Source organism: Thermobia domestica, chromosome 5 (genome assembly GCF_964235325.1).
Source record: "Thermobia domestica chromosome 5, izTheDome1.hap1.1, whole genome shotgun sequence".
NCBI lineage: Eukaryota > Metazoa > Arthropoda > Insecta > Zygentoma > Lepismatidae > Thermobia > Thermobia domestica.
Window position 1 is genome coordinate 151,532,722 of NC_137458.1, and position 128,915 is coordinate 151,661,636.

The 128,915-nt window shown below is 35.5% G+C and overlaps 1 protein-coding gene across 4 annotated transcripts; it reads right to left on the minus strand.

Annotated features, from left to right (window-relative positions):
- Positions 1-43,150: 43,150 nt before the first annotated feature.
- On the minus strand, positions 43,151-112,057 carry LOC145686182 (lipase member H-A-like). 4 transcript variants are annotated; one of them, XM_081759205.1, is made up of 7 exons: positions 111,942-112,057; positions 80,615-80,720; positions 70,424-70,572; positions 68,713-68,961; positions 54,430-54,648; positions 47,940-48,099; positions 43,151-43,517 (listed from the first exon to the last, which is right to left on the minus strand). In XM_081759205.1, exons 2-7 carry the CDS (start codon positions 80,695-80,697, stop codon positions 43,475-43,477), a joined length of 903 nt encoding a protein of 300 aa, XP_081615331.1. In that variant the 5' UTR covers positions 80,698-80,720; positions 111,942-112,057; the 3' UTR covers positions 43,151-43,474. The 4 variants fall into 4 exon arrangements, with proteins under 4 accessions (XP_081615331.1, XP_081615330.1, XP_081615332.1 ...); XM_081759204.1 differs by lacking the exon at positions 111,942-112,057 and adding an exon at positions 110,788-110,914; XM_081759206.1 differs by lacking the exon at positions 111,942-112,057 and adding an exon at positions 110,649-110,685.
- Positions 112,058-128,915: the final 16,858 nt, after the last annotated feature.

Genomic DNA, 128,915 nt, shown 5'->3' on the forward strand with positions numbered 1-128,915 from the left:
CCAGGACTTTATTGGAAGAGGTTTACGCCTTCCTGAACTACTCTGTCCGGTTAAAGTATCTAATACCTATGGTACAACTTACCAGACCAAAATGATTGCTCTTACCACATCATGTGTGAAATAAATGCAATATTACATACAGTCTACTTTTCCAAAACTCGGACAAACGTTAGTTAGCGTACGCACCTTTGGCGTGGGAGAGCCGGGCTCGATTCCCGGCGAGAGCTCATGTGGTTCGGATTCCACGTTAATCAGTAGGTCCACGTCTCATATAGCTTCGCTGCTGAAAGGGACGCTAAACTCAAATCAACTCAACTTGGACAAACGTTGGTTCAGTCTTTGAATAGCTAATGTCTATGTTAAACATGACTGTACCATAGTGGTACAGATTGAGCGGCCATTTACAGGAAAGTGCATAGTAAACTAAAGGTTGTATAATTTCTGCAAACATAACATTGATGTTTTCTTTTACAATGTAAGGTGTTTTCTGTTTCTTCTATCTTGCAATCCTTGAGCAAACCTTTAATGTGCTATTACGTATAGTCAATGAATTGCTGAAGACTAAAATTATGGACCAAAGGAGGGCATTTTGTTCGTAATTTCTGCGTACATAGAAGAAAAAAAAAACGAAAATAGCAATTCAACTAATGGCTTAGAAGACAAGGTATTGCTGTAATTATTGCCTTCTTTCTCTGCATTTGCAAACATCATTCTTTCTAATTGTCTTACTGCGAATTTTTCTTTTCCTAAAGGAATAAGGAAAAACTTGAAGTCCTTGAAGAATATATTTACGCGAGAAGAATGTTTTTCATGCAAAAGAATTACATTTACACATTGCAAATTTATTAGTATACTTTTTTAACGTAGTTCAAAATACAATTATATAGACGTTGTTTTGAATGAAAACAATTAAGCTTCCTCGCTAATCTCAGAATATGAAATCATAATCGTAGTGAAGCAGAGACAGAAGTGAAAAAAAAAAATCTCTTCACACTGAAATGTTTCGACATAGAGATAATATATTTGAACATACATAAATTATTACACTATGTAAGATTAGGGATACCGTTAACCACTGGATTAGCATAGAGAATGAAAACTTGACCCACAACTCATCGTGATTCACGACCCACGACTCACCGTGGCCCACGCTGACCCACCTTGACCCACTGTGACCTACCACTCACCATGATCCACTCCGACCCACCAGAACCGCTCTGACCTACTATGACCCACTCCGACGCACCACAATACATCGTCATCAACTCTGACCCATGATCCACGACCTCCTCTTCACTGACTAAAGAGTTTACACTTGTAATAAAACAGCCTGTGAGATTATCACTAATCGGAGTTCGAATTTCTACGGTCTATCGTTCAAGCACTGCTCTGTTACAATACCGGTGGATTTGACCTTTAAGATATAAAATGGTAAAGTGTTACGATGAATTTCAATTCAACTATCAATTATAGTTATTTCCTTGTGGAATTATAGATATTTTTCAGTGGAAAATAGGATGAAATTTGAAAGTTTCAAATCAAGATAAAGTAGACCAATGCAAATGAAAAAAAGTATAACATTTTTCAATTAAGCATATCGTACAAACTTAAAATTTCCATGTAATTAAGCTTACAGTACAAATTTTATGTCTATTTTCTCAGAACTTTATGGCTTGATTGCCTTGTGCTCTGAATAGTGTTGTAAACTTTCCGGAAATTTTGAACCCGTTGGTAAAAACCCGTTTTTTTCTGGTTTCTTTCCGCAAAATTGGAAAAATTGGGAAAATAACAAAAATCTTTGTATTAGGTTAATTTTATTAGTAATGGAACTGTTTCTTTCACCCAATGCGTGAAAGTGTAAGTTGAGGAACTGCGATATTGCAAATGTTAAAAAAAATCGAAAATAAAACTTGTAATTATTCTTGAAAATTAATAGTCTATACTCATTTTCTTTATATCCTTTTTTGTCATTTATTGGTGATTGTGAATTAATTGCACGACTTTAACAGCTGTGTACACATCTACCATCATGAAGCATTTATGTTGCAACAAATAGGGCTCTTGAATGAAACTAAGTTCTTAATATGCTCTTTAATCTAGTGAAATTTTGTTAATTTTAATCAAATTATTGCTTAAAAGAGAGAGCAGTAGGCAAATTTCACTAATACTCATGCACTAAAACATATAATTACTATTATTTAATATTCTAATATAGACTTTTATATAAACTTTATGCACAAAATTTTATATGTAAACAAATACCTGTTTTCTAGCGTGACAAATTATATAAAAATAAAAGTGACTATATTTGTAACTTAACAACTGTCGAACCACCAGACCGATCTCGATAAAATTTTCAACATAGATGGGGTTCGGGCCTAGGATGGTTTTTATCATTTTAATTTGAGGGTATAACTTGGAGGAAGGAAGGGGGATATATATTGAAAATGACCGATATTAGTGTCGAATCCATAGTTTTTGGGGTCGCTGATATAAAGAGTAACACTTCCGACGCCTTTGAAATCCAAATTCAGCGTCGTAAATTCATTGAGGGGAAGGATTGATACATAAAAAATGATCAACAATGACCAATATTAGTGTCTCTGAGATAGTTTTTGGGGTCACAAAGATGAACAGTGACACTTCCGATGCCGTTTAAATCCAAATTCAGCCCCAATTAGTACTACTAGAGGGGAAGGGTAACATGTAAAAATAATTGAAAATGACAGATACTAGTGTTGAATTCATAGTTTTCGAGGTCCCTAAGTTTTGGAACCCTTTATGTCCTAAATGAAACATTCTCCCCGTGCGAAGAACGAGTATTTTGTTATTTAATAGTAACGAACGAAAGTTTCACATGTTAAATTCTTTAATATATTTCTCGCTACTCAAATTTATATTTGTGTGGTGTATATGTATGTGTAAATAAGATCATCTCTCTTTTTGAGTTGTTCGAAAAATATACCAAATAATAAACAGGGATTTTTACCAGAAATCAGAAAACTAAAACCTGCTGCTCTAAGTACTTTTCCTGCTAGCGAAATACATTATATATACACGCTGCAGACACGTTACAGCAAATAAGATTAACAACAGGCGAAGAAATAGTTTTTAAATTATATTTTCCCGTTTTTGACAATATTTCCGGAAGAGTTTTTTAATGGGTTCAAAATTTCCAGAAATTTTACACAACATAAGTAAGATCGTATCTCCATAAAATATATATTTGATTTTAACATACCGGTATTAACTAAAATCATTCTGGCCCCGTTATTTTGGTGGGGTGCTTACTGCCACGGATGCTGACTGCCACAGCCAATTATTGGTGCTGATTGCCACGACTGGCGCTGATTGCCAATATCAAGGTGCTGACTGCCACGAGCCTGAGAGAAAGTTGCTGGACGTAATATTACCGGACGCCAAGAAGCATGAAAGAAACTAGATGATCTTTAGGATCGTGTTGTTCAGACCAACACCTAACAAAGGTAAATAAGTCTCTGTATGTACACTCATGTCCAAAATTATTGTCACATGATTATAAATATGTTGTTCTAGTAATTTAATTTGATAACGAATTCGCCCGGTATTTCTTATAATGTTAGTATGTGTATAATCGGCAAAGACAAGTATGTGATAAATTTCATGTCAGAAGAGCAGTAAATAAGAACAATAAAACGAAAATAAAATTTTCTTGTCCATTTAGTTACATTTTATTTTACTCATTATGATTTTCGTATTTATAATTCTTTTCCTATGAAATTTATCACAAATATAAATTTCCTGATTATACACATAATATAAGTATTAAAAGTACTCTGCAGAATTATCAAATTATATTCTTACAAGAAGGCAGTTATAGATATGCGACAATAATTTTGGACATGAGTGTACTTTCAGTTTTGTCAGGGAGCGGTGCGTACAAAATTGGTACGATTTATTTATTCTCACTTGAACTCCCTATATCAGCATGAACTGTGTACAGCTGTGCAAATTCTTTCGAGCAGCTCTTGAAAGTTCCATCAAAAAAGCAATGCTGGCTGTACCTCACAAGAGAAGTTCAGGAGAAAGCATTCGCCTGCAGAGAAACTAAGCATGCCATTTGAAGTCCCAATTCATGCTGATTATAACAAGCTAATAAAATTCCTGTACGGTTGAGAACGGTTCGAGATATTCAACTTGGAAGTTTATATGAGAGAATGAGGATATACGCTTTTATACGCGTTAAGTACAACATAATTAGTAACGAATATTGACATACGAATTGAAAGCTATCGGAAGTAACAGAAAAAAAGTGTTTCGCAATAACTAACGGGTTTGTTAGATACAATTAGTCATTACATTGTTCACAATAATCATAGGTTAGAGATGAAAATTGATCACTGTTGTTCTTCTGTTTTATGAAGAAATGACGCAGGCAAAAGACTCCCTTGCACCATGAACATTTTATATGTGCAATTGTGTTGTATCCGTCAACAGAACAGTTCGCAGAACTAAAGCAAAAAGCAAATTCGACAAGTGATTCAAAAGTTATAGGAAATTGTTCCCTATTCCCTACTAAATTTGTTCGTAACCTGTCTTGCAGAACGCAAACTGAAACAATCCAATGTATCGCGGTGATCGGAAGTGATTCGTATGGACACGAACTTTATTTGATTGTTTCGTTGGTACGTTATAACGTCCAGATGAAGAAGATTCATACTATGTACAAATCTCCTGCCATAATCTTTGATTGATCGGAATCAAAACACATCAAATGGTTGCACAAATCGTGTGCAATTCTTTGGTATCTTCTCAACCATTAGGTCTTTGCCATCCGTCATGCAACTTGTAATGGACAATTTGTCTGTGAATGGACCCCAGTGATCAAGCAATAGCAAGTTCAAACCATCAGGTTTCGCCATGGGTGAGAATACTTAACGCATTGAAACGTGCATCCACTCATTTTCTCATATAAATTTCCTAGTTGAATATCTCGAACAGGAATGGAGTTTTATTACCTGTTGTAATCAGCATGAATTGGTCCTTCAAATGACATGCTTATTTCTCTGCAGGCGAGTGCTTCTCCCAAACTTCCCTTGTCAGCTGGCTTCAGACCATCATATTCATTAAATAATACAATAAAACAATTAATATAAACAATGAAATGTGCAAATTGTATTTTTACATATAACAGAAAAGACAATCCCTTTATAAACATCCAAGTGTATGTCGTTCCACTTAGTGAGCAACTTTGTAACTTATAGGATGCCACATAGATTTGCTGTGATGATTACTAAATTAATCCCTACTAAATTAATTAATAATCATAAATTTAGTATGACGGGTTAATTCCTCTCTTTCCAAATACAGTTTCTCCCAGGCTCGTGGCAGTCAGCACGCCGTCGTGGCAGTTAGCACCTTCATATTTGCAATCAGCGACAGTAGTGGCAGTCAGCACCAATAATTGGTTGTGGCAGTCAGCACCCGTGGCAATCAGCACCTATCCGTTATTTTAACACTTCAGTGCCATAAAACGGGAACTTCATAAGATTGCTTAACATAATCTAAATGCGTCTATCTTAATTAATTTTATTTTAGTATCTTGTGGCCATAACTCCATTCTATCACGGTGCTAACTTTAAAGGAGTGGTGCACTCTTGACACAAATTTTCCCTATTCTAATACAGGACACATAAGCACTCAATGATCTTAACTGTAAACTAGTAAATATAAAATAGCATAATGTAGTAAAATATTCGAAAATTTCAATTTTTCCCAAATTTTCTGGTTTTTTCCAAGCTCAGGAAAAAACGGTAAAAATCTGTTTTTTTTTTTACACAAAGTTTTCGATTTTTTTTTCCAGGCCTTCAAAACACTCGGAATGCTAAATATAATAAACACAAGCTTCAGAAATTATTATAGTAGAAAGCAGTGAATATGAAATGCGAGGTACTGTACTTTTTGTTTCTCAATTAATATTTTTTTCTCAATTTGTTTCTCAACTAATCAATTGTTTTCGATTATTTTTACAAATCAACTCACTAGCAACTTCCAATATATAGAAAGTGCCCCCCTCCCCATAAAAAAAAATTTAAAAAATGCTTAGAACATGTCGTCGCTGCGCTTCGAAGAACCGCTGTGTGTTAAAACCACAACTTTACAGGAGAAACAAAAAACATTCCAAACTCATAAAGTATTGCCAAATACAAGAAAGCACTTGAAAAATGTAATAAAATTGGTTCTGCGTATATTATGCACTGGACGTTGTTGTAGCTTGCTTCTACAATATTATATTACCATTTTAGTGTTTACGTAGCATATGTCGGTTTATATTTTGCTCCTTTATAATCACATAGAGGATCAATACGTACGTGATGAGACCTTGAAGCTTTTAATTTCCATCTATTACTTTTTCTTCATAATTGTGGCGAAACAATTGAATATTCACTTATCGCATTATAAGGGACGCTGCCTGACAGCTTTCAGATTTATTTGCACGGCATAACTCATTTTCGACAAAAATGTTACATAGCGTTTCTTCGAGGCGCAGCGACGATGTGCAGTTTATTTTTAATAAAGAGTTAATATACTAAATACCAGCTCCCTAAGTTTAAAGGCTCATAAGATACTCAATTTTTCGTTTTAAAAAAAAACGGAACTCCACTCCCCCCTTAGGATATGTATCATAATAAAAGCCATATGATAACATCCCAGTTGGGATTGGGGCCTAACTATAAATATATATACCAAAAGTCATTTTATTTGGCCGCGAAGACTACGTACACTAGTTACATTCAATTTTTTATATAATAATTAATGTATTTCATGTGGTTCAAAAATATTTTTTTTTTCTAATAACTCCTCTGCAAACTCACAGGCTGTGCCTCGAAAGTCAACTAGTAAGTCCTATTGTTAATATTACAATTACAAATATCAATATCCGAAAGTGCCTGAAGTTTTTTTTACTTAAATATACTTATCTCAGGTAAGTAAATAGAAACAAATGAAAAATAAAGAAAAATGGTGGCCTTGAAAGCAAAACTTAGATAAATTCATCAGTGTTCAGAAGATGCTGTCTACGATGAACTGAGCAAAATGAGTCGGTGGGTCGTAATGGGTTGGTGGGTCAAAGTGGGTTAGAGTGGGTCACTTTATATAAATCTGAATATTTTAACGTTAATATCATGACCAAAACTGTCTATAACAATTTTAACTAAATATTAACCGGACGATAGTCTAGTACTGATGGGGTTAAAAGTGCTTTCTGCGGACAGAATATAGAGCACAAGTGGATCCAGGGGGTATGGTTAAAACTCACATCTCCTTGGACCAAACTAATTAGTCATGTTGTTCATAACAGTTTTTTTTTTTTTTTTTTTTTTTGTCTATTTTTCAAGGTTGAGTAGCTGTTAAAAATTTAAAAACAAATAATTTATTGATTTAATTATATGCATTCTAGTCAACAACAGTCTATGTGTTTTCAATGCCACTAATTCTAGTATTTTTTTTTAAAAATTCTTCATAAATAAATCGGTAAACATATTCATTTGTGAGAAAATGCTATATCATTTAAGCTTATGTTGTATTTTGGGTACAAGGTCTAATGTCAATTTACTAATTACTTGGTAACGCAGTTGTCAACTCACAAGTGTTTATTAAGAATGTGAAACAGTTACCTGTCAATTTACTTGCTCACTTTAGTGATATTACCAAATTTGGTCGTAGCACGAGGAATTAGTGTTGCCAACAATATTGTGGTTAAATCCCTGCAACTAAGTTAAAATGTCCCTTACTTTTCTCCGAAAAGCTCTGCGGGAAATTTTAAGTTAAATATTAAAACTGAATACATGATCATGCATCACATTTGTCATTATATGTAACTTTGCGAGTGCGACATAAAATTATGTAATGAATACTTTTGCCACTATTATTTCTTTATTCATGCTGAATTTTACTGTTCATTATTATTATTATTATTATTATTATTATTATTATTATTATTATTATTATTATTAGTAGTAGTAGTAGTAGTAGTAGTAGTAGTAGTAGTAGTAGTAGTAGTAGTAGTAGTAGTAGTAGTAGTAGTAGTAAGGTTGAAAGGCACGCTCTAGTCCAGTACTTCTGCTTTCGAATCTGGTGAAGAGCAAGCGAAACTTTATAACACTTCTGTTGTGGGAATATATCTGCTCATACATTATGTCAAAAGTTCTACAATTTTTTCTTGTATCTTGTGGCCCCACTTAGTGAGGTCACTAACGCTCTCACTTTTACTGCGTGCAGTCCCGAGTTTGATTATCGGTGGCGACTCGGTCGAAAAGTTTTAAGATCTTTTTCAGCCTAGCCATCTCGAGTAAGGTTTTTCCCGGGTTTTCCTTATTCACAGCAGGCAAATGCTGGGATGGTACCTAACTTACAGGTCCAGGCCGCTTTCTTCCTCCCAAACTTCCCCAGATAGTGTGCTCACCGAGAGAAGTCATCTCTCATACGTGACTGCTAAGGCCATACATGCAAGTAAGGCCCAGAAATATGTACAAATAAATAAAAGTCTTCTTTATACCTTCAGGAAGATGTTCATAAGTAAAAGCGAATTAAGAAGCCCTCGGCCAGTGTTGTTTCATTTTCGTTGCAGTCAACTTTAATTGTACGATATTTTTTTCTTCTTTTCGGAAGTTGGAATCTAAAATCTTTAAGTTTTACGTCCCATGGTTATGCCGGTTAGACTAAAGGAGACGGTGCTTATGAGAAATGAATGAAATGGTGGAATGAATAAAGTGGGAGGAAACGGGAGAACCCCGAGAAAACCCACGAGCACGGTGTTTGTCCACTACAAAGTCTACACTGCGCGAGCTGGGATCGAACCAGGGACCCCAAGCACCAGAAGTGAACGCTCTACCACTGAGCCACTAAGTTGGAATCTAAATCGATCAAAAGCAGAGATGGTAACTTAGGTACTGAACACTTACAATTTGTTAGATAGGGTGGAGCACGATAACATTCACCAATGAATATTACAAGTATTACTGCTAATTGCTCTTTATTCTCATTAACTAAGATTTTGTAAATCCCTTAACCTTCCTACTAGTTTTATGAAATCCTTTCCTCTTTGAGCAAAACTGTTAAAATGTCCTTATTTCTACACTTGGCAACACTGAATGAAAAGTCTTCTTATTTCATATTTCGACCCGGTGGATTTTTTTTTCTCGTACCTTCGTAGTGTGGCCGGATCTAACATGTCATCGCAATTACCCATTGAAATTTCTTCCTTTCAATGGTTTTCCTCAATTTTACTTGTTTGTGAAACTAAGTAAATAATAATAATAATAATAATAATAATAATAATAATAATAATAATAATAATAATAATAATAATAATAATAATAATAATAATAATAATTTCAGTTCTGACGTTTCTAGTTGCGTCATTGAAATTAAGTCGGAAGTTTTAATAGTAGAGAAAATCTTTGATGGCAGGTGCTGCATATTCTACAATCAAATATGCAAAAAGAAAGGAAGAAAGATCTTTTTCTTAAAGTCACAAGGGACATCACCCAAGTGTCCGGCTCCGATTTTAATAAAAATTCTTTTTCTGATAGAGGATATGTATGCATTATTTGTGATGACAGAAATTTTTGCCATGGTGCATGTTTTCTATTTTTTTTAAATATAATTTTTAAGAGTTTTGATGTGGTTATTAGAGATTACTGCAGAAGTCTCTTACTACCCTTTGTAAACGGAATGTTAATGAAAGAACAACCATGTAGATATATATATAAGGCCTAGGGGAAAATCGTATGGTAGATATGACCTTGACTGCAGCCATCTTGAAATCCGCCGTTTTGAATTAAGGTCAAGTATTTTAAATGGGAATAGGGTAATATGAAACAATTTCGGGCTAGAATTTAATCAGGAAAACAATGGTGAAGTTAGTTTTAAGATACGCCCATTTGGGGAAAAGTTCCAAGCATATTAATTGTTTATACTTACTATGTGCGTAAGTCCCTTATCGACGCTTCTAACCTGCGTATTAATGATGATAAGTGATAAAAGCTTCGGTAATACATATTATGTCTAGAGGGAAGTGGTACGGTAAGGGTAACCTTGACGGCAGCCATCTTGAAATCCGCCACTTTGAATTAAAGTGAAGTTTTGAAAAATGAAAAATAATAGCATGTGACACATCATTTTAACAGCAAATTTTCCCAAAAAGCCAATGGTATGCTTATTTTTGTTCTATAGTTAACCAGTAAGAATTTAGGACTGCTTCTAATATGCACCAAATGTCCATTATTCGAACTTTCAAATTGAGAACACTCCTAATTTTCACCCTAGGTTTTAAGATACCAAATGGCACTTTGCAATTGTTGCTATGGCTCATGTTCTCTAAATTTATTACATTTTTTTAAGAGTTGCGATTTGTCAGTTCATGAATAGTGCTGAGATAAGCATTAAGCAATCTTTCTGAATTTTGAAGACTTGTAATGTAATTATTTACTTCAAACCAGAATATGGACCTATGGACCTATGTGATGTAAAGAAATACAAATGAAATTATAACAAATTATTGTTATATGAACACAAAGTTATGAGGAAATGTAGCCTACATGTTGCGCAAACGAGTAACAATAATATATTTTTAATAAATACAACGTTAAAGGAACAGCAGCAATGATAGAAAATATCAAAGAGGCATAATATAACTGTTCCCAACACGCTGTTTGTACCATGAACATAATGTGAAAACAGGTGACTTGTTTATAAAGAGGTGTAACTTAATCGAGTTCTCGATCAAAACTGGTTATAATTCTTACAAACATGAACCTTTGACAACAATCGCTAGAAAACGAATGCCACTTTTGTCTGATTAGCAATGTTCGTAGGTTTCCTTGAGAAAATTTCCCTCGACTGACACAACATTTTCCCTTTTCTTACCAATTTTTCTCTAGTTTGATGTGTGTCAAATTCCTATGAGAGAAGCTATGTGATAAGAATAATTTAGCTATATTAAAGGAAATGCCAACCACATTTGTTTTATTCGTTTGCTTTTTGCTTCTATTTTTTTATTTCCTTCACTTATTTTTAACAAGGGGACGATGGCTTAGTGGTAGAGCGTGGGGTCCCTATTTCGATCCCAGCTAGCGCCAAGATGAATTTGTGGTGGGCAAACACTGTGTTCGTGGATTTTTATGGAGTTACCCCATTTCCTCCCACTTTATTCATTCCACCATTCTGGTGCGTGGATTCCCTGGTTGATCCCTGCTCGAGCCAAGTGGACTTTGGGGTGGACAAACAGAGGTATTTTATGGGGTTCTTCCATTTTCTCCCACTTTACTCATTCCAACATAGCATTTATTTCTCATCATCACCGTCTCGTTTAGACTAACCGGCCTAATCCTGAAACGTAAAGCAGAAAGAATTTTTATTTTTAACAAAAGAATACACACAAACACACTGTGCCAACAATGAGTGAAAATTATTCTACTTTGAACACAAACACATAAACACAAAATATTACTATTGTATTGGTTTATTTCCGAATAAAAAGAAAAAATTAAGCTTCTGTATTATTAGTCAATCAGTCAGGACGAGAATTTCCCTGGATTTACCACGTTTTAGCGAAAAATTCCCTTTTCCCTTTTTGCTATATTTACCTACGAAATTTCCCTAGATTAGGGAAATTTCCCTCAAACTACGAACACTGCTGACTAGCTAAAAATTGCCATAGAAAATAAATACATAAAAAATAAATAAACAAATATAAAACAAAACAAAAGACCATTTATTTACACAACAATCATATTTCGTTTTTCCTTTTTGAAATGAATTTTCATTTGATTTCTCGTCTCATCTACTATCCATTACAAGCTACATCTTCTGTATTACCTAAATGCAAAGTTATAAAAATTATAAAAATTATTTTTAAAAAATAGAAAACATGAACCATGGCAAAAATTTCTGTCATCACAGATAATGTATATATGCCCTCTATCGAAAAAAAATCATTGAAATCGGAGCCGGACACTTGGGTGATGTCCCTTGTCAGTACTTACTGCTCAGTGCAGTTTTGTGTTCAGAATAGAGCCGGATATGGTTTCCTAAGAGACATTGCATTTATTTTAAGTTATGTAATCCAAATTATCATTGATATCGTTTTAGTTGCTTAATAACTGCTCCTAGTGTTTGAAAGTTATAGATAATTACAATGGCGTTTTTTGGGGTTATTTAAATTCAAAACTTGCAGATGAAAAAAACAATCCTACAATGAAAAATAAGGAGCAAAACCGTTAAAGCTACATCCTTGTTGTATATAATTACCCTCACACCATGATTTCAGTTTGGAAAACACTTTTCTGTGAACTATATTCTATGTGAAAAATCTTTGAAATGGAATCGTTCAGTTTTATGCCAACGATTATGCCATGTATGATAAGAAATGACTGAAGTGGTGGAATGAAAAAAGTGGGAGGAAACTGGAGAACTCGGAGAAAACTCATGCACATGGTGTTTGTCCACCACAAAGGCCATTTGTCATAAAACTGGGATCGAACCAGGAACCCACGCACCAAAGGTGAACGCTCTGCTACTGAGTTCCTATTCTAGTTCTGTTTACAAAATTAAAGAAACTAATTGTAATATTGAGAGTTGAGTTGATTTTGAGTGTAACGTCCCTTTGAACAGCGAGACTATATGAGACGGAACCTACTGATTAACATAGAATCCGAACCACATGAGCTCCCACCATGAATTGACATATTAAGAATTTACTATATACAGACTTACTGTAAGACATACACGTTTCTAAAGTTAATTTGCCTACAAAATCTCTCTTCTTTCTTTACTATTTGTTTGTTTGTTTAAGCTTAGTTTCCGGTTTCAGCACTGAGAATATATGAGACGTAGACCTACTGCTTAAGGTGGAATCCGAATCACCGACTTACGTTGAATGCTTTCCTACAGGGAATTGAACCCGGAGTAGTGGAAATCAAAGGTGCATGCATTATCCATTACACCAGTGGGAAGCACTGGTCCCAATTCTTGTCTAACTTTAGGAGACCTATTCAGGTGTGTTTCGTTCTTTCTTTCCCTTATTTTTACTGAATATACAGCACTTATATAATGATATATGATATAGTAATTAAAAATATCGTCAAGAAGGTTTCTACAGGTATTACAAACTTTAAATATATTTGTATAATGTAAAAAAAAATACTATTAAATCATGGTGTTTTAATGAAAACAATTGTCCTTCAGTTACAAGAACATAAAATATAATAAATATTACTAGTTTATGCATGAGTAGTCACTCAGCTTTCCCAAACGTAGTTCTCCTCCTCTCCGAACTTTCAATGAAAGTTTTTACAAGATAATTCATATCGAGTTGATCGCGTGTGTCCTTATGCACATGACACAATGCCATAGCGTTCAAAAACGAAAGTGACTATGTTTGTGCCTTAATAACTTTTGAACCATCCGACCGATCTTAATCAAATTTTCAACATAGATGAGGTTCGGGTCTGAGATGTTTTTTATAGTTTCCCTTTGACGGTGCAACTTAGGGGAGGGGAAGGAGGAGATATGTAAAAAATGATCGAAAATGACCTATATTAGTGTCAAATCCATAGTTTCGGAGTCGGTGAGATGAACAGTGATACTTCTGATGCTGTTTAAATCTAAATTCAGCCCCGCAACTTGGACAGAGGGAGGGGGAAATAGTTATATAAAAATGATTGAAATGACCGATATTAGAGAGCGCTTAAGCGACTGACTAGCGGAACATATTACTAATTTTCTTATTTCAACCCAACGAAGCGTGTAATTGACGCTATTAATTACTAATTTACTAGATTTCTTGAGATCTTGTTTCCTAACTCAAGCGTATAGTCGTTGAGCCAGGAGGTTTCATGGTTTCATTTCTGAGGACTTGGTGTACCATACATTTTTTGATTCAACACAATACCAGAATGACTTTTATCCATGATATTGTCAGTTACAGGGTAGCTATTGGCCACCATATTGGAAAATGGCCGCTAATATTGCAATTTTTGAGACCATTTGTTAACAAGGGAGTTGCATGATTACATCTCTGTGGACTCGGTGTACTATACATTTTTTGATGCTACACAATACCAAAATGGCTTTTATCCATGATACTGTCAGTTACAGGGTAGCTAATGGCCACCATATTGGAAAATGGCCGCTAATATTGCAATTTTTGAGACCATTTGTCAACAAGGGAATTGCATGATTACATCTCTGTGGACTCGGTGTACTATACATTTTTTTTGATGCTACACAATACCAGAATGGCTTTTATCCATGATACTGTCAGTTACAGGGTAGCTAATGGCCACCATATTGGAAAATGGCCGCTAATATTGCAATTTTTGAGACCATTTGTTAACAAGGGAGTTGCATGATTACATCTCTGTGGACTCAGTGTACTATACATTTTTTGATGCTACACAATACCAGAATGGCTTTCATCCATGATACTGTCAGTTACAGAGTAGCTAATGACCGCCATATTGGAAAATAACCGCTAATATTACACTTATTTTATTTTTTCCTTAACTCAAATTAACGGAATAAAATTATCAAAAGTTATTGATCTTAAAATGTTCTGAAAATAATATTGAAGAAACTATAAATAAAGACACACAGGAAACAAAAGGTACAACGATGTTCAGCAAAAGACCTGCACCAGTTGAAAGATACTATTTAAACTCTGATATGAGAGCAGCATTTCTTCACATGGTTCGTGAAAGAACAAGCTGCAATTCTTCTTCAGGACAATCTGTGCTACATCCAGATCTTTCTTTGCCTAGGATCCAAAAAGATGAACGTGATGTTTCAGCGTTACAAAACCTGATGACCAATGAATGGATAAATCCGTTTGAAGAAATAGATATGATCAATTTATCTACTGGAACTGTGCCAACTCCAGATATTGTCAAAGACATGGTCACAGCATATGAAGTAGGCCAAAAAGCTTATGAAAAATTCAAGAAAGATCATTTGTCTGAAGACTCAAAACCAGAAGAATTTTTCAAGCCTCTCAAGAAGCAGAAGCTGAAGACCTCTGATTTGAAGAAGAAAGAGAGTGTGAAGATGAATAACACAGAGTTCGTTTTCCCCTCTGGGACCTCTTCCATGGTCTTTGGCTACTTGTGATGGTTCGATTCAAAAAACTGCTAAGTCCACACTGATGGAAGTCCTGACCAAAGACTTTGCAACTGATGGGCAAATTCCTAGTGACGCTGTTAACATCTTTGTTGGAATGTGTCTTGTTCAAAAGCTGCCACAGGGACTACAAACATTTGGCGAAGTAGCTGACAAGCTCTTTTCGAGAATATTACAAGAATCCGTATCTTCTCAAACAATTCACGTTGTCTTTGATACGTACAGACAAGTGTCTATAAAAAGTAGCGAACGAAAACATCGAGCTGTCGGTGATTCTATAAAAGTGAAACATATAACTGCTGACCATTCAGTCCGAAAATGGAAGCAGTTTTTATCTGATGACGAGAACAAAATGAACTTATACGTTTCATTTGTAAAGAGTGGCAGGGCGTGCAGTATCTCAATAAGCTGAATACACGAGTTATGTATGTTACTTGTGAAGAAAAGTGCCATAAAATTACAAGCAAACTGGCACAAGAAGCTCCTGAGTTGACATGTTTCCAAGAAGAGGCGGATACCCGACTTCTTCTTCACGTACAACATGCTCTTTTTTCGGGATTTAGAAAGATAACTATTAACTCCGTTGACACAGATTTTGCTGTTAATTCACTATTTGCTATAGAAGAACAGTTGAAAAAGTACAAGGGATCAATATTTCTAAAATGTGGATCTAGTGACAGAGTAAAGTACTACAACATGAGAGATGAATGCTTTTCTAGGTCAAGAAGTGTGTAAAGTATTGCCCGCACTTCATTCATTTACTGGGTGCGATGCAGTAAGTGCATTTACGGGCAAGGAGAAATCTGCAGCCTACAAGATAATGACTCAAAATTCTAGACTCAGAACCGCTTTAAGTATTCTTGGAACTCAAGCTGAAATACCAGAGGAAACAAAGAAGGAGCTTGAGTTCTTTGTTTGCTAGCTCTACTCTAGACAGCAAAAGTTCACTGACATCAATGAATTGCTTTACAGCATATTTTCTGCTAAAAAGGGGTCTGTTGAACCTCATAGCCTTCCTCCATGTCGGAACACGCTCTATCAACATATAAGAAGAGCAAACTACCAAGCCCTCGTTTGGAAGAAATGTCTACAAGCTGATCCAGAGCTTCCATTCCCAGTGGACTATGGCTGGATTTCTACAACGGACAGTGAGGGAAGATCTTGTCTGGGAATACAATGGATGGACTTTCCTGCCCCTGAAGCTGTTTTGGAACTGATGTCATGTTCTTGCCCAAGAAAATGTGCCATGCCTTCATGTGTGTGCCTTTCCAACAGACCTGTGTGTGCAAAATACAGACCTGTTCCAACTATGAAAAAGTCACTGATTTCGACGCTGGACTGTCATTTGATGACGACAGCAGTGAAGATGAAGACTAACATGAATAAATTTTGAAGGAACTTGTTAGTACAAGTATTAAATACTTCAGAAATATGTATCTCGGTAAAATATTTCCAGGGAAAATAACAAGTGTTACAATTTAAAACAAGGCCGTTTCTCCTTTAATCGCAGATATCTCCTAATCGATTGGTTCTAATAAAAAATATTACTGAACATAATATGTGCAAAGTTTTATCCTCTTCAATTTCATTCCTCTTCATTTTCTCGATAAGAGGAACCGTTTATGAGATAAATGCGCAAAACCTCGTAAATGTAGAGACATGGCAGCCATTTTTCAATATGGCGGCTTTAAGCTACCACAAATTTCAGGGTATCATCATTTGATGAACACCTTGGAACACTGTGAATACAAAAAGATATATATCATCAAGTCCTTAGAGATGAAACCAAAAACCTATTTTTTGGATTCTGGCTCAACGACTAGTAGGAAAATTAAGAGATTTCACCTGCAATGAATTTATTATGTAGGCCTACTTAAGGTGCACAGCTTTATATTGTAGGAAAAATTAGAACAAGTGGTTTACAACCAGAAACAGAGAGCAGAGAGTGAAGTATTTCTGGTATTATTATTCTTACTTAAGGAAAAAATACTATATACATTGAATTTAGTATACCTGAATTTATGTCATATTTGAAGTAAACAAACTAGAGAACTGAAAATGAAAGTGTATTCTAATAAAATTATAATTCTTGACTTAGTGTATTTCAAAGAGTACTGCGTGGGAAAGTTATTTTACGTTTCCATCTATTAATATTTTAGCAATCAATTCCTTTGATAGTCGAAGTTAATCAAAATATCCAGGAAAATGAAATGAGATTTAGTCTTAAGTGATGTCACATTGTAAGAAAAGTATCGAATGACCTTAATCTCTACATGTAGAAAAGTTCCGATGACTGATCAACGCCCAGGCCAAACCACTTAAACTAGAAACTTGGGATTCTGACAGTACATAGGATTGTGAAGTAAGGTACCACTAAGGAAGGATTTTTAGAAATTCGAGGAAGATGAGAGAAATCTGAGTGCCAATTATAATAGTAAAATGTCCAAATCTCCGAATCTCTGAAGGGTAGAGACATGAAATTCGGTAGATGGACTTCTCATTTCAATATTTAGATAGTAGCTACGTGTTTCACACTTTTTTTAAATATTAATCTACAAAAGAACCAAAAAATGCGGGGAAAAAAGGGCAAGGTTATGATTACTTTAACAACATGACTATATCTCAAAATTATTTAAGATTAAACATGAAATTTGATATTTAGATTTTTCATTTAAAACATAAAGCCGGGTTTCCGCGTTTTATATATACACTATTGGTTTTTCAGAATTATCCAAATAAAAGACACTTGTGCCCAGAGGCGGACTGGGAGTACAAGGGCCCACCCGGAGAATGATGATTAAGGGCCTTGATGAATACCGAGATAGTCTAGAGTCCGGACTACCCTTTTAGGAATAAACCCTTAGCTGGAGACTTGGATGGCTAAACACCCGCCCCCACGAAATGTAAAATAGTCTATGCGTATCTATAGCCAAATATTATTTCGCTTTCTTTATTTTCTGGAGACTGAAAATCTTTGCAATGAATCGTACGTGCGCCTTCAAAGCAGCTACTTTTTATATTGAAAAAGGTCTGAATATGATACTATTTCATCTTCAAAATTATGGGAAATTTAATTTTCGTGAATGATACATGCAAATGAGTGAATAAATTATAATAAACTTGATTTTATTGCGTAAAAAATAGTCTACCTTTGTAGATTTGTTTACATGATATAGAATAAAGGACATTGAGTAACCACCCAATTACGGAGGGGGGGAAAGGAAGTAACATTTCGAAAACACAGAAAGTTTAGAGGAATTGTTTTTACACATTTCTGATAAAGCACGCTGAGTTTGATGACTTCTTAAACACTAATTAAATTGGAACATTACTATTAGCATATTAGCATCAGTCTAAGATATTTTTTCTACTAACAGCAGTAGTGTTGCCACGAGACGGGACAGAACTCTCTTAGATGAGACACGAGACGAGACAGACTACTTGTCCCGTCTCGAAAAGGAGACGAGACGGGACGTCTCGTAAAATGTCTAGTCTCGTCTCGTGTCTTGAAAATGAAAACGCTGGCGGGAATGGCCAAGATTGAAATTGCCAGTGGTCATATGGATTGCAAAAGGAAAATCCCCTTTGTGAGAAAACATGTTAAAAAGCCTTCATAGAAAAGTGTCCTCTGTCTATTGAATGAAACAATCGTGATACATGAGCTTCCAGGAATATCATCCTTAATGTCTTGTCCCCAATTCCCCTTGCTGTAAACTGAGGAATTCTCATTTTTTTCATTTCTGGCTGGAATGATGACAAACAAAATCAAAGACAGGGAAGATTTTTACAAGGTCAAGAAACCGAACTACCACCACCATCTATTCAATTTGAAAACTGGGTAAGGTCTACACTCATTACAGGCTGTAGTTGAAAGTTCTGTCTGAGATGGCGGAAGAGAACAGAACAGACTACACTTGTCTTTATTCTCTGGTGGCGGTATTCTTTTTGCTATATAAACCGAAAACCGCAATTGAAGTATGTCATCTTGCAACTAAAATTTTGTCTTCTCTCTCTCTCTCTCTCTCTCTCTCTCACACACACACACACACACACACATATATATATATATATATATATATATATATATATATATATATATATATATATATACATAAAAACACACTTTTACCATTTTACCAATCGCTGCTTATTATACAGCAGTCATATAAAATTCACCTATTCGTTTGGAAGGCGGGTGGAGCACAAAGAAAACAAAGATATTATCGAAGAACCCTTCAAATTGTTTGCTTTCAGCAAATTTATGATACTAATAATAACACTTTAGGTAAAAAAGCTTTACAGGGGGACCTTCGTTTTGTTACGCGGAAATGTTTAATCTGACCAGAGTGCGAAATTGCCCTCTGCTTCCATGTTGAGAGGAGGGGAATATTTCCCTTTCCTAGTGAATAATATTCATTAGGACCTGAATTATCTTCAGAAATTGTTTCTTACAGGCATATAAAACCTCTCGAACTTAATAAGTTTAAAGAACATTTGGTATAATATTCATGGAACTCAGTTGAAAGCAGAAAATATCATGAGAATGATCAAAATTCGAACATTGAAGAACATAATTAACAGAAAAGAAATAGGATACCCAAACCATATTTTTAAACCTGCTATAAAATGTATATCCTATATTTTTACTAATTCATTACTCCCATGAAAGTATCCTGGGGAGGATATTCTCTCCATTTTTTTCAGACTAAAATCCTTTTATCCCGTACGATTTTCCCCCCTGACACAATACGAAAAAGCAAATGTTGTTAAAATCCATACACATGACCCTTCCGGGACTCAACCCGGGGCCTTCAAGCCGATGGTCTATCGCCGCAGACCGCTCGGCTTTTATGAAGATGTACGTTGTATGATTGCGAATAGATCCCGACAATATAAGAAACTTTAATCCAAAATGCCCCCCCCCAAAAAATCAATCTTTTTTTTCGCCACTAGCTAATCTGGGTGCACTGTCATGAGTTTGTTACACAAACGGGGCAACCACCACATAGTAGCACACACCCCGCGGTTATGGGAACAGATTTGAACCATGGAGGTGAAGACTGGCCCCAAGCATTCTTTCGTCCGATGTGTCGTTCAGCTCCCATTACTATGGCACTTTAAGTAGAGCTTAGTGTGCAGTAACATATAAAATTCCAATCTAATACTTTCCATTAGTCAATAAAATGATTTGGTTCCGAGCTTTTTTAAAACAATAATTGCAACAAATCTAAATATGCTAAAATGGAAAGTAGTTTTTGGATTGTTATGGGTTAACACTGTAAAACCTAAGGGCTGCAATATATGAAATTAAAGTGTACACATATATCTATCTCTCTATTTATCTATATATCTTTCCATCTCTCTCTCTCTCTCTCTCTCTCTCTCTATATATATATATATATATATATATATATATATATATATATATATATATATATATATATATACAGACACTATAAAGCAAGTGGGCTGATAGTATACGATAGTGTTGGGGATGATGACACCCTTACATCGAACTTTGCTTGTCGTGTAAACATTATTTGACATTAGTGTCTTCATCTTCGACGTAGCTATGAGCAATTTATTGTATATTCGTGTATTGAAACTGGTGAAACAAATTTCAATGTTTTAGAATGTAAAAAAAAAAGAAAAAAGAAAGAAAGAAAGAAAGAAAGAAAGAAAAAAGAAAAAAGAAACCAGGGTCGAGAAGCCTCAGACAACTAACAGCAAAAATATATTATCTTGTAAAACTATTTGTCCTTGCCTTGTGAGCTTATTTGAATTTATTTTTAAGACTTTTAGGCAACTTTGGCCGAATGGATGATGATGGAAAAATTAGTGGAATGAAGAAAGTGGTAGGATACTAGACAACTTCGAGAAAACACACACATTCGAAAAATGAAATGAAATGAAATGAAATCTTTGAGTTTTACGTCCGACGTTTATGCAGGTTAGACTAAAGGAGACAGTAATGATGAGTAATGAATGAAATGGTGGAATGAAGAAAGTGGGAGGAAACGGGAGAACCCCGAGAAAACCCACACACACGGTGTTTGTCCACCACAAAGTTCACTTGGCGGTGCAGGGTTTGAACCCGAGACCCCAAGCACCAGAGGTGAACACTCTACCACTGAGCCACCGCGGTCCCCACACACAATCAATGTTTGTCCACCACAAAGCTCACATGGCACTAACCGAGATCGAACCGACTACCACATACACCAGAGGTGAAGGCTTCACGGTGTAGCTACCGTGACATTTCTTGTCTTGTGTGTTCTGGGTAATACTTGTAACTTACAAGGGAAGAGAGGGAGATTATATATCGAAGTGGAAGAATGTTTATATACCAACCGAAAGCACTAATGACGCATATTACAAAACTGTAATAAAAATTTTCCGAATGCATATACTATGCGAGTTATATGAATATATAGTGTCCAGATGATCCGTTTCCACCCCTTGAAATCGCAAACGATAAGACAGATGCCAAAACTGGAAAACACGTGTTTGATTATTTTTAAAGTACAACGTATCAAAGCAAAAATTCTTTCTACAAGGCCACCCGCAGTGTACTGGGAGGGGTCCAACTCAAAAATTACAAAAGGTAAGGGGGTCAAGTAGCATATCGTTCGAAACTTCTTGGGAAATGAAAGAAGACGGAACAAGTCTCAATACTCTAAAATTACCTTGTACAAAATGGCGGGCGGTCAAACTGTCAGCAAAAACGTCATTGTAAAGTCGATGGCCACCCCGAAAAAAATCCTAAAACGGTGAGGCAGATGTCAAAACAGGAGAACATGTGTGTTATCATTTCAAAAGTACAATGATTGGAAGTAAAAATCCACTTGTCTCAGGGTCCTCCACAATGTCCCAGGCGGGGTCATACTCAAATTGTTCAAAGGTCAAGTAGCACATCGTTTAAAGCTGTTATTAAATGAAAGCAGATAGAACAAGTATGGACGCTCTACGATAATACTGTGCAAACATCTTGCATTTTAGTTGTTCTTTCTGTAACCGGGTTTTAGTTTATTTTCACTTTAATTCTTGTACTCAACGGAAAAAAAGGAAATGCCCCTACTGTGAGATTCTGCTCTTTGAGCCCAGTAATGTCTAAATAAATTTTAAAAAAATATAATAAAATAAAAGCAAATTAAGACATAAAGAAAAGAAACGACAACATTTGACATCTTTGAGTATAGAACTGACTAGTTAACATATAATGTACTTCCACGAACATAAAAAGTAGAGGTTGGAGCCATCAGAAGTAAATACTCTTACCTATACTTATTTATGTTTATAACTGCACAACAGTGGTACTTATGCTCGTTATCTGGTTTATCAATTATAAAATGATTCAAACGAAAGAATTCCTTGCACCAGGAAGAGTAAATACGTACAAATGTCTCAGAATGAAAACAAGTGCCGATTGCAAAATGGAAAGTGAACGTGCTCAGAAAATCGAAATGAAGATGTACATTTTGACCGGCCACCATTTTACACAGGATAATTTTAGAGGATCGAGAGTTGTTCCGTGTTCTTTTATTTCTCAACAGCTTTATTTGACCATATTTGCCATTTGAAAATTTTGAGTAGGACCCCGTCTGGAACCTTGTGGAGGACCCTGGGACAAACATTTTTACTTTCAATCATTGTACTTTTCAAAAGATGACACACATGTTTTCTTGTTTATTTTTTTGACATCTGTCTTACCGTTTCAATTTTCTTTCTTTCTTTGCAGGGTGGCCATAGACTCTACAATGACGTTTTTGCTGACAGTTTGACCGGCCGCCATTTTGCACAGGGTAATTTTAGAGAGTTGGGACTTGTTCGTCTTCTTTCATTTCCCAAGAAGTTTCGAACGATATACTACTTGACCCCCTTACCTTTTGTAATTTTTGAGTTGGACCCCGCCTGGGACTCTGCGGGTGGCCCTGGGACAACAAGGTTTGCTTTGATACATTGTACTTTTATCATGATCAAAAACGTGTTTTCCAGTTTTGGCATCTGTCTCATCGCTTGCGATTTCAAGGGGTGGAAACGGATTTTCTGGACACCCTGTATTCATATAACTCGCACAGTATATGCATTCGGAAAATTTTTATTACAGTTTCGTAATAGGCGTCATTAGTGCTTTCGATTGGTATATAAACCATCTTTCACTTCGATATATAATCTCCCTCTCTTCCCTTGCTAGTTGTATCTTGATTAGCATGGTGCAGCCTGCTACATTTTACTTTCGTTCCCATGGTATGCTGCTATATTTTTACGAGGCAAGACGAGACAAACGAGACGAGACGGGACGAGACGGGACAGAAACTCTAGAGACGAGACACGAGACGAAACCTGCTTTGCACGAGACGAGACGAGACGGCCTGAAGTCTCGTCCCGTCTCGTCTCGTGGCAACACTAAACAGCAGTTACGAATCATCCTCTCAAAATCAAGAAAGAAAAACGGAACGAACAGCACGAACTTTTCATGTAAAGATCTCTTTGCTTGGAAGCGTGGGGACGTGATTCCCCGGTTTTGAGACGGGCTTAGGTCAAAAATGCCATAAATACCTATTCAAATAAAGTTTCCCTTTTCCCTATACAGATTGCAACTTAAAATGACAATTTTCCTCGTAAAACCTCTTTTCCTTCCAGCTATCTATCTATAAAACGTCCGGCGTTAAGTGTAAACTTTGATACTGGTATTGTAATGCAAAGTAGTGATGGTTATTTCCAATCTAGCTGCTAATCTACACTCATGTCCAAAATTATTGTCGCATGTCTACAAATATGTTGTTGTAGGAATATAATGTGATAACGAATTCGCCCGGTATTTCTTATAATGTTAGTATCTGTATAATCGGCAAAGACATGTATGTGGTAAATTTCAATCAAAAGAGCAGTAAATAAGAACAATAAAACGAAAATAAAACTTTCTTGTCCATTTAGCAACATTTTGTTTTACTCATTCTAATTTTCGTATTTATAATTCTTTTCCTATCGAATTTACCACAAATATACATTTCCTCATTATACACATAGTATCAGTATTAAAAGTACCCTGCAAAATCCTTATCAAACTATATTCTTACAGGGAGACAGTTATAGATATGCGACAATTATTTTGGACATGAGTGTACATACTTTTCTACTTATAGTTAGTTCAAATCATTGCTTTCGTACTAGAGCGCTCACACAAAAGTTTCTTGTTTTTATGTACTTTTCCCTAGCTACTTTTTTTCTGGGGAGAGGGCGATATTTTGAGTAGCTTGGAGGCCTTCACGCGGATTATTCCAGCACTGGCCTTGAGTAACGTCTTCCTCTTGTTATTTCTATTGAGGTAAATTGCTTTGTCGTTGACATTCCACAAATTCAAATAAATAAATGCAAGATATAAAAAATATCAACATGCACGACAATGCATGTCAGCTAAGTTCCGCGAAGAAAATGAAAACTGGCCTGCACTGCCGTAATCATATTATATACACGAACAAGAGTTTTGGGTAAAATCACAGATTTCGAGGCTTTGTAAAAACGATTCTATTAAGGGTAGAAAAATGATATTAAGAATTTAAGGAGGTATCTGAGAGATGTATTCATATGCCAAATCTAAAATTCCTACCTTCAACCATATTCGAGTACTGGACCCCTAAATTATGCAGTTTTTAGGCTCACTGACTCACTGACTCACTCATCAAATAAATTTGGTACTTCTCAATGAGATAGAGACGTGAAACTTTGCATAAAGGTACCCTATAACGACTTGAGTGTGGAAAAAGTCCGAAATCTGAGGAATGTGCTATGGGAATTTTTTTATGGACAAAAAACTGTCCTTAGCCAGGAAAAAAATCGTTTCACTCACTCACTCATCAAATTAATTAGGTACTTCTGCATAAAGGTACCCTATAATGACTTGAGTACGGAAAAAGTCCGAAATTTGAGGAATGTGCTATGGGAAAGTTTTTATAGGCAAAAAGGAAAAAAAATCGTTTCACTCACTCACTCTTCAAATTGATTAGGTGAAACACTGCATAAAGGTACCTTACAATGACTTGAGTATGGAAAAGTCCGAAATTTGAGGAATGTTCTATGGGAAAGTTTTTATAGGCAAAAGAAACTGTCCTTAGCCAAGCAAGAAATCGATTCACTCACTCACTCATCAAATTGATTAGGTACTTCCCAATGAGATAGAAACGTGAAACTTTGCAAAGGTACCCTATAATGACTTGAGTATGGAAAAAGTCCGAAATCTGAGGAATGTGCTATGGGAAATTTTTTATGGTCAAAAAACTGTCCTTAGTTAAACAAGAAATCATTTCACTCACTCAGTCATCAAGTTGATTAGGTACTTCTCAATGGGATAGAGAAGTGAAACTCTGCATAAAGGTACATTATAATGACTTGAGTATGGAAAAGGTCTGAAATTTAAGTAATATACTAAAGGAAATTTTTATGGGTGAAAACTGTCCTTAGCCAAGCAGAAATCGGTTCACTCACTGACTGACTCACTCATAGCATTGATTAGTCACATCCCAATGAGATAGAAGGACGAATCTCTGCATAAATGCACTTTATAATGATTTGAGTATGGAAAGTGTCCGAAATTTAGGGAAGTGCTATGGAAAAATTTTATGGGTGAAAACTGTCCTTAGTCAAGCAGAAATCGGTTCACTCACTCACTCATCACATTGATTTCGTACTTCCCAATGAGATAAGACGTGAAATTCTGCATAAAGGTATCTTATAAAGACCTGAGTATGGAAAAAGTCCGAAATGTGACGAATGTGCTATGGGAAAATTTTTATAGGCGAAAAATTGTCCGTAACCATTAGATACTTCCCAATGAGATGAAGATGTGAATGTCTACAGGAAGGTAGCTTATAATGGCTTGAATATGAGGATGGATGAGCTAAGTTCCTTGGCCACTGCATCTGAAACGAACACTGGAACTTGGCGTGAAGTGTCAAGGAAAATGATGTTAAAGAACCTTAGGGATAGTGGTGGTGGGCGTGGTAGGTTTGGGACCACCACCAACCTTAGGAATATCAACTTTGCTAAGGCGCTAAAGCACATATACAGTATACTGTAGTAAGATTGGTGGGTCGAAACCCAGACAAGGAAAACTTATATTCCTCAACGAAGTGTCAAGGTAAATTATGTTAACGAGCCTTAGAGATTGTGTTTGTGAGCGTGGTGGATTTGGGGAACACCACTAGCCTTAGGGCTGAAATGTCCCGGCCGTGAAACTACGAATAGACATCTTAATGTATTCGAATATGTTAGACACCTCGCGTCAAGTTCCAGTGTTCGTTTCAGAAGCAGTGGCCAAGGAACTTGGCTCATCCATCCTCATCTCAACACTTTTTGAGGCTGACGAACTTGGCTGCACTTTTTGCACCTCTGGTGTTTTTGTTCTTGTAAAGCTTATCTTTACCGCTTGAGAAGTTGGTAGAAAAAGCAGTTTTCGCTGCGTTGAATCACTTCCAGCTGTGACAAGTGCTTTATTATCTGCTTCTTTACGTTTCTGATATCCATAAGTTAAGTGTCATAAGTTAATAATAAAAGTCATACGTTAAAAAATAAATAAAGTTTTGCAAGAAAGGAGTGGTTGCGTTTCCATTGGGGTTCACTATTTGCCGTGTGCTTTATTATGGTAAAAAGAAATTGTCCTAATCTAATGTCCTGTTAATTCTCACAGCTTTGTAATGTCTTTGTTACTCTTGGATAAGAACATGGAAAATATTCCATAAAAATCCTCCTACAGTAAGGAAACCGTGTTAGACATGGAATTGAAAACACGAGTTGTGACGTTGGAAAGAACCGGGTCACCTAAGCACTGTGGTTGGGGTCCTGTGGTCCGAAACCCAAGAATTCGGGCCAGACATATTTGGGCTCAGGTCTCTTCTATTCGATATGAAATATATTGCGCTGTCTCTTACTGTCATGCAGCATCACTGTATTCTCTTGTAATGTTCGGTTGAATAACATTCAGACAGTATAATGAGGAAACTTACTTCTGTGAGCGAAAAGCATGGAGAATATGGCATGAACATCCTTTGAAGTCCGATTTTTTTTAGCTTCGGACCCCCTGCCAGATTTATGACATCACCGGTATGCTGAGGAGAAACTGACCCTTTCCAATGCAACCATCCACGTCCAAAATCTCCATGCTTCATTGGTGAATAGAAGGGGTCCGACCCTATATTTTCGGTGCAAGATATCTAGGGACATCAGGCCCCGGGCTTGATTTGTGACATCACCGTTGTGCTTAAGTGACCAGGACTTTTCCATTGCCACCTCCCACGTCCAAGAACTACATATTTCATTGGTGAATAGAAGGTACCCAAGCTCGAAACTTCGTGGTCCGATTTCTGGGGCTTCCCTTGCGGGCCCGTTTTGTGACATCACCGTTGTGCTCAAGGGACCATTATTTATCGCTATCACTCGCGTCCAACAACTCCATGTCTAACATTGTTTCGTTACCGTAGGAGAATCAGTTCCATGCTCTTTATGTGTTATCGATTACAGATCACATTATTGAATACATAAATTATGGACGAGATTACATTTTCGAGTTAATAACTTACATGTATTTTTGAGACTTTTTAAAAGTGTTTTATTGAAGTTTTCACAAACAAGGCTACAGGTTGGGCAGGGACCCCCTTCGCTAGCACTGCTTGCCCATTAGTTACGCCTAGGGATGCACGCGAGACGCGAGAAGTCTCGTCTCGTCTCGCGTCTCGTCTCGCATTTGCGAGACGAGACACGAGACGAGACTGACAATTTTATGCGAGACGCGAGACGAGACTAAACCATGCGAGACGAGACGCGAGACGAGACTCAGTTAAGTCTCGCACGAGAAGTCTCGCGAGACTTCTCGCAGTCTCGCAACATTTATGAATTACATGTAATTATATATTTAGTGATTTTACATTTATTGAATTTTCTAAGTTGAGTGTTAATGCCTCCAGGAACAAAAAAGTGATTGGGGCAATAGACATTTTATGAGATTTATTATTATTCAAGGTTGATTTTCAGAATTAAAGCCTTCTTTAGTTTCTAAACATCATTAAAAAAGAAAAGCTTTGTAAATTGGAAATTTATTACAACATCGATTTAGGACTTTATTTTGCGACACAAACACATACACACGGGCGCGCACGAATACATGAACTTCTGTTTTTTGGTCTGGAAAGCGAATAAGACTCCCTATTGCTGCAAAATGTGATATTTCTGTTGTTTCTGTCTTTTTCACATTACTACTAGCGATTTATGTTGGGGGATGGTGGGGAAATCCCCTCTCGTCAAAGTTTATCCCGGGTCCGTCTCGCAGAAATAACATGATATTTTTTACATGGAATAAGTATTTTCTTTCTATATATTTATCAAAAGCATCCCCCTCTAGTTTGAAAGTTTAATTCAAACACTGGTTTGGTAGGATGGCCCTATAGGTTTGATGCGAGATGGTAGGAATGGCCCTATATCTGTCAGTAATTTTATTTTCTAGATCTGGCAACACTATATAAGTTGAAAGCGAAAGTTGATAAAATGCGATAATGCAACATTGCTACAAGCGCGAACGAACCAAAAGAATTGGGTCGTATTGTGTTGTGAGGAGTTCTTTTGTTGTCTACAAGCGCTTTTGGCGGTATAAAAACATCTTTATAATGGAAAATCACCCTTCAAGGAAACGACCAAAACGTGTAAATGTTGATAGTGGCGACGATATTTTAGAAGAGCCAAATATTGCTGGAGACCACTAAGCTGGAAAACAATGTTGGATCCAGCAACAATTTATGCTGGTTTTGCTGTAAATTATGCTATTAACCCTTTGGGGATCCCATGGTACAATCTGTACCATACGGGATGTTTCATGGTACATTGCGTTATAACTCTCCTATTTGAGCTTTTTCGTCCGTTTTTTTTTTTTTTTCATGTCCAGAGGCATTCTAGAAGACCTTACGTATGGTTTCACACCTTCCTGCGTCGAGACATAGGAGGTGATGACGTCATAATTCTAAAATATATATTTTCTTTTAATATTGCGGGGCCGGTCTATGTTCATTATTTTTTGGCGGGCTTATTTTTACAAGATTGAAATTTTGCACAAACATTCAGTCCACCGAGTAGTATTTACCAGATTATTTTTTCAGATTTCTGCGTTAAAACAGGGGGGATCCAAAGGGGCGAAAAGTTGAAAAAAGGGATATTTTACCAAAAAATCAATTTCTTCGCGATTTTCCCACCTTAGATACATGATGGAGACAAGTGAATGGTACCGCCTGAAAGGCAGTTCTATTCTGAAGAGAATGATATGCGACACATGACCCTAGGGTAATTAGGGAAGTGTCAGGGAATTTTTATGAAAATATATTTCTGTATAAGGGAATTTAGGACATTTTCGGTATTATTTTTTGCGGGCTTATTTTTGCACCTAGAAGATTGAAATTGTGCACAAACATTCAGTCCACCGAGGAGTATTTACGAGATTTCTTTTCGTACTTCTGTGTTAAAACATGGGGGTACAAAGGGGCTAAACGTTGAAAAGGGAAATTTTTACCAAAAAATCCCTTTCACAGGATTTTCTCGCCTTAGATACATGATGGAGACAAGTGAATGGTACCGCCTGAAAGGCAGTTTTATTCTGAAGAGAATGATGTGCAAACAATGATCCTAGAGTAATTAGGGATGTCTCAGGGAATGTTTAAAAATTTCCCTCTGTATACGGGAATATGGGACATTGTCGGTATATATATATATATATATATATATATATATATATATATATATATATATATATATATTGGCGGGCTTACTTTTGCACCTGGAAAATTGGAATTGTGCATATCTCTGCGTTAAAACAGGGGGGTCCAGAGGGGCTAAAAGTTGAAAAAAGGATATTTAGACCCAAAAATCCCTTTTTTGGGATTTTTCCGCCTTAGATACATGATGGAGACATGTGAGTCATACCGCCTGAAAGGCAGTTCTAAGCTGAAGAGAATGATGGGCCAAACATGACCCAAGGGTAATTAGGGATGTCTCAGGAAATTTTTTACCTGAGATCATGGTGTGTTACTGTAATTTGGGGCATGGTGGGAATTCCTGATAAAATTTCTTCCGCCCTTACTATTCAAGATAGAAACTTGAAATTTGGCACACACATTTAGTATACCAAGTACTATTTATCAGATTTTTTAGATGAGTACGTTCACACAGGGCCGCTCCAGAGGGGCCCAAAGTGCGAGAAAAAATTCCCTCCGTAATTGTTCTTTGACATCATTTTTCCCGCTCCTGGTATATGGTATGATCATGCAAGTGGTACCATTTGAAAGCCAGCTTCATTCTGAAGAGAAAGAGGTATGAACCATGATCCTAGGATAAATAGTGACGATGCAGTAGCTGCTTGACTGAAAGTCTAAAAAATAGCCCAAAAAGCCGGGTACCGGAAAGGGTTAATTTGACGAAAATTAATGGTCCAGGAATCAAATTCCAGCACAACTTTTCTTTTAATTTGGAGCGGAGGGGACACAAGTTCGGATACCATGTTGAACTTTAGGTTCCATCTCCTTAGAATGTTATGAACATTCATCCCATGAAAAGCAATGGCAAACCACCAAGGATTCAGCTTGCCAAGGGACTTTTAGGTCAAATACCTGCCTTCGGACTGAATATCACATCATCATTCATTAACAGCCATAGAATAACACATTGCAAAATTTTGACCAGAATATATGCGAGATTGCGAGACCATGCGAGAAAGTCTCGCGCGAGACGCGAGACGAGACTCAAAATTTTATGCGAGACGTGAGACGAGACTTCAGATTTGCGAGACGAGACGAGACGCGAGACGAGACCAACATTTGAGGCTGCGAGACGAGACGAGACTTTTCCATTTCTCGTCTCGTCTCGTCTCGCGTGCATCCCTAGTTACGCCACTACTTACTATGAACAAGAATGGAGCTTTGAATTAGTTATAACTAATCGAGCAATATCTTAAATGATTTTGCAGAGGGCAGGGCCTACCCAGAAATTTCCGGGTATCCGGGCGGGCCAGTCCGCCTCTGCTTGTGTCCACACAAAGCCATGTTTATTGAACTCGGTTTTGAAAACAAACAAATAAAAGTTGTTCATATAAGGATACGAAATTTTATGGTCTTGTTGACATCGAGACTAATTTATTGATGAAAGCTGCTTGATAATAAACAGATAAATCGTTTCAGCTAATTTGAATACTAAATACTTTGAATACTAAAAACTAGTTGATTACCAACCTCGGTAGTCGTGAAGTCTAGGAGTCAAGGACATTGTTCATGAGCTTCTGAATTTGGGTTGAGGGTCTAGGTTGAGTATTCGGGCTTGAACTAAACATTGTTAAAAGTTATAGGGCACTGGCCAAATATCTTCAAAACTGCTCTACCCCGGTTTAGAATTGTCAACGACTCGAACAGCTCGGCTCACAGCTCATTCACTATCAACCCAAACCGAGAAGTGAGCCGAGCCAACAGCTTACCCAACCAAGTCGGCTAAAGCCCTCGGCTCAGTTTACCCGAACCGAGCAGGTGGTTCATCCCAACCAAGTCAGCTTGAGTCGATGGTTCACCCCAATGGAACCGGCTCGAGTCATCGGCTCAGTTGAGCCGAGCTGAGCTTGTTATAAAAACTCTCTTGTGGTCTCGTTATCGAGACGAGACGAGATGCGAGCAGTGTCTCATCTCATGAGAAACATTAAAAATATTTTATATTACTGCTTAGCTTACATATATCATGGCTTTCGCTTTCCAGTGAAATCAGGCCATGATTTCAAAACGAGTTAAAACGAGCGAGCCATTTATCAAACTCTCCTCGACTCGAAACTCGACTCCAAAAACTGTGAATCGGCTTGGAACTCGACTTAAGAATATTACCTTTGACTCGATTCGAAACTCGACTTGAATTCGAGTCGAGTTTTAGTTTGACTCGCGCCCATGCATAGAAAAAAAGGTTACTTATTATTATTCTGCTAAACTAATTATATAATAATAATGTTGTTAGGTAAAATTAAAAATACAGAATATAGAGAACCATTACACTACAACTAATAAAATGAGAACACATGAACAGGAAGTGAATCAAAACTTACCAGTAACTCTAAAATCGATACATGCTTTTTAAAGCTAGTTGTTCCAAACTCTATAATCAACGGGACTTTAGGATACGCAACCTGATATAAAAGAACTCTAATATTACATACCATCAACATTACATCAATAAAGTAGGCCTGTTCATCAGAACACAGTTTATTCATATTAATCCTCTACTGTATATCGTTAATTATGACACCTTAGTTGTTGATAAATATTTCCCGCCGGACCAAATAAATAGTGGTCAACACAGTTTCTGACCTCTGTAACAGGAGGTGTTCCACGTGAATGAGGAGCTAGAGACCCTGTAGTACGGTCCATGAGCACTTTACTTATAATTCTGTCCACCATCTTTTTCAGATTTAAAAGAAAAAAAAAGTATTCTTTCAAATGTTCGAACGATAAAGTATTTTCGTTCTCCATCTTCATAAAAACAACACCAATCAAAGTAAAATAGACTACCGGTACCATTACACTCGTAGTTCACTCACTGAATGTGTTGATTTGGAGCTGTCAAAATCTACGACAAAATCTTCCAGATGCTCTCAATCAGTATATGTGATTTCCCTGAGGCTGTCCTCATCTTCCAAAAACAGCAAGTGGCACTATAATCTTATTTGTTTCTTTGTGTGTCGGTGACTGACTGTCAGTCACTGACATATGTAGTTCATGCTCCATTGTTCCACTCTGAGAAATTTACTTACAGGAAAGAAACATTTGTTTCCGAAAAAAATGTACATATATTGTAGTTACTCATCCTAAATGTAACGCGAAAAAAGTAACGCAAACTAGGCACGTTACTTAAAAAATTGTAACGCGTTACCATTACAGTTACTTTGGTAAAAATGTAACGCGTTTCTAGGAAACGTTACTTGCGTTACGTTACTTAACAACACTGTAGAGCTCCCTGAATAGACGTAATGTGAATTATGGAGGACATCTGAAAAACAGCCATGTTGGACTTAGCGTAAGAAGAATATACGGGAAAGAGGTTATATGACATATGCCTCTTGAAGCACACCGTCTATTCAAATCAATAGTGGTCAACATAGTTTCTGACCTCTGTAACAGGAGGTGTTCCACGTAAATGAGAAGCTAGAGACCCTGTAGTACGGTCCATGAGCACGTTGTATGCATGAGGGGTAGAAAGGGATAGAATCGAATCCTGAAACATCAAGAAGAATGTTTGCAACGTGTAATGAAATGAGTAGTTTCACTGGATGAATGTCGGCGTGGTACTTTGCACAGACACCTGTCAGATTGAGGCTTCTGATATATTAATGACCGCCTCCAACAAAACGTGCCTGTTGTAAAACTGGTGACTTCTCAAAACCAGTTACATACAATTGGCAGTTAAAACACTGTACATATTACGCCTATTCAGTGGAGCTCTACATGCATTCCTCATATCCAACATTTCACCTCAATCCCACTACTCGTTTCAAAATTAACATGTCATTTCTAGACATTTTCTACATTCTATTTTCTCAATATGCCCTAATTTATCTCCAACCCCGTATACGTCTGCCACTAAACACCATCTTTTTCTCTGTTTCTTTTGGTGCTGAATCCAGTGCTAGCAACCATTTTCAGCAATCGAATTCACCAAATCGCAATGGTCCCTTGTAAGACAGTAGTAGAAAAATGAGGATTCTACGCCACTGAACTAACAGCCATTTCGTCAATCCCGACTAATGCAGAGAACGAATTGCCCAGTGCCACCTGATACGCGGTTCCAGACGACTCAGGTACAAATCGGGAAATTGAGTCCTCCCTTATAGGAGTATATTCGTTCCCTTTTACGACCCTTTTTTGGGGGTGTACTCGTTCCCTTTTACGACCACTTTTTTCAACCCCTATATAACAAAGCAGAGATTAAACAAGAAAAGCTACAATCATAGCAGAGACTAATGGAGTGTATTCGTTCCCTTTTATCAACCCTATTTAACATACCAGAGATTACATAAGACTATGAACACATAGCAGAGAATAATGGGGTTATTCGTTCTCTTTTATGACCTCATTTTCCAACCCCTATTTTAACATAGCTAAAAATTTGCAAACCCCTATGTAACATAGCAGAGGCAATAAAAAATTATGACTTATTTCTAATCCCTGTTTAACACAGCAGAGAATACATAAGACTATGAGTCAATAGCAGGTGTGTACATTTTTATATCAATCCCTATGTAACAGCACAGAATACGTAAGACTATGAAAACATTTTTCAGCCCTAACTAACGTAGCACAGATTACATAAGAAAGGCTACAAGCATCTTTTTTAACATAGCAGAGCTGATAAAAGAGTATGACTTATTTTTTCAACCCCTATGTAACATAGCAGGCCATATCACTCATATAGGGACGAGTTCGGAAGTCCTCCATTACAAGGGTGTATTCGATCTCTTTTACAACCTTTTTAGAGGGGTGTACTCATTCCCCTTTTTTGAAGCACTTTTTTCAACAACTATTTTAACATTGCAGAAATTACATAACACTATGAACACAGAGATTACGAACACCTATATTCGCAACTTTCATAACAACAGAATAATGGGGTGCATTCGTTCCCTTTTACGACCATTTTTTCAACCCCTAATTAACATAGTAGAGATACACAAGAAAGGCTTCAAGCATATTTTAAACATAGCAGAGCTTATAAAAGAGTATGAGTTATTTTTCAACCTCTATTTAACACAGTAGACTATTAATCAATAGCAGTGGTGTATTCGTTCCCTTTTTAGGGGTGTAATGGTTCTCTTTTCCAAACCCTTTTGAACATAGCAGAGTTTATTTCCTTTTAGAGGGCCAGAGCTTATTTCCCTTAACCCTCCTTCTTTAGCGTCCAGAGCTTGGGACCAGCAATGGCGGAGTTAAAAACATAGACTATCGCATAGTAGAGCAGAGACTAAAACAATAACACCATTTAAAATAGTACACTTATACACATACATGGTTTAAGGAGAAATTAATCTCGTTCCAGTGACCACCGCACACGGTTTACGGAGAACTTAATCTCGCGCCAGTGCCCATCACATTCTCATAAACGAATAAAGCATAATATCATTAGCATCAGTAGTGGTGATTGAGAATTTATTTTAAAAATTCTGTAGTGAATAACCAGACGCGCGACATGTTAAATATAGAAAACAATAATGTCCACAAAATTGAGATAAGTTGCCTTGAATACATCTATTATTCCATGTATAATACAAACAATTTCGTTTAAAAAAAAACTTATATAATATTGTATAGGATGGTATACAAGAGCTATTAAAATACTCTCCCACACGCATATTAAATATATAAATTGCAACCCAATGTTTACCAGGCTTATTACTAGAATGATTATTTATAATTATGGCTGAGGGAAATGTGTGAATAAGCAGAGGTAGCTCATCTGCAGCATATACACCTAGAAATGATTTTTAAGCAAATTGTGTTGTAGTGCCTCATAAAGTTAAAGGGTATTTAACATTTTTTAATTAATTAATATATATTTTTCACTCGAAATCAATTTGTAGTTCTGAGGAAAATTCACAGTAAGTAATTGCTGCTACAGGAAATGGCAGAGCTTCTTTAAAATGAACCTCTAAACGTACACTTCTTTGAAGTTGTGTACTGATATGAAATGCAGAACTAGCACTAGAATCGGGAGTTAAATCAAATACCGGTAAAGTATAACCATTAGGATACTCGGCAAGTGAAATATCATTACTTTGATTAGAATAATAAATATCAGAACCTGTAAATAACGTGGAATATGCTTGTATATATAACTTATTATCAAAGTTTGGTTGTAGTGATTTCGATGGTTCAGGCGTCCCATCAACATACAATGTAAAGAATGACATACTAAAATGCTGAAAATTAAAAAAGATTTGACTCCAAAGACCATTGAAAGCAGTATTAGTAACAAACCCAATAATAATTCATTTAGGCACTATGCAAGAAAATAGATCTGGAGGTGTAGTATGAATAATTCCTTGTGGTAAAGTTTCTGTCTTCACCTGCACTTTTGTTATATTTTATTCTAAATTTAGGATTTTGTAATATTTTATTTTGTGCTATTTTATCCTCGTTGATACATCAACATTTTTCACAAGCAATGTTGCATCTGTAATTACTCTTCCATGAGCGTCTGCTTCACCCATTAGACAAAATGCAGGTTTAATGAAATTAGTTTAATACGCAGTTGCACAACATTCAGTAGAAATTTCACCTGATTGAAAATATGCGCATGAATATAACCCAATAATTCAAATGACTGACTTTGAATAGTGAGAAGTAAACGTTGTTTAAATGCTAAATTATAATCGGCCACACTGTTCCTATGACCTGCAGTATCTTTAAACCACATGGATGTTTGAATATATGTTGATTTAACATTAGCATTATAATTTAGTAGGTTTTCAATATACCAACGAAATGGATATGTATGTAAGGAGTAGAAAATAAGTTGATTATTCAAATATTGTGTATACCAAAATGTATTGATGCATTATCAGGTCCTTATGCAAACTGTATTGGTGCATTATCAGATATTGAAGCCACAGACTTATATTGAATTATTTTATTATCTATAATACTCGCTTGAATGTGTAAATCAGTACATTGATTAAAAAAAAAATAAAACAAATCCTTTATAGTACAATATACTATTAGCTTGGGAATATATTAAAAAGACACATAAAACAAAAGAAATGAATTGCAACATAATATTCTGTTTAGATAAGTATAGCCTAAATAATTCATTTTAGAATATATACACATTAAACCATTATTGCAAAAAATCTATATATATAAAAGAGAACGTACAAATCCTTTGTTCCCTCATCACGCTAATACGGCTGAACCAATTTCTTTTATTTTTGGGGGGTTATTAGGATTTGGACCCTAGATGGTTTTTATCATATCACTTTAATTTTTAATTACCAGTGTCTTGAGATAATTGACCATTCAAGTGTCCATAACGTACAAATCCTTTGTTAGATCATCATAGGTAAAAATAAACGTATTTATATGCAACCCGCATGACCGTGTCACTCGGCGGGTTAACATAAATGACAGGCGCTATAATGTTAACATTTACTGCAATCACTTGAAAGCGAAAAAGTAAAAATTATCTAAGTAACAAAGTTTATTGCGTTCCGGGGTGACCGCAGCGAAGCGGGGCGGGTTAACATAAATGACAGGCGATATAATGTTAACATTTAATGCAATCTTCTATGGTTTTTATCATATCACTTGAAAGCGAAAAAGTAAAAATTATCTAAGTAACAACGTTTATTGCGTTCCGGGGTGACCGCAGCGAAGCGGGGTGAACGCTGCTAGTGTACTATAAAAGAAACATATAAAAGTCTATATTAAACAACAGTAAAAAACAGTTTTTTCCTTTTGCTCATTTGGTGCAGTCTTAAGAGAGTTTTGATGCTATTACACTATACTTCGAAAACAATAATAGTGTATATAGTAGTACAATTAATTTTCCGGTTAATAGTAGATTGTACATGAACAATAACAACAGTTTTAAATAGGTTACATTGCCCAAGATTTTCCAATTATTAGTGTGTTTTACAAGGGTAATAACATTTTAAAAATAAATTCCACTGTATAAGTTTTTCCAATTGTCAATTTCTAAGGTTTTCTCTGTTGGTTATAGTGTTCATTTTCTAATCTACCAACAGTAATAGCCGCAAAATAAGTGGCTGCTGAGGTTTCTACACTTTATTCTCTTAGAGAATTGATTGATTGATTTTTAACTTCCCTTTCAGCAGCGAGGCTATGTGAGACGTGGACCTACTAATTAACGTGGAATCCGAACCACATGAGCTCCCGCCGGGAATCGAACCCGGGTCTCCTCTCTTAGAGAATTATTAGGCAAAGACAAAACAACAGCAGATAGATTTAACCAATGGCTACTACTAGAAAATTTACACAATGACAATATACTTACGAACATAGGAGATATTTATGCTAGTGGAGAACCAAGACTTCGATCTTTAGAACCAATTACACCGCCATTCTGTGATAATTTAATTCCTTTTAAGGTAAGCTCCTGGGAATTGTGTTGCAAGGGATAAAGAGTTAATAATAAATTTCTAATTAACAAGAATGGTTGTAGTTCTTTTAACACTTTTATACGATCTAACTTCTCTGAGTTTTCTTTAGGCTTGTACGATGTTACCTTTCTTTCTAATTTTTTCTACAGGAAGATCAAAAGGTGTACAGCAAATTGTGCAAAAATATTTGGAGGTTATAACTAAGAAGTACAAGGTTCCGATTATTATACCATATAAAGTAGAATTAGCAGGTGTGCCTATAAAAATATTACTAGTGCGTTTACCAGAGATTCTAGTGTGTTTAAAAACATAATATTTTTTCTACTTGATTTCGATATTACACAAGATTTGCAGGTATTTTTATTAAGAGAGAAATGAAAAATATCTTATTAGCAAATTTAATTTTAGAATGAAAGGGTCTTCTATAACTAATTTCGAGACGGACAAACCTATAATTACTATTTGTAATGTTATAGAATATAGAGGTAAAACTCGGTATGTGTTAAAGTTTGCAGGTATTTCCGAATTGTATGTGTAATTTTTGGCTAGAACACGAGCTTAAAAATAACCAACTTGATTTAAATATCAAGTTTAAAATAAAGCTTGGTCCTCTTAAGAGTGCACAAAATAAGCATAAAATGAGAGTAGTATTTACTGTTGTTTAATATAGACTTTTATCTGTTTCTTATAGTAGATTTTTGTCATAATGGTTTAATGTGCATATATTCTAAAATGAATTAATTAGACTATACTTATCTAAACAGAGTCTTATCCTTTCTTTTGTTTTATGTGCTTTTTTAATATATGTCCAAGCTAATGGTATATTGTATTATAAAGGATTTGTTTTATCTTTTAATCAATGTACTGATCGAGCTTCTACTTATCTTTACTTACTGGAGGGTTGTAAGAGAGAGCAAAAACTTACTAAATCTGGTTGCCGCCAAAATTAGTGTCGCAAAAATTATTTTCGTACCTATTTGAAACACTTAAATTTAATAAACTTGTGACCACTTTAAAATTAGATGCAATAATTATAGCAGATTTTGAAAGCATTCTGAAACCAATTAGCGGATCTGACAATAATCCTGAGATATCGTACAGTCGTCCTATTCTGTATCACGAGCGTGGCAGTTTTACTTACAAGGTGTGTTGGAGCGATAAAACACCAACAAAACCTGTACTTTACAGGCGTAGTAAAAACGAGAATCGATCTGCATCCGATGAATTTTTATTTCGTATAGAAAATGAATTATATTACATTATTCAACGGATTCATGGTCAAAAACCAATGGACGTATTGGCATTTGAAGAAGAGAATATGTATAAAGAAAAACACAGAATGTCCTCTATGTTGTAAAAAAATTACACTTAAAAATTACAAACTTAAACACCACAGCCCCGTAACAGGAAAACATATCAGTCCTCTATAAAATAATTGTAACTTACAAGTAAAACGGCAACATAATTTCGGGACTATATTCTTCCACAATTTATCAGGATATAAGTCATTCGTTTGTGAAAATGTTAGGATGTACGCCTGGAAAGATCAATGTAATACCACAAACTGAAGAGTGATATATCTCATTTTCAAAATATTTCCCGTTTAGTAATCAAACTATAGAGCTTCGATATCTAGACTAGTACAGATTTCTTCCTTATAAACTGGGGACACTGTCATCAAAATTAGAAACATCTTAACTTAAATTTACAGTATCTTTCTTTGGTGATGATAAAAATGATTTAATCACTCGTAAGGGGGTATTTCCTTACGAATACATAATACAGATGAGCTACCTTTGTTTATTCACACATTTCCCGCAGCCATAATTATAAATACTCATTCTAGTAATAAGCCCGGTGACCATTTTTAAAATAAATTCTCAATCACAACTACTGATGCGAACGATATTATGGTTTATTCGTTTATGAGAATGTGATAAGCACTGGCGCGAGATTAAGTTCTCCGTAAACCGTGTGGTGGTCACTGGAGAAAGATTAATTTCTCCTTAAACATGTATGTGTGTAAGTGTGCTATTTTAAATGGTGTTTTTATTTTTTAATTTCTGCTCTGCTGTGCGATATTCTCTGTTTTTAACTTCGCCATTGCCGGTCCCAAGCCCTGGATGCGAAAGGAGGAGGGTTAGGGGTAGCTACTACCGTAAAAGAAAATAAGCTCTGCTATGTTCAATAGAGATTAGAAAAGAGAACAAGTACACCCTTGCTATGTGTTCATAGTCTTAACTAATTTTGCTTTGTTATATAGGGGTTGAAAAAAGGGAACAAATACACCGCGGCTATTTGTTAATAGTCTGTTGTGTTAAATAGAGGTTGAAAAATAACTCATACTCTTTTATAAGCTCTGCTATGTTTTAAAAATTCTTGTAGTCTTTCTTGTGTATCTCTACTATGATAATTAGGGGTTGAAAAATGGTCGTAAAAGGGAACGAATAAACCCCATTATTCTCTTGTTATGAAAGTTGCGAAAATAGGTGTTCGTAACCTCTGTGCTCATAGTGTTATCTAATTTCTGCTATGTTAAAATAGGTGTTCAAAAAAGTACTCAAAAAAGGGGAACGAGCACGTCCCTAAAAAGATGGTAAAAGAAATTGAATACACCCCTGTAACGGAGAACTCCATTTCCGAACTCATTCCTATACGCGTGATATGGTCGTAACCTCTGCTATGTTATAATGAGGTTGAAAAAATAAGTCATTCTCTTTTATCAGCTCTGCTATGTGAAAAAATAGATGCTTGTAGCCTTTCTTATGTAATCTCTGCTACGTTAATTAGGGTTGAAAAATGTTTTCATAGTGTTACGTATTCTGTGCTACGTTACATAGGGGTTGATAAAAAAAAGGATACACATCTGCTATTGGTTCATAGTCTTATGTATTCTCTGCTGTGTTAAATAGGGATTGAAAAATATGCCATTTTTATTACCTCTGCTATGTTTAAATAGGGTTTTGCAATTTTTTAGCTATGTTAAAACGGGGGCTGGAAAAGGGGTCATAAAAGAGAACGAATACCCCCCATTATTCTCTGGTATGTGTTCATAGTTTTATGTAATCTCTGGCATGTTAAATAGGGGTTGATATAAGGGAACGAATACACTCCATTAGTCTCTGCTATGATTGTAGCATTTCTTGTATAATCTCTTCTTTGTTATATAGGGGTTGAAAAAAGTGGTCGTAAAAGAGAACGAGTTCTACGGGGGATGTTCGATTCTCCATAGCTGGGCGATACGCGTGACATCTTACATAGTGGTTGAAAAAAGGGGTCGTAAAAGAGAACGAGTACACCCCCAAAAAAAGGGTCGTAAAAGAGAACGAATACACACCTGTAAGGAAGGACTCAATTTCCCGACTCGTACCTGAGTCGTCCGGCATCGCGTATGACGCGGCACTGGGCAATTCGTTCTCTGCATCAGTCGCGACTGAGTAAATGGGTGTGAGCTCAGTGGCGTAGAATCCTCATTTTTCTACTTCTTAAGACACATAGCGTATTCATTTCAGTCAAATCCACTTTTTAATCATCTTGAACATATTTGACATTTAAGATCTCTGTATGAAACTTCTTTCAGAACTCAAAAGATTCACTTCCAGGAAAAGTAATTATTTTTTATAATGTAAAAATAATTGTGTAAACTCTTCCATGTACTTACTCGTTCCGCAGAGCGGGATTAACTCATCTGGAGGCCCGTAGCTGGAAAAGATATATGGCCCCTGCAGCTGAACTCGCCTAAATGTATTTGTCTGAAACTACAGTAGCAAAGTTAAGGGAACGCACGTAGTTCTACCTCAACCATGACATGTATTGAATGACATTATTCCTAACGGAACTTTCCAAATGCGTAAAGAAAACAGAAAGTTACCCTATTATACAAATGTAATAAATAAAAAAAATGTGTACCTAAAAATTTCTTTTCCTAGCTTGCGTTCTAGCAAGGTTCTCTATCACATCCTGAAAGTCAAGAGAACTAATCGCCTCATGTTCAAATCTCATAACGTATTGTGCATCTACGCAGTAACTTAATTTTTCTTCCGGATTGGGTCTGAATATTCTATAATTACATGAGACTGCAGAATACTTCTATTCAACAAGAAAATAAGAATCACAATTTCCACGCATTATACTCGATCTTTTTTAAAACTGATTTAATTTATTAAGACGGTGGAGGTAACAAACGAAGAAATTTGTTTCATATTTTTGGTCATACTTTATCTTATGATGATGATTGTATATTGTGTGATTTTTCTTGAACAGACAGTTGAGATTTTGATCAAAGTGGAGGCCCTCTGTCCACCTGGAGGTCCAGGTCTACAGCACCCTAAATCCCCTTTAATCCGGCGCTGAGGTCCTCCGTGGCTAAGCGGTTAGCGTACGCGCCTTTGGCATGGGAGACCCGGGTTCGATTCCCGGCGGGAGTTCATGTGGTTCGGATTCCACGTTAAGCAGTAGGTCCACGTCTCATATAGCCTCGCTGCTGAACGGGATGTTAAACTCAAAATCAACTTAACTTAATCCGGCCCTGGCGTTCCGTACGAACTTTGTCCTTTTCTCTCAAAGCTTTGATAATGTGACCTGATTCCATTGTGCTTTGAACCTCTATATTATAAAACGCCTCAATGTTTTCAAATTAAAAGTTATTCGTTCCACAAGACTTATTTTCGCTTACTTAGCCATTTTGTAATTCAACTGACATGAGAATGCTTACTGTATATATGTTTTATGTACACTTTTGAGCTTTGTATGTATTAAGAATACATTAATACATCTCTGCAAATTAAATAAATCGGAAAGTATACTTAACTACATATGACCACGTTGTTAGAAAAATCAATTTATTAACAACAGATTTACAGACAATAAAATATTTACAGGTTTACTTACATTTAAAAAATATAAATACAAACAGTCTGAAAAACATTAGGAACACAAACAGGTACTTAGGTGTAACACAAAACTAAGACTGGAAACATATGGCACTTTGAATAAACGGAAGCAGTCTCTAAGGCACAATTCTCTCAAAGGATAGCTATTCAGAAGGTCTTCAATCTTGTGATAATTCTTACATCCTTAACACGTGTTTGTTCCTTAAAGAAACGCATTCTATCTTTGGTTGAAATGAATAGAATAATTCAAATTCTTTTAGTTTTTCATCGATGTCCTCAAATAATAGTTCCCTCGGGCACTACAACAGAAAAAAATTGTTAGTATAAATCATAACATACAATAATGGTAACTATACATAAAAATAGTACATAAGGACATTTCAAATGCATCTAACTGTCTTTATCGTCACACTTCCAATGTCATACTCTACAACCGCAATTACAACTTTTTTATATCAATAAAGGCAGTCAGTTGCCTTTGTAATGTCAGGTCAAATAAAATAAAAAAAAAACGCACGGAACATGAAGAGTTGTATTTATGTAATTATAAACATCTCCGAAATGTGTGTGTATAATCTACAAGCGAATATAGGTTATGTCTAGTAGCAGCACGCATTAACTATTGAACAAATTGAAGTGATACTTGGCATGATTATCAATGTTAGTTCTCCCCCTCCCAATGTATATTAAATTTATTTAAACACATATCGTAAGAGAAAACCGCGAGGCATATGATTTGTGCGAAACATTGAGTATCTCGCGAGCCCGTCACGTTTGGAAGATGGAACTTAGGAGCGTTATTAGTGTTGAATCCATAGTTTTCGGGGTCGCTAAGATAATTGGTGACACTCCTGATGACATTTAAACCCAAATTAAGGGAAGACACCCCTAGGGGTAGAAAAGATCTACGTATAATAAATAATGGAATAAGACCGATAATAATTTCGAATCCACAGTTGTCGGGGTGGCTGAAATGATTGGTGACATTTCCGATGACATTTAAGCCCAAGTCTATGCAGGAAAGGGTAGTCGGATATCCTGGGAATAGACAGTGGCTCATCATTATTTATTCTACTTATTTCTTTATTTTCGACAGGGGTAACGTCGTAGGCGTTACTATTCGTTATTTATTTCACTCATTTTTTTACTTTCAAAGGAGCAACGCCAAAGACATTGCCTTTCATTATTAATTTCTCTTGATTGCCCAGGAATTAACATGGGAAACGCCGAAATCGTTGGTTTTCGTTTTTTATTTTACTCGTTTCTTTATTTTCAAAGAAGAAACTCCAAGGGCATAGTTCTTGGTTATTAATTTCACATGGTGTTGGCCAGGAATACACAGGTGCAACGCTGAAGGTGTTTTTCTTTGTTGTTTATTTTACACATTTCTTTATTTCCAAATGGGCAGCGCAAAAGGTGTTCTTCTTGGTTATCAATTTCACTCCGCATTGCCAGCAATCCTCTAGTTTCGAGGACAACAATGCCAAAAGCGTTGGTTTTCATTATTTATTTGACTTAGTATTCCTTCATTTCAACGAAGATATAGGATGAAAACTCCAAAGGCATTGCTCTTACCCAAATTTTTGCAGTGCATGTTAGCTGACCCGGGGATGTACAGGAACGTCAACGGCAAAGGTATTGCTCTTCGCTTTCACATATCCCTTTACTTTCAATGAAGATGTGGAAATTGCAACGAAGGCGTTGCTCTTCGTTTTGATTTCACTCACTTCTTTATTTTGAAACATTGCATTCACTTTATACTTCCCGTGCATGTCAGATGGCTTCAAATAGGGTTACTCTTTGTTATCCATTTGACTTATTCCTTTACTTTCAACGAAGAATTAAGGACTGGAACTCCAAAAGCATTGGGGATGAAGGTAGAAAGAAAGTTATATTACAAATGTTTATCATAACACTCTGATTGAAATGCGTTTCCTAAGGGGGAGGGAGGAGGTAAGAGGCTAACATTTTCCATAAATCTATCCTCTCCCTGTGAAGATGAGACATTTCAGCTGGTAAGATCATACCCATTGTTTATCCACAAATTAAAGTGTCTTAATACTTTTCTATTTCATGAATATTTCCAGTATAATTCTTTACTTGTACTAGTTTAATCAAGTGAATTACGTTCATAGAAAATTATAAATCACTCTTCTCTCTAGATCTTATTTTCTAAACCATATTTACTACTGTACTACGGCTTATCATTCTGCACTATAGCATTAAAATATTTTATTACAATTGTGAATACACAGCTTTCCTCTCTATCAATGCTATCTTCCAATTTTTCCATCAGTTGCCTTCAATTTATTTAGCTTTGTACTCAGAATACGTGTGCACATTTATCTCTCTTACTGTTACTATGACTTTTTATTTTAAGTTTCCTGAAATTCTGACGATCGTAACCCTATTATCACCAAATTCTGCTTTCATTACCTTGTCTTTCAATCACTTTCCCTGAATCACTCCGGCAGCATTATGTCAGATTTTATTTTTCTTTGCACAAATATGATATTCTATACTCGGGTCAAAATAAGAAACGAATTGACATTTGGAGAAGCACATGTTACACTATTAACACGCTCTGAGGTATCCACCGTAGAATAACCGTGCTCCTTCTATCTCGGTTGGCAAACACTGTAATGTTGTTGTCCCTTATTATAGAAACTCTGCACTTCTAACCACCATCATGACGTGTATGATTGGCTTATCTCACAAAGACAGCTTTCCTTCTCAATACACATTTCCACGTGCTTTTGAACTGTCAATTCACTTCTAGTTTTGACCAAGTATATTTTCCGAATTCTTCTCTACTACGTTCACACATTCCCATCAAATCTAAAGTTTTTAGCTTCATTTTCCTTTCAAGTTTTATAATTTCACTCATTGTAACATAATACTGCGTTTCGTGGTTCTATTCTGACCTTTCAACCCTTATTTACACTACCAGTGATTGCTTCTCTGTTATACTTTCTTCGAATTGTTTCTTTCAAGACATTTTCTCCCCAAAGATCTCAATGGGGAATACTTTAACTCTGGGACATTTTGCTTCAGCGAATTAAATTGTGCTTTATTTTTCGCTTTAGTATGAAGCAAACAAAGGAAAATACTATTGCTAGTTCCCTGTTCTTCTTAATACCGCAGTACTCCTGTAGTTAATCTTGTCTTAAACGCCAAGTTGCAGTACTAATAACAATCACTTCACCTAACTTAACTGTTTCCTTTCCTAAGGACACTCTTTATTTGGCTAGGGGCCGCGGTGGCTCAGTACATCCATCAACTTTTGTTACGCACGCACACTATTGCACTTCCAATTCGTAGACAAAGGTTTTCTAATTTTTGTGCAGCAATTTATTAATGTGTCTATTGTATGTTTATTTGCTTATTCTTTCTGATGTAATTGGCTGCTAAGAGTACAACTTTTGTTTGTTTATTGTTTCTGATGTAATTGACCGATGAGAGTACAAAAAAGTACTTTAAAAAAGTGGTAGAGCGTTCACCTCTGGTGCATGGGGTCCTGGGTTCGATCCTGGCTCCCGGCAAGTGAACCGTGTGCGTGGGTTTCCTCGGGGTTCTCCCGTTTCCTCCCACTTTCTTCATTTCTCACTATCACCGTCTCCTTTAGCCTAGCTGGTATAACCGTGGGAGGTAAACCTCAAAGATTTCATTTCATTTTTTTGTCTGGCTACTTAACCTTCAGTAATTTAGGAGCTAAATCTAATCTGTAAAATGGGTACCTGAGGGTAAGACACTCGGAGAATGTTGCTGACATCACATCTCGTAATTACAAAGATCAAGAAAATGTGTAGCCTTATTTCCCACTTGCCCGTGAACCACACGGAGATAACCTTTTTTTACCTTTATTATCAAAATATACTATTCATTCGATATAGCTATCTACAAGAGTTAGTCATGAAACAACACAATCGAAATTTTAAGATGTTTAAAGATAATTAATTGAACATAGTGAGAAACTAAAAGATCGCATTGAAAGTAATTCATACGAGAACAACACTTTTCGATGAAGACTGTATATACTTATGGAAGCAGGTTGTGGAGGGGTTTAGAGGTCAGAGCCGTTCAATAAGTTTGAAAGCTGATAATTTTGATTAATTTTCTATTTTTCTATTTATTTTTTTAATTGTTTTAAAGAAACCTGTCAGCGAAATAAGGGTAGGATGGACACCTTTCTATTCGGCAGTGGTAGGGAATAAGAAATGCTTTAGAAAAACTTACTTTCAAACATAAATGTATAGTTCAATAGAAGATCCATTGGTATTAATTTATTATATTTATTATGTGGATGAATTAGAAGTAAAAAATGCGCATTTCACTTCTAGTTTCGATCATTAGGTGTTTTTTTATTTCTGAATTTATGATGGGAACATCCTAACAGGAGTACAGGAAACAAAATTGGTTTGCATAATCACATTGCAAATCTTCATTAAATAACTGTTCAGAATCTGAGAAGATCGCCTTAAAACTTCGAGAGTTTACGTAAATCTCATGATTTTATGTATAAATACGTTAACCTATAAAACAGTTCTGGAGTATTTAAAATGTAAATTTACGTTTCTAATAAGGCATTATTATGAGAATATACTAAAGATACATCAAAACATATTTTCAATATTTAATTCTAACTTTTTCAAGACAAAATATAACCGAACTCTGCCATAATATATTTAAAATTCTAAGTAATAAATAGGCGCATACTTTACCTAGGACTAGCACCCAAACCCATGTAGCTGATGTTTTCTTCATCAGAGCATAAACCTTGCTTGTAATTAATCCAATTATCACAGGGAACTGCTAAATACCTCTCTTTGTATCGAACCGAGTCTGCATAATATGCGAATGCTCTTTCATGGCTACAGAAAACTGAACAAAAAAAGAAAGAAAAAAGTTTGTAATTAATATGAATTCACAAATACTAGTGCAGTAACGGCATTGGTAAGTTTCATATCTGATGTCTTATAAAACAGTCCTATAAACTGGGAACCAGTTACACGCTTGGACGCTTAGTCCCACCGTCTGTTCTCTGTAAATAAATATTCCATGACAATTATAACTATTAAACGCTTATAGTTTAAGTTCACCATCAACCTATATATAAATCAGGTATTTGATGCTTACAACATAAATCCAAATAATCCTGCAAACTCGATTGATCACGTTCAATAACACTTTTATTAATACCTATAAAGTTGCCAGGTCAATTGATTCCACCCGGAGTGCCTGAATTCAAATGTATTCTGCGGATCTTCAATATTGAATTACCTAAAATCAATTATGCTATTTATGTCTTATATGCTGCACTTTGCTGTTAGTTATTTACAAGAATTACATCTTTATTGTAACAAAAGACAAGGTTTATCTTCTTTTCATTGTTGCGCCCGTATTATCATCAACATTTAAAGATTTGACAGAGATTGTTTTAAAGTTATTTTCTAGGGAAATGGACTATTCAATGAGCTTTGTTCTGAAATATCTATTATGGAGTGCGTATTTCGAGAAAGATGTTTCAAACGGGATACGGACAAAATCTCGCGGCCGAAACATCGCCGCCCAAAATCTCGCCGGCCTAAACCTCGCGGCCCAAAATCTCGCCGGGTCGAAACCTCGCCTGGCCAAAACCTCGCCGCCCAAAACCTCGCGGGACAAAATCTCTCCTGGCCAAAACCTCGCGTGGCCTAAACCTCGCCGCCCAAAACCTCGCGGGACAAAATCTCGCCTGGCCAAAACATCGCGTTGCCAAACCCTCGCCGCCCAAAATCTCGTCGGGCCAAAACCTCGCCACCTAAAACATCGCGTGTTCAAAACCTCGCCGCCAAAACCTCGTGGGCCAAAATCTCCCCTGCAGCTTAATAAAAATTCAGTGTAGCATAACAATATCTGCTGCTTTTCTTATAAGTAAAAAGAAAAAAGGAAGGAAGAGCTTGGTGTGGTGAGAGTAGGGGCGCCGAAATCTCTAGCTACGGCTCTGTGTATATATATATATATATATATATATATATATATATATATATATATATATATATATATATATATATATATATATATATCCCTCCCTTTTGTTGTGCCCACAAAGTGAAATTATAAAAGACATCCTAGGTTCGAACCTCATCTATGTTGAAAATTTGATTGATATCGGTAGGATGGCTCAAGAGATATAATGTAACTTTTTATATATATAGATTTCCAAAGCATGCATTAGAATTTTTCTTGTCATTATTTTAATGTAATTATATATACATGCTTTGGATTATATATACTATATGTAACGTTCTAGTAATTATATATACTATATGTATACTAAATATATATACATATAGTAATATATAGAACATTCTACATTGAAGAAATCGTCGTGAATAGGTTTTATCCTGACGACATTTCTTCCCAGGCGACACTACGTCTCGCTTAATTTAGACCAGGCGAGATTCTGTGTCGCGAGATCATTACAACGAGGTTTTGGTCAGGCGAGATTTTGTGTATGGCGATATTTTGGGGCGCGAGGTTTTGGCCAGGCGAGGTTTTGGCCCCGCGAGATTTTGGGGCGCGAGGTTTTGGGCGGCGAGGTTTTGGCCAGGCGAGGTTTCGGCCCGGCGAGATTTTGGGCCGCGAGATTTTGGGCCGCGAGGTTTTGGGAGCCGAGGTTTTGGTCAGGCGAGGTTTTGGTCCGCGAGGTTGTCGTCGCGAGGTTCTGGCCGCGAGGTTTTGTACCCAAACCGTTTCAAACCTCTTCAAACCTCATGCAAATGCACCACGAACCTCATTAAATACACATGTCGAACATGTGCTTAAAAATGAAAGCTTCATGGTCACATAATAGAATGTCAACACAGCATGAGTAGGGATGGCCACGAATCGAGCTAAAACTCGACTCGACTCAAATTCTACTCGTTTCGAATCGAGTCAAAGGTATTTTTTTCGATTCGAGTTTCGAGCCGAGTTTGAAGTTTGTGTTTGAAGTCGAATTTCGAGTCGAGTCGAGTTTGATACATGGCTCGCTCGTTCAGCTCGTTTTAACTCGTTTTGAAATCGTGGCCAGATTAGACTGGAAAGCGAAAGCCATGAGAAATGTAAGCAGTAATGTGGAATACTTCTAGTGTTGCTCACGAGAGGGGAATGCTTCTAGCGTTGCTCAATTGAGCCCATGCCTCGAGCCTGCTCGGTTGGGTGATCCATCATCTCGTTTCAGTTCAACTCAGGTGAGCCATTGGCTCCAGCCGGCTCGGTTGGGTGAGCTATTAGCTCGGTCCACTTCTCGGTTCGAATCGATAATGAATGACCTGTGAGTCGAGCCATTCGAATCGTTGACAGCCCTAAACCTGGGCCGAACAGTTGTGAAAATGTTTGGCCGGTGCCCTATAACTTTTAATAATTTTTGGCTCGAGCTCGAACTCTAACCTGGAACCTTGTGAATGATGTCCTTTCACGACTACCGAGACAACCGAGGTCGGCAGTCAACTAGTTTTTAGTACCGGTATTCACATACAAACCGTCTATTATTCATGTTTATACACGGTGTTGTTACATTATTATTATTATTATTATTATTATTATTATTATTATTATTATTATTATTATTATTATTATTATTATTATTATAAGTTGTAGTAGTATCATTGAATTAAATTGTCTATATAAGATAATTGAAGATAAAGTACACACAGGATTTGGCTCGATTTAGCTCGTTTTGGATCGCCTCGACTTGAAACTCGACCTGAATTCGAGTCGAGTTGGAGGAAATTTTTCTTGTCGAGCTCAAAGATATCTGTTTCGAGTCGAGTCTAGTTACACACAAAATTCGCTCGAACTCGCTCGTGCCCATCCCTAAGCATGAAATGGCCGAAATTATATTCAGATGTTCAGACGTACTTTAAAAGGATGTGTCAAGATTTTTGTAGAATGGTTCCATAAAATACGACTCTTCTTGACGCAGCGAGAAGCTCAAGATATTGATGGTATATTGAGAATTTTTCGAAAGTTCTGCTGGTGCGCTCGCAGCTATAGCAATGTGATACAACCCGGATTTTGAAGTTTATAAGGTATATTTGCAGATACATTGAGCTGGTCAGGTCAGGACGTACGCAAGGGATGGATCCAGGAGATCCGGACCTTCTGCCCCGAAGTCCCGACTTTTCTGTAAATATAGTCTAATTTTAGTGGTGATTTTACAATTTTTTAAATATATAATCTATCATCACATTGCATTTGGATACCCTCACAAACTTTGGAGTCTTAAATTCCTGCGTACGCACATTTCTTTCTTTCTTTTTAAGTTACCACATCCACAAATTTTTCCATAGAGAATCTATTGTTCTTACATTCGTAAATCTGGTTGCTATGCCAAAGTTTGCGAAGTTAATTAAATCATCTTTCATAAATCGGTAGTAAAATACATTGTATAGCTACAATACTTTGCATCATTCTTGGTATGTTCATTGTCAAAAGAAATAGCATATACAGCTATATAAAATATGATGTTTTCTTTTCTTACAAACTTTTTCGTAAAGCTCTGAATGGATGAAAGTGAAATCAAGCAAAAAAACATCGCAAATATCTGCCAAGAACATTTCTTGATTTGGTAGGATTCTGTGAAACTCATCCTAGAATAGAATTATAATACTGAACTAATCGCAGCCAGAAATTACCTATGCCAATCTCACAGAATCAGTAATTTATTTCGCTAGTAATTAGTCAACTTTTACTACGTACTTTTCAACGTAGCATTCAAAACATAATATGTATTACTGTAAAAATTATTAACAATTATATAACACTGAATTGTTTCCTACTGTACAATTTTCTTTCGAAAGCCAACCATCTATAAGTTATACGGACATTCACGATAACAATGTTGTATTCTTTCCTTTTACATTTACTGCATAAATGCCACTATTCTACATAGTGACCATTACTTGTTCCAACTGATTGAGCCAACCATGTGTTTAGATAGAGCTATATTTGTGGGGTCTATGTCATAACTGAATCCTCAGTTAAAACCATCTACTTATGTAGAATTCCCGATCATCTGATACTGGAACTCATTGAATCTACCAACTACATGTTCTCCGAAGTCCAGTGTTAATGTTCAAATCAAATCAATTACAAAATTCTATGATACTCTTGGCAGGCTTAACATTTCCAAATTTTATTTGTTGATACTAAGCTATATTTGTTTACATAAACTTTTAAGTAAACCAACAACAATATTACTCTATGTATTGTTACGTATTACTTCCCGTTTATTCAACCTTGTGATCTCGTCCGCATGAGAAACTAAACTTTTTCATTATACAGTTCCTCTTTTCTACTCAGTTTGGTACTAATGAACATAAGTTTCACCATTGATACTTTGTGCTTTTGATATTTTTGGGATGAGTTTCAACGAAAGTGGAATCATTGTCTACGTATGTGCGTGTAGAGCAAAAAGTACCTTTATACAGAAGATTGATTCATCTACAGGTTCGACGTCTCACCTATCTTAGGAAATAGCAAATACCATCGGTTGCTCTCAATGTGAGCACTATCTGTCTTGGCAATAGCTCTGTACCGTACCGTATAGAAGGATTCGTTGAAGTCCAGAAACAGGAATCTTGAGCCACTTCTAATGGCAGGCTTTCCAGAGGTCACGGACAGTAGTGACACAACGAGATGCAACTGCTCTTTTCAATAGGTGAAATCCACAAAAATCCATGGGACTGGCATCAGGTGACTTCACTGTCTCAGGTGAATGATCTTGTCTCACACGTTTTATAGGAAAGTTTTCCTTCAGGGCTATTCGGCGCAACTTCCCAGCTACACGTGGAATTATCGCAGTACAGGTCGCTTTCCACTCCCCTTACTGTATGAATCACATGCTAGAACGTCATGGTATTTACATCGATTACTTATGTTCTTGATGGTAGTTGATTTGATATGGTTTTCAGTTTAGCATCCCTTTCAGCTGCGAAGCGATATGAGACGTGGATCTACAGCTTAATTGGTATACCAACCACATGAATTCCCACCGGGAATCGAACCCGGGTCTCCCACGCCAAAGGCGTGTACGCTTAAATATTTGAGTTTGATCCTAGGGTGTAATACATGCTAGAATAATTATTGTAATAGTTGGATTTTCATTATATTTTATTTTTCACGAAAGAAGAAGAAGTAAATTAATCTTTCGTTATTTTGTTGAGTAATCCGGACTTGTTTGACCATGTTGTGAGTAAGCCACACGAATTTATTCAGTATTCAAGAGAAGTCTAACCTACAAAATTTTAGTTTCATCAGTTCATACTTTGTGATGCAACTATATTATAGTAACAAACAATTTGTTTCCAGTTTTTCCGTTAGGTTTTTGGTGTACAGTTTATGTGGTAATGAAGAAATAGTGCACGTCATCGTTCTTCACTCAACGGGCCGCTCTAACCTACACTTTTTTTTTTTTAAAGAATTGCCTCATGTGTGTTTACTATAACAATTTTCATTGTGTTTCCTCACTTTTTCATCCCAAATTCTAATCTTTTCTCTGTTTTTTTATATTTTTTATTATGTAATAGGGAGTATTTAGGTTTAGGTTCATTCATCGAGGACCGCAAGCCCTGATTTAATAGTGCATTCCTCTGGTGTTAACAATTGTAAGTTTCATTCAAGATTGTCCTATATTGGTTTTGTAAACAAATGCTATTAAGGTAATGCTTTCCTCGTGATACTCAATTTTCCGCCAATGTATTGCATCTTTCATTTTCTGATCATCCATTTTGTAAGGTTTAGGTAGACTGGTGTAAGTAAAGAATTAGAGCATTTCTTACGTGAATTTATGAATATTATCTTAAATATGTATTTTTTTCCCTCTATTTCTTTCCCAGAAGAACGTTTTCGATGTAGCATATACGATGTTACAGTCACAGGTATGTGACACTGGAATTACACGTAATAACGTTTTAGCAAACAAACTACCTTGAAGAGGATTCCAACTCACTTTACAGAGCCCATTAAAGCATGCTTGTTGGATATGTTTCTTTCTTGTTTACGCTTTTAGATTAATCAACATGAGCTGTTCACACGAAAGAACTAAGTTTTAAAAGTATAATTAAGTAAAATTATTCCACGAACACTTCCCTTCATTAGTATGGGAAAGAAAATACACCATAACTTTTCCACATCTGATTATCTTACATAAAATGCACACGTGTATTGCTTTTCTTTCTTTCTTACCTAACTTAAATATGGAAAATTGAGGAAATATGTCCAACGGACCACATCCTGGTTGAAATGCTATTCCACCATTAGGGTAGAAGTCAGCATGCCCAATACTGAAAGGATATCCTAATTGTCCAGCATCAGTATGTATCACATCTACAAATTCAGCAGCATCGTATCGTAATAACGTTTCCGGGTCTGCATTTTCTAGACCTGGGAAAGCTGGATCAAGACCTTAAAACAAAGAATAATCATATTAAAAATTAAGAATTGTAATTTAGTAACATAATTGCAATCATCAGGTTTAAGAATACAAAAGCTTTTATTTAAAATATTTCATTAACAAAATATACCATTTTAATTCTGAAAAATCATTTCACTTTTACTAGCTCTCAAATCTAATATGTCCTGTGGTATAACTTGTTTGAAGCATTTTACTTTCATATAGGCTATATCTTATGTGCTTGTCCGACAAGAATCTAAACCTCACACGTCATTCCCAATGCTCTGTGCACATAAATACGTTCTGAATACTGGTACAAATCCCGAGGGATGAGGAGGATATTTCCCCAATCTTGGAACTGGGGGGAAGGAATGTCCACCCGAATAATCCGATTTGAAATGTGTTTTTTTGGGGGGGAGAAACGTGATGATTTGTGTCCGACTGCCACTTCATCTACATCGCTTGATTTGTAATATACAACAGGTTCAACTCGGAAATCAGATTCCTCTATCGTAATATGAGTCTCATCTCCCTCCTACCACCACCGAGAATAAACCTCAAATCTGCCCGTCTCCAAATGTTGAAGACAACTCTGCTCCTCTGGTCCTCCACAGCATTGTTTTCCAACTTCATAAATATTTTGAACATCGCTTTAAAAAAAAAATGGGAACGGTCTTACCCGTCCCTCCAATGTTGAAGACAGATTTGCGCGAATGGTTTTGAACATATGAAGTAGTATAGATTGGTTTCTTAGGAAACTAAATTCAGTGATATCCAACCGAATCACTTATCCAAGGCTAAACCCAATACTCGCTATGGAAAAGATCAAAATTAGTCAATTATTTTGTATATTTCCATTTTAACAGAACATTTTAATGCATTGGGCATATTAATTGCATAATTTCGATTTTGCCTCGCCGTAAAATAAGCGATCATAACTACACTGAACAAGCTACATATTTTAAGAATTCTATAGTGGAACATTAATTATTTTCTTAGTTTTTCTGTTGGGTAATTTTAATATTAATTATTGGTGTTTCGAACACTCGCAGTTTTCATTATCAAATAGTTCTAACTCTTTGTGAACCATAAGGGTGATTTTATTTGATAAAGTATTAGACCATCCTAGGTAAAATTAGAAGAGAATTGGGAAAATTTCATTAATCCACTTAATGTTCTTTATCAGTTAAGAGATATATTTATAATCGAGATTGATGGATCAAAGCTAAGGAATAAGTTTGTTATCATTTTCAGTTTATTGTTGTTTTCTTATTTAATGCTTATATTATCTGTGATTGCATGGGGCAGGTTAGGATTGAAATTAAGGATGCAGTAACTTAAATACTTAATATCATTAAAGAAAGATGACGGAACAATTCTTACTGATACAGATAACATCTTAAATAGATGGAAAGATTTCTTTGACGATTTGCTTAACACGCAGTCAAAAACTAATGTGCGTGAAAAAAGAGAGATACACATCGCAGAACTGTATATTCCAGAACCTAGCTGAATAGAAGTAGAAACCGCTATAAAGAAATTAAAGAAACACAAATCTCCGGGTGCAGACAAAATTCCGGCTGAATTAATTTTACCTAGAGGCGAAAAATTGTGGAACGAGATATACACATTCATTCTCCTTATCTGGAACAAGGAAGAATGGCCACAGGACTGGAAAGAATCAATCATTGTTCCAATTCATAAAAAAGGCGACAAAACTGACTGTAATAATTATCGAGGCATTTCTCTTCTGTCAATATCCTATAAAATCCTTTAAAACATTCTATTAGGAAGATTGACCCCATACGCAGATGAAATTATTGAAGATTATCAGTGCGGAATTATACGAAGTCGATCAACTATCCACCAAATATTTACCATTCGACAAATACTCGAAAAGAAGTAGGAATATAATCCCCCGGTACATCAACTATTTATTGATTTTAGAAAGGCTTACGACTCGGTTAGGAGAGAAACATTGTACAACATTCTTACAGAATTTGGAATACCGAAAAAGCTAATTAGATTAATTAAGATTTGTTTAAATGAATCCAAAGTAAAGTCCGGGTAGGAAAATTTTTGTCCACAAGCTTTCACGTCGAGAATGGCCTGAAACAATGAGATGCGTTGTCGCCGTTATTATTCAACTTTGTTCTGCAATACGCTATAAGGAAAATCAAAGATAGCAACCAGGCCCTAGAGTTGAGTGGTATTCACCAGGTTATGAGTATGCTGATGATGTAAATTTAATAGGTAATGATAGGAGAACAATAAAAAGAAATACAGAGGTCTTATTAAACGCATGCAGGGACATGGGTTGAGAAGTAGATTCAGAGAAAACTAAATACGTGGAAGTTCGTCGGGATCGTAATACCACAAATTATGGATACGTTAAAATAGAGGTAAAGGTGGTGTTGTGGAACCCTGCTGGTAAAGTGGAACCCCTGCATATCGCAGCTTCCAAGCGCTGCAGCTAACTGAAAGAGCGCGAAATTATGCATTTAGTTGTCAAACAGTCCACTGTAGTGCTCGACTTCAGTTTGATGGGACATGTGCGTGCCGAGGAAGCTGTTTTGATTTTCTTCTTTTGTGAACTTTTTGCAAGGTAAGATTCATATTGTAACTTGATGTACTTTTACTGATTATAGACACCAAATGATTTGCTTATCGTAATCTATCATAGTTATAAATTTTTCCTTTCTTTAATAGCCTATGTTATCTTTCAAGAGTAAGGTGTAAGGAGAAGTAAAATTCCAATATGTCGAAGGTAGTAATGTGGTACCCTGCCTGTGTTGGTGAAGTGGAACCCTCTGAACTTTTCCACAAATCACTAATTGGCGTTCTTATGTCATTCCAGATGCCAAGGAAACAACCAGCCCCAAAACCGAAAACTGTTTTGAAGAAATGGAATAGTGAAAATATGATTCATGCAATCAAAGATGTTCGAGCGAAGAGAACAGGAAGCCAGTTTTTTCAGGAGTGTTCTGGTGTCTCCTCAAGAAGTCAGCCCAATACTTGAGTTTACGAGAAAGCGTTCTAATTGAGGACGGAAGGCATCGAGTGCATCAGTTCTTACAGCTTCACCTTACAAATTAGCATTGGAGGGGACATTGAACAAAGCTTAGTAAACAATGCAAAGTCATTGAAGAATCGTCTCATATTAAAATATGTAACAGCTGCAGACCAAACGACAAAAATTAAATGTAGAAGAAAACTGTCAATTGAAGTTGCATCTGCGTCTGAAGACGAATCAATCGGTTCTGGGGAATAAGGTTTAAGTATGCTGGTTAGAGAATTGTCCGTACACTGACGATGCAGCGTGTATATTTTGCAGACCGCAGAGAGAGCTTTTTCTACATAGTCGATAATAGCGTGGATTGCCTTTCGTAGACCTATAACGGGAATGTAAACCTAGATACCTTAATAAACGAATACATTTGTTGTGAATACCAGCCTGCATTTCAATTGGTAAAATTTTGAATTCTTTAAGTATACTGATATTGGGGTTCCACATTACCACCTTACTTTTGAAACGACCAAATTTGGAGTGTTCATAAAAAAGTGCATTATTTTTGTCTAATTCTGCATATTATCTAAACTTGATGGTATGTTGCGCTGTCAAACATAATACAGATTGTGTGTTCAAAGTTTGAGTGTATTTTATGTGCTCTATAAAATTTTACATTCCAAAAACAAAATGAGGTTCCACAATACCACCTTTACCTCTATCAAATAATACTTTTGATAAAATGGATACTTTCAAATATCTAGGATCTAGACGAAACCATTTTCATGAAGAAATTAAATGTCGAATAAAAGCAGGGAATTCTTGTTATTATTGAGTTCGAAATATCTTGGCGTCGTGAATTTTGTCAAGAAATCTGCAGCTTGTATAAAACAATAATCATGCCTGTTGGCTGTATGGTTGCGAAATATGGTCGCTTACTGTGAGGGAAGAATATAGTCTACAAGTATTTGAGAACAAGATCCTGAGACGAATATTCGGACCCAAGAGGAACGGGAATGGGGATTGGCGGAAACTTCATAATGAGGAACTATATAATTTATACGGTTTGCCGAACATTGTTAGGATCATTAAGTCTAGGAGGCTTAGGTGGACAGATCATGTAGCTAGGATGGAAGAAATTAGAAAAGCTTTCAAAGTCTTGACTGGAAGACCAATAACGACCATTAGGAAGACCTAGGCGCAGATGAGAGGACAATATTAAGATGGATCTGGCAGAAATAGGAATACAAAGTAGAAACTGGATCCAGTTGGCTAAGTATAGAAGTCAGTAGAGGGCTCTTGTAAACGCGGGATTGAACCTCCGGGTTCCATAGGCCATAGTTACTTAATGTCATTGTTTGGTCTTACAGTTCAGTCCTCAAGTATTTACATTTTTCTTTCTTTCTTTCTTTTTCTACTTCCAAATAATATATTATTTTGATTCCCAATTTCTTCATCCTGTGGGTACCAAAAACTCTTTCGCTGCACTTGCACTTTGTCACACAATCTCGTACTCCCATAATAAGACTTGTGTAACTCAAAATAAGTTTTAAGTTGTTATCAATCTTCAATGTCGAAAATTGTAATTTTTATGTATTTAAGAAAGGATTTCTCTACAATAATTAATAGGCCGACCATACATGTTGAAATAACGTTACAATTCCCAACTTTCTTTAGATACAAAGATTCTTTTGTCTTACCTGTAAAATTGACGTTTTAAAATTATGACAGTTTTATCCTGGGGGTGTCAAATGCTATTCCTCTTTTTTTAAAAAAAAAAAAATCTAAAATTCTGGTTTTGCGAAACTCGAATAGTGTTAAAGTCTTTCTTTCCGTATGAACAGGCTAAATCACACTACTATCTGTTGTCAATTACTTTATTGAAGTAAAGTATTAATTAAGTGTAACAGCTTACCATTATTGTTTATTAACTTAAATTTTTAACTTGTTGATGTTTTATCTATAATTAAATCTTATTTAGTGATGGATCTAAGTTATTTGGGTAGCAAAACTACTCGTTGAGCAAAGCAAAACGTTTATTGTAAAAATTAATAACGTGTAACAGTTTCCCCAACTATCCACTTGGCGTCATCAGACACTAACTGATGAAGTGTCTGATGTAGCCAAGTGTCTGATTGATGGTGACTGATGAAGCCAAGTGGACAGTTGACAAAACTGTTACACGTTATTATTTTTTTTACAATAAACGCATTGTTTTGCTCAGCGACTAGTTTTAATCGGATTTAAGTCTACTAAGGCAAAGCTTGTACATGGAGAATATTATTTAGGAAATTTTCGTCTTATCGATCATAAACTTTTTTATATGTGACTTGTTGTAGCTAAATTGTTAGCGTTCCAGTCTTAGTTGTAGAAGGCCCTAGTTCGACTTTAGGTGGGAATATATATGTTTCGGATTTGGTGTGAAATGATCGAGATCTCTATAGTATTGACGATAACTATAAGCCAAATTAAAAGTTAAGTGCATGTATGAGATATAATTTCTGTATATATTTTTGGGTAAGTTTTAAGATATCTGTAAGACAATCGTATTGGAATTTAGCACAGTTGTTGGCAGTGACATTCGTTAAGATAAGGGAAGTAATGGTTTTTTAATGTTTTGGATTCTGTGAACTGACCATAGCTAGTAGTAAAATTAGGATTGAAGAATTTTTAGTATGATTTAATAGTGGTTTACGTGTGTTATCGATTGATAGATGCAGATTGCAATTGAAGATGCTTACACGAATTTATTGGTTAGATTGGAACTTAGCGTCTCTCAGTGCCGAGGGTATATGCAACGTAGATCTACAGCTTAACTTGCAATCCAAACCATATGAGCTCCCGCTGGAAATACAAATCTATTACACAATACATTGGTTGCTTGTTTGGGACTGCACTTCAACATTTTCAACGTTATTTGGATGGATTGAGAAGATGCTTATCCATTTAGATTACTAAACACCGTTTTACTATTTAACAATATTGTTATTTGATTAATCTCTGCAGACATTTTATGGCCTGTTTGACCTTGTTTTACCAAGTATGAACTAAACCGGATGCTTTGGTTGACAAGCGGGCGAATAAATTACAATGAGACCATGAATATATTTTTATTCACCATGAATAACTGGATATTCTGTTCTTAATCTTTGATTTGAATTTTGAAAGAACGACTCGACTATTGCTTACTAGCACAGAAATTTAAGTCAGATTAGAATTTTCTCTGAGAATTCGGTGGCCAGCAAATGCTTTCATTATCTGGATTATAAACTCTGTGATACTGTATTATTTTTTTTATAGTTGCATTTCAGAAAATTCTTGAGCGAGTTTCTCAGAAGAAAATCTGTACGAAACTGTGAAAGTCACTGCCATAAATTTAACTTCCAGTGTTTAGCATTCCGTTTTGGAGGTCTACATAACACAGAAATTAATTTCTCCCATCGACCCAGTTTGACCTGAAAGATCACTATAGCTTGATTTGAATCACTATATGTTTCTGAAGTCTTACCATAGAATAAATATAGCATTTTAAAAGGGTGTTGCAAAAAATGCCAATAAAACCGATAAATAGGAAGTACTGTCGATATAATTTCTGTATATAAAAGCTTAGACATTCCCACTTGTTTCTTGAGCCATTAAAAATTCACACAACTTTTAATCAAAATATGATTTTTTTTTTCGTACTGAGTTATTATCTTCCGATCAAGATTTAACTTTCTGCATTTTTTCTCTGATGGTTGGTTCTTGAGAAGAAAGACCAAAATTTTAAAACTTTTCTGCTTTTTAGAATGAATAAACTTTCTCTTCCCAATTGTACATTCTTCAGAACAATTAGTCTTACAAGTTAGCCTCAAGTCAGAAGTCACATTCTAATAATCAAAGTAGCTAAGACCAAGTACGAAAATGCCATCTAACATATTGACTAGATGTTTGTATTAAATAGTCAATATTCAATGTTTCCACTATAGTTCACACCAAAGAATGTAGATTTAGGGAAAGAGGGCATATCTCTTAGCGATTTGATCTTTTTTTATATCTCTTATCGATTTTACTCTGATACCTCTCTTCAGTGGTAGAGCGTTCACCTCTGGTGCTTGGGGTCCTGGGTTCAAACCCTGCTCCCGCCAAGTGAACTTTGTGGTGGACAAACACCGTGTGCGTGGGTTTTCTCGGGGTTTTCCCGTTTCCTCCCACTTTCTTCATTCCACCATTTCATTCATCTCTCATCAACACCGTCTCCTTTAGCCTAACCGGCATAAACGTGGGATGTAAAACTCAAAAATTTCATTTCATTTTCATTTCTGATACCTCTCTACAGACATACAAACGGACATAGGCGTTCTGTAAGACTTCCGATACTTATGAATGGCACAAGTTTGGAAATCTAATAAACCGAGTGTGAATTAAGATTTTTTTTAGGGTAGTATGTACAATTAATATGTTAACAGACTTGTGATAGCATTTTGACTCAAAGTGTAATTTGCGTTATATAGCGTTATGTTGTGGTACGAAGTAAATCCAGTTTTTCTGCAAAATATCTCCGAATTGTATATTTATAAATTGCTACTGATGATAATGATTACAGAAAACGACGTTTACTGTCAAGTGTATTATTCATATAATATCGTATATTTGTATTTAAATGCTAGGAGGTATTCTCCCATTATTAGCAGGTCACTTGCCGCAACTAAGAAGCTTCCGTGCTCTCGGTCTTCCGCTAACCTCTTCGTCTTCACGTACGATTTTACTATTTTAATATCGTCTTGTAATTATTGTCCGTTTATCATCCCCTTTCTCTCTTTCCTGCCGCCATACCCTCTAGCACGTCTGTCATGATACAGTTATTTCTTAGCCAATGTCCTAACCAGTTTCTCTCCTCTTCTTAAGAATATCTAAATTTGTTCTTTTCTCCCCCACCATTTCTAGGACTCTCTCATTCGTTTTCTACTTGACCAAGCTAATTCTATTCATTCTTCTCCACACCCACAATTCGAAAACTTCCAAAGCTTTTTCATCATTTTTGTGTAATGTCTATGTTTCTGACCCATTACAATATTCCACATGAAGCATTTCATGTATCTTTTTCTCAACTCTTTATTTAAGGTCCGACAAAATAGTATTTTCTCCCTCCTAAAGACTTCTTTCGCCATTCCTATCCTTGCTTTTATTTCACGTTCGCACTTCATATAATCACTAATAATACTACCCAGGTGTAGAAAACTGGATAAACCACAGCAACTAAACAGATTACTACCAATAACAATTATCTTAACATGCAATAGGCTACACAAAATTTAGCATTTGCAAGAGCTAATTTTAAAGTGTTGAAATAAATGTGTTGTATGAACATGACAATGCAACTCTCGTCTCTTATAGCCCTCATCTCTTGTCTAGTAGTTAGCATATGTACGTTTGGTGAACGTTGTCCCGAGTTCCATTCCCGGTGGGAGAGCACAAAAAGTTTAATTTCACAATCATTCACTTTCATCAATCACCTGTCTCCTTTGTCCTAAAGGGCATAATCGTGAGACGTTAAGCTAAGAAAAAGGTAAGGCATGTTACAAACTAAAGCGGCATAGGTCTACTAATTAAACAAATTAATGGCTTTTGTAGATTTCCTTAATATGTTATTTATATAAACTAAAAATTCCACTATAGGTTATTCCACATAATTTTCACGGAGATGTAATAAATAAACAAAACTATCGATGTTTCATTCTCGTTTTACAATCTTTGAACTGACGTTTCAAAGGCAACTGACTGACTACCTTTATCATCAGAGTTGGAACAAATTAGAGAATTGCAAAATCGTAGTGGTATAATATTAATTGTTACATTGTTATAATTTTGTTTTTCAGTATATAATAATAACATTTTGTTACCATGTTAAATTTAATATAAAATTTATAGTATTAACCATTTTATATTTTTCTTCAGATTTTTATTGTAACAAAATTTTCCAAATTTCACTCATTTTTAAATCATTATCTCTAGATGTTATCACTTACCGGTATATCTTATCTCTATTGCTTCTCTTATTAAACTTTCTATTATTTTAGTGGCGTATTTTCAAATAAAATAGTGTTTTTCTTCTGATACATGTTGTGCTTGTTCTGACTTCTGTTATTAATCAGATTATATCATTACCTAGGTAATATAAATTTTAATCACATGTAACGTTGTAACCATATTTGGTTGTCATATATTGAAAAATTATATTATAACTATGTAACAATTAAAATTATACCACAAGACTGTACAATTCACTGGTGATAAAGGTAGCCATTGCCTTTGAAGAGACAGTTCAAATAAAAGTAGACAAGGATAGAATATCAAAAGTTTTAAAGGTTATGTGTTTTCAAATTTATGATTGAACTCGAATATTCCGCTTTTATGATTAGTTATCTAACCAAAACAACACAGTAGCGAACAATTATCGTTTGATCAAACATAAAAGTATTTATGAAGAACAAATGTTATCAATTGAACTTTATGGTGGACAAACACTGTGTGCGTGGGTTTTTTCAGGATTCTCTCGTTTCCTCCCAATTTCTTCATTCTACCATTTCATTCATTTCTCAACATCACCGCCTTCTTTAGCCTAGCCGGCATAAACGTTGGACATAGAACTTAAAAATGTCACTTTAAATGTTATCAATAAAGAAGAATCTTGAAAAGAAAGTGACTAAAGTAGAAAGTGGTAGATTATGTAGAGATGATAGATAATTTTGAATTGATTTAAAAGTCACGACTTGCTAGCAAAATGAGAACAATCAGGAATATAGAAAAGGAGATAGGACAGATGTGCAGTTTTAAACATTAATATTCACATATTTGACAACATGATAATTATGTGTTATAACCGCGGGACGTAAAACTCAAAGATTTCATTTCATTTTTCATGATAATTATATGAGTAAATATATTCATACATATTCAACACTAAAAATATTCTTTAACCATATCAAATAGATACTCAACAATTTCAATAATATCTATGATAACCATATACTGGATATTTTATGCATATAATATATTCAAACTGATAATCAGGGAACTTAATTGAGTATTTGGCCATTTGCTTCATGGAATGTCGATACTTGAATTTTAGTTTTTCTTTCGTAAAAGTTATTATTTTCTTAACCCTCCGGGACGCGTCCTGTTGTATAAAGTACAACAGGCATAGTTTTTTCTTTATTTTTCTTTTTTCTTTCTTTCTTTTTTTTTTTTTTTTGCGTTAACTGGTGTAGAGACTAATTTTGAGTTAAGCGGTTAGCAACCGCAATGTATTTTTTTGGCCATTTCTCCCCCTATCCGTGTCGCTCTGTTCATAGTCAGTTAGTTGTCAGGCAGTAATATTTGCATCCACCAAAGAACGTGCAAAAAACGTCTGTTGTACAAAGTACAACGCGCGGGTTCTCGTGTGATACGGAAAGGCGCGCGTGCCATGATTATCAGGCTGTGCAATCTTTGTTTCCTAATAGTTCTTTCTCAAAGGATTTTTTATTAATTTATGGTTCCTAATTTAATCTAATGTCAGGCACATAGTACTTAATAATTTGTTTCTTTAGTATTCCATTGTATCTTAATGCTGTGTTTCTCGGTTTATATAATGTACGGTTTTATTTTTTATGCATAGCAACGTCTACTAAGCTGTTTGTATACTTATTGGGTATCCAACGCTATTCTTATCCACAGTTTAGTCCAAGGCTTAATAGCTTGGCAATTATACCCTTTCTTGTATAAATCTTGATGCTACAATTCAATATTTATGCTTGCAGAGCGAGAACCTTTCTTTATGCAGGGAACACACATCCAACAATTTAAATTTGATATTTCGCAACACTGAATTATTTTAAAAAAATAAAATACAAAAGTAACTGATAAATATATGCCATAATAGAATATTCCCGTTCTGATCTGATTTATGCGATACTTCTTATTTTGTAACATCTTCACAAAAACAAGATAGGCCTAATTGAGTTTCCAAATACATGATATAGTGTTCGTTAACCGCAGAACAACAAACTCTAAGTATGTTCTAAGTTATAATAATAATAATGATAAAAATAGTAGAAAAGTCATCTTGTCTATTTGTAGCTATACTGTATTAACAAATTTGAAAAAGTAAAAACCATAACCTGTTCATTCCGTCTAACGACAGAAAGTAGCACGGTGATTAATGTTCCGGCGTGGCAACGAACAGAGTCGCTAAATATGCGGATGGAATCAGCCAAAATACTCCGACTTTGGGTTGTAGTGAGGGAGACATTTTAAACGCTCCTTCTACATTATTATAGTTGTGGTTCATATATATATAGCTTCTCATTGGCGTGTACCCAAGGCACTACACTACACTGACAAGGAAAGTACTTGAGCTCGAAAGGGTGAGTACGCACAAAAGGGAAGCATATGTAATGTTAGCATCCCGGAAGCAAATAGTAATGGCCGTTTTTCTGAAAGATGGTGTAAACGTCTGCAAGAGCAGGGTGTAGAGCACGTGTCATAACTACAGGGCCACATTGATTACACTTTTGAAAACTTGCACAGGTTCATCATTGTCATATCCTTTCTGCCATGCGTAATGAAGCATTGGTCAATATATATCCGCCGAGCACTGTTTGTAAATGACCGAATGTTATTTCAGAAGAAAGAACCGATCATGTAAATTCGGTGGCTGCACACAGGAACGTAACTGGAGGAAGTCAGTAATTCGCTTGGTGTACAATTTGTATTACCGAAAGAAATATAGCTATGTCCAAAGGTTGAGCATATTTTGTAGTTTTTGGTGGGATTAGTTTCATATCAACACGTTTTCCTACCCAGGCATCCCAAAGGATATGTTCATCCTTGGGTCCCGACCAAGAGTCACACAGTACGAGCGATATATCGTTGTCAGATAAACGTGAATTTAATACGTACACAAAAACTTGGTAAGATGTTCTTTCATCATCTTCCCGCTCACACTTGCGTCCACTACTACATTAGGAGGGTACCTTTCTTCCACGTTCCATGCAACACGGAGAGCGAAATTTACCACTTGATTCTTGAAAGCATATATACAATTTGTCAGCTAGACGTCCATCCAACAAAATTGCAACGTCAATAGTGTAGTTGTGTGTTGTACTATGCATCAATTGCAACGTCGAGATAGCGTATTTCTCTCTCTCTTTCGACAATGTACCGTCTGACGATAGTTCGTAGTTGAACTGGCTTTGATCACAGCTCCACACAAATTCTGTTGAGATGTTTTTCGTCTTGATTTGCTCATTTACTTCCATCACAAATGCTTCTGCATTGTTTGTTAATTCCCCTGACTCGTCATGCTCTTTCCATGATTGTAGCATAGTGATTCGATGGGATGTTATTCCATACTGCCGCTTCAAATTTGTAATAAGTTCTACTGAAACTGTGAAATTCGACAGTCCAATATTTCTGGCTATTTCCATTGCCTAAAGTTGTAACTGTCAATAATGGACGCTAGCTTCCATATCTCGCCCTTCACGAAACTTTGCTAGAGTACTCTACTTGATTGTCTTTAACTGTAATGTGCGATTTCCTTTGAACGCAGCTGTATTTTGCCGTTTCTTTGCTACATATTGTAACACCATTTAATATTGCTTTTTTTCTTCAATTTCGGATAGCGTTGCAAGAGTTTTATGTATGAGTTGAATGATAATCCTCGAATATGTTCTCTAGTGTGGCATCAGTAAACTGTGAGATCTCACTGTCGACATTACACCGTTTCGGCGACGATTCGTATTAACTCTGGCTACTTTCATTGTCTCTTGCAGGACTTACAATGTTATTACACGTTCTCATTTCTTCCTCTTCATTCTTTTCACAATCATCATCACTGCGCTCTAACGTTTAGAGACTTTCGGTTTCTAACTAATTTCCATATTCTTGCATAGTTAATTTTTCTGCAAAATGTGCAAATGTCTTATCTTCCAGACCAATTTTTTTCCTCATGACATACCTTGCGTCGCACTTCCACTCCAACTAATCACACAACATTCATTGGATTGATCACCACTCTCCGTGCCATTTGATTTCTCACTGCATATTCAACCTTTCCTCACTCGAAGGACAAGCATCGAAGCTATCTCTGCCACTATGTAGCGCCATCTATTGGTGCAAGTTTGCACCATCTCGCAGACAAATGGACATCACCTATCGCTTTAGGGGTACTAACATTATTCATACTCTTATTTCTATGTGTATTTGTTCGGTCGAGCTCACGTACTTTCCTAGACCGGCAAATACGCACAAACATGAAAGCATGTGCAATGTTAGCATTTCTAAAGCAAACAGTAATATCCGTTTTTCTGTAAGTTACTGTAAACTTCCGCAAAAGCACATGCCATAACTACTGTAGTTATGGCACGTGATCTACTTTGATCTGCTCTTGGGAACATTTACACTATCTCGCAGAAAAACGGACATCACTGTTTGCTTTCGGAGCGGTAACATTACACATCTGGGGTGCTATCTTTCCTTTTTGTGCGTATTCACCAGTTCGAGGCCAAGTACTTTCTTTGTAAGTATAATTCACGTAGGTATAATTCATTCTACTGTAGATTATGGAAGTCGTTCCTTTGTATCCCGACGGCTGCATCTCAGATTGATAAATCTCCTTTGAGCGTCCAAATTATATGGGATTTCACTTCTAGGTTAAGATCTGGACCTCGATACTAGGATTTTCTCCTGGTCTCTGGTCGTCTGATTTGTGATTAAACAATGATTGTATTCTGTTTCCCTAAAGCTCCATTACATATCTTCACTGAATTCGCACTTGCAATGAACACTAATACAACTGTGTCTCATCCACTCGAAATATAAAGGGAAGTTTGCCACTATATTACGCTATTTGCTCTTTCATCGTTTGAAAATGTGAAAACTACTCTCAAAATGAACATCAGGTAAGAGTAAACTAAATTATTATTAATAACTACAAAGAAAGAAATTGTAATTTTTGGATTACTAAAAATAAAATAGAAAAACAAACCGATTTAAGCGTGTTTTATCAATATAGTGACCCAAGAGGCATAACATCACATTGTCTTACCTGTAATTCTTTTAAGTTTTCCAGACTGGATGTGTCTTCCAACAACACCTGCCACGTGGGCTCCCAAACTCATTCCAATAACATGAAAACTGTCAAGTGGTACACCAAAGCTTACAAGATAGTCAATCAACCGTGCTGTATATTTCCCCACAGGGATTATGTTATTCTTTGCCACGCCGTACCATGGGCCTGCTGATAACTCACTCCAATCTACAATTATGAAGTTATGATCTCCTCTTTTCATGTAGGCTACAATGAAAGGATAAAACATGAACATTCGATAATGCACTTTCAACATTTTTAATAAACTTTATTAAGCAACTTAAAATAATTTTATACTTTCTCAAAACAGTTTATATTTTTATTTTTATTGCATTTAATTCATTAAATCAGTGGCGTGCTAAAGAGGAAAATATGGGTTTTACAACCAGTTCAGAAAGATACTATTTATGCTAAAATAAACATCTATCGCATTAAGATATGTATACAAACACCTGAAACTATGTAAACTTGAGGGCAAGAATCTCCCTTCTCATCAATGAATTTCTGTGTATGATACTGCTTGAAATCAAACTTATGCAGAGTAATACTGTAGGCAAACACAAAATTTGAACAAAACTCTATAAGCCACAGAAAATTAATATTACAGTGATCTTCCTTATAATCTTCCTGATTAATATTATAGTGAATAATACAAATGCAAATAAAAACTAACTAACTCTATGGCCTATGTAACCTTGAGGTCCAATGCCGCATTCACAAAAACTCTCCATTGACTTCTGTCCTTAGCCAAATAGATCCAGTTTCTACTTTGTATTCCTGTTTCTGCGAGATCCATCTTAATATTGTCCTCCCATCTGCGCCTAGGTTTTCCTAATCGTCGTTTTCCGATTGGACTTCAGTTAAGACTTTGAAAGCGTTCCTACTTTCTTCCATTCTGGTAATATGACCTGCCCCTGAACCTCCTAGATTTGATGACTCTAACAATGTTTGGTAAATGATATAAATTATATAGCCTCGTTATGAAGTTTCGGCCATTCCAATTCCTCTTGGGGTCCAAATATTCGTCTCAGATTTTTTCAAATACCTTCAGTCTGCGTTCTTCCCTCAGAGTAAGTGACCATGTTTTGCAACCATACAGAACAACAGGCATGATTATCGATTTATATATTTTAAGCTGCAAATTCCTCGACAAAATTCACGACGCTAAGATATTTCGAACTCATTAACAACAAGAATTCCCTGCTTTTAGCTGACATTTAATTTCTTCATGAATATGGTTTCGTCTGTTAATATTAATCCTAGATATTTGAAAGTATCCATTTTATCAAAAGTATTATTTGATATTTTAACGCATCCATAATTTGTAGTATTACGATCCCGACGAACTTCCATTTAGTTTTCTCTGCATCTACTTCTCAACCCATGTCCCTGCAAGCGTTTAATAAGATCTCTGCATTCTTTTCTATTGTTCTCCTATCATCCCCTATTAAATATACATCATCAGCATACACTCTAACCTGCTGAGTACCTTTCAACTCTAGGCCCTGGTCTTTGACTTTCCTTATAAACTCCAAGTAGTAGTTGAAATTATTTTTGATAGCTTATCTTTATAACTTCGATATTCTATAAAAATATAAAACAAAAGCACAAATTACAACGTAATATACGCTTTAGATATTCATAAATTATTGTTATTTTTATTTCTTACCTCTTTTGACTACTTTAATTGATTCTGATGTTTCTCCAGACATAAATCCAGCAATGTAAACTGCTGTAGGAAGGCTTCTGTTAAAGTAAGACGTTTTCAAGGCATATTCATCATCTATACTTAGCTTTTGGTGCTCATTAGGATTCTTCCTGTATATAAAACAATATTTTGATTGTAATATTAAGCAGTACATATTTTACATATATCTAAAGGGAAATATTCAGTGACATTGCTTCTAATTGGAAAGGTATTTCTTTCTTGGTTGCTTCCTATGGAAGTTCTATGTTAAATATCCGAAATGCAAATTCTGAATTCCCACAACTCACTACCGACGTACTATTCGAACTAAATGAGAGATATTTTATTAGGAAATAGTAGAAAGTATAAAGTTTTCTCCACAATATCAATTTCCGAATATCCATTTGCTCGTTATCAAATAATATAATAATATACAATATATTATAACAATAAATATTATATATATTTTAAAGACAAGTGTACTTACAACTACTTTTGCTCGACAAACAAAACAATCAGTAACTTATGAGAGCACCATTTATGAGATCAAAATACGAATGTTGTTTTATTAAGCAAGTAGACATTTGGAAATTGTTTCTATGTTCTAAAAATAGACCTACTATTTACATGATATTAGGTAATTGGCATGGTCAAAGAACGCCTTATGTAGCAGCTTGAGGTAGTTACACTAATGTAAGTACTGCCAGAGCCGTATTTTCACATGGGCCAACAGGTCAGCAAATTGTGAGCAAGATTTGAGGGTTCAGCAAATTTTCTCATAACACTTTTTTTTATATATATATACTTCTCTTCAGCAGTGACTTCATATTGGTGACTAGTCAAATCAACCATAATTAAAGAGTTTGGTTTACCAAAGCTCTACTTTGTCCCTGATTCCATCCGTCCAGAACAGAAAACATATCAAGAACTACTTTATAGATTACGATGAATTTTCGTCAAAGTTCAGAGGAATAGTTCCCAACCAGTGTGTCGTGACAAAATAATGCATCGCGCAGGTCCATAGAATTTAAAAATCATAAAGGATTTTATAATCAGTTAAAATCAATTTCGGGGTAGACTATCGGTCAAAACTTCGAGCGATAGCAATAATACTCAGAGTTACTTTATAACCTTGTAAGCTTATAAATAGAGGTCGATAATTTCAAGTATTTGGGAAGTATTTTTATGATTTTTACGCTTAGCAGGCCTCATATGGGACTTAGGAAAAAGTTACAATTCAATATATGGAGCATTGGATTGTATGGTTCAGAGACTTGGACATACGGAAGTTAGAGAAGAGATATTTGGAGAGCCTCGAAATGTGGTGTTGGAGGAAAATGGAAAAGATAAAATGGACAGAGATAGCAACAAACGAAGATGTTTTAAAACGGATAGGAGAGAAGAGGATACTTGTAGGAATGCCAGTGGATTGGACACATCTTGCGAAGAAATTGGCTTCTTCACGCCGTCATAGAAGGAAAAATGAAAGGGAAACGAGGAATAGAAAGAAGAACACACCTCATTGATGATTTGAGAAAAAGAAGAAAATATTGGGAGTTAAAAGAGGAAGCTGAAGATATAGAAACCTAGAAGAAACATTTCTAGGTCCAAATCTAAACTTGAAAAAAGAAATCCTCATTAGTCCAGGACCTGCCGAAAGGCAGAATAATTAATAATTATAATCTTATAAAAATTTTTTAAAAAACTGTATCGAGATGTGGTGTGCGTTCAGTAAGGCGTCATCAGTAAAAAACAGATTGGAAACCACTGGTGTAGAGAATCAGAAGTTAAGATCCGAGTTCGTTGATAGAGCTGATAAAAAAAAAAAAAAAACTAGAAATAGTACAAATCAACCATTATTGTTTTTCCCTTTCATCACTATAGAGCAAAGCGGTCATACGAAGTAAGAAGCAGTTTCCTGTAATATATTAAGTGTGTCAATAATACATTTCATCTTCTTCCTTAACTCTCTACTAAAACCAGAAGCGATAGAAATCCAGTACGATTTCCGGTTTCAATAATGATCTACAAAGAGCGAGAACAACAAGAGATAGCGAGAAGTGTTTTTTTTTTAAATTTATTTTAAAAGAAAATAATCGATTGAGCGTTCTAAGAATAGGTACCATCTTCTTTCTTATATATCTATTCAAGCTGGAAGTGGGAAAATCAATCATTTCATTGATCACTATATAGTAAAAAATATAATAGATAGTGAGAAATGGTTTTCTGTAATAAATTAAGTGTCCCAAGAATACATTCTATCTCCATTCTACCTCTCTATTAAAACCGGTTTCAATGTTGAACGACAAAATATCACGCCATGCAAACCAAACTCCTGGATCCCAGACGGAGCTCATGTAGTTCGGATCCCACATTAAACTGTAGGTCCATGTCTCATATAGCCTCGCTGCTGAGAGGGATGCTAAACTCAAAATCAAATCCTTCGTGTGACACTGCTACTCGTTTTATGATTCGGTCCATTTATCCTTCGAGCATGTATGTGTTGGAAGGCTTTAGAATAACCAATCTGTGCCCATGTTAAAATAACCTTTCAGGGACACCCTGTACATCCATTTACAAAAAATACCTTCACTCGAAAGGAGTCGCATTTAGCACATTGCCAAACTCCCTTTAGTAAAATGTTGTTCTTTTACTCAACAGGAAATAAATTTTCATTGATTTGTGGAATGTCGTGAATGTAAAAGAAATTCGTTAATGAATTCACTTTCACTAATGTTTTTCCTTTCGTCTCCAAGGTCAATGTCACACCATCTGTATATGTGTCCACGGAACAGAGGCCGACTGTACTTGTTGTGGCTGTTACGTAACAACACAGCCGTGTAGTTCATTGCCTCTTGACAGGATGGGAATTTTCATTTGACTTAGAAACCTACTTACCTTGAAAGGTTACTGTCAAGCATTCACCTGCACGCAATGTTATTCGATTATATACATACGTAGATACAATGTAGCGCACGTCGTCATTTGTGCGTAAAGAAATAACTAAGAAAGTTAGACTACCATTTCTTTATCGAATTCTTGGTGTACACCGAGAAATGAAAAATACTTTACACTTTTGTTATTAAATATCCATGAAAAGTACTTTTAAGAGGAATGTATTTTATATAATGCGCTTGAAAAAGGACGGATTTTTTTCTGAAATTGTTCAATGTTATTGTCTTGTTAACAAAAGTTCGAATAAAATACACTAAAAAGGATTTTAATGAAGTAAAATGGATAAATAGTACTCAGACCAGAGCCGGATTAAGGGAGGGGCTTAGGGAGGCTATAGCCTCGGGCCTCCAAGTGAACAAGGACCTCCACTCTGTTCAAAATCTCAACTGGCTATCTAAAAGGAATCATGAAGATACAATCATCACCATAAAATAAAATATGACCAAAAATATGAAACATATTCCCTTAACTTTCCTACTGTATTTTCACAGAAATGTATTAGATGAAGTCAGTAGGGGCCACATATTTTTTCTAGCCCCGGACCTTCAGATGAGTTAATCCAGCCCTGACTCGACTAAAAGCGTTCCCTCAGAGTAAGCGACCATGTTTCGCAACCATACAGCTTAAAAGGAGATTATCATTTTATACATTCTAAACTTGAAACTCTTCAATAGAATTCGAGAAAATAAAATACATTAAAATACATTTTGGATTTAAAAACACGAATTCCCTGCTTTCAGTCGACATTTAGTTTCTTTGTGAATATGGTTTTGGTCTGTTAATATTGATCCTAGATATTTGAAAGTATCCACTTTGTCGAAAGTATTACTTCATATTTTTGCGCATCCATAATTTGAAGTATTACGATCTTAAAGAATTTGCATGTGTTTAGTTTTCTCTGTATTTACTTCTAAAGCCATGTCCTTCAAAACGTTTAATAATACCTCTATATTTCTTTCTATTACTCTTCAATCATTCCCTATGAGATTTACATCATCAGCATATGTCATAACCTGGTGAATACCATTCAGCTCTAGGGTGTGGTTACTATGTTTGATTTTCCTTATACCGGACTCCAGAACAAAATTGAATAAAAATGTAGACAACTCATCTCCTTGTTTCAAGCTATTTTTGACGAAATCTAGTGGACAAGTATGTTTCTACTCGCACTTTATTTTGGGATTCATTTAAACACATCTTAATTAATCTATCTTGTTTTTCTGTATTCCAAATTCTGTGAGAATGTTGTACAATGTCTCCCTCCTTACCGAGTCATAGGTCTTTCTAAAATCAATAAATAATTGATGTACCGGAGTACTGTACTCACATTTCTTTTCGAGTATTTGTTGAATGGTAAATATCTGGTCGATATTTGATAGATTTCGCCTATATCCGCATAGGTAATCTCCAATGATTTCGTCTGCGTATGAGGTCAATCTTGCTAACAGAATGTTTGAGAGGACTTTATAGGATGTTGACAGAAGGAAGATCCCTCGATAATTATGTAACTTCTTTAACTCCTATCAAGTTCATCCTATATTTCTCTAACTCACTCGATACGGGTTTTAACTCCCCTTCTCTATAAAGATTTCCTATATTCCATGTTCTGAGACTCATGCCCATTTTACTTTGCTGAGGTCGTGCCAAGTTATCAATGCCAGTGTGACTACCGCTAGTACTTTCGTACTAGATTTAGTACCTTTTATTACATTTTAGTGTTCTAGTACGTTCACTAACAAATCTAGTACTTTTTTCGTCCTCCTCTTTTCTCATAAACGTTTGGGAAAGAAAAAGAAATTTCATAAAAATTTGGCAATGTATGAAAATTTCAATATTCCAGGTAACATTTTTTTTTGCCTTTTTTTTTCAACAGTGGTATTTAGAAGAGCGGAAGTGGGACATAGGTGCCATCCGGTTGCCTTCTCCAACTAATAAATGACCACAGTAAACAATATTACATATTTGGTGATCCGTTTAAACAGTCGGCTATTAAGGAATTAAAACTATTTCCTCAATAAGCCCATTTTATGATATTTCTTGTTTTCTCTCGACATCCTCAATATTTGTCATACTTGTGTTACTTTAGTGGTTTTACAGTGAGTTCTAATACGACAATTAAGCAGCGATTCCGCCAGGATTTTTAGTTTGGGGGTGTAAAGTCAAAATTGGAATGGTGTAAGTGGTTTCTGAATAAGTACCTTTTGTACAGGATGAGGTTGCTAGCTTCACGTCAAACTCCTAAGCAGGGGAAGCACCCCTTGTCATTTGTCCACGAACGCTTAGTCATTACATTTGCAGCTAACTTCTATATCTAAAGGCCATCTTGATCCACAACCTGTGAACACACCATGCCGTGGTAACAAGAATTCACGCTCTGGACACCATATTTCGGTTCCATCCCTAGAACATCGAACGTGCTACATAAGTATGATCTCACTTTAAATAGTAAGTTGCAACCAGCAGAAATGGAAGTACAAGTCAGTTAATGAATATTACCATCATAGAACATAGTCAACGTAAATCTTATGGGTTTCAGACAATTTGGCACAGAACACAATTTTTGCCTATTTAAGAGTCTGCTAAACATGAAATAAGTCAGAAAATTAAAAAAAAAAATGCAAATGCAAACTCACACTTGACTGGAATATAAAACTTATGCGCTACGCTTGATCAAACTTTTTAACTTTTAAGTCCACTTATGAATATAAAAGTAAATACTTAGAAAATAAATAATGAGATCGAGAAAACGTTTTCGTTTTTGGAAAAATCGAAAAACTGGCATTTCGTTTTTTCCAGAAAACAGTGCGCTTTTTACCCAAACTTGTTTCGATTTTCTTTAAAAATCAATTTAGTTTTCCAAAGAAACAGTTTTCCGTTTCATCCAACTTTTCTTCAAACAAGTTAACGAAGAAGCACAACGTTTTTTTTTATAGAAAACCGAACCATTCGTTTTTATAGAAAACAGTTTTTGAGCCTATCACTAAAAAATGCCAAGTATGTGTTATTCTGAAGCTTTATTAAACTAGCAAAGATCGACTTTTTCAGTATCTGGATAGTGTATTATGAATAGTAATTAGTGAGTTTCAATTCAGTCAGGCTGGGTCTACCTATACGGTAAAAAAAGGAGAGACATCGCTACACAGAGTGGACCTGAACAAAACATCAACAAGTGTGTGAAATGTAGGAAAAACAACCTCCTCGACGGCTTCCAAATCTGACTGGATTCAGTGTGCTACATGTTCGAAGTATTTACACAGAACGTACAATTTGTATGGAACACTCTACCTGGATTCTAGAAAAAGAATATTCGTGTGAAGAACTTGGGGAAGTAAAAATGATTTAGTGCGGAATCTCTCCTTGTGTTTTTCATGGTACCCAAAATTCTGTAATGCTTCTGTAATTTTTTAAGGAAAAAGAAATCTATTGAAAAAATTCCCAATGGATGCTTTTTTTTTTCTTAAAGTACATAGCTTCTAGTTAAGTTTTCACGTAGATAAATTTCCACAAAAGTAAAGATGAAAAGTGTGATTCTCTATTCAGTTATGAGAATGTTCGATGTCTCTCTTCGTTTTACCTTAATTATATGACAAATGAATTAACGTTTAGTGTGAACCAATGAGCTTGCGATACGCTATTGCCGAACTTGCGGTGAGAAACTTGCTTCTAGTGGATGAATGTTCGACATATTGTTAAAGTTATAGTTTAACTAAAGGGCATAAAGCTGAATCGAAGCACTGATAACTTGCCATAAGTTGATTGGCCTACATGAGAGCAACGCTCAGGGTCGAAAGTCATGCGGGTGCCACACACGTTTTTTTCTTTTTCTTTTTTTTTTTTTTTTTTTTTTTTTTTTTTTTTTTTTTTAGCATTGGCTAAATTAATTTGAGGTTTAAAGTTTTGGTCTACATAGTTATTTGATCCGAAAAATTCAAATCGTAACCTATTAACACATTACAATGTAAATGATATTTTTTTTAAATGTACCGGTACCAGCCAGTACAGTTTTTCTTAGGGCTTCCCATCCAACGACGACAATTTAAGAAGGGACCTAATACAGAGAATCTTTAAAAAAAAAAATTACTGACTGTGTCGAGTAGCATTCTGATTTCAAAACGTAACATATTAAGATAGAAATCTTGCACACTTAGGGAAACATACTCAACAACAAATAGCAGTTTCAATACATTCCCTATTCCACCGTACAGAAATCCACACTATCCTTCAATCATCTTTAGAACAGTAATTGTGCTATTAGACAAGAAATGAGACCAAAAGCTATACAACTACATTTTTGGGGCTTAATTTCAATCCAGAATATAATGCATATCACTATGGTACTGGTTGAAATCATTTTTAAAAAATCTACCATATAATAAATTACCTATAGTATTTAATAGTTGCATGCGTACAATGTCGATAGAGTAATAAAATATACTACAATATTTCTATGCGACAATGATGCAGTATTTTGTATCTTGACGATTCACCATAGAACGACTTTTAAGATATACAGTATATGTTCCACTGGGTAATTTATTACAGTAACCGCTGACTTGATCAATTATGAACCAAAGACACGTAGTCCCTGCTGTCTGGAATTGCATTACGTTCAATGTATTGCTGAGCGTGTTAGTTGCTGTATCCATTGGGTCATCTATCCTCGTTTTCCCGTTATTTAAGCAAGGTTCTTATTTAAGATTGACTTACTACTATACCTGTTATGTACACCTTAGATTATTCATGTTGTTCATGTAGTATTGCAGTAGCAATTTCGTTTCATTTGCAGTGGTCAATTCATTGCTTAATTTCTTGACTGTGAGTCTACGTATATCATATGAGTTGAAATTCTGTTCAGATCAGCTAGCAGGTTTTTCTTATTAATTGAGTCATACTTTATATTATTACCAGCAGAATACGTATTATTACCCAATATTATTATATTATTACCCACTCTTCGAACGACAATAATAAGGTTTTAATGAATATAAAGCGGAAATTTAAATATTGTAGAAAGCCCCCTCTTGAAGAGGAATTTTAGAAAGCACAGAAACATATGCTTGCTCATTTCTAATCACGAGATAATACACTGAGGATTTAGGATTTAGAATTTAGATTTCTGAGCTTTCGGCATCTAAGGCCATTTAGCCCGTCACGTTTTGAGGGATGAAGTCCCTCGGCGAGCACACTATCCGGGGAAAGGGAAGGAAGGAAGTGATCTGGGACCTATAAGCTAGGTACCACCCTGGCATTTGCCTAGTGTGTGAATGAGGAAAACCCAGGAAAACTACATTCAGGGTGGCTGGCCTGAAAAAGCGTTTTAAACTTTTTCGACCGAGTGCCCCCACCGGGAATCGAACCCAGGACCGCTCCCACCGAAGGCGAGAGCGTTAGCGAGAGTTAATACACTGAATTACACACCTCTGCGAATCCTTCAGCGAATCCTAACCTTAGGCATATTCTGAGTAAGGAATTAGAAATTAGAATATAACAGAAGCTGTCCCCTGTCTCCCATTAGAGGTGGAACTTTCAAAAACGCTGGAACACGTACGGTACGTACGCCTAATTTTTAATTAAGATTTCGTGTATCAAATTTCACGCCTCCAACTTAAGTGACTTTTCACATTGGGACATTTCTGGATTTTTTTTAAAAATCACAAATTTAAATATAAAACTGACCCACTTCTTCCCTTTTGGAACGAAATTTTTCAAAACACTGAAATACATACTCGATTGCTTTTAGTGAGGAATTTATATACAATTTTTATCTCCCTAATTTCAGGAATTCGTGATACTGTGTTCTTGACAAAAAAAAAAAGTGAGTGAAAGACACACACACACAGAGAGAGAGAGAGAAAGAAAACAAAAGGAAATGCCCTCCTTTAGCACTTTGGAATTTGGATTTCTGAAAAAAAAAAAACTTTTTTAAAACCCTTGCTATCGTAGCAAAAAGAATATTCAGTTCAAATTTTACATCTCTAGCTATAGTAGTATTGTCTGGGCGTTTGGTAAGTGAATGAGTCACTTTTACTCTTTTATACGAGTATGAAAGTACAGGTTATTATTAGTAGTAGTAATAGCAGCAGCAGAATTGAACTCACTATGTCTTAATTACGCATTGTCCCGTATTCTTTTCTTAGTGAGAATGCATTATTTTCTCAATGTATATTACAAGTACCATTGGTAGGGTTGCCATATTTTAAAATTAGAAAAGCGGGAGATTCTAAACTGTAAATACTGATGTGAATTTGTGTATTACAAATATTGACCTGAGGATACTTTGGACAATTTTTTTTAAAAGTGATTTCTTTGTTATGTGACCCTTCGAATATAATTTTCTAACGAAACTAAAGTAAAGCAAATTTAGGTTTTGCTTTTAATGTTTTATTGAGTTCAATAAATGCGAGTCTCGAATTGTAAAGTGAGTATTACAGTAAGATACCTGTAATTGTAAAGATATCTGTAAGGTTTTTTTTTTTTTTTTAATCGATAAATGGCAGATATTGTTCATACGGTTTTCGAAGAAACACACAATGATTTCTAAATTTTTATCATAAGAAAAGTAAAACATATGTATTTAGGAATCTTGGTCAATCTCTTATAAAATTTCTAATCATTTTTATAAATTGATACTTGAAATCGTACTAAGATACAAAATTACCACGTCTTCACAATATATGAAATACAGCATGAACATTTTAAAAGAAAAAAATATTAATAATGAATCTAATCTAAATAAAGTGCTAAGGATACCATAATTCAATTTGCAATCATTTCTCAATATATAAATACTAGGTGAACACATGTAAAAACAGACTTGTTCAGCTGAACTGGATAGAATGGTCATCAAAGAAATACGAACCCATGAGAGCATACATTAGTATTCAAACCACCATATATTAGTATTAGTAGCTGAACCAAAATGTGTATGATTATGCCACTTTTTTAAAAAACATATTTTTCACTATTTTTAACTTTCTTTAAAAAAAATCTCGATTGCATAAAATCTTATCACAAAATTCTACACATGATACGTATTTCATATTGTATCATGCATTTTCTCCAATGCAAAAAAGCGAGTGGTTTTTCGTGATTAAGACATGATTAAGCGGGGAAGAAAAATAGGACCTGAAAATCGGGTGGTTCCCGCTAAAATCGGGTAGTATGGCAACTCGAACCATTGGTAGGTTATTATACAATAATAATTGATAATGTCCTTACCTTGTAAAAAGCTTAAAGATTATTCCTGCCTCTCTATTACTTTCAGAAGCAAACAAAGGCATCATTTTAAAGGTCATTCCCATCACCTCCAAACCATGTATACAGCCTACAAATAGTAATAATTATAATAATAAAAAGGAAAGTAGTCTATTGTAACTTTATAGTTCTATCATCAACAATTAAATAATGTCAGAACAAGATAAAAGAACTTAATTCTTAACAGAATTGTAATAGAAGACATGTAAGAACATATCAGCACAACAAAAATGTGAATAGAATTGAACAGTTAAACAACTAACAATCCTCGACGATTAATAATTGTAGGCTCAATGGGATGGGAGATAAGTATCGTACAAGTTAATAATGATAAAAATAATTTTTGGAGGGAAAAATTAAATGAAGATAAGGATGGAATCGAGGCGAAACGAGACTGCATATACTCTCTGTCTCATTTCGGTTTAACAAATCGTGGTCTCAGACTTGGTCTCGTATCGAATCGAAAATCGTTGTATCGTTCTTGTCTCGATTCATTGATGTTTGTCTCACTGTTGGTTGACTGCTGATTTCACCATAGAAAATTACACTTATTATCTCAACAAATATTTTGTGAATTATTACTACAATATGTTTTAGTTCAGATGGATAAAATACTTTATTATCGTTTCACTTTTCCGAGTTTAATTGACACTTCGTACCTCAGGTTTCTTGCATCTTTATGGTAAGCATAATTCGCCACAGTCTAATAGCTGAAGCACTCATTTTTGCTTTCAAGGTCTTGGGTTGGATCCTCAAACGTATTAGATTCAAGTTGCAATATCTCGCATAGTTCGGATCCCACTTTAAATATATTTAAGGTCGTAATACATTATATATGTATATATTCTGACTTTCTTCTTGTGCCTACGAATCTGCAACAAGCACCACCTGGACAAAATTAAAGGGTGTCCCATAAAGAACACAACTTTTGAAATGCCCGCCATTTCTGTTCTATTAAGTTGGCAGCCCTGAACGCTGCACGATTTTCGTCTGTTGTCTTTGTCATTAGTAGTCACGGAGCACCGAATAACGCATAATCGTAATCTGCTTTCTGTACAGGTAGGAATGGAGCTTGTACGACGGAACAGCCTGTTGTCACAGTGAAAACTTATTACAAATATCGTGAAGCGCTCCATTCTAAGCCGTACAAAAAATAGTTAACGTTCATTGGCGCTCTGTGACTACTAACTACAAAAACAGTAGATGAAAATCGTGTGACGTTCAGTGTTGCCAAATTACTAGAACAGAAATAGCGGGGATTTCAAACGTTGCCTTCTTTATGGAACACCCTTTAGAATCCCAATGGGTTAATCGGTAAAAGATCTACCTACCAACAGGACAGGCCGGTTTCGTTCCTCGATGATGTGGAATTCATTCCCTCGTTTTACTCTGATTAACTCTCATGCTGTTCTTGACGTGTATGTATGCACGAATTTGATACTTTTGTTATGTATATGTATGTTCTGGAATGTGTTGATATGTGGGGTCGTAAGTAACCAGAAATGGAGTGGGTCAGTGGGTCGGTGGGTCAAGCTTTCTGAGTAAGTCAGTGAGTCGTGGGTCAACAGCTTGCGACCCACCATCTACCATGACCCACTGCGACCCACCGACTCATTATGATCTACATTCTGCTCACTGCATTGTAGACAGTGTCTTCTGAAGACTGGTAAATTTGTCTTCATTTTACTTTCAAGACCTTCATTTCCCTTCCTTTTCCATTTGTTACTTACCTGAGGTGAGTATATCTAACCAAGTGAAAAAAGAACTTCAGGCACTTTTGGATATTGATATTTTTAATTGTAATAATAGCTATAGGACTTATACTACTACTTGGCTTTCGAGACCTGTGAGTTTTTAGAGGAGCTAACTACTGCAAAAATTCATTTTTGAATCACTCTAATATATAAATTATTATATAAAAAATTGAATGTAACTATGTGTACCTGATCATCACGGTCAAATTGCAAAGTCAAATGAAATTGCTTTTGGTATATAATTAGGCCTTAATCCAAACTGGGATGTTATATTGTTTTCATTATAATACATAATATCCTAAGGAAGTAGTGAAGATCCGAATTTTTGCCCCAAAAAATTAGTATCTCACACGCCGTTAAACTTACGGAGCTGAAAATCAGTGTATTAACTCTTTATTGAAAATAAACAGAATGTGCCCTAGCGTTTTTTTTTTTCTTAATTCTCCTTTATGGGGGCGAGCACTTTCTATATATGGAAAATTGGTAGTGAGTTGGTATGTAAAAATGATCGAAAACGATCGATGTTATGTAAGAAAAAAATCAGAAACAAAAAATACAGTGCTTGGCTTCATATATCCCTTGCTTTCTACTATAATAATTGCTGAAGCTTATGTTTATTATATGGAGCGCTTTTAGCACAGGACAATCAACTCATAAAGTTGTGAGAAAAATAGGCATAAAAATTGTACTGTAAGCTTAATTACACGGAAATTTTAAGTTTGCATTGTACGCATAATTATATGGAAAATTTTACCCTTTTTTCCCTTTACGTTGGTCTACTTACCTTGATTTTGAACTTTCAAATTTCATCCTTTTTTCCATTGAAAAGTATCGACAATTCAACAAAGAAATAATTATACTATGATAATTTAAGTGAAATTCCTCATAATTTAGCACATTGCAAACATCAGTGTGGGAATTGAAGGGGAAGAAGGAGAGAAATTCCCATTCACCTCTGAACACTTTCCAGGAACCTCGTTCCCTTTCGCTTTCTAGACGGGGGAGGGAACTTGGTAATGGCATCAAACCTTCATGTGTAATTACAAAAATTAAATTTATAAACAAATAAGAAATCATCAGTTTATCAGGCTTTAATTTATAATTTATTCACAAGATTCCCTATCGAAGGCGTAATAGATAAAGTTTCTGTTCTCCATGAGTCGACATTGCCAACTCACACGGTCGATATGGAAAAAATGTTGTATGATGATAGAGAGATGATACTTCTTGCTGAGTATTTCAAAACTGACCAAGAAAAATCGTTACCAGACTTAAGTTTAACAAGCAGATTATCGATGAGAAGTTGCGGAAATTTCTACGTCGGTAGAAGTATTATCAATTTCCACGACAGAGTACGAACGGGGATTTTCCCTTATGAATTTACAGATGACTGATATTAAAAATAGACTAAGTGCTCAAACATTGTCTAACTTGTTGTTCATCAATGTTAATGGCCCACCGCTAGACAAGCTCAAAGTAGACGTGCTAGTTATTTCTTGGCTGAAGGATGGACATCATTCCGCTGCGGATGATTTACCACGAAAAAATTATGGAGGCCAACAGTAAATAAACCCGATTTCAGATTTGTTTTAAGGTGGAAAATTACGAGTTATGGAAAATGTATACTTGTATTGCTAATGGCTTATTTGTGTTATTCAACTTTGTACCTAATTTTTAGTAAGTCTCTTCTTTGCTTTAGGTAAACTACTTTGAATAAATATTCATAATAATTGCAATTATGCATATTTGTAACTTAAATTTAACGTTGTGTTTTAGTGATTACACAAATTACAATTATGAGCATACTTTATGGAGATACTCTCACTTAGGATACCCGAGCACCTTCATACACTATGAAAAACTAATTTTTCAAGTCTTTTGTGAGAAAAATACTGTGAACTGAGAAACCATAACCTTTTCCATATTGTGCAGAGGTATTTTCCTGCGAATAGAAATTTCTTTTGGAATGCGTTGAGAAAATTAGCACTTGCAAGAATGCTCTCTTACTACAAGTGTATTTTAGGCACACACTAATTTCCCCCCACCTCGGACTGTTTCAATTTCCTCACTGACAAACACTTTACCATATTATATCGTAAAGGTCAGATCCACCGTTATTGTAACAGAGTGGTGCTTGAGCGATTGACTAGAAATTCAAACTCCGATTAGTGACAATTTCACAGTCTTGTTTTATTACAAGTGTAAACTCTTTAGTCAGTAGAAGAGGCCGTGGATCGTGTTTAGAGTTGATGCCGATGGATTTTGGTGAGTCAGAGTAGGTCACAGTGGATGAGAGTGGTTCATGGTGGGTGGTGGGTCAGAGTAGGTCATGGTGGGTGGTAGGTCAAAGTGGGTCACGGGGGGTTGTGGGCCAGTGGGTCGTGGGTCACGGTAGGTGGTGGGTCAGTGAGTCGTGGCTCAAGTTTTCATTGACCCACGCCAACTCTGGATGTACAACATTATGATTTTCCTTGTGCTCTTGCAGAATAGCTGTCAAATAGATGGTAAAATGTAATGTCTCGCACAAGTCAAATTTCAGAAAAATAATGCAACGGAAGTAGCGACAGGACGATGAGAAAAATGTAATGTCAGGGTGGTTAAAAATATGGGTTCTGGGTTCAACCAATCTCTGTGATATGAATACCTTTTGGTAAAATAAAGGCGGCAGTAATGTGACCACATTAGTTTCTTTTAACACTGAGGTCATGAATAATATTGCCCACGGGACGAAAACATTTCTCATTCTCGATTCTTGTCTCGAAAACGGTATGAGAAGTAATCCGAGTCTCGTCTCGTAAAATCCGAGACGAGACAAGAAATTTCTCGAATCTCGTGAGCAACTGTAGTTCATTCAAGTCTTCGATCTCAAACTTTGTTTTAGTGACAAATGATTCATAATATAAACACTATAATGAAAAGAATAAAGAGCATTTATAAATGTTGAAAGATATAAAAGTCATTACACAATATAGCTACTCCAATAATAAATATGCTTTAAATGTTGTTATAAAATATCCTTCGTGGAACTCTCGTTAGGCGAAAGGATTCTCGTATCCTTTGAATGAAATTAAGAAAAAAAAATCAGGGCATAAACTTTCATACATAAATTTATAAAACGAAATGAAAAAAAATATCGAGTCAAGCAGTGGCGGATCTAGAAGGTAAAAACTGGGAGAGACTGCCAGAACCCAGACTATGATAGGTATATCATGAGTTTAATATAAACTTTCAAAAATATATAAATAATAGCTTAAATTATTTTCGTTACTCTGAAAACTGGGGGCCTAGGCCTCCCGGCCCTGGGCTAGATCCGCCACTGGAGTCATGAGGAGTAAAACTTTTCGAGACTCAAGACGAGATTTCTACACAAATTTACGAGACAAGACGAGAATGTCATTTCTTTTCTCGTCTCGTCTCGCGGGCAACAGTAGTTACAAAAAAGTGTAAAGTCTTACTTTTACATCGCCCGTGACCATATTGGTCTGAACCGAATGGAAACAGTATTTAGAACTTCTACTTTCATAGAAACCACGTTCTTCGTCGCGCATCTGTTCTGCATTTCAACTACAATATTAAAGATGGACATTAAGGATATTGCACATTGTTGGTCTCGAATACTTTTTTCTTATTTCATAGATTTACAAAAGTCTGTTTAAAATAAGAGTAATACTAATTTAACGGCTTTTTTTTTTTTTTTTTTTTTTTTTACATATTTACTTCGGTAGTAGTTAGGTTCATTTTAAAAATTCTATAACCATGGAAATACATTTTCAATTATAGATAAAATTTGATACCCAATTTGAAAATGTTACGAAACAGAGCTGCTAGGAAATGGTGACTCCAATATTTGTGCATATAGCATTTTAAAATTGAATTTTGGGGGGAAACTAAGAATGCTAGTAACATCCTTTTCCCCAGACTACTAGCCTGAAACTCTAGCTGAAGCATGTAGTCATATGTAACGAGGATTACATTATTTGTGTTTATAACAACTTGGGTTCTCTAATACAGAATTGAACTGCCTATTGTATGGGCGCCCGAAGGTGGGGGCAGGGTTCAACCCCCCTTGGCTCACGAAAATGTATACGTAATATAGCAAACCACGTATATTAAATACCAGAAATATCAGACGTAAATAGCAACTATGGAGATGGCACCTTCTAGAAAAATTTCTTCGGACGCCCCTGCCCTCGTGGTATTATGGTTAGCTTACTCGTCTTAGGCACGTGAGATTTGGGTACGTTTCCCGGTGGGCGTTTATCTGGTTCGGGTCTAACGTTAAGTATAAGTCCACGTCTCATATAGCTTCGCTGCTGAAAAATATGCTAAATTCTAATAAACCAAGAGAGTAAAAAATAATGAAGTTCAAAATCGAAGTCCTGACTGTGCATCGTCATAGGTTCACAATCAATTTTTAACTGATGCTTCCTTTGCAAACTCTGTAAAAGCTCCATGCCTTTCTCGTTTGTCTCATAGCGTAATAACTATTACTTTAGATGATATAACTTGCGATTATACTCCAGACAAAATTACGTTGAATAATTAGTTCTCTATTTCTCGTTATTCCCGGTGAGGACACTCGATCGAAAAAGTGTAATAGCTTTTTCAGGCTAGCCATCCTGAATGAAGGTTTCCTGAGGTTTCCTAACTCACACGAGACAAATGTTGGGATGGTACCTAGCATAATAGCCTCAGGCCACTTCTTTCCTTCCCCATTCCTTTCTTCTTCTCCAATTCCCCGAGTAGTGTAATCGGCGAGCGAAGTCATTCTTCATACGTGATGGGTTAACATGGCCATAGATGCCGAAAGCCCAGAAATCTAATTCCTAATCCAATTTCTCGTTAGTCTATACTCCCGTTAGTCTATTACGCTGGAGTAGCCTGTTCCGTTCGAGCTCCTTACAGTAGCAAGACCTCCAGTTTGAGAAGCATTGATCCAGTTGAACATAGCAATATTATCTGCCACAGCTATATATTAGTTGAAAGATCTATTTTATTATTGTTGTTGTTGTTTATGTAAAAGCTCATGATGTTGGGATGCGATCTGTACATAATACTGTAACTGTTGATTTTTCTGAAGGAAATATTGTGTACTGTAAACTTTTTGTATGCATTATTTCAGTTTTGACGCACGATGTAAACCTAGCTTTTTTTCAAGTCCGAAAGTTTTGGTTGGACAAAACTTAAAACGATTTACAAGGATTCCAATCCGCTCATGATGCATATTGCTTTCTGTGTGCTGATCCGGAGTTTGATTCCCAGTTGAAGAAATTCAGTTCAGATACAAAACTTAACAATATTTCGAGTCCCACTTAAAACAGTGTAACCTTTCTCATATGGACGCGGCTCTGAAAAACAATGTTAAAAGCAAATCAAGCGTTACACTAAATTGGATTGGGATTGGGGCAATATATTTATTTAGACTCCAAACTTTGCTATTCATAAATATCGAAAGTCTTTTCGAATAGTTTTGCCAGTCCGTCTGTCTATCGATAGATATCAGAACGAAAAGTGGACTTTATGGTGGGCAAACACCATGTTCAAGGATTTTCTCCGGATTCTCCCGTTTTCCCACTTTATTAATTCCACCATTGCCATCATTTTTCACCATCACCGTCTTCTTTAGCCTAGCTGGCATAATCGTGGGACGTAAAACTGAAAGATTTCATTTCATTTCATATTGAGGACTAGTGCTGAGTGCCCTTTATCAGCAGCTGTGTTGATCTTCTACTTATGTCTCACACATAATCCATAACAGGCTTTATAATTTTTGTTTATCATCCCTCCTGGTCCCTATATATTTTCATTTGGTTTCAATTACTTGTCTTTTCTACTCCACTCAGAAAAGTAGAGCGACGCACCTTAAGTCGTGATCCTTCTTTATGGACACCCCTATTTCAATATATCGTGACAATTTATGACATTTCGTATCTCGTGTCTCTGCTGATAGATCGCCTTAGACATATCATGTATCTGCCAGAAAACGACAATTAACCCTAATATACAAACACTCCCTCAAGCTTTGTAACACACGTAAGCTTAATATTACCGGTTTAACATAATTACAGTACAATGATTGGATAATAATTGTTCATGTGCAAGAGTTATTGTTTATTTTGTCATACAATAGGTGGGTAATTGAATTTGACATTCATTTGTCATGTAAATTGTCTATTATATATATGATATTGAAGCCTATTATATTACATATATACTAACATCACGTTATCATATTTTGTCTTAGTTAAACATAGCTTACAGGTATTATCTTCAGTAAAGATAAAATTGGTCTCGTCGAGTCCTAACATTCAGTGTCATATATAATATTTTTTTTCCCAATCAATTAGACAGAAGTTGACTCTTATGATTATTGTTCAACACCAATAGGAATCAATTATTACTACTATTACTATTATTGTTAAACCTTGAATAATCTTAACTATGTTTAAATAAAGCTTTTTAAACATTACATGGTTTTTGTCCCTCGTGATGTCTTCCCTAATAATTTGCCCCTAGAACTTTCTACTCGTACCCCTTCCCCCCCCACACACACAAAGTCGTAAGTTGGAGTCTGAAGGTGATGAGCTCGTTCACTGTATCTGAAGTAAAGCTTTAAAAAAAAAAAAAAAAAAAAGCAGCATAACCCAATAATAAAAGATGAACAAATTTTTTAAAAATTGGTTTTAATTTGCTTTTCCTTAATTTTCAATCGAAAAAAGGCTACATTCCGTAATTGAAAAATAGTACATACATGTTTTGCATTCTATGTAAAGATATGCCATGAGAAAAAATAAGTTTAAATAATATATTCAGTGCGATCATTTAAAAATAACCACTGATTGACTTTTTATTAAATTTTGGCAATCATATTTTTTTTTTTTGACATTTTTTAATTTGTAATCTCTACGATGCATTTTAGAAATGACCCTTTGACTTTATTATATCCAAATAGTATACTAACTTTTTAGTTTTTTGAGACTGTGATGGCTCAGTGATAGAGCGCTCACTTCTGGGACCCTGGTTCAATTCCAGCTCGGGGCTTTGTGGTAAATAAGCACCATGTGCATGAGTTTTCTCGGGGGTCTCCCGTTTCCTTGCAATATCCCCATCCATTATCATTATCATCACTGTCTTCCTTAGACCAGGTGCATAATCGTGTTACGTTAAACTAAACATTTTTATTTTTATTTTTTTATTGTAGTTAGCTTTCTAATTTGCTTCTAATATCTAACAGTCAAAAACCTTTCTTTTAGTTTGCTGGAATGATGAGGCCTACTTTCTGAATTGGTTCTATTCTAACATTAACACATTTCGAATTTTGTTGATCCAAATATATAGACCTATTAGACATATTAGACATTCAATATTTGCATCTTTTTCTGTAATCCTAACATTAATATTTTAATTCTATCACAGAGTTAATTACATGGATAAATTGTAAATGGCAAGCACATTTTGCTTACAAAGGAGAATAAAATTGTAATGTTCTTGGTTCGACATTTTTTGGGTTCGACACAAATCAAGACTTTAGTGTGTATACATTTCTCTCATTTTGGTCATCGTTAAATTCATTAAGTTCTTTAAACAGTTTTAATAAACATTACAGAATGACACTACCTTATAATGTTGTTATTATTATTAATGCTACGTCTATTTTATCGTATTACTCTGATTTTGCTATCTAAAGGGTTTACTATATCTGAGTTATGATATAAGCAGATACGATCCCCGATGCTCCTCTTGACACAATTCTCTATCCTGTACAATTTTAACTCTAGCTTTTTTGCTGTTTCTTTGTGCTTAAAAAAGTACTTCATAGTATAATGAGTTCTGCTATAGAACATATGCAATAGTAACTCTGTAGCTAATCTGTAATAAACGGGATAATTGTGATGTTAAGAAAAAGCCTGTAAGAAGTCAGCAGTCAGCACAGTATTTGGAAACTCATATTCCCAAAATGTCATAGTATATTACTACATTAGGCTAGTTTTAGACGGAAGCACTTATCGTAGCATTTCTCATAGCAGATATGCTGCCAAAAATTTCATATAATATTCTATGGCATCAAAAGTATATGGTGCTTTGAAACGGTAGCATTTTGATCAGCATCTGTCGTGACGTAGCAAACAAATCACTGGAGAAGAGCGCAATTATGGCTCTGAAATTAAGCGTGAAGTAGCTAAAGCTATAGTAATTGTAACAGCAGTTCTCGCCGGCCATATTAAAAAACGAAAATCACAAAGAAGTATGTGGACAAAAAGCATCCCTACTACAACTCATTTTTCTTTACTACAATTCAATTTCCCACTCAAAACAAAGACCATGGATATTTGGCACAAAATCTTTCGCTTCTTTTAACACACCACGGCGCTGCAATCGGACCAGAAATGCTGGGGAAAATGCTACGAAATAGAGCAGGTTCTATCGACAAGAAATACCATAGGATATGCCATGGCATGGGAAATGCTATAGCATTTGCTACTTTACACGATAAGATATCGATGATACGATTTTTGCTATGAGAAATGCTACGATAAATGCTTCCGTCTAAAACTAGCCTTATACTTATAGGTACCCACAGGAGGGAAAATCGCTTCCTGGATTTTCGAAAGGGTTCACTTCCTCCAAATACATATAGAAATGTATTAGATTTGCTTAATCACCCACTAGAGTATTTAATGTATTTACTGAAATTAAAATTCAAAAAAAAAAAAAAAACGCTATGCAATACCCGTCAAAAAATAATTGTTTTACATGAAGTAATATTCTTTATGCAGTAAAATGTGTATATTCCCGACTTCGCTTGTGTATAGTCTTTTGCCCCCTTTTCCTGAATATATATATATTCAGGAAAAGGGCGTTTCTCGTTATATCCAAAGATTTAGCTTCTAAAGGACCCAGCACACTCTTATAGAAATCAACGGTGCAATTTGTGAAACTTTGTAAACAACTGTGGAATTAAGTGATTTGTGCGCCAATTTAAGCAATACGTCCCGTTTCCCGTAAATTCGGTGCTGAAAAAGACTGTTAAGGTGGTTGTAAACACTCGACTTCGGCCCATACATGGCAGCACGTTCTTCCTATCTTTGCAAAGTTTATTGTAAGGAGCAACAATATTGACAATAATTCCACCACATTCAAGAGATGAACATTCAAACTTTGTTCAAAGACAAGTTAAATATACTCGTATATTAAGGAAGCAGGACCGGAACCAGGGGACTAGGGGAACCAGGCCCCCTAAATTTTCTTTAACCGACCCAGACCAGAATGTGTCATTATGTGCTATACAAAAAGTACAATTTAGAAATCTGTAAATGATTGTTTATTGTGAATTCATTTTAGCCCTTTAAGAAAATACGAGATGAAGACATGTCGGTAACAGCTGAGAGCCAATGATAGACAGTTAAAGATGCACGTCTTTTAGCGAATATTTTATACAAATTTCTTGGTAGTTCCTCAATGACATCGTAAATAAATTCTAGTGAATGGAATGATGGTAATTGTATTAAACGGAATAGCGTAAAAAACATATGGACTTAGAAAAGACTATAGTTAGTAACGATACAAAACGAGTTTCAAAACCCGCAAATTCTGACTAAAGTTGGTATGTTCTTTGTGTATCTGAATAGGCATCTAGCAGCTAGAATCATCATCATCATAGGTAATTCTACCATTATTGGCAGGTCACTTGCTGCAACTGAGACGCTTACATGCTACAGGGTCTTCCGCTAACCTCTTCGCCTTCAAATACGGTTTTTCTCTTTTGATATCTTCCATTAATTGTAGTCTTTTTCGCCCCCTCCCTCTCTTTCCTGCCACCATACCCTCTAGCACATCTCTCATGATACAATTCCTTCGTCTTCACGTACGATTTTTCTCCTTTGACATCAACCATTAATTGCAGTCTCCTTCGCCCCCTCCCTCTCTTTCCTGCCACCATACCCTCTACCACGTCTCTCATGATACAATTCCTTCGACTTCACGTACGATTTTTCTCTTTTGATATCATCCATTAATTGTAGTCTCCTTCACCCCCTCCCTATCTTTCCTGTCACCATACCCTCTACCACGTCCCTCATGATACAGTTCCTTCGACTTCACGTATGATTTTTCTCTTTTGATATCATGCATTAATTGTAGTCTCCTTCGCCCCCTCTCTATCTTTCCTGTCACCATACCCTCTACCACGTCCCTCATGATACAGTTCCTTCCTAGGCAATGTCCCAACCAGATTCTGTTCCTCCTCTCAATATCTAAATTTGTTTTTTTTTTCTTTTTCGACTATTTCTAACACCCTCTCATTCGTTTTCCGCTCGACTCAGCTAATTCTCTCCATTCTTTGCCACACAATTTTCATGCAATTAATTTTTATTCATTTCCGGAATAGATATTTTCATTCGCGGGACCAAGTTCTTGTTCTCTATTATTATTATTATTATTATTATTATTATTATTATTATTATTATTATTATTATTATTATTATTATTATTATTATTATTATTATTATTATTATTATTATTATAAGTATTATAAGAGACAGGAATAACAAACTGAAGCAAGAACGGAGAAGGATATGGTTCAATGTCTTTGCTTTAGAAGAAACTTGTTTGGTTGATTTCGCAATGCTTGCTTTCCGTGATCACGAGCCTTGATCAGGAAAAATAAATATGTACGTGTTATTCCTCTTACAGCAATAGATTTTTTCCCCCCCCTTTTTGTTCCAAGTAATACCCTTTTAAGAGGTCAAGGTTTCTATTGTGACATTGAACAACGACCGAGCGTAGCTACTCTAATAGGCGACTTGACGGCTGATTTACATATTTATTGATGTTTTCCTCATTGTTATACACATATACACATTATCAATAAATATGTATAGTAAATAGAGAATTGAAAACCCCCAAAAAAGTAATTAAAACTTTAATATTGTAATTTCTTATAAACGACTCAGGTTATCTAGTATGGTTAAATTGACTTTGAGCTATGAGCACGGAATTAGAATATACAGTAAACTCCCGATTAACCTATCATCACAGGACCAGATCCAGGTCGGATAACGAAAATGTCTATTTAAAAAAAAAAAAAAAAAAAACGGAAATAGCCCTTAAATTGTATAGAACCTCTATAATGGTTTTAAAAATTTAAAGTATTATAATTCAATAAGTTTAACTTACCAAAATCAAAATTTTCGACCACAAACTGTTTGAGTAATACACAGTTGAACGAAGTATTGTATACAGGAGCACACCCAGAAACTTTTATTCGGAGAGCTCCAAGCTTTGAGCTGGGGAGTCCAATACTACAAGTCACTAAAGCCTGTGACAAACATCTTGGCATTTCAGCTAAATGAATAAAAGGCAAGCTCTGACGCGACGTTGCCGAATGCTAAGGAATGTAGCAATGGCTAAGCAGACGAACTACAGCGCAACCAGGTGGCAGAGGATAGACGAGGACATGTACAAAATAAACGTGGCAAAACCGCTGGCCTCTCATTTGCTAGTTGCATTTAAAGGGAACTTGGAGCGCCGCCTTCAAATGCCAAGATGTTTGTCACGCCGTTTAGTATTAAACGATTATTATTCTGCACCGGAACAAGTGATAAGTAATTGTGAAATATTTCCACCTCCATTTTCAGAAAAGAATGATACAACTACATTGTTTTTATGAAAGAAAGAGTACAGATGAAGTGTAAGATAACATTTTTCATGTTACATCATTCATTTCCCTGTTAAGCAAGAAATACTTTCATTGAGAAAGTCTACAAAAGTATGTTTAGTTAGGAAGTTTTGGGTGGGTTAGGACCCTGTAGACCTCTGTGCGTGCGCTCCTGACTCTATTGGATAAAGCACACTAGATTGCTACAAAAATCACACCTTATTTACAATTTATGTGTATTGATTTAAGAAAACCACAAAACTGAAAAAATACGATTGAGCCTACAATATTGAATGAAATGCAGTACTTTATTTTATAAACACATTTACTAACCGAAGAAAGACACGTATTATTGTGGAACACCGAGACCAGCTAATAACGAAAATTACTTATATTTGGGAAGATGGTCGATTAAGGCGACAAACGGTTAAGAGAGAGTCCAACCGTTCAGACAATTTTAGCCGTTCAGAAAACGTTAATACCCTCTATAGGATACAGATTTATATACGAGTAGTAGCTAACATTGCTGAAGTCTGCGGAAGTAGCCCTTCATTTTAGTGTTGGGGGCCACGGTGGCTCAGTGATAGAGTACAGTGAAACCTGTCTATATTGGCCACCATTGGTTTCATTGAAAAGTGGCCAACTTAGTCAGGTGGCCAACTTACAGAAAATAACTCTCAATGGCGTATATTTAGAATAGGGTTTCTAGTATTACTTTACTGTAAGATTTTAATTACTAGTGGCACCACAGCTACTTTTAAATAATATATATAGAGTAATCATATCAATATACAGTACTAGAAAAAATGTTTAATTGGCTACAAGTGTTTCCTTCGGAGCCAAAGATGGTTTGAGAAAATCTTAAGGACATTCGTAACTCAAAACCTCCGCTACCTTTTGATAAGCCGTCAGGTTTCAATAGTTCACAATTGAGATGGTTAGCTTTAACCTTGAGCATTTTCCGGAAGTAATGAAGCTCCCCACTGATGAAAGGAGATGATATAGCTAATGGTTTTACAAAACAGACAGGATATACAAATACGTACAACCATTTACTGAATTCCTGTACGTGATTTTTCTTATTCACATCTTCCTTCACAATCCCTTTATCAGGGCAGTGTTCTGGCTATTGATCTCTAAGAACAAATCGGGCCTCTGTGGCTCGGTGGTAGAGCGTTCACTTCTGGTGCATGGGGTCTCGGGTTCAAACCCTGCTCCCGCCAAGTGAACTTTGTGGTGGACAAACACCGTGTGCGTCGGTTTTCTCGGGGTTCTCCCGTTTCCTCCCAGTTTCTTCATTCCACCATTTCATTCATTTCTCATAATCACCGTCTCCTTTAGCCTAACCGGCATAACCGCGGGACGTAAAACTCAAAGATTTCATTTCATTTTCTAAGAACAAATCGTGGGAATCTAAGCTTCTTTGTCTCCAGTCACAAATACAAAACGTCTGCCTCTCATATGGGAATATGAAAGAGTTAAGAAAAATAACAAAACGGGATTTTGCGTGGCCAAGATACGCAGGTAAATTTCTCATTATCATCATAGGGTAAACATTGCTTCAGGTGGCCAACTTCCAAGATAGACAGGTGGCCAACTTACAGAGTAATAAGTAATAAATATCTTATGGTATGATGCAGGTTTAAGACTAACAAGCCCAAGGTAAGCATGTGGCCAACTTAGAGAGGTGGTCAAGTTAACAGGTTTTACTGTATTTACCTCTGGAGCGTGGGATTCCTTGTTTGATCCCCGGTCAAGTAAGCTTGCGGTGGGCAACGTCATGTCCATGGATATTCTCGGGTACTCCTATTTCCTCCCACATTCTCATTCCGCCGATTCTTACGTCATCATTCACTTGCTTTACCATCGTCTCCCTTAGCCTAACAGACAGCCTATAATCGTGCGACGTTCAACTGAAAAACTTCATTTCATTTCTTTTCTTTTTAGTGTTGCCTGGATTTTTAAATGATCATTCTGACAAACTAATAAATAAATAAGTAAATGTTGGTCTACTTAAATGAGAATTCAATACTCATGTAATTTAACGTTGTTTAAAAAAATGAAATCTTTGAGTTTTACGTCCCATACTTATGCAGGGTAGGCTAAAGGAGATGGTAATGATAAGAAACGAATGAAATGGTGGAATGAAGAAAGTGGGACGAAACGGGAGAACCCCAAAAAAATCCACGCAAACGGTGTTTGTCCACCACAAAGTTCACTTGTCGCAAGCTGGGATCGAACCAGGATCCCAAGCACCAGAGGTGAACGCTCTACCACTGAGCCAACGCGGCCCACTTAATTTAACGTTGTTAAACAGGGATGCCTACAGGCAGATTTTAGGGCGCAGGTTAAATCCATGGGAATATTTGAAAGTTCATTCTTTTTAAAATGAAGATGATACAATCAAACTGGAGATCGAAAGACTTGAGAGAGGGGGTCGAAAGTAATTTGGTGAGCAGAATAGTAATTTGGAGAAAAATCTGAAATTTGGGAAGTGGCGCCCAAGTTCTTAGTGGGATGGGCACTCTCTGATGTTGAGTATGACATATTTTACTTTATAACCTATTAATTTGTATGGAAGAATTATTTTTCGGTTTTCTTTGAAATAAACAGAGATTTTAATAATGTGATTTTACCATTTTCTTCTTTAGATCTAATTAAATGTAGCTACCTTGCGTTTTCAAAATGATGTCTTATTATCCTAGCATATAAAATATATTATTTAAATTATGTTTTATTGATCTATGTCCATAAAAATGAAGTAACGATGTTTGGCTTCCAATTCCTCCTAGACCACTGCACTGATCATGAGGATTTTTGGTACATGGGGGACCATTTCCCTAACTTAAACTTTTATCGCATTAGTTTTCCCTATAAGATGAAACATATCATAACAACGGCACTTAAATGCTAATATACAGGGTAAAATCTAACGGCATTGTGCTCATTCTGTTTATTGGAATTGTACCGTATAGTCTTTTTTTTTCTTTTCAACTTTATTTCTAGTATTATATTACATTTGACTGCAATTAAGCTTCTCTTTTAAATACACAACTACAAGATAATTATCTAAGAATTCAATAATAGTTGGAAGTTTGTGCAGGCGAGTTCGAGAGGAAAGTGTTAAAAAAAACGCGCACTTATCCTAAGGAGTAAGGTAGTTCAAAATTTGTGCTAAAACTTAAGTATGTTATGAGTTCTTTCTATCATTACACTTTGATTAAAATATGAATCCTAGTGAAGGAGGGTTCAAATAGTTTCCATAAATCTATTCGCCACGTGCGAAGTATGGGTATTTCAATTAACAAATACTATATATATACCAAAGTAAAAAGCATTTTAAAAGATCTGATAAAGAAACAAGTAAAATACAATCCGTTAAAGTGTCCGTTCGTTTCAAAAAAAAAAAAAAAAAAAGAAAAAGAATGAAAATGAAATGAAAGTTTTACGTCCCACGGTTATGTCGGTTAGGCTAAAGGAGACGGTGATGATGAGAGATGAGTGAAATGGAGGAATAAAGAAAGTGGGTGGAAACGGGAGAACCCCGAGAAAACCCACGAGCACGGTGTTTGTCCACCACAAAGTCCACACGGCGTGAGCTGGCAGAAAAAGAATATGTGCCCATATAAACCGATAGGTTTAGAACATAGTTGGCGTACGTATTCAGCATCGTTAAATCCCTTAATGAAATCTTTCACACAGTCACTGTCATTTGATATTCATCCAAAATTTCATCCCGTGGAATCAACGAGGTATGTTTCAACCATCGGAACACATTAATGAGAATCAAATACTCTTCCGCTATGTAATTTGGTACCAGGGTCTGTCACCAATAGATATGACGCATAGTGGAGCTACATCGTTAATTTCATGTCATTCAGACTCTATATGAGTTGCAAATGTCATTATTCTCCGCAATCTGCAATTATCTGCAATATTATTTCTAGAGATTTCCTAACACTTCCATGAACTCCATGTATATTTTCCGTGTGAATGACATGACATGACATGACATACTGTATAAAATTCCGCATTACGTAAATTCCAGCATCTATCCGTTTACTCATGTTTCACTGTTTTAACCTGCTTTGTGAAATTAGCAATACTTCTGCTTTCCTCAATGCATTTGCATTTTGAAGTAGTTAATGAGTTACTGAGAAGATAAAGAGATATTTACTTATACGCCCAGACGTTGAATTGCGGTAATTAACCACTTATACCTATTCTTTCACTTCTGTGAAGCCTTGACACAAATTAAGATATGGATTCTTACATTCAGACACACATATATATTACATATTACGTTTGTTCTAACTTATGTATAGGCACGTCTTATTTGAATATAAAGATATGAAATTGTTTTCTCTCAACTGATTGATTACTCAATACTCACTCAAACATATTTAGATGAAATTTTGTAAGTTGCTGAGGAGTGAGTTTCGCAGTATTTAAAATTTAAATATTGTCTACTGCATATATAACTACGATTATGCATAAAACAAATCCTCAGGTTGCTCACACGGGAGATGTGACGCTCGTAACTTGACGCAGTTAACTTGAGAATGAACTGTTACGTAGACAAGGATCAACCAGAAACATGAAAAACTTTTGCAATTCTTGCAAAATATTTTTTTTTTTCGTCCTTTAGATTTGATTCAGTAAAATTCTTACTATTAAGCTAGTTATGCGTTTTATCGGGAATTAGTGCATTTACATGCTTATTTCTGGGTTAAATGATTAGCGTTTTGGCGTTCGATAGAGAGACCCGAATTGTATTCCACGTGGGAGTATATGTTAGTTGCTAGATTGAAATGAGTTTAGAGTCTTTCAGCACCGAGCTTGTACGAATTCCGATGTGGATCTGCAATTTAAGGTAGATTTCGAACCACTGGAATGCGTTCAAATTTAACCGAGAATCGAATCGGTGACCCTGTGTACCAAAGGTGCTGCTTCTACCCGCTAGACAGCGGATAAGGCTGGGGAATAGGTCTATACACCATTATCAATACCAATGAATTTTGTAAATTGCGGAAGGGGTGAAACAGGAAATAGCAAAAGCAGTATAAATTATTTATTTTTGAAACGGAAAATAACATACAGGAAGACCCAAAATAATTGCGAAACTATATCAAGAGTAAAACGCGACATCTCTTTTCTGGATCATTGTTGTACCAGGGACATAGCCTGAGCAAAATGATGAAATTGCAAACACTCTTGCCCAGCATTTTCAGTCTGTATATGGACTAGCGTCGTCGACTGCTGATAGTAGTCATTAGTTTGATGACAATATTGATAATAGTACTATTCTAGACTCTTTTTTCTTATATCGGAGATAACAATAAAAAGATTGAAAGAGCAATCAAAAATTAAAATCTAATAAATCTGATAAATGGACAACATCCCTCTATATATTGTTAAAGCATGTATGGATGTTTTTAAATACCCTCTAAGTATAATATTTAATCTTGCAATAAAAAACAGTGTTTTCCCTGAAAAATGAAAGCACTCAATAGTTTACCCAATTCCTAAATCGGGAAAGGAAAAACAATATTGAAAACTTTCGTTCTGTTGCAATTTTACCCGTGTTTGCCAAGATATTTCAAAGTGCCTTATATGTTCGAATACTAAATCACTTGAACATTGCAATCTCGGTACATCAACATGAATTCTTACAAAGCAGATCAACAGTTACAAATTTAGTTATTATTACAGACTTTATATCTTCTTCTTTGGACAGCAATGGTCAAGTAGATGTTATATGCACTGATTTCAGTAAGGCTTTTGACACAGTAAAACTTGATGTTCTACTTCATAAATTAGCTTAATTTAACTTTAGTCCTGCTATGGTCAATTTATTTTCCTCTTACTTGCATTGGCTAACCGTAAACAATCCATTCTCTATAAAATTTTTTCTTTAAAAAATAAATAAAAATAAACATGATTATAGTAGTTCCGCAGGGATCAAACTTAAGGCCTCTTCTATTTTTACTTTTTATCAATAATCTTCCGTATTGTATTACTAACTCAGAAAAACTGTTCGTTGCAGACAATTTCAAAATATATACAAAAATCAAAACACGAGAAAATTGTTATTCATTACAACAAGAGCTAAACAATATAATGAATTGGTGAAAAGTAAACAAATTTCACATGAACGTAGGTAAGTGTGCGTCTGTGACGTTCATTTGAAAATAATTTTCTTGCGAATATTCGTATTCCATATCCATTGGTGGGGCAAATTTAAATAAATCAAACTTACTGAAATATTTGGGAGTAATATTTGATCATAGGTTAACCTTCAATCAACATGTAGACATGGGCGTCCGCAGGGGGGTCGAACGGGTCCATTGACCCCCCGGAATCTAGTGAGTACAGGCTAATATCTCTAAAATAAGAAGTAATTGTTTCAAATAAAAAATGTATGCATTTGTTTTAATTAAGAACGATGTTTATAAAACTGGAGCTTCATATTTTTTAAATGCATAAAACATCTTATCTATGCATTTCCACTTGTGGGCTAGTTATATATATATACGTCGACCTGATGCACAGATGTAAAATGCTTATTATGACAATATCTTGAAATTGTTTTTTTGGCACTCAAGAACAGATTACTTGGACCTGCTAGACCTCTTGGTGAGTCTTTCAAGTCAAATGGTCAGGAAATCAAGGAAGCATTACCCCGTCTACCCAAGTGACCAAAACTTCTTCGAAGAAAGAGGAGGAGACACACTCATTGTTAAAAATATGCATTGCTCTCTCTCTCTCTTTCTCTATCTATATCTGTTTCAATCTCTACGTTGCTTATATGAAATCCCTACAAACACGTGACTTGGGTTGGGTCAAGTGCAAAATTGAAAATAAATATTTGAATTATGCGGGCGGTTTCCTCTATAATCGAACAAAGACGTTGTTTGTGTCTTCCCAGGAGAGCAAGAACATGCACGTAAAACGGAACATCTTTAAAAATAAAGAGGGGGCATGAGTTCGCTGGCGTGGGGCTGGCTCGCTCTTTTTTCTTTGTTGAAACAAGGAAAGAAATGGTATTTATTGCCTCCCTTTCTCCTCACCCTTACCTTATTCAAAAGCAAGACCCATAAAGCTATAGCGCGCCATAGACGCACGCACTTGCATTACCAACATGTATGAAAGGTTTCTTTCATCAAGCATCTTGAAAGAATTTTTTGCCCACACACGTACCAACGTGCTGTCCAACATACTGAAAGTAGTTTGAGAAATGTGGAGGACGAGGAAACGCGTGCTTTTTCTTTCTGCAACTGCACGACCTTGGCATGCGACGGAGGAGAGACTCACGTGATTTCTTCCGCTGTCGTGATTGGCGGACCTAAATATAAAACAGCCACCTTGCATGAACGAGCCCATACACGGTAAACATGCACGCAGAACGGCAAAAACATCAAACATGTTTTCAGAAGATTTTGAAAACTTTTAACATGAATGAACGAGGCCATACACGATCAACTTGCCTGTGGTTTTATCATTTTTCATACAAGTCGGGCTGTTTCTTCAGGCATGTGTTTACGTGTATGGGCTGCTTGACCTGCTACTTGTCACCAATAATGACTACTCGCTAATCCATATTTCAAGGTTGGGTAAATGACCTGCCTACTAAACTTCCTTTGTATGGAATATTATTTTCGGCTGATAAAGAAGACATGCAAATAAAATACGCCATCTGTTGCCAGTTAGACATTGGTAGCTAGTTAATGTTTCAAGTAAAAGAGGTCAAGCTAGATCAGTTGAGTTCTTAACTGTGTGGAAACCGTTTGTCGATATTTGTTTCCAATTTATTTTAATTTGTGTGTGTAATTAAACTAATAGTAGCCTTTTTCTCTGCTCCGACAATGGACAGGAAAAGGAAAAAACAAAGAAAGATTGATGTATTCTTAAAAGAAACTACCTTTTCTAAAGATACTTCTTCTGCAGTAAGTGTTGGTGCAAAAGTGGAGTTAAGTGATAGTGCAGAAGTGGAGTTATCAAATGACAGCGAAGTGAGTGTATTTTCCTCCAAATATCCCAAATTTGATTCCACATTTTCTGACAGTATTTTAAGTGACGTTATCAGCTATGATCCCAAAGATATTGGGAATTATATTGATTTAAATTCCCAGGCATGTTTGTCGGACACTCACAGGTATGATCTCCTAGTATCTCACAGCAGCCTAGCCTAACGTATAATTTTAAACAAGATGCTGTGACTGGAAAGTGTCCTTTTCTATACAAATGGTTTAGTAAGTTCCCTTGGCTTTCATACTCTAGAAAGCTACAGGGAGGGCTATGTAGGCATTTTGTTTTATTTCGGCCACCTATAAAAGGGATTTCAGGGGCCTTTTATTGTAACTCCATTCCAAAAGTACAATGACTTTTTTTGCCTGTGCTCGTTCACACGAAAAATCTGAATGGCACATCGCATCCACAGAACGTGTTCAAGCTTTTTCAAACGTTATGACTAACAAAACTTTACGTGTTGAACAGAAAGTAAATGAAGCAGCTCAGAAACAAGTAGAGGAGAACAGGAAAAAGCTATCATCTATTATTGAGTTAATTGTATTTTGTGCAACACATGACTTATCTTTGAGAGGGAAGGATTTCAATTCCAGTAATTTCTATGATCGTCTCCAATTTCGAGTGGATTCTGGCGATAGTTTATTAAAACATCACTTTGAGACTACCGCTGAAAGCGCCAAGTATGTGTCAGTACGTATTCAGAATGAGCTTATATCAATTGCCGGTAATGTTTTATTCCGAAATTACATAAAACCTAAGATTATGTCTTCCAAGTACTACAGCGTGCTGGCAGACGAGACAGCCGATATTGTGGGTATAGAACAATTATCGATAGCAATTCGATTTTATGACCCCAGTGAAAATAAGGTACGCAAAGACTTCATCGTATTCATTCCATTAGATGAGTTCAATGCCGAACACATTGCTAAGACAATTCTAAAGGTTTTGGAGGAGACCGGTTTATCTGAACTTGTTGGACAAGGCTTTGATGGCTGTTCTACAGTACCATGGCAGGGTGTAGTAATGGAGTGCAGAGTATTATTAGGAAAAAAATGTCCAAATACATTTTTTTTATTGCGCTTCACATAAGCTAAATCTTGTTGTTGAGAAATTGTGTTCCGTTTCCGACATACGTCACACCGTCGACACTGTTAAAGAAATCATTACTTTCTTTCTTGAAAGCCCATTGAGAAGGAAACTTATTCCTAGCATCCCACTCCTTTCAGATACTAGGACTTCTAAATACGAATAGCATAAGAATATTTTCTGAACACTTCATTCAAATAATGCATGCATTAGAAGACTAATCTATAAATTCTTCTGTTTCACATATAAGAAGCAATGCTTATCGTCTTCTCTGTACAGGATCTACAGGTAGTTTCATAGTTTGTTTGGTAATTATCAGTAATTATTCTTCCTATCTTGAGTCAGTGGCGCAAATTTTACAAGAAATCCAATTGAACTTAATTTCAGCAAAGTCTCGTATCAATGAGTTGATTGGCATATTTAGAAATCACAGAGTAAACGCAGAAGAAACTTTTCAAGCGATTTTCCAAAAAGTGCAATAGTGTAGCGAAAGAACTTGATATTCACTTAACAGTTCCAAGAACTTCGTCTCGACAAGTTCATCGTGCTGATCCCCCTTGTAATTGCACAGAAGAATATTATCGCAGAGCAATTTTTGGCCCATACATCAATTCTCTTTTACAGTCACTAAATAACAGATTTTCAGAGGATAATAGCCCAGGTTTCTCTCTTTCTGCATTTCATCCATCCACGATGGAAACTCTTTCTAAGTCTCAGTTCTTGCAGAAGATGGAAGAAGTAAGCCGAACGTACAAGATAGAAAATTTCATTTCTCATGCAGAATGCTGGTTTGATTTGTGGAGACATATAAATCTGGATTCTGCCAATTAAAAAAAAAAACTCACTCTTTTTAACTTGATGGACCAATCTACATTTTACTCAGCAATAAAAGAGGCAATTCAAATTTCTATTACATTTCCTGTTATAACTTGTACCGTTGAAAGAAGTTTTAGTACATTGAGGCGTGTTAAAACTTGGTTAAGATCTACCATGTCTGAAGAACGATTAACAGAATTATGCATGAGGAGTCTCCATCGAGAAACTGTACAAAAGAACAAAACAGAATTTATATCTGCTGTGTTGGATGCCTTCGGAAAAGAGCCAAGACGTGTACAATTTTTGTTCAAAAAGTAACGCATATAAAGTACTGATTCGTTATTATTCGTGTGCTATGTGAATTTTGTTTTTATATTTATTAGAGTAATTTAGATTAAGCAAATTCAGTGTTCATTTTTTAATTAACCATGTGACTTTGAAATGAACCATTATCAAACAAACTTCCCAGATATGCAAAATTTCTGCATTAGTAGTACTTCATTATTCGTATAATGAATACTAAAGGATAGAAATTTGTACTTCAAATCAAACTTAGTAAACAATTTAGTTGTGTGAGTGAAATCTGAAATTGTTTTAGATATCAGAAATATGAGGACGTTGGCAGACTGATAGTGATCATTATTGTGATAATCCTGAATGTGATCTCTCCTGCTATTGGTAAGTAATATATATACTTTTTTCTTTTAAATTACCTGTTCAGCATTGATAAAAGTTCATGTTGCTCTTATATGAATAAAACGTATTTCCATTTGACTCGAAGTGCATATGTCATATTGACTTGTTAAAAAACAAGAGAAAGAAAGAAATATTTTAAAAGAGGACTCGGGGAAAGGTTGTGCTACAAAAATTTTGAAGTAGTCTGTACAATTTTGGTGCACAATGTATATAGATTAATTTTATGTAATCCATTTTGTCATCTAATTTCATTTCGTATTTGTTGTCTTTCGTATTTTCACAATAATAATAGTATCATCAAAATAAATAATATTTTCATGTTTTGTAGTAATACCAAAGAGAAAATGCTACTAAAAGGAAGCAGGGGTGTCATTTTAGATCATTTCAGATTTGGCTTGTTGGAGGGGAAGCCCCCCCCCGACATAAGATTTTCACGGGTTTACTAGTATATTAGTAGACAGTTGAGTAAAGTATATTGTTTCTCAAACTCGGGGAGGGAAAATTGCCCTCTGCCTCCTAAACGACGCCCCTGAAAGAAGGCCGTGACTTCTTTTTCGAAAATACGGTAGCACATTAAATAGTTAAATATCTTTTTCAATCCCCAGACCACAATTTCTTCGATTTTATATTTCTCATAATAATAATAATAATAATAATAATAATAATAATAATAATAATAATAATAATAATAATAATAATAATAATAATAATAATAATAATAATAATAATATAATAATAATCTCCTGGAATGTATGCAACATATTAATCTTTATAGGGCTTGGAGTTTGTGCAATCTGAATTCCAACAAGACAAAAATCATATAATAGCAAGTTAATCTTTGCGAAATTTTCTACGGACGCCTCTGCATGTAGATACAATAACTAATGAAACCTACACGAACCTCGGATTCGTAATGGACTTAGAAATTATTCCTATGGCATTAAAGACAGTTTATTTTCGTATGTTAGGGCTAAATTAGAATAAGCGTCAGTTATCTGGAATCCATACGTGAAAATTGAATGCCAGAAAGTTGAGCAATTACAAAATAAATTCTTAAGATATTTTACCTACAAAAAAAAAAAACGGCCTGTATCCCCAATTTGAGCACCAATCTTATTGATAATTTTAAATTCAGGACGTTACAACAAAGAACAATGACTGACTTAATTTTATTCTTTAGACTCCTGTATAATAAAATCGAATGTCCAGCGCTGTTACAAAATCTATTCATTCAAGCCCCTCATAGCGTATGCAAAAAACAATAACATATTATTTTATCGGAAACCAAGGACAAATATACTGTATATGTCACCTACTTGGAGAGTTAGTGCTGCTTACAATGCAATAAGAGAATGTTTGTTTTGATATATTTACTAACAAAGAATGCCATTTCAGGAACCAAGTTTTAGAAGTCCTATAATTTATGGTTTTGTAACACTTATTCCATTTTAATTGTCCTGTTCTGTTCTTTGTTCTAGAACCACTATTGTGGTTGAATATACTGTATTAGATGCCGCAGCTATGAGCCATGTCAGCTATTACACTATAAATTGTTAAACGGTAGAAAATTGTATTAAGCAAATTGATATAAACTATAGTTTGTAAACCAAAATGGCGCAGACATATTGCCCAAAATCGCCAGTGTTGTTATTCAACTATGAACATTGTAAATATTAATATTATTAGCATCAGAAATGTCCACCCTCGGGAATAATTTGTATCTCACTACAAAACAACTAAAAACGAACTTTCGTATAAAAAAAATGAATTAAACTGGAGTTCGAGATGGCTGTTCCTACACAGGCCCGCAACCAGCCACAAAGGTTTGGGGGGGGCATGAATATGTTAGGGAAGGCCAAGTCATCAAATATTCTCTTACAAATATCTAAATTGTGTTTTTTGTATTAATAATAGAATTTTGTATTGAGGTCTGGAGGGGCCACGAAAAGTTTAGGGGGGTCAGACCCCCCTAGCCACCCTCCGCTTGCTGGTCTGTTCCTACATCGACGCCATGTTACCTCGAACTCCTGTCCTGTCCTGCTACTATGTATTTAAACTCATTTATCATCTTTATTATTACTGCCTAGCTGAACATAAAAAACACTAATAAAAAACACCTTCTATAACTGGAGTTTTATACTCTGTTGAGAATACAAATAAATAAATAAATAAATAAATAGCTATATAAAATAAATATATATGGTTTAGATTCTAAGATGTTTATATTCTGTAGTTTAGATTCTAACTTCAATACAGAGTTGAAAAATGCCGGACACGAGTACAAAGAAAACTGTTAAACTACATGACTACTGGACCATTTAGATTAAACACAAGATATCTATTTCCGGTTTCATTAACAGGCGCTAAAGTTAAGTACGGTTTCATGTTTTCTTAAGAGAAGCAATAGTTTCATTTATTTAATGACAAAGTTCAAGATATAGCCGAAAGGTCATATTCAGTGATGATTTCAGACTATTTATTCCGGGCGGTGATGACACAAGGTAAAATTTCTTGGTGGGCAAATTGAGGGACAGAGAAAGTTTCTTTGGGGGAGGGGAAGCTATTCTTTTGTATACCGAAAATAATAATTTTATATTACTTATATATATATATATATATATATATATATATATATATATATATATATATATATATATATATATATATCGGGGCAGACGTAGCCACCAAAGGACGCCGACCTCTTTATTCCCTATTACGTCGTCACTGACTACGGGGCTGATTTCAATACACAGGGGGTTAAAATTGTGTTGAAAAACTACTGGGGAAATCGCAGTTTCGGGAGAAATCCCCCTATGCTACCATTGAAATTATCAAACAACACTGGAAATCTAGAAAAAAGTTCTCCAGAATCTACATATGAAAAGCATTATCTCCAATTCAAATGGTAAGGCTGACGAAACCCTTGCAAAAGAACACTCGGAATTTGAACACTAAACCGTCTAATTACGAAGCAGAAACACAGAGGGTACTCATTCAGATTTCCTGTTCACCTTATTATCTAATTTAGCTATCTTGCTTGTTTTCATTTGAACTTTTCACCTCCATGTAGCAGACCATCTTTGTCGTGGCGGATATGGAGCTGAGAGTGTGCGCCCGACCTGCTGTTGTGTGCCCAATTTTATGTTGTTTATTGTCCGAATTGTTTGAAAATATATAAAAAATCAAAATTAAAACAGAAAAGTAAAAAGAAATAATAAAAGCTTAAAAAGATTTTTAAAAAACACCTTTTGTTCTTTTGTGGGCTTGTGGGGTCTATCTTTCTTGTTCGACATGCTCCTTATAACGCCGAACAGGTTAAAGATATCAAGAAATTACGGAATGACACTTTATTAGTGGAAACGGTCGACGAGAAGCAAACAACGAAGGTACACAAATTAACCTCCATTGGACCAGTAAACGTGTCGGTAGAACCTCATCGTCTGCCGAACGTCTCTCACGGTGTGATATCATGTTGGGACCTCCTAAATACCATTGAGGAGGAGATTAAATCGGAATTAGCTGACCAACATTTTGTTCGCCTCAAAATTAAGAAGTCAGGTGAACTCGTTGCTCCTCAGTTACCGATTCTTAGTTTCAGTTTGCCTGCACTTCCGGACTATGTGAAGGCTGGTTTTTTACCGACTTGAGGTCCGTCCTTATATTCCCAGTTCTCTGTGCTGTCTCAAATGTCCAACACTTCGGGCACACCAGTACGCCATAGAATGTGAGTGCTGCTCTTTATGCGAATTATGCCCAGGATAATCATGGTGCGGAGCACTGTATAGCGACCAAGCCCTTTTGTGTCACTGAAAAAGCGAACATTCTGCTTGGTTTCGAGACTGTCCAGCATTGCAACATGAGAAACGTATCCGAGGGCTAATGGTTATTGAGAAGACCTCTGCTACCGATGCTAGGCCTAAGTGTCGTTTAAAAGAAAGCGTCCCTTTTTCGCTTTCTGTGCCCTTTGTTACAGTTGCAGTTACTTCTTGTAAATCTGAGGCAATCCAAACGTCTGATATTTCCACCCAAACTTATCTTGTTCCTGACAAAAGTTCATGAATTCAGACTCCAGTCGCATCGACTAGCGAACCTCCAAAACTCAGTGTTTCTGTTAGTGGTGGTCTTCGGCGCTCACCTTATATCGCTCACCGGCTCAATGATACGGTTCCGTCCCCGAAAAGAACAAAATTTCCACCTGTTCGTAAGCCACCTGCAGTTTGTTTGAAATCTGATATGGTAGAAGACAACCTGATGGAGACTGAGTGGACGGTAGTTGGCCCACGTAGAAAGGTTGATGTCTGATGCTTTATTTTTTTTTTACTATTGTTATAGTTACATATTTTATTTATTGTTACTATTATTAGTACTTATTTTTATTGTTATATATTTGTTATTTTCATATATTTATTATTTTATCTCTTGTTCCATATTTTTACTTCTCTTTTGCAGCAGTATTTTTGTTATATTTTGATATTTTTTTTTTTTTTTATATACGGCAGTAGTGTCGATCGTAACGGAGACAAATAGCCTCGATCCTGACGTCTTCCATTAAATCTCAGTCAATCATTTGAACTATTACGGCGGGATCACGAACAAACATACTTCGAGAACAATTAAGAATATCCATGATTCAAGTTGAACTTGAACTCACAGCGATTTCACTTCACGATATTTAGCCCACTGTCTGACCGCTCGGCTACACCCATCGGCACCACTTATCTATGCTTGCTTACGTTTGTTATTACTAACTAAATAGAAGGGGTGCCCATCCCCTCCTTAAGTGCTTGAATGCAAACCCCCAAATTTACCTTCCTCCTCCAAGCTTTACCCATTTTGCCTCCTAAATGTATCTTTCTCCCCACGCAAATTTACTATTCTCCAGTTTGATTATTGCATTTTAATGAAAAATTATGTCACCACCCTCAAATAATCTCATCGGCGCAATCTGCACTTTAAAACCCGCCTGTCAGCACCTCTCCTAAATGGGAATCATTCACACATAAATGTAATAACTTAACGAATGAATTGACGCTTTCACTGCACAAGGGAATCAGTTCACTCTTCGTCATTTTGGACATATTTCATCTTTAAGATCTCTATCTGAAACTTCTTCCGGAGCTTGAAAGACTCGTGTCCAGATATTGTAATGTAATGAAGAAAACCAATGTTAATTTCTCCAAGTACTTAAGCGTGCCGCACAAATTTTATGTCTCTTTTTCTTAAAACTTTGATAGCTGCACTTAATTCCTTTGTGTTCTGAACGCCCCAATTGTTAAATGATGACTAGTCAATGTAACGAATGTTATCAAAACAGAGGTTAGAACACACTTATTCTTGTCTTGGTGCAGGGAAGTCGAGTTCGATTGCCGGTCTTAGTACTTGTGACTGAAATCCCACATTGAACTTTAGTATGTCCAAATGGTATTTTTGTTGTCTTGAGCTTAATGTCCCTTTCACCACCTGGTCTACATGAGACCTGGATCTACAATTGAACGTGGAATCACTCAACTTGTCCGAATCACGTTTAGCTTCCGCTGGAATACTGATCTTTTTAATGCACCGCAACCGATGCATTTGTTTCTATGGTTTTCTAATGAATTTCATTCTATTTTCTATTTAGCCCAATACGATTGACACACGAACATAAAATCTTCAAAGACAATTACAAACATTTTTGCTCTTCTAAGGGCCTCAAACTCTTAATGAGAGTTTAAGCTCACGATCGTTAATCTAACACTCTTAGCCCACTCGATCACACAGGCCAACCATTTAGCCACGAGAGATTTCTTCCAAATCTCGCATAGTCTCGGAACTGATCCGAGAAGTTAAACTCAAATAAAAATAGAACACTAATATTTCCAGATGTAATTTCCTGATTCTGACAGAAAGTTGTTATTCATTCATAAACTTAAAAAAAAAAAAAAAGAAAAGAAAAAAAGCTGTGACTATTAAACTACCCTACCTCAAAGAACTGATATCCTCCAAAAGAAACCTTAAACTTCACACAAGAAGAGAGCTAATGCAGAGAAGCTGGAAACTTGCATGCTTTCATATACGTATAATGTATGTGAGAGAAAAATGAGGGCAATGTGCTTACTTACCTGTTAAAATTCCAAACAGATACAAAATGGTGAAACTCAACATCCTGCAGAACAGAAGATGGAACAAGTACTAAACGCGCTGCTCGATGAGCTTACAGATTTTGAGCATACTTTCGATGAGGCAAAGAGGTCAAATCCCGTGAGGAAGGTCACGCGATGTCTTTTAAGAAAGAAATACGCAGTAGGGGAGTAAGAAGGGATAAAATACGATATCCAAGGTCAAGATTTTATTTCTTCCTTTTGCATAACAAAATATTATTGTCAGCCACATAATTGCTCACCTATGAACAGTGGCGAAAGCGCTAAACATTATAATTATCTATTTCCTTCTACCGCGCTTGTTAACGTTTGTAAGCAGTTGCTTGTGAACCAGCTTTTGTGATTTTATGTGGTGTCCTTCCATCGTTATGTCAGTCCTCAATGAAACAAGTTTTTGTCGATAGTTATTGAGAGGTACGTGAGGAATGGTACTACAAAAGAAAACAAATTAACGATCAGAATATTAATTGTTGTATGTACTTTATTTATTGGAATATTAAAGTTATTGCTTAGTCCTTTATTCAGTAATCTTCTTTTTCTTGTTAGGTCAGTTCGGCAAATCGAGATTAAAAGATATTTTTAAAACAAATTCAACAGTTTTTAGTTTTCGGCTCACAAATATAACACCACCTCTTACGGAAACATTGCCTTTAGGGACTACTCAAAAATTCCAAATATCCATTAAGGCAAGACAAGTTGCAACTGCCAAGACAGGTTTTTGAAATCGCTTGAAATAATTTGCATCTTTTAAATTACTATTTCGAGTGTGAGCGCGTCGACATAGGAAATGTAAGAATTAACTTGGAATTCTAGCGGCGAAAATTGTTTGCTTCTGATGGGCACAGACATATGGTGGACGACTGACTCCAAAAAAAAGGACAATGGTACAGAAATTAAGCGGGCGCCATACCAATTGGTTGGGAAAGAGAGGACTTATGTCACTTATAGATATATGTTGCTATAGACATATATTATTCATATAAGCAACTAGTATTAGAAAATGATTAATAGAATTATTACGGAAAAAAATTGTCTTGCTGATTTTCGTATATAAAACAGAAGACGATAAACAAACTCCAAGCCAAAAATAAATGTAAGTATTGGAAACAATTTACCTGCTTGAGATTATTCAATCCATCTACCACATACAAGAACACAACCAGCCAGAAACATAACTTAAAAACCGCATCACTAACTTCGAAGGTTATGAAATTGCTGTTTTAGTTTGATTGTTCTGGGAATATAACTGTAAATTCAGGTTAGTCAACCTCACACGTGACTTGAAACGTTACAACCAACAACAAAAAGTCACTAGATACGAGAATTATTGGTGTATTATTCCAGGAGAATCATGTAAATATTTGAAGAAAATTTGTCCATTTTATTTTCGTTAATTAATAGATTTTTTTTGCAGAGGTAAGCACCATAAAGGAGAGGATACACAGGACATTTGTGGACACAAAGTAAATAAAAGTTGTTTAAATGTATAAATATTTAACAGCACTTCACCAAAGAGAAAATGTTAATATCTAATTAACCACAATTGGTAATCATTTATTTAAGAGTTTAGTAAAACGTAAGTTGGGATACGGATCCATAATATGGAAAACATTTACCTTCTCCCATTCCGATAAAATAAAAACAATTTAGAAACGTTTTCTACGTTACTTATATTTCCAGAAATATCAAGTCTCATCTATAACATATAGGATGTCATATCAAAATTTGTGAATTGAATTTTGTTATACCAAATTATCTACTACAATAAAAATAAATGATCAAATATTTTTATATGATAACAGTTCGTTTTTTATTCTGTTCAAATTTAATGCAAAAATGGCAAATACTCGACAAAGATACTTTTTATTATATAATATACGTAGAATATTACAGAAATTCATCATTAGTTCGAATGTACAAAGCATAAAATATCACAGAAATGGTTGTATTTAGTTTTTAGTATGTCATTTCAAACCTACTGTCAATTATTGCGATATTTTTATTAAATAATTTTCTATAAAGTATACTTATATATTTATTTCTAAGGGTATTAATTTTATGTATTTTTGCCACTGTAGATATTACAATTTTAAATAATTTGTTAGAAAATTAATTGCATAATCTTTAAAAAATCTTTAAGTTTTACGTCCCACGTGCATAATCTTTATCCATATTCCTATTAATACTGTATTTTCTATCATCATTTCTTTCTTTTAAATCTATTATAATAACAAGATTGTAAAATATTTTGTTGAGGTCTTCTGTAGTTGGAGAGTATATTCCCTACTGAAGACAATAAACATATATATATATATATATATATATATATATATATATATATATATATATATATATATATATATATATATATGTTTATATATATATATATATATATATATATATATATATATATATGTATATATATATGTATATATATATATATGTATATATATATATATGTTTATATATATATATATATATATATATATATATATATATATATATATATATATATATATATATATATATATATATATATATATATATATAAATCATATTGTAAAAATTACGCTGCGTTTATTGAATTCTTAAAAAAATATCGTGGCCAAAGTTACTGGATTTATCAACCTTTTAAGCAGTCACCGACATTCCGGCACCCTAAGAAAATAAGTTAATACATGCATATTTAGCGTGGATGTATATATCACTTTATATTGTTCAAATGTTTGTGGTATAAACCCCTTCTTCGATTTAATCCTTTGGAATGCCTTAATTCGACCCTACGTAAACTAGTTTGCATTAATAACATGTACCCTGGGAACCTGACACTTTTTCAGCTGTTTTAACTTCACCAATTTGTTTATTTTATGTTTTTTTCTTTTCTTTTCAGCACCGAGGCAAAATAAGACTGGATCTACATTTTAAGGTGGAATTCGAATCACAATAATACATTCAATACATTCCTACCAGGAATCAAACCAATGCCATCGTTCACCAAAGACACATGCTGACAACTAGACCAACAGGGAGGGCCTAACTTCACCAAATTATCTACACCACCAATCATTTGTTTATATTATATTTATATCATTTCCTTTAGACCAAAATAGCATCCACATGTGGGCGAAGGATTTCGGGCATATCTTTGGTTGCATGTGATTTGGGTTCGGTTCCCTGTGAGAGCACAACATTTTTACCCAAATTAATACATCATTATGATGTCACTGGAAATCTACTTGAATTAAAAGGCAAGGGACTCTAGTCCAGAAAGAAGTATAAAAGCAATAGGAACCTATGCGTCAAGCACACTCATTAGTCAACTAAGACCGTCTGTCACGCGACAGCCCTTGGTGAGCTATAATGCCAGGAGTTGCATCTTAAAGAAAATACTCGAGACAAGTCACGTTTTTGTCTCAAGAAGTATTCTGTAGGGACAACTGCAAATACCCTTAGTGAATTGCTTTATATAGACCGGTTTAATTACTCAGTTGACATTAAATATTTATCCAAGGACCATTTTTTGCCCTTTAAAGATATTGTGTATTTCCATTTTACATAATCTAATGAATCAGCAACGTTTAGCTGAAGGAAAACGAGAAATAGCTGCATGTAAATCTAAAAATATATGTTCATTTTTCTTACGGGTAACCTACCTTAGGAGGGTACAGTATATATTCCTATTTTTAAGAAAAGAATCACGGCGTTCTTGTGTTATCTTTAGGGCACTGTTTTTGTCCCTCCCCCAACATCCGTTTTCACCTTATGTCAACAATTTTCTTTCTATACACAGTTTGCCTTGACATCTTCTATGTCCATTCTGTACGTATGTCTTGCAGAATGCTTTGACACAAGGCAACTTTGTGTATTATGTAATTTGTTAACATTGCAGTGAAATGATCCTGAAAGCGCAAATATTTTTTCGCTAACGTTTCAAGCTATTAGCAAACGTTAATATTATAAACAAATATAGAGATCATTGGCTTCAAAGTGTAGTACTGTATGTGCAGAGAGTTTGTGTGTGTGTGTGTGTGTGAGAGAGAGAGAGAGAGAGAGAGACGGGAGGGGAACTTCTGATAAATGCAAGTGTCTCTGAGTGCGCTTGTCTATTAACTGTTCTAATGTGGGCCAAGGCAGGCGTATGTATTACCTTGGATAATGAAACTAGTATAAATTGAGAAAAATAAATATTTTTTTTTCTCCTCGGAAAAGAAGTGTTAATGAAAAGACCGAATCTACTCATCTTATCAATATAGCTACTGCAATACAATACTTTCTCTGCAACAGTTTATTACTTTAGCATATCATTGTAATCGTAGTAACTACTTTAGGGAAGTATATAATAAACTTTTAAACATCTAATCCGTAGATTCCTTCTAAGTTTCGTAAGCACATGTGAATGAATTTACTACTATTCTCGTTGAGAGTCATTTTCGAAATAGGAGACACTCTTCATGCTACTTGACAAAAAGCGCTATGCCTTTCTATTTTCTTTTGTGTAAAGTCAAAATGTTTAACTAACCATACTTTAAAATGATATTGTTATTATATGTAGTTCTAAAAAAAATTACTACCGTAGCGGCACACTTGGTAAACCCTATGTGTAGGCATGGTCGGGTATTGCATGGTTGGGTATTCCAAAAATATAATTTAACAACAATTTTAGGAATGATAAAAAAAAAATGGATCAAAATATTGCGATCTTGATCAATAATTACTTTTTGGATCAGAGGCCACAAATTTTTTGAACGGCCTCTAAATCAAGTTTTCGTATTTTTCACGGAATAAACACATCATACTGAGTTAAGTGATAATTTGGGTTTGGCTACATTATACGTAGTTCTTCAGATATAAAGTCTACAAGAAAATTTTTGAATGAAATATATTGGATCCTTTGATCCGCAGGTTGTAGACCCACGGTGGCTCAGTGGTAGAGCGCTCACATCTCGCGCGTGCGTTCCCTGGCTCGATCCCCGTACCCGCCAATTGGGCTTTGTGTTGGACAAACACTGTGTGGATGGGTTCTCTCGCGGGTTCTTCCGATTTCTTCCTGTTTTGTCATTCCACCAATATCACCCATCTCATCATTACCGAATCTCTTAGCCTCGCTGCATAATCATGGGACGTTAAACTAAAAAAGAAAAAACGTTGGCGACCGAACAATTTGCCGTATTTTATCCAACAGCTTCGACTTCGTCTTTCGTAGAAGTTAAGTTGGCAAGTACACGGCAAATCAGTCAATTACAACGTAGAGGTAAACGTTGGACATCCCTTGCTGGAGATGTCTGTGATGCTAGGGTATATGGTTGCTCCAGTTATTCTAAATCCTAAGGTATTACAAGAATATCGAAACGTATTGTAAAAATTATCAATACAGTTTCAGTTTTGCTATCTCTGCAATAAGTGTAAATGGCTCCATCTTTATTCGAGAATATTAAAAACTTTATATATAGTTAGCGTACGCACTTTGGTGTTGGAGACCTAGGTTGGATTCCCGGTGGGAGCTCATTCCACATTAACCAGTAGGTCCACATCTCATATATCCTCGCTGCTGAACAGAACGTTAAACTCAAAAGCAACTCAACTCATTAAACTACTCAAATATCAATTCAATACTATGTTACCACTTACTTTACTGTGTAATTTGAAATCTCTCTCATTCATAACATTAGCATTAACGGAACCCTTTTGCAATTTTATAGGAAATCATTCAAGTACAAGTACCAAATAAATTGTTAAAGACTAGCTTTTTTTTTTTTTTGGTAGCACGAGAAAATGAAGGTTTATGGAAAACATATGAAAGATAGATCATTTTTCTTTCGGGTTTCAAAATACTTTTTGATGTAATTTCGATGTCATTGGAGTTTCGTAAATGTTCATTCCTGTTTCCTGCTTTGGGAGGCACATCTCGTAAAACTCCATTTTCTCCTCAGGCTAAGGCACATAGAGAATATTTGTACAAAATATCAAGGTTCTACGCATCAAAAATCTGGTGATGGGTGAATTAATGAAATTTGTCAGTAGATTTATTCTATATATATATATATATATATATATATATATATATATATATATATATATATATATATATATATATATATATATATATATGCCAATTTCTTTGAGTAAGTTGAACACCTATTTTATGCAGGAAGAACATGCTTCTAAAAACTCAAAAGATTATGATTACAGAAGGAAAAGGTGGATCTTTCTTTTTATACACAAAGAGTGAAGACCATGTCGTGTTTAATCCCATATAATACGTGCCGAAAGATGAAGAATCAAGTATGTATCACCATTATCATTCATCAACTCTATATATACAGGATTTCCATTTTCATTAATGGAAACGTCTTTTTTTTTTTAATAGTTTATGATTACTTCAACAAATTTGGTGAGATTACGCAGCAACTTGCATAATATTATTTCTATTTTCAAAGTATTAGTTTAATATATATATTGTTCACGGATATACGTACATATACGAAAGCAAGTTCAAGTCCGTGAACTCCTTGGAAATCTGTGGTTTTCAAAATCCCGTAGCGTTGATAGCTAAGTACAGATTTGACTTGAAATTTACCGAAGCTTATTTAGCACAAGTGTTAGATTATGTTGTATATTTAATTATGGGTGGTTAGTATACAATAAATTATTAAGCGTTCCGTACAAACCTTACATCTTTCGGAATGTGACTTGATTCCCTTTCGATCTGAATACCCATATGGCATTCGAAACAAAGTATTCCGCTTGCGTATAGAAAATCAAGTAAGAATTTACTATTAAAAATTATGTAAAATATATTGTTCGTCAAAACAGAAATTTTATATTCCAAACTAAAATATTTGAACCTAGTTCGTTACAGTGATACTAATCTGTCTTGAGGAAAAAGAGAGCAAGGGTTTCTTACCTATATTTTCATGCAACGTTGATACAATGTCTCGTTTGATGAAATAGCCGCTGACAGCTAAAATATAGTGGAATTTATGTACATGTTTGAATGGTTTGGAGTTTAACATCCCGTTTAAGTAACAAGATTATTTGAAACATGAAAATACAGCTTAATGTTCTGTAGGAAATGAACCACACGACCTCCAACCGAGAATAGAACCGGATTGGAGCTCATAAGATAGTATTTTATGCACATGAATTCCATTGATTTAAATATACCCGGTTCGACTAATTTTCCATTCCGCTAATAAGGTTAAGTCAAGAGAGACTGAGAGTTGGAGTGGGAGAGGATTACAAGTTGTAAAGAACGGAGAATTGGCAATTTTACAAGTAGAGTCATCATTAAGGCCATGTGTTGATAGAAGTTGTTTACGGATAAAGATGTTCCACGTTTTCCACTTAGAAATATGGTGCAAAATAAGTGCTAACATTTCGCTAAAGTTCGGTATAAATTTATGGGCAGATTGTGGTGTCAAATAACCACAAAGTGAACAGTATTTGAGTTAGCTCTTGTCGAAATTAGCGTTATACACAGTTTACCGCCAGTCTGAAAAATTATGCGTAAACTATGCAGGTTCATTATTCCCTACCCAAATAAGGCAGTTCACGTAATCATGAAAAGGGAGAGATCGCACAAACATACATTGAACGCAATAATAGAAGAGATCTTTCATACGAGCATGTAACATATTGTTCGTGAACGCCATACTTGAAAGAATAATGAGAAAATGTGCAATTACTTTAACTGTTTTCCATAAGTACATCAAATCTGTAGATAGGAAGTGGCCAATTGCTCTGAGCCTCCCTGAAACTTTTGTTTCTTGGAATGTAGCCGCTATTCATAAGGGGGAACTCATTTCAGATCCCCCCAAAATAATCTCGGCTCCCCTATGTTAGTCCTCTGGCTATGAGGTAAGTGTTTGTTTCAATGCGGTTTTATCCATTAAGTAATGGTATATTCCAAGAATGTTTGTTATTTAGATAGTACAGTTTGTAATTTATACATCCATAGTACTGATATTAAGTAATGTATCGTACAGGAGCATACAAATGTTCAGTTGTGTCATGTTTCTAAAACATATTTAATATTTTATTCATCATATCAGATTGTTTCTGTAGTCTCACCTAAGCTATCTCATATACCTATGTGTGCGATCCTCTACCTCTGTACCCAGATCCTCTGCCCAGACGACGGTTATTATTATCATCAACATGTGATCCGGAAAAGGACGAATGTCATTACCACCCTGAGTTTCCACCAGGACCCAGGAGGATAGGGTATATAAGAAGCCGCAGCACATTCGAAGGCATCAGTCTGTTCTGGGAGTGGTCACCTTACCTTACCCTTCTCTAGCTGCAACATGCAGGAGAAAATTCTTCACCCTCCTCCAGCTGCAATGGACAGGAGAAAATCCTCACCTCTCTTCAGCTGCTACGCGGAGGAAAGAATCCTAGTTTCTTAGTCGCCGAACTGAGAATCCTTCTCCAGGCTGCTGTGATCATGGACACTCTATCCCTTCTCCGGCTGCTATGGGCAGGAAAAATCCCTAATCACGAACAACCAAATTAAAGGTTTCTAGTTTGGTCCTCGAACCATCTTTTGAACCATACTGTAACATAGTGAAGTTTTAAAATAAAACGGTTGTAGAAGGAAGTCCAATCACATGTATGTTATTGCCCTACCAAATCTGCCTTAGCAGAGTACAGCAGACTTTATAATATAAAATAAGTATTTTGGAAAATGTCCACAGCTAAAAGCACAATACAATAAAGCATTAGTGTTAATGTTGTAAACTAATAATTTGCTATAATCAACTGCACTAGTACAGTCAAATATGAACCGAAGTTGTCTGCTACGGCGCTGTACGAGTTGCCACAACTCCCCTGTTGTGATGCATAAGGATTAGCTGGTTAGGTGTGGGTAGTATACGAAACAGTTAGTTGAGGTAAAGACTGTACGCTAAAGAGGATTCGGTACCGTTAAGGTAGTCTGTCAAGCAATGATTAAATTGATAATAAAGTGCTACTTATATGTTTTTGAGCATCTTAGCAAGACATACACTTCAACATAATAAAACTTATATGTTTATTTATTTATTTTTCGACATGATTTACATAGCTGGCATGATTTTCGACATCTTAATTTACTGCTGGTATTCCTTATCGGCTCATATTGTTTTAATTCAATTACTTGCGTCGAATTGATAAGGTGACGCTACTATAGCAGCAAATAAGTATCAAATTTTGCATCAAACTGGTTAACGTCTTACTGAGATGTGTACTCTTTTACGCTATGCATATGGGGAGGAAGCAATGCTCTAGAGTGAGATTCATGACTGGCATAAACGATTCAAGGATAGTTGTGTTTTCAGTGAAGAAATTTTACATCCAAGAAGACCCAGATCGGCAACAACTGAAATTATTGCCAGAACTCATGAAAGGATGAGACAATATTGCTGATTACTACTTCTATTCGAAGATCAAATAGTTTATCAAAGCATGGAGGTTTGCTTCACCCGAAGAAATCAAGACTAATACGGTTTGAAAAAGGTGACCAAGTATAGCCTTCAGAGGTGTTTTGGCAAGTAGTGTGAACATTCGCAGAAATGTGTCCGTAGGCAAGGTCACTAAAGGGTGGGTGTGTTGTATAAAAGGTTGTATTTCATTTTCAATCAGAGGTTTATTTTTGAGTGTACTGATAGCCTATATTGTCTTGTTTATTTCTTTATTCTTGAGTACTAGTAGGAAATGGAAATACTGCCTTAATTTCAGTAGATAACAAAGCATACACAAACCAACCTAGGAAAGGATATTCTCAAATGAAGAAATATCTTGAAGCAATGTGGAAAGGATCTTCTCTACATTGTATACCATCGTCCACAGTGTTAGATCACGCTGTAACACAGTAATTGATATGGAATTGTTTACGCTGACGGTTCGTCGGCGTCTATTTAACCTTGGACTGGCGGCACACATGCCTTTGTTTCAGCTTCCATTGACCCAGATACACAAATGCCTTACAGTATAATGGGCACTTGAACGCTATCGTTGGCATGCTAGTATCAGATAGTCGTGTTTTCAGACGAGTTCCTTTTCAACTTATCCCATAGGATGGGCACATACGCGTTAGACACTTTGGTGGTGAGCACAACATGTCAGCATGCATTAACGAATATCATAATGGCCTTACGGCAGAGGTAATAGTGTGAAACTCCATTGCAATCAACACGCAATCTCGGCTGTTACTCATTGAGGGAAACCTTATGGACGGAAACCTTATCAGTAACCGCTACGTAAGGAAAGTTGTACTAATCGAGGTCGTACCCTTTATTTAGAAACTCCAAACACCATTTTCCAATAGATGCCCGACCGTGTGTATCGTGAAATGTGCATGCATTCTTGAAGGAACGACGATATTCCCTGGTTTCACAGTTACTTTACATGTGTCCTATCGAACATGAGTGACATAATTGGTCAGCAGCTTGCTTAACAGGGTCCCTCAGTCGATCGTTGTTATTTTGTAGTCCTACTTATAGTAAACGTGGTAAGTAATTGCTGACGAAAGCTTCCAACCTCTATACGATTCAATACCACGACGTATGGAGACTCTGATTCCAGGATGTGGAGGTTTCATGCCATATAATTTTTTTTAAGGCTAGTTGAGTTGTGCAAATCTCAAGAGACAAATTTCTGGTAGAAACATCCTTCCACTCACACGTGTCTTTGTATGAGTTGCAATTTTCGCAAACAGTAGTGTGTATATACCATTTTTTGCTAATGACTATACATAAAACAGCCAGCCTATACAATTTTAATATCCTACACAAGTAGAGTGAACTAGTGGGAGACTTCTTCTTTTGGTCATATATATATACATAGTGTGTGTGTGTGTATGTGACAAATATTGGACAGGGCTATATATATATATATATAGTCCTGTCCAAGTGACTTATGATGTATAACGTTAGAACACCCTATTACGCTTGGAACAGGAACTGGGGGGATAAAATAAATAAAAGAGGAGTGTGTGAGGTACAGAGTAAAGCAATGTTGGTATTGTACGAGTAGTATTATTTCTATGTGTAGTGCTGCCAACGAGAGAAATTTCTAACCTCTTCCCGAAAACGAGATGAGAGTCAAGAGTAGAAATACATTTTTTTAATTCAATACGAGACGAGAAAATGACAATTCTTGTATTTTTTTCGAGAGAAGACGATAAATTTCTCGACTCTCGTGAGCAATATTAATTCATCCAAGTTTTGGATCTGTTTTAGTATTATATAATTTACAGTATAAAAACTATAAATTAATAAAGAGATTGTACGAAAATTATGAAGATAATTTATCAACATCTAAAGATACACAAGTCATTATATGGTATATTTCAATAATAAATATGGTTTAAATGTAGTTATATCACACCCTTCGTGGACCTCTCGTGACGGGAAAGGATTCTGATAATTATAGATGAAATTAAGAATAAAAAGAGGTATAAAATTTTGTATATAAATGTACGAAAGGAGGTAAGAAAATTTTCGAGACGATACGAGACAATTTTCTGAGAATCCAGACATGATGAGAAAGAATTCTTCGAGAATCAAGATGAAACGAAATTTGTATGAAACTTTCTCGTCTCGTGCGTAACACTATTTGTCTCTTCCAACCTTATCAACGCCAGGTTTTACGTCTCATCCTTGAGTATATTCGTGTGGTTTACTGAGAATGAGAGCAACTAACTATGATGTCACAGAGCATTGAATTGAAATGACTTGAACATAACAACCAAAAATTATAATCTAAGCAGTAATAATATTAGATACCAGCCAATAAACCACTTTTATTCGAACATCTTGAATTTGTTTTAGATACCTGAAGTCTGGCCTTAGAACTCTCTTCTTGAATCCTGAATTTCATTTGAAATATGGGTTAAGGGTGTAACGTGCCTCTAAGTGCTCCGTCTTAGGCCGCTGGTTATATAAACCAGGACAAATAATTAGCGGGATTTGTAATTTCAATGAATAAAAGATATAATTTTAAGTTAGCATTTAAATTTTTCTGTGAGATCCCTATCAGGTTTCGTTCTAAATTATTGGCTATTTTTACTATTCCTATCGCAATTACTTGTTGAAATAGTATTAATCCTCAATCCTCCAAAAAAAAAAAAAATGTGAGAAAACTAGTAGAAATATCTGATTTTTAACATGAAAATTTTATAACAAAATTACTAGAAAAATAAATATGAAATACAGATATATAATTTCATCAAAATATAACAATTAACAGCTATATTGAAATTTAGTAAATTTATCAGAAACTAATTTGCTTTCCAAAGCTAGGTTGAATGGTACTTTTAATACTATTTTCAATAATTGTTCATATATATATTAGACCTCCTGAATTTTATCAAACCAATTAGAATTCTATATTTGTTCCTTATGTAATATAAATATATAAAGAGAATATATTATAATAAAAAATTACACTCACCGAACTTATTAAGTAATGAACAACCATAGTTCACCTTCGGGAGGAATGTTTCGGTACACCTCTTATAACCCTTACATAAATACACACCAAACATTGAAACTTCGAAACCTCACACGAATAAATAGGTATATAATATAATAACTATTATCAACTTCACGTAATTCTCGATTTAGTACAATATATTTGTAGAACTATTCAACTTCCATTAAAATTGTTAAACATTCACATATCAAGACGAGATTAACCTTGCCCAGTTCGACATATCGTTTCGAATGTCTGTTCAGGCTACCGGCAGCTCATTCGAAAGTATGTGGTTCAGAAACTTCCACTAGAGGCGTTCAAGTACCCAATGGTTCAGGAACTGATAGCATAACCTTCTAGGATAACAATGACCATATTAACTTCTTTTTTATTTTTTATTATATATATATATATATATATATATATATATATATATATATATATATATATATATATATATATATATATATATATATATATATAGTGTGATAAATTATCACAAGTAACAAGGGTAGCGGTGTTATACTAATTTTTTAACAACGGGTTCTGAAACAAAAATTTTTACCGGATACCAGAAGTGACAAGTGGAGATCTATGCAGCATCCTAAAACAAGGTGATGTGACGAAATTAGGTAGCACTATGAATATTCAAGATAGATGACTGTCAAAAAGTATTGGGAAGATCTTAATCCAGCAATAAATTGACAATTGTTGATAATGGTATGTATGCGTTTCAGATATAAATACTGTAATCCTCACTACTACGCTCGTATGGTTCAGTTCTCATTCTTGATATCTGAGTATCTGAGATTAATAAATAAACTAGTGATGAGCGCAAGAGTCCTGGTCTTGTAGTTTGTGTGACAGTCTTGCATGCGAGACCAAGACCAAGACCAGGAATCTCGATGCAAGACCAAGACCAAAACCAAGGGGTGCAAGACCGAGAACATACATACAAGACCGAGACCAAGACCAAGACTCGCGCAAGAGTCTTGCACAAGTATCGGTATTATTTGACTTTTTTTATAGAATGTAAAACGGAAAGGGAAAAATCATTACATCTTTCACTTGAATTCTTGACTTCAATAAAAATGCCGCTGGAATGAATGTGTTCCCAGTAGCTTATGCAATCCGTGTGAGTCGATCTGCCCCTGTAGCATATATCTAGCTACAGTATGCCGTTTTCTGAATCAGTTGTTCACGAGACAACCGAGACCATAATTCTATAAATTGTTACAAGGTATAAGAACTTCAATGTCTGGTTTACTTTGGTCATCATTTGATTCACTTAGGACAGCCCATGATTGGATTTTGGGAAATCATACGAAGAATAGTTGTGCCGATAAGAAGCGGATAAGAAGAAAGTAAACTAAAACATTTTATAGCCGCGGTGGCTCCGTAGTCGGTGGGTACAGCTGAGCGGTCCGAGGCGTTCGGTTGATGATTGCGAGATGATACCCATTGGAGGTTCGAGTCTCTCTGTAATAGCAATGGTGGAATTTTAACTGCTCTCGATGTCTCTGTGTTCGTGTCCCTGTCGAGTTTAGTAGTCCTGAAAAGTGCTGGAAATAGAAAAATAAATCTGGACGTTAAAGAAAGTGGTATAGCGTTCATCTCTGGTGCATAGATCCCTTTTTCGATCCCAGCTTGAACCATGTGAGCTTTTTTTGGTGCGCCATGTGCGTGGGTTTTCTCGGGAACTTCCCGTTTCCTCCTACTTTCTTCATTCCACCATTTCATTCATTTCTTACCATCACCATCTCCCTTAGCCTTGGCGCGTGGGACTTTAAACTAGATATTTCATTTCATTTCAGAACATATTAGTGATGTTCTTCTTCCAAAACTAAAGAGAAATGTAGTATTGAACATCGGTAATTCCGTATAACATAGGTGCCGACTACATGGATATGGCCTTGGCTCCTTGGAAATTTTTAATGTGTGTTCATAAAATTAATATTGAAATAACATTTTCATGACATTGACAAAATCTTAGTGCCTGTGACCGCAAGTTTGTGAATAATTGTTTAGCAATATAACTTTTAGTCTCCTTAGATATATGGCACATCAAGGATTGAGCGATATAACATTATACAACAATAAATAACACTGTTCAACAAATTTTGATCGAAAGTATGTAAATTCTTTAAAAATGCGATTTTTACACTCATTTAAGCATAATATGAAAGGAAATGATAATAGAAGAATTTTCTTAGCTCAGGTTGTGAAAAAAACGCCCTTGTACAACAGTAGCTGTATATATACAAATGTATTAATATTTATAGAACATTTAAACAAAATCCTTGTAAAAACCTACATTTCACTTTTTTTAAATCTATTTCACTGTGATGTGATAAGCTGGGGAGTTAAGAAGTACCCTAACCTATAGCTTTCTATACCCTTGTACTTCCTTTTTCAAAATTGCGCAAATACCAGTTTCACAGCGATACAGAAAATAAAGTAACCGTGGTCAAGTTAAACATTAACAATTCCGTAATAAAAATCAGTATTAACATCAAAACATGAAAAATATGTACAAATACCTTTTTGTGCAAGAACTACACTGCAATGTAGACAAAAGTTTCAAGTGATCCCTTGTACAGGATTATGTTTATTTTATTTTGAGCGTCTTCGCTTGGCTTCCCTTTTGTAGGTTACATCTGGAGCATCCCTTGCAATAGTCCAACAGTAGTCGGCCAATATGTTAAACTCCAATCTCTTCTCCATTGCTGCAATATCTTGATGGAAACGCTCACCATGTTCGTCATGTACTGCTCCACAATCTTCGGGAAAGAAGTCTAGATGTGAATGAAGAAAGTGGAGTTTCAGAGACATATTGCAACCAAGATTTTCGTAGCACAATAACAACTTTGCTACCAGTTGTTCGTAATTTGTTGCTCGGTGTCTTCCCAAGAACTATGAACAAACACTCTTCAAGCTTTCCCACGCAGCTTTCTTCTCACCTTGGAGAATTTTGTCGAATTTGTGATCTTTGAATAGTTGCCTAATCTATGGCCCTATGAAAACACCCTCTTTAACTTTAGCATCACTTAATCGAGGGAATTGTCCTCTTAGGTACTTATAGGCCTCATCCTCTTGGTTCATGCTCTTAACAAAACTTTTCATAAGACCTAATTTAATATGTAGAGGGGGAAGCAAAATTCAGTTACGATCTACCAGTGGTTCATGCTGCACATTTTTCACTCCCGGCTGAAGAGTTTCTCTGGTACTCCAATCACTTTTGCGGTAATGAGATCCACGATCCCTACTGTCCCATTCACATATAAAGCAACAATACTTTGTATACCCTAACTGCATACCTAGCAACAGTGCTATTACTTTAAGGTCACCACAAATGAGCCACTGAAAATCGTAATATTTAATGGCTTGAAGTAAACGTTTCAAGTTTTCATAAGATTCCTTCATATGAACTGCGTAACCTACAGGAATTGAAGGAAGTTCATTTCCAATATGTAAAAGCACTGCCTTTAAACTCACCTTGGATGAATCTATAAAGAGCCTCCACTCCGTAGGTTCGTAATTAATTTTAAGTGCCCTCATGAGACCATTTACATCTGTACAGGCCATAAGTGTGTCTTCCATAGTAAAAAATGAAGTGAACATCTTCTCCCTATTCCGATACACTGAAATATTTACTTTTTCCTGCAATAAATTCCATTGCTTTAAGCGTGACGCTAAAATTTCGGCTTTGCTTTTCGAGAGGTCCAAGTCTCTGATTAGATCACTTAGTTCCTCTTGAGTAAGTCTATGTGGTACACATGGAGGTTCTACAACAAACGTAGGGTCCTTCGAAGTACTTGATTCAGGTGCTTCAACTTCTTGATCATCATCAGAAAAAAGATCGTATTCTTTAGGTGGGTCAGAAACAGGTAGTCCTTCTCCATGTGGAACAGGGCGCATTGCAGAAGGAATGTTAGGATAGATCAAGGCCCGCTTCTTCTTCGTGGAAATTCCCTTCTTGACGGAAGGAACCATACAAAAATAACAGTCTCTGATGTGGTCGCTTGGCTCCCTCCAAATCATGGGCACTGCAAAAGGCATTGAGCGCCCCTTCCCATTAATCCAATTTCTTAGATTGCTGGCACAAGTATTACACACAATGTGGGCTGCCCAAGATTTATCTTGGTCTCCAATTTTACAACCAAAGTAATATTGATATGCTTTTCTTATTAGTGGTGTTATAGTCTGCTTTTGTGAGAAAAATGTCACTTCCCCACACACGTAGCAGAAGCTATCCGCACTGTTTACACAATTTCGCGGCATTTTTGTTTATTGAAATCCTCAAAATGTCACTTGAAATAGTTCCGACAACTATTTAAAAATATACATTCGAAATACCAGTATTTTTGCGTACTTGTAGTTGTATTTTTATGTCCTGCAATACACAAACGTCACACCCAAAACGCTGATAACTGCACTAAACCTGTCTTTTCTAACAATAGCAGAACACTACTGAGATAAGGAACACGATGAAACCAAGCGTTCATATAGTTTCTCCAGTATTGCCGGATCAGTGTAACATTTTACCCCAAACGAAGCGAATATATTTATTTTTAAAGCGTTATTATTAGACATGCCTGTAAAACGAAAAGTAGAGCTAATATTCGAAAATAACGTTCAAATACGTGATCAGCACCACAAAATCAATAAGAATTAGCTGATTTTGTTCAATTTACATTTTTGTTGTTGAACAGTGTAATTAATATTCACAAGTAAGAGTGAATTTGTAATTAAGAAAAATTTCAAATAACTTGGAGTTTGAATCCGTTATTTTTTATTTCTAATATAGGTCAAAAGTATTTATATATTATTGAGTTTACACAAAAGACATAGACAGTTGAGTCATTTTCAGTTTTCATTCAAATTTTTCTAAAATATTTGATTATAATCATTATTACCATATTTTTCTCTCTCTTTTTGGTCAATATTGCTAAACATATCATCACTATAGCTATTCTGCCATTATTGGCAGGTCACCTACTGCAACTGACAAGTTTCGATGTACGGTGGTCCTCAGCTAATCTCTTCGTCTTTACGTAGCAGTTGTCTGTTTTAATACCTTCCTTTAACTGCAGTGTCCTTCGCCCCTCCCTCTCTTTCCTTCCACCATACCCTCTAGCTCGTCCCTCATAATACAGTCCCAACCAATTCCTCTTTCTCTTTTTAATTACATCTAAAATTCTTCTTCGTACTACTACTATCTCTAACAGCTCATTCGTTTTCCATTCAACCTAGCTAATTCTCTCCTTTTTCTTCCCTGGCCACGTTTCGAAACCATCCAATTTTTTCATCGCCTTTGCGTAATGTCCATATTTCTGCTCCATAGAGTACATATTGGAATTAGTAATACAACATCTCAATATTTAATTGGAAGTTTGTTCAATACAAAGATTAGGTAATCGTAGTTGAAAAGAAAAAAATCTGACGCCTTTAGAGTGTAAACATAATTTTGCAATTCATGGTATTTCAGAAATTGTGCCATCTTGATTTTCTTTCATGCTTCCTCAGTTTGGTAACTAGTGGAGTATTGGATCTGTTAACAAAATAAAAAGATTACCAAACGTTGTGATTTACCTTGTAAGTAATTAAGCGTGGGCACTCGTTGAAAAAAAAATAAA

What these genes read in the sequence shown, in the direction of transcription:
- LOC145686182 (XM_081759203.1), bottom strand. Translation starts at nt 93,742, where the DNA reads ATGCCAAGATGTTTGTCACAGGCTTTAGTGACTTGTAGTATTGGACTC. An exon ending in ATCTTTAAGCTTTTTACAAG is followed by an intron (nt 70,573 to 80,614) that starts GTAAGGACATTA and finishes TTTTATATACAG; the next exon opens with GAAGAATCCTAATGAGCACC. An exon ending in ATTTTCCATATTTAAGTTAG is followed by an intron (nt 48,100 to 54,429) that starts GTAAGAAAGAAA and finishes TTTTTTGTTCAG; the next exon opens with TTTTCTGTAGCCATGAAAGA.